Raw genomic sequence first — 129,677 nt, forward strand, 5'->3', positions numbered from 1 at the left:
AAAAAATCACCTCAGCTAGCATCATCATCAATCACATTTTCATTTTCATCCACATCTCTACATATAACGTCAATGAGACATCCCTTTTTAAAATAATCCTAATTGTTTTCATATCTGACTTAGGACTTATCCGAAATGTGTAGTAAATACTACATACTACTCTAGATAGTATTTACTAGATAGAAAATACTTAAAAGTAGCATCCGAATTACCTACTAGTTAGAGCGCCATCTATCGTAATTAAATTTAACTAAGGTTTAATATTCCAATGTTTTATCAATACAAAAAAATCAATTAAAGGATTATTTAATTTTTTTATTTATTTTAATTAAATTAATAGATCTAGTACTGTCGAAAATTAATCAAATCTTATCTTTAAAAATTATTAACTAAAATTTTTGTTTATGGCGGGCTTATTCTTCATTAAAAACAATATGTAAAATCTTTGTTTACCTTAGCAACCCAAAAGTAGTGTGAGGGGATGAAAAGTAGATGAGCTAAATCACCGACTAGATTTCCACCCCTATACTATCCCTAATGCCATGGTAACCACTAAATAGTTTAGTGTAAATTTTCAGATTCGGACAGTACTACTTGGGCGGAGCCACTAGTTAGTGTTAGCAACTAGTAAAAACTACTCATTTCGGATAAGTCCTTACTCTTTCTACAGAATATATTTCAACAATTACACTAGATGGCATAAGAGAGCACTAAAAGGGACCATTCAAAAAAAAAACAAAACGAAAATAAATTAAGTAAAATGAATCCTTATCTTTTTTGAAAAATTTTTATCAATTTTCTGAAATTTTATCACAAATTAGATTAAATTAACACTGTTTTATTCTAGGCAAGCGATAAAAAACACTGATAAGGCGAAACTAAACCATATATACGCATGCCCCTTACAGGGTCAGTTCCAAAGATAGAATAACAACTGATAGAATGATTAACTTCATCACAATTAGAGCAATGATTAAACGTTTCATTAGAAAAAAAAGATGATTAGAAATTCAATAGATGAACAATGTTCTCTTTCTTGGGAAGAGACATTTTTCTGTTTACATCGAAAAAGAAAATAACAAAATAATTCAAATTATGGTTTCACATCTTCATAACTTATTATCACTTGAGATTATAATCGACTTGATGATCATCTGAACAGAGAAATTTACTAATTAACAATTAACAATAGAAAATTGGAACAACAATTAAAAGAGATGAGCAAAAGTAGAAATTGATAAACAGATTGAAAGGTAAACAAAAAGCAGAGAAAAACAAAAGACAAGAAGAAGCGGGAAAATTTTGATGCGAATTTGTTTCAATGGAAGAAGAAAATTAAATCAAATTAATTTAAATTCTTATGAAAAATGAATTGACAGTTCAATCAAGTTTGATTAAGGTAAATAAAATGAAACAATTACGTTGGAATAAAGGAAATCATATTTTTCTTATCAATGGTGATTTATGATTGCAGATAAAAACAAAAGAAAAACATCTGATTCTATGATAACAATTAAATAACCAACAATTAAAGTATCGGATGATTTTATTGTTTTCCTCATTTTCTGATAATTAGGCTGATTGTTGAATTTTCTTGATTAGTTGATTGTTATCTAATTAATCCATCGAGTACATTAAACCTTATTGATTGGTAACAGTTTTGTAATTTGGAAAAAAATAATTAATTTTATTGTTTTAATCATTATATTAGTTAATTTGATGATTTGAATTGATAATAATTTTTGTATAATTATAATAATTAAATGTTTCTCACTTTCACTTGTTTAGGGTAATTAGTTTACTCGACTCAGATGTCGCCTCGATCAAATTCTTTACTTTTTCAACCAATCAGAAAAGAGAGAAAATTGTTTTGCTTTTGTCGCCATCTTGTCGGTCATTTGTCCTTCGATTGTCTTTGTCAAAGGTATAAAATGACTCTTCCGATGAACTTTGAGTTTTCTTTTTCGCCAGTAAAAGAAACCAACACCTTTAATATCAGTAATTTTCTAGATATTGTGTACAATCAAATAAAATTCGACCAAATGAATTATACTAGACAACATGTTCAATATATTGGGCTAGTGCTTAACCGCCCATCAGGGCAGATTAATTGGGAAGCTCTTGTGGACAACATGAACATGTTGTCAGGTGCCAACAACTGGACTCTGCCGACCGTGAAATGTTTTTATACCATAGTGTCTCTCACTTACGTAGTATGTATCAGGGAACATGGATTCAACCAAAACGTGGACCGTCTAGAAAGACAACGGCTGGAGGATATACAACCACCTAGGACCTAGCGAACCACCTGAAGAGGAAACGGATTTATCCATCGAGTACATTAAACCTTATTGATTGGTGATAGTTTTGTAATTTGGCAAAAAAATAATTAATTTATGGTTTTAATCATTGTATTAGTTAATTTGATGATTTGAACTGATAATGATTTTTGTGTGCTTATAATAATTAAACATTTCTCTTTAATTGTTTAGGGCAAATAAATAAAAAAAACTGATAATCTCAATTGTCCGCAATTAATTCACAACGGGAGTAAAATTAAAGAGTTTTGGACGTTAAGAACGTCTTGGTTTGAAGGGAAGGTCACTAACCAACTTAAATCCATTGCTTCTCAATTGAAAACAAATCTAATTATTTATTCTTAATTGTAATCTACTGGTTTTCAATTGAGAAGCAATGGATTTGAGTTGGTTATAATTTGAATCCATTGCTTCTCAATTGAAAACAATACTAATTATGTATTGTTTATTGTGATCTACTGGTTTTCAATTGAGAAGCAATGGATTTAAGTTGGTTTTAGTTTGAATCTATTGCTTCTCAATTGAAAACAATACTAATTATGTATTGTTTATTGTGATCTACTGGTTTTCAATTGAGAAGCAATGGATTTAAGTTGGTTTTAGTTTGAATCTATTGCTTCTCAATTGAAAACAATACTAATTATGTATTGTTTATTGTGATCTACTGGTTTTCAATTGAGAAGCAATGGATTTAAGTTGGTTATAATTCAAATCCATTGCTTCTCAATTGATTCAAATTCTAATTCAAATTAATAATTTTTTCTCAATCGAGAAGTAAAACAAATCTACACCAACTAAAAATTGCTCCTCAATTGAGAAGCAACAATGAATCTAAATCAAATTAATAATTGCTTCTCGATCTTGAAAAGCAACGATAATTAAAATAGAATACAATAAATAAATAAATCTATACTTAAACTGTACTTCCAAATCAAATTGTTTTACTTCATAACTATTTTTTTTTGTGAAAATAAACTTAACATACAATCAATCAAAACGATAACTCAAGTGTGATAAATGAAATAATCCAAAATTCTGGTGAGTTAAAATATTTTTTATTGATTCAAAAGGCGTCTAGTAAAAAAAATCACCTCAGCTAGCATCATCATCAATCACATTTTCATTTTCATCCACATCTCTACATATAACGTCAATGAGACATCCCTTTTTAAAATAATCCTAATTGTTTTCATATCTGACTTACTCTTTCTACAGAATATATTTCAACAATTACACTAGATGGCATAAGAGAGCACTAAAAGGGACCATTCAAAAAAAACAAAACGAAAATAAATTAAGTGAAATGAATCCTTATCTTTTTTGAAAAATTTTTATCAATTTTCTGAAATTTTATCACAAATTAGATTAAATTAACACTGTTTTATTCTAGGCAAGCGATAAAAAAACACTGATAAGGCATCCAAAAATATTGGCTTCTAATTGCAAATGATTTAAAGATAATGATAATTAATTTAGTTGATTGTTGTTGTTGATGCTGTTTAATTTGTTTACAGAAAATGCTTTGTATTGATAGTCCAAGGAGTCGCTGATGGATTGTAATGATTAACTAATCAGTTAGATTTTAATTGATTAACTGTCTTAACATTTCACATGATTTCAATTATCTAATTATTATCCACCAAGAATAAATCACACTTTTGATTAACTACCAACACTTGAAGATAAAAAAGATTGCGAGATGATTACAACATCAATTCTCATGTATTTCCATTGAATTCAGTTGGAAATCCCAATCAATTGATTGTTCAACTTGTATTAGTACAATTACCAAATCAGCTAATTCTTTCAATGATCAGATTCCCAGAAAAATTTCCGAGATGATGATCATCGCCTGGGATGAAAACTCGTATTCTCTTTTATTGTAAATCCATTTATTCATGAATCCGAATGAAATTGGAATCAAGATCATGATGATAATAAAATCGTTCCTCAGAATAACATTTCACTCAGACTATTCTATGATTAGTTAATCATATCTGATTACAAAGGTCAAAAGATATGATGTTTGTTGATGAAACGCAAATACTGTCGGCATATATTTCTGTGAATTGTTGACATGAAATTCAGTAAAAACGGAAGATTATTCTTGAGATCATGATCATTTTCATGGGAAAAGAATGAAAAATTATCGAGGAAAATAGTTCGAAATTAATGTTCAAACTCGTCGGGATTAATCACCTTTACTAGTTGACAGTTAATCAACTGATCGGTTATCTGATTCGTGACGATTCTGAATATAATTCAATAATTAGTAAAACGATTAATAGTTTCGAGTGATTTACTAATCATTATAGTAAATTGTTACACTTGAAATAATTTATATTCAGCTACTGATTGTCTTTGAAAAAGTTACTTCTGAATATTACATCAAATGATTATAACTGTGATCTATTTAAATATTATGACAATTAGTGCCAATGGAAACAATTTAATGAATGTAATTACTTAATTGTTTGAGTTAATTAGTTGGTTTAATATCCTACTTATTGGGAATAATTTACTGTGAGTAAATTACTTAACCAGGTAAATTGATTATCCAGCAATCAACTAATAATATTAATTATGTTTCCGTTTATAAGAGTACTAGAGATGAAAGTTGATTATGTAAAATTGATCAGTTAATTGTGATTAACTATTAGTAAAAGTAGTAAATTGTTACTCCAACATAATGAAATTGATTTTTCAAGGTTTTCTTTAATTCTTCAAGTTGATTCTCTTGATTATTTAATGATTGTAATGTAATAATTGATAATATTAATTGTTAGTGTCAAGTTTTTCATGATCAATGTCAAGTTTGAATAATGTTTGAAATTAACTGATTGTTGTTACTAAAATAAATACTTATTGTTTTATTTGATTGGGTGAATGATTGACCAGACTGATGATTAATCAACTAATTATCACTTTAATTGTAATGAATGAATTTTAATTGCAATCAAAAGACTGACATCCAGGATCTACATCTGATGACTTTCAGGTTCTTCAACCTTATCAACAATTAATCATTAATTAATCTTAAATAAAAATAACATAAACACAACTCCAACAATTAACACCAACAATCAAGTTTTCTCTCAGTGATTAACTAATTACATTACCAATTGAAAAATATTTCATGTAACTTACAAAATGCTGAGTAAATAGTTTTGAGTTAATTGTTGGCCATTTAATTATAATGACAACACACCTTCAACCCAATGAAAAGAGGGCTGAAACTGTAACAATTTGATTAACAATTACAATTATCACTTAGGATATTCCCAGATAATTAATGATCATGTTTAGTTAACCAACATAAAGTTGATTGAGTTGATTAAGTGATGTAAACGTAATAAATGATCAACTGATTAATCCCCCACTAAGAAATCAAAGGTTTCTCGTTGACGTTGATGAAATTAATTTTAATTAACGTTAAATTGTTGTTAAATTGTTCTAGAGACAATAAACTTATGTCAATCAAGTGAATTATTGGTTAATTGATTGTTCATCAATTTGGTAAATCAGGTTTTCCTCTTTGGTCTTGGCAGAATTGATTGAAATTTTCAACAACAATTAACTCTTTGATTTAGTATGTACAGTACACTTAAATTGTTAATCATTGGTGTTAATCACAATTAACAGATTATTTCTCAACAACTTAATGATTAGTTAAAACTACTTGATATGATTAATTAAATTGTGCTGGCTAATGAATTAAATTGAACTTAAATTGAACGAATTAAACTAAATCAGTTCATAAGATGACAAATAATCAACATTAATCAGTGATGAAATTAATAAACTAAATTTAATCATTGGAAAATCTAATAACCTTAATTGTATTGAGCAAAGTAATAACTAAATCAAATGAAGAGTGAAAGTTAATTACTCTTCGAGATTTATTATTATTAAGGTAATAACAATTAACCATCAAAAAGATGATTAGATTAGACAATAATTAGGTTAATTGTCTTGGACTGTAAATATTTTTCCACCGAATAATTTAATTGTTAAAATTTTGACCAATTTAAATTGCTAATTGGCAGGAATTGATCAGTAAATTGTTCTGATGAAGATGATGATTTAACATTCTCGAGTGCGATTCACACTAGAATTGTCATCTTAATCATCTTGAAAAGCAATTAACGTTATCTCAATAATATTACTATAAAATTGTTCTCAACTAATAACAATTAGTCAGTTAAAGATTTACCTGGATCGTTAATTGTTTAATTGTGCAAAAAAAAATCAACAAAATTGAATTTGATTGTAAACATTTAACAAAAACAACTGAATAATATGTTGACTGATCAACCAAATTTAATTGTTACTCTTTTCGTATCTATTATATTTATTATCAGAATCAAATTAAGTTATTGTTATAAATTAACTTCAATTGATTTACCTTCATCTCCATCATCAACAACAACCGGATTATTGGGAGTGTTAACATCACAATCAACTGATTTATGGATTAACGGAATTGTACCTTATCGATTTAGTCCCAAATTTGACGATTGGGGACAATTAGAAGTTCGTTCAGCTATGGACATGATTGAAAGTGTTTCGTGTGTTAAATTTATCGAAGCTCAACAATCAGCCATTGATTATGTTCTCATCTCTCCGGGTCGAGGTTGTTCATCGGAGATCGGTAAGGTTGGTGGTCGACAAGATCTCTACCTGGACATACCTTATTGTGTAGATCGAGGTTAGTGTTGGTTGGAAAACAAAATTAACTAATCATCGAGTCAATGAAGAAAACGATTTGTACGATTTTCAATTTTCTCATTGATTAATTTAGTTAATGTGACGATTTTCTTTCACTAATCATCACTCTAATTGTTTTCTTTCTTGTTTTTTTTTCATTGTTCACATTTTAGGAACAATTTTACATGAACTTCTCCATACTCTCGGATTAATGCATGAACATGCTCGCCCTGATCGTGACAATTACATTAATATTAATTGGTCCAACATCGATGAGAAACATCGTCGAAACTTTAAATTGTTACCTAAATTGTTGGGTGACCTTTATTCCGATGAACCATATGATTACAAATCAATCATGCATTATTCAAGTTCCATGTGGTCAGTTGATCCTAAACTACCAACGATCACACCGAAAGGTTCAGAAGTCGCGATCAATGAGTTGGGTTATCACCTCGAAAATAAATCATTGTCACCTGATGATATTAATAAGATTTGCAAGCTTTACCAATGCAATCGGGTCAATAATCAATCTAATTACTTGAGAGCTTAATCCATAACAATTAAGCTATTAATTAGACAACGAGGTCCAAACAAACTTGGTAAATCTCACACAGAATTACAATCTGAACCATCAACGGCACTTAATTAACTTAAACCCTAATTTATTGAAACGATTTATTATTCAATTCATTTCCATTTGATTGGCATTTTTATAACTGAACCTTTTTATATTTGATAACCTCCAACATTATTTTTGTAAATCAGTATTAAACGTAACCGTATTTATATCATAATCTAAATTGTAATCAAATGATTTCACTTCGAACTTGATTAACAATTAAACGTATACAATACTTCATATATCGCACATATTAAAGGAACTAGATTGTTGATTAACGACGGTTTCGCAGAGTCGGAAAAGTGGACCATTTTGATAGATGAACTTTTTCGAGTTCGAAGTTCGAAGTCAAATTCATTCGAAACTTTTCAAGAGCTTCGAACTTTGAATTCGATCTGAAAACTTTTACGGCTTTGGAATCGGTAAAAATATTTATCGTCCATCATAAGCCTTTCATAGATCAAGAAATGGCCTTAATTGCATTGGAAAGATGCTCAACAATTAGATCTAATCATCGTAATGTTATTAGTTTGAGAAGCATTAATAACTTGGGAATGAGAATTTACAAGTGAAAATGTTTTGTTTTAATTAGTGAAATTTTTTTGTTTTCATTAACAAATTGTCTTGATTGCCAATCAAAAATTAAAATATAACAAAGTGATTAAGACAATGAATCAGTTGTTTTCAATCATCCATAAGTTTCCTACTCTTTAAATATCCTTGATTTGGTTTATTTTGATTTAAAATCCTCCTTCTTGTTAACCTTTCAATCTGTTGCTGCGAAAGTTGATTTATAAGATTATGGCTAATCACTAATAATTAACATGAGAACAATTAAATTTTTGTGAACCAGTAATAAGTAATTTGATTAGAACCAGGATCAGTCGGGATAAAATAGTTGCTCGGTGTAATATCAAGTACTTGTTGCGAATAAGTTTATTGTAATCTCGAGAGTAATGAATATGCCTGAAGGGGATGAAATGATTAAGTAGATTTGGAGCTTCGAAAGTAAATCATGTTAACTGTCATACAATTAAAATCCACCATAAGTTGATGATCATCGAAATGAGAACAGTCTGAAAGCTTGAATACAGAAGATGTGACGATTGAATCTGATTTATCGTTCGAATGTATCGATATTTCAGATTGTCGACTTTCTAATTATGATTTAGTTTTCCATCTTTCCTATTATGAGCTATCGCATTCGATTTGAGATTTCGTGGACACTTTGGTGCGGAGAAAAAGTTCTCAACTGTTCCCTGAGGCTTGGGTTGGGAAAACGTTCACAAATAAATCGTCTATGGAAATATCTTCGTCAATGTCTTGTGCCTGTGGAAGGTGATTGAAGTTCTGTAACGAAGTGTATTGCTGGTTCTGTGTAAAATAAGGAGTCGGGATGATTGTTGGTGGATATGTTTGTCGAAGTAGCGATGATTGAACATATGAACAGTGTTTCGTATGTTTATCTGGATCTAAAAATGGATTAAGACGGAGAGAGAGAGAGAGAGAGACAATGAGATTAGTATAAAAGCTTTGGGAAATTATCACAGGGAATGAGAATATAAATACTGATAAAATAACTGAGACATCGGATTCCGAATGAAAAATGTTTTCATCATCTCTTGTATTAAGGATCTAATTGTCAATTGATTGTTCATTTACATGGTTTTGATAACAGAGAAACAATAATAAAGTTAAATTATAATAATAATGCAAAAACAATTAACGATCAATTGAAAATGACAATCATAAGATTTACAAGGCAATAGAACTGGTGAGAGAGAGAGAGAAACAAGAGAATCGTTTTGAAATCAAATTAACAACAGAAAATAAGATAATTTGATAATAAGAATATAATTTGATGGGGAAAAATCAGAACAAAAAGAAAATTAATAAACGAAATAATAGAAATGAATAATAATCAATAGAATTTATAACAGAAGGATTTTCGTTCGTAAAGGAGAAGGTACAAAAAAAAGAAAAGGATAGAAAACGAAAAAGAAAAGGTAATGATGATGAAGGAAGATGAAGATGCAAATTAAGTGACTAAAGGTGATGACGATTGCCTCGAATTACCCTCTTTCCACCTATGGAGTTTAGGAAGAGTCGTTTGTATCTTTGGATTGAAAGGTGACCCGGAAGATGAGAGATGATGAGATGGTTGATAAGAGTGATGGTCGATATCATCTGGAGATGATTGGTCGAGATTGGGTTGGGATAGATGACAGATTTCCGGTTCCATTGGACATGGGCCCGAATGAGCAAATCCCTGTGGCGGCGGAATGATGGGAAAATGAGCTGAGAATCCAAGTTCATCAGTGACCGAAATACTCGGTGCATTTAGATTGAATTGTTTAATTGCTGCGGCTGCAGCATTGGCCAAAGTGGTGGCAGTTGAGGTGATCCCATGTTGAGGATAAGGTTGACCGGAAGAGGAAGATGACGATTCTTTGTCGGAGGAAACGGGTGAACAACGAAATGATTGTGGTGGTGTAAAGGTTAATCCAAGGAAGGGTAAAGGTGAAGCAGGTAAAGATGAAGGATAATCAGAGGGTTGACCATGAGGTGGGAGTGGTGGTGGTGGACACGATTGGAAACCATAATCAACATTAATATTACAATTATTATCATTGACATGATTGGAGTTATCATTATTAATATTATTATGATAATCGCTATTGAAATTGTTATTTGTATAAATATTATTACTATTATGATTATTACTGTTAATTAGGTTTTGATTATGGTTAATTGTATTACTATTATCGTAGTTATTATTGTTATTATCATCGTTATGTTGATTGTTGGCTGTGCTCATGTTGATTGACATTAATTGACCTGAACTGGAGTTTATGTTTTCCTCGCTGATCATTTGAAGTACATTTTGTTGTAATGAAAGCGGCGGTGGGGAAGCGGTCAAGCTATTGGGTGAAGGTGAGGATGAGCCGATCGGCTGGTGGATCGGTGAGGTTTGTATGGAGGGCGGAGAGGAGACACAAAGTGACCTAAGTTCTGATTGTAAACATTGAATTGAAAGCGGTTGAGTTGATCCGGAAGCCGATCCTGAACAGTTTGTCATTAGGTTTACAGCATTTGTCTGGTTCGATGAGTTTGCTGATGATGATGAGAACGATAATGAATTAATTAACAATGGCGGCGATGATGAATGCTGCTTACAGCAAACTCCACTTCCGTCTGAGGCCCGACGACGAGTCCTGATTGTTGAATAGAAAGAGAGACAATTAAATAGAAACAATTAGAAATAAATTATTCGCTTCTCATTATCGATTATCATATATTTCGTAATGTTATGTTCATCACTAATCATCTCAATGTTTATCTAATTGTCTTATTTTACTTTTTATTGTTTGTTGATTGTTTCTGATAATTTGATGATTTAATTTGTTTCTATTGTAATTAACTGTTGATTGTTTGGTGTTTCAAGGATTTTCAAAAGGTTGATATTCAATGTTAATCATTAAGGATATTCATGGTCATGGATTGAAATGAAACACACACAATTAAACAATCAACAATCATTGCTACGGTTAATTGTTGGTCTAATCAAATTATTATTGTTATATTTTTTGTCTTTCATTCATAAATAATAATCAAAAAGTTGATCACAAAATTTTAACAGTTACAAGCAAAACTAATAACTAATATTTTATACTGTTGAGCAAAAGGGAAAATAATAATAACAATTAAGTTAATCATTTAGGCTTAATGGTTCAATTATATTAGATTGTTGAGCAAAATGATGTGATATTAACAATTAAATCAGTTGAATGTTTAACAAGAAATTAAATTAATAACAGAAAAGAGGAAATGAAAAACAAAACAAAATTGAAAAAATGAAAACAAATCAAGATGCAATTAAATTTAACACAAATGTAGCAAACAATTAGATTGAAAATAAATGACCAGCAATTAAATAAATGATTGTAACAATTTAGATAATAATGTAGTTGCAAAAAAAAAATGGTAAATGATAAAATTATAGTTAATTGTTAGTTGCAAGAATCAGAGAGATATAACAAGAAGAAAATGAGAGAGAAAAAAATTTTAACAAATTGATCGAAATGGGAATTAGTTAATTGCTGTGTTAATTAATGAACTAATCATCACCTTTCAGATGAACCTGCTGATACCATACATCCGGTGACAATTCCCGCTCTCCTTTGACGGGAACCAGAGGAATCGGTTAATGAATTACGTTTACGTTGTGAATATGGATACGAACGATTTGATTTATCGTTACAACGATTTGATTCACAATTAATTGACGATGAGGGTGATGACATAATTGTACAGCCTCCGGTACTTATGGTGGGTTGACCAGCATAACCTGTGGCCATGGAAACTGGTGATGGTGAAAATGAATATGGTGGTGAGATGGAGGTGGAATCACCATAAAACAACGGAGGTGTATTACCAAACCCTGTGGGTGGACTTGGAGTTGATGTTGCAGAGTTACCACCGGGTACAGAATCTCCTGATAAATATTGTTGGGTTTGTTGTTGTTGTTGTTGGATTGTAGTGAAAACCATTCCCGGTGGGAAAAAAGTGGTTGGTTGTTGTTGTAAATTTGTCATATTAGTTGAGGCACATGAAATTGGCTGTTGTTGATTGTTATCAACTGGTGAATCTGAGGTTAGCGGTAAATTACCCGGCTGATTGGAAATATTGGAGTAATTAGCTTGACCATCAGAGGCACGACGACCTAAATTATTGGAAACCATTAAAAGGACCGGCGGTGGTTTAAGTAGATCCATGTTATTGAGTGGGTAGTTGGGAGGTGCCATTGTTAGGTTATGGGTTGGGAAAGCTCCGGTTCCCGTGTTGGTTGTTGGCGGTGTTAGGAAAAGCAAGGGCGGTGTTAACATGGTTTGTGAGGTGTCAGTGGCTGAAGTGGTTCCATCAGGGCCAAATGTGTGTCGACGTTGAGTGTTTGCCGAAGTGGCCACTGAATTGGCAGTTAAATAGGTGCTTTTAGGTGAAGTAACTGGCGTTGAGGTGGGAGTTGAATCTCTTTCAACAATTCCCGTGGTGATTGATGATTTCCTCTGTTGTCCCGCAGCCACAATTGGTAATAATGGCGGAGACGGAGGTGCACTGGAACAAGGTGATGTATACCCATGGATTATATTATGGTCCCGAAGGATATGGTACATGGCATAATAATTATCGTAACTTGAATTACGAACCGATTCATAAATTACTTCCTGATTATCAAGGCCTAATTCATTGGCGATCCATTCAATCACCTTGTAATCAATTCCATCTCCTAATCCAATATCACCTCCGGTGTAAGAAATCATTTCCCCATAAGCGATCCCACCACCGCCTCCTCCACCTCCTAAAAGGCTCAAAACATTACTCACACCTCCACCTCCTCCACCCACTCCAGTCCCACCAATTCCGGTCATTAATCCGCGACCTGTTAAATATTGACTTATATTTGGTGAACTTTGACTGTTACTAATCATTTTACCAGTTTGATTGTTAATAATTAAATTCTGATTGTTTGTATTATTCTCATCATTTGTAGATCGACAATCAATTTCAATCTGATTGTTTATCGTCATTGCTTCTGACTCGTAATTATCTCCTTCACCCTCTTCTGGCCTTAATCCACTTCCTCCTCTCCATGGATTATCCTCTGGATTAGGAACATGAGCTTTAATCCATTTGTGACTTTTAATCTGTTGAATTGAATATCGTTTCTCTGGTTCAACCACCAACATATGACGGATTAACGATTCACATTCTCGGGACATGAAGTAAGGAATACGAAACTTTCCAACCAATACTCTGGATCTAAATTATTTCAGATTTAATTTTAATTGTGAAGAAAGAAAAACAAAACATAATTAATCTTGAATTGGATAAACCAAAATTGATTAATATTGAAATTCACTTGAAATTAACCAGAGTTAATCAGATTGAATCTAAACATTGGAACCATGATGATTGGTAAAAACATTGATTGATATCAACAATTAACTATGTCAAAGTTTCAGTAATCATTTCAAAACTGATTGGATTAAACAAATTGTTCAATTGTTACAAAACAACAATCAAACAAATTAAATCAATTGATTGTTACCAATAGTCTATTCCAATTTAGGAAATAAATTATCTGATAACATGAAACATAAATGACAATAAATGATGATGATTATCAAATTGTATGTTAATCCAATTGTAACAATTGATGAAAATTATGATACCTAAGGCTTTGTAAGGTGTGTCCATCAAAGGGCAAGGCTCCACAGACTAGGACATACAGAACCACCCCCAATGACCAGATATCAGCTTTGGGACCATTATAAAAGCGACCTAAATAAATGACAATTAAAGAGTTGATTAGTTGAGGATCGATAATCAAATCGCAAACAATTTGCTAGGAAAATAAAGCAAATCATTTCTTAATTTAATCTGTTGAAGAGGAAGAAGAGTAAAAAATTGCAAAAGTTTTGACCAAATAAAGAGATAGAGAGTAAAGTTAATCAACTAATCAAATGGAATAACAAAAGATGATAAATCAATCATGTTGATCGTCATGATATTCACGAGATCTCAATGATTAATTTACGTCAATGAAAATTGGCCATAAAAGTAAATGAATCATTTAAAACATGAATGAATTTCTAGTTGAATGTTTAACATCCTGAACGGAAATTTGAACTTTTTTTTTTAATCATTTTCATGAAAATTTTCATCCCAATTGAAAATAAAACTATTATCACGATAATATTAGTTGATAACAATTGGATTTACTCTTGATTGGATATTAAATATATATCACTATCATGGTTATATTGATTATGATAGATTATGATTGGTGAAAACTAATACATTCAATTGAGATAGTATATTGAACATGATTAACTGATTGTTTGAGGTCACTAATATCCAAGGTAAGACATTAAATATAAGTTGCAGATTCTAGTTCCTGATTAAGGTTCACATGAAAATAGAGGCCACCAATCAATATTTTCACATAGAGTCAAGGTAACTGTAAATGTCAAATGTCACCATCATCGTCATCATCATTGAGATGATAACTTTAAATTGTATTTGGTTTGAATGGTTTTCTAAATATCAAAACTTTTCCTTATTGTAAATGTCAATTGTTGCAAAGAAAAGTATATTGATAATCATTAGTTGTTTTCATTGATTCTATTAGTTGATTGTTGGCTATTAATTGTTACAGGTAAAGTTAATTCCTCTGGCAGTTATACTGGTACAGTTTATTGATTGTAAAGGATCATCAAGTTTACTTTTTCTCTTTATTTCTCTTAATTAATTTGCAATTTACTGTTAATTGCTGCCTGGTTAATTGTTGTTACTATTTTGAAAGTTTGGTGGATTTAGATATTGCAATTTGATTTCATTTAAAGGTTACTGGTGATTGTTGATTGTTGACACTTGATAAACTTAGTTTTCCAATTGAATGATTGATTGATTTCTGTTTCTGTTGATCAATTAATCAATTGCTATGGCAAAAAAAAGCTAAAGGGTAAAGAAAATTAATATCAACAGGAAAAACTTATAGACAAGGTTAACTGATTGTAATCATTTGGTTAGTTGAGTTAATTGTTTTCCATTTCCTTGGAAATGATCAATTTTTTTAGATCATTTTAACGGTTAATCAACATTAGACAATATTAAAAGTGTTTAAATTTTCTCTAATCATTAATTAGTTTATTAAGTAATTAGTGTTACTATTGATCAATCATCTTAATTAACAATCATGTTGATATAATTCAAAGTTAATCACAATGAAAATAGTTTTTTTATGATGAAAGTTGATCAACCAAAATTAAATAACAATCAAAGTTACAAATGTTACTAAATCAATAAGTTGATTGTAATAATTGATGTAACAATTAACTGTACCGTCTCTTGTAATATACTAGCAAATAGCAATTAGTAGATTGTAAGAAAAACAAAATTAACTAATTTAAGTTGATTGTCAACCAAATCAAAGACCTTTTTTTATGAATTAAATTGTTAATATGAAATGATAACAATTAATTGAATACAATCAATTGGAAAGGAAATCAACAGAAATTTTCAACAAAAATCTAATCGTTTTGTCAATATAATCAACGTCATGAAAATGAATCGTGTAACAATCAAGTTAATCATCGTCAATAATAAAATCAACAATCAGCGTAAATTATTAACAAATTTAAAAGCAAGAGGAAACCGTTGAGAACGTCATCAAATTTAATTATGTTCAACTGGTACCATGATTAAAACCTCTCAGGTTAACAATTAACAACTAATCAAGATTTTACTTAATCAGTTAATCCTCGTGATTAAATCATAACAATAATAATATTGTTTATCTTAGTTAATTAGTCTTTGATTGTTGTTTTTTGTTTGCTAAAAACCAATGGTCAATATTGAACAATTAATTTATTAATTGGGTACAAAGGGCTAATCATACGTCAGAGCAATTAAGACTAACTGTAAATGATTAACTTTAATTACAAAGGTCAGTTAATTCAGTTCTGTTTATATAATTTTGGTGGAGCAAAAATTGAATGTTAATCATGTACTACAAGAAACGATTGCTAATTGTCCTCAATTAACTAATTCATATTTTAATCATCAATAATTATCGTATTGATTAGTATTGGTGATTAACTAAATGAATGAAAAAAAAAGTCCAAGGTTAATCAAAATAAACTATTAACTGATAATCACTTAATCACTTTAATCATCAATATTAATTTGATGAATCATTAAAAACTCAATTGATTTACTAAATTATTTTAAATTAACACGTTATAAAATTTAATATCCGTGATTATTTTAAATCAGTCATCTTAATTATTAGCCATTAATTGTTTATAAGGGAAAGGATTAATTGTCAAGGAGATTAATTTACTTTGAACAATAATTAATTAACTTAAATGATGATTAATTGATTGTATTATCAAAAGCAAGTATGAGATGAGTTTAGTTCAATTGTGATTAATCAAATTGTTACTATTTGATTACGTTTAGACTTTGTTTGTTTGCGTGATTAAATTGATCATTTTCCAGGTAAACACAATTAAAGGTTAGTTAAAGGGTCATGATAACAATTAATACTAATTGTGGATTGTAAGGTGAAATGTCAATAATTAATGTTCATGATGAAAACGTTAATTGTTAATGATTGTGGACATTAGAAAAGATTAATCAACAAATTGTAATATTAACAATCGCAACAATTAATCCTTGTAATTGTAAATAAAAACTGTTAATGATAACAAATCATTTCCATCTCACCTTTATCATTAAACGGGACAATTAACTTTGATTGGGTAAACATTGACAAATTGATTGAGTAAATTGTTGAAAAAAAAAATAGTTAATTAGTTAATGATAAAGTGTATTGATAAATTCATTGACCTTTAACAGATTCAATGATTAAACTAAATATTTTACAATTAAAGGTTTAGTGAGTGTTTGGTGAGTTAATTATCATTGTAATCATTAGACTAGATAATTGTAACAATCAAATCTCAGATAAATGTTAATCATCAAATTGGGTGTGCAATTAATCAAGATAATATTAGATTGTAACGTGAACAATTTAGCTAATTAATAACTAAAGGGAAGGGAGAAAGTTACAATTGATTAACAATTAAAATTGCTTAATTGTTGATGAGAAAAGTAAACATTTAAGTAAATGGTTAGTCGATTATTGATTGTTAACAATGAAAAAGAGTGAAAGTTTATCAATTAAAACTGAAAACCTTGATTGTTGACAATCAGTTGATTATCATGACCCTTTCTCATGATTAATAGTATCACTTAATCAAAGATGATTGAAGAGGGCGGAAAGGTGATGATGATTAAAAGGGAGGAAGATAATCAAAGCAATTGAATGTAAAGTAAATTGTTCAATGATCATCACAATTATGATCGACAAATTTTTCTTGATTCATGGTTATTGATAATCATCATAATTTCCTGGCAAAATGATTAACATCTAACAATTACAATCACAATTGTTCAGAGAGAAACAACAACAACAACAATTAACCAGAAAATTAACTCCAACAATTGATCATCACCAGAACCAGAATCATGTCACTCACAATCAGAATGAATATTAATCGACATGATGAAAAATCGTCTCACTTTTTGCTCTATTACTTAGAACATAATTTCTGGGTTCGAACTTTTTCCTCTTACTTTTTTACACTTTTTCTGTCTACCATTCATGAATTTCATGATGAGAGAGAGAGACTATCATCTATCTCTCTTACATTTCTTTTTCATCTTGTCCTTGAATAGATCCCAAAAATCATTGCCGGAGATGCGCATCAGAAAGGAAACAAGTCAATTCTTGCAAACCTGTACTATGAATGCACGTTTACGTGTTTCAAATGAATGATAATGATGACGAAGATGACGAGAGAGAGAGAGTGTGAGAGAGAGAGAGAGAGACGATAGAGAAGAAATCGGCTCATTAATGGACAATCTAGGGAATTTATATCAACAAAATTTCCTCATCATTTCGTCTTAAGGCTATTTCTTTTTCCCAATAATATATAAAGTAAATCGAGAGAGCAAGAGGAATAGATGATGATTAGTATATCATCCAATTTAAAGGTCAAATCAATTCTTCTAGTTGAATAAATATCCAACCAATGAATAATATTAAATGAGTTGATGATGAACATGAACCATTGTGATGATGAGAAAGAGGCAGAATGATGAGTGTCAATATATACTAGGAAAGATAAGTAGACAGAAATTGAGAAAGAGGATAAAAATCACTCAAAAACAGGGATGAAGATAAGAGAGAGAGAGAGAGAGAGAAGATAAATTTTTCCATATCTGATTATTTGGGTTCTGGTGATGTTTTAATCATCAGAGACTTTGTAACGTCAGTTTTGAGAGTTTGCAGATCATCAACATCATGAATATGCTTACATGATGATTGTAATTGTAATTGATGAAAATTATGAACAAATCATTTCAATTGGAGCTTAAAGGCCAATGATAAATTTGATTACACAAATGATGACGATCATCATCATCTTTATCATTTGAGCATTACTGAATAGGATTAAAAGACAAAGAGTGAGAGAGATGATGATGATGATAAACGATAAGTGAGTTACTGTTCATCCCTCAAACGTACAAATGAATAAGTATCAATATCAAACTGACGTAACGATGCAAAAAGTTATCACATTAATTATCATGATGGTTGATCTAATTTACGTCACCTAAATCATCATCAATGGTGGAAAGAGAGAGATAATCATCCTCATCTTCATGAAAAGGGTTAAAAAAACCCTCATCTAAATCAGAGTAATTAATTTACATAATCATACACCTTACAGGTTAATTCCAATTTCACTAATCATAATCATCTGAGAAAAGTTTTTCATACTCTAATCCTAATTAACCTCCCACTCAGATTAGTTATCACCTTTGGGAATCTTAGATTTCAATTTCCTCTCTAAATTGATTATAACAATTTAGATGATTAACGATAATTATCAATTTAAACTTGTTAATTGTTATCAACGAATGGAGGGAAAAAGTTTAATTGTTAAAGAATTGATTTACTATTTCCGTTCTTATTGGAAAGGTAAAGTTAACTAACTGTTGACAGTTAATTATAACAATTGAGTTGAGGAAATAATAATCGATTGATTGTTGTTAATTTCTGAGCAAAAAGTAAATTAACATTATTAAACAATTATGATTAACATGCTTCCTTTTTAAATGAAGGACAATTAAAATACTAATATTCACAAGGAATAGAAATCATTTCTTTTCTAAAAGTTAATCATCATTAACTTTTTGCGAAATCAAATCAACAATTAACATCATCAAACTGGAACTGGAACTGACAATGAAAAAGTTGTTAAATAATCATTATAATCAATATATTGGAAACATAACAACAATTAACAACAACTTTTCTATCAACAATTAAGAGTCCAGGGAATTGCTAGTAGGATAATCAATTAATTTTTATAATTAAATTCATCGGATTGATTATTGTTACCCTGATAATTACACTTATTGATCACAATTAGTAGTAAAAAAACTCACAATTATAATCTTAATTGTAATCAACTGACCAAAGAGATTGGAATGATTAACCTTGAAATTATTCAATTAATTAGTTCATGTTGACAAGACGAGAAAAATTAAAATAATTGTGAAAAATAATTAAGAAAGTTAATCATGATTGTAATTAGAAAAAGGTTAAAGTTTATCGAGATGATTTAAGATTTAACAATTAGATTATGATCAAAGTAATATTTTTAAAATTCAACTGATTAGATCTCATTTGGGATAACAATTAAATGACCTAGAAACTAATATACATTTAATTATCATCACTATCAAATTGATTCAATTTAATCAAAATAGGGTATGAAAATTTATCTAATTACCCTGAGGGGTGGACAGTTAATTCAGTTAAAATTGATATAAGTTCAATGGTAAATGTATTATTATTATCATCACAATCATCGACATGATTAAAAACCGTTATAATAATTGATGATGAACTTGAAACCTGATTTCATCCAATTTAATTCAATTCACAATTTAAATTGTTACTTCTTGTCACATTTAGCAGTACACACACACATTAACAATTTATTTTTACCATCCAATTAATTAGCATACTGATTAAGTTAATTTAGTGACCAATAATAAAATTGATCAACTAATTAACTTGCAATCAGAATCAATAATTGAAATTATTATGATGTTAACTCAAGTCTCAAGTAATAATATAAATCAAATCAATAGTTGATTGAAAAAAAAAGTAAATGTGATGTTAATTTGTATACAAATTATTTCAGTTAGCAAGTTGGTTAGTAACAATTAGTTAATTGTGAGTGATTGGGAAGATGTTGATGAGAAGAGTAAAGTAAATTAAATATTATCTGCAATGTAAATTGTTGATTATGAACAAGAAACAAAAATCTAACTGAAATGAGGCTCATGTTAAAAAGATTCAAGGATTTTCAAAGGAATCAAAACAAACCTTGAAACAACATCACAGCAATTTAAGTACAATCATTTACAGTGAACTGTATTAATTTATGATTAAAATTAAGCTGTTGTGCCTTTGATTACTGATTGATTGTGTATTGCTTGGAATCGAGTTAATCATCAACCAGAAAGAGGAGAAAAAAACAATGATGATGATGATGATAATAGTAACAATTATGATCTTTTTTTACGTTATCACGATTAATTATCATCATCATCTTTAATTAATGTTGTTTTCCTCATCATCATGATGAAAATTGTTTCGATTGACCTTCATTATCATATTAATTGCATGTCGATTTGATTCTTAACACAGACCTATTTAATATAATAGTTATCATCATTTTCTTGGAGTCCTCATCATGATTCAAATTCATGAATCTCAATCAAATCAAGGGTTCACCATTTAAAACTCAATTTGTACACAATCACAATTAACCAAAGTAATCAGTGATTCGGATCGTTCGTTTCAAAATAATAATAACTCAGTGAAATCAGTTATCATCTTCATGATGATGAATAATAACAAAGATGAATAAAGAGAAGTAAAAAAGTTACGAATGTGAAAAAGTTAATTCAATTTCTGTACTTGGGTTGGAAATGAATTAATCCTTTCAATTAGAATAGTATTTTTCAATTCAATTCCAACCGGTTGTAGTAAAATTGTATTTCATTGTCAAAATGATGATCATGAAGTAGATGACCTTTGATTTTGCTTATTTAGTCACTTGTCTGTCATTAATTGTAACAATTTATCCTCATTGTAAACAGAGAGTGAGTGTGTGAGTGAGAGAGAGAGAGAGATCATTGTATCTAATCCGTTGAATCATTATTATCTCTCTCTCTCACTCTCTATGGAAGTTGATTGTTGTAAACAAACACATCATCATCATGATTGTAGTGATTGAAATTAACTATAAACATTTTCCAAAACAATTTGATTACCTTCAAATAATTCAGGAGCTGCGTATGGAGGTGAACCACACCATGTTGTTAAAAGACTATCAGGTTTGAAGTAATTACTGAAACCAAAATCTGCAATAAAGATTAGAAAGATAAAGTGAACAATTAGTAAACAATTAACGCCGGCGAGGTGCAAAAAACAAGATGAATAAATTGAGTAAATTGTAACAAAAAAAACAATCTCAACAATTAAAACCACTACCAGAAAGGATAAGTGATAAAATAATTTCTATGAGATTTTTTGTTGTTGTTGATTGTCAACTGAATACTAAATTGTCCAGATTATGTTAACGGTCTAGTTAACAAAATAGACCAACAACAATTGAGTAAATCTAAAAGTTAATGAGTATCCATCATATGGGAAGAGGGTTAATTGTTCCGGATAATTTACCTGCTATTTTAACAGTCTTTAAATCATAAGTTAACAATAAATTCTCGGCTTTTAAATCTCTATGAACGATTCCATTATTATGTAGATATTCAATTGCTTTGACAATTTGAAGGAAATATTCTCGAGCTTGAGGTTCGGACATCCTACCGTTGGCCACTAAATGGTCAAATATTTCGCCTCCGGCACAATATTCAGTGACCAGCATTAGATATTTATCCGTTTGCATAACTTGATATAATCTAAGGATATTCTCATGTTTTCCAATTCGTTTCATTATTTCAATTTCTCTCCAAATCTTTTTTAAATTAGAAGCATCTAAACATGTTTTATCGATTATTTTAATGGCAACCTAAATAAGAAAAGCAGATTAAGATTAAGATTAAGATTAGTATATTGTCTTATGAATAACGAAAAAGTGATGATGAGGATGACAGGAAAAAGGAATAGGAAGAGATTGAAATTGTTCAAGAGAAAGACTTTGATTGTGATGATTGTTGAGCTTTTGTATTCACAATCATCAGGTTTTCATATATTATCTGATTAAGTGTTAGATTTAATTAGTGAGAGATAGAAGAAAATATTGAGAGAGCCAAAATGATCGGAAAAGCGAAAAAGGAGAGTAATATCATCTTCTCACTCACTTGTTTCTCTCTCGCTCTTCCTTGTCTTCATCTTTTTCAACCTTTCTTATTGATCATTTAGTCTAGAGAAAAGAAGATGAAGGAAAAAACATTCCGAAGGTTTTTGCTTAACTCAGACTGAAATTATTATTAGTTGATTGCTGGTCGATTCTTTTACTCAATCTCTATGATGATGATGATGATGATGGCAAAGAAATAGAGATAAAGATGAAGAGAATGATAATAATGTGGATGATAGAAAGGATCAGGATACATCATTAAGACTTTTCATGATTCTTCAAGATTAGTTTCAATGACTGATTTGTGATAAAATGAAAAAAAAATCTATTCACAATCAAGACAATATTTCAAGTATTACAATGAGAAAATCAACTTAGCTGAAACCTGAGAGAGTATTGTTGTTATTAGATTGTGATCATCATGATACTGAATGAGATTTTCAATTTGAACGTAACAACAGCAACATTCAAACAATGAAATGTTAACAGTAAATGTTAGGATGGGTGATGAAAAGGGTTGAGAAATTTACAGGTAATTCATCAGGCAAAGATGAGAAAAGAACTGAAATACTTTGCAATTCTAGCAAGAGCAGAGAGAGAGAGAGAGAGAGAGAGAGAGAGAGAGAGAGAGAGAGAGAATTGTAATAATCAATCAAAGAGGAAGAAATATTGTTGATAGAAGTTGAGATCGAGATTGTTAATGAAGATACAGAATCCTGGGTAATTCTGCTAATGATTAACATTAAAGGATAATGAAGGTGATTTAGAAATAATAAAAAAGTATATGCAAAGACAAATGAAGAAAATTAATCAACCTAATTAGAGAAACAATTTATCTGAGCCCTGATTGTGAAGATACTATGTGTTCATGTGGAAGACAATCAAAGTATCGTCATGATTGTGATTAGTTAAAGATAAAAGAAAATGATCATGGTGAGAAAGAGGGAGAACATTGAACTTCAGGCTTCCCGTGATTCCGGCCACCATATGAGAAAGAGAGAGAGAGAGAATGGGTATTAACATGGAAAATAAGTTAATTGTAAATGATAGAGAAAGAGAGAGAGAATCATAAAATGAACACAAAGCTATCGAAAGATAAATTGTTGTTGTACATTTTGTCTTTTCTTTTCTTGCTGATGCTTGATAATCTCATTAAATACATGAGATTTTTAGTTGATTGTTGTATCGTAATTATCATCATTAATAGTTTGCTAAGGTATCACAATAAGTTATGTTATAGTTAACACACTCAAAGAAAATCATCAATCCAAGAAAATTGAACGTGAAGATAACAGAAAGATAGACAACATAGATACACATGATACGTATTAATATGTATCAGTAAAAGGAAGAGAGAGAGAAAAAACTATCCAGGTTGAGAGAGAAGATGATAGATAACAATGATGATGATGATGGTGGTGGTGATGATGAGAAAATGATATTATTACCTTGCTATTGGTGACACTATGTTTTGCCAATTTGACTACAGCAAAGTTACCCTTTCCAATGGTTTGTACAACATCATAGTAGCCACATCTGACCGGTGTCCCAGTTTCGTGTCCCGTTAAGTTAATGTCTCTCATTTTATCGGTGAGATCGTGATCTCCCATCCAATGGTCAACAAGAGATCAAAGTTCCAGTTTTTGTTTTGTTTTTGTTTTCGAATCGATTGTTGTTCTCTCTCGGTGATGGTTTCAACTTGGTGATGATGATGATGATGGTGGTGGTGGTTGATTAAAGTAAAAAGGGTTCAATGATGTTTTTATCAAATTAGATTGTTGCTGATTGTTGTTTCTCCTTCACTTTAGTAATTTGAACATATGATGAACTTAGATAATTGAAGCCAATGGATAATTGTAATTGTTTAGGTGGTTGTAGCTCACAGAATGAAAGTAATTTCAAGGGAAAATCAAGAAATGGTGAATATAAAAACAGGCAAAGGAGTGAGAGAGAAAGAGAGAGAGAGAGATGGAGAGGTAAATGTGAGTGAGAAAAGAATGATAAGTGTGGAAAGAGAGGGAGATAAAAGGAGGTACACAAAGTGATAGAAAAAAAAGGCAAATGGAATAAGGGAGAAAACCCAAATTGTGAACAATCGTTGACCAGAATTTGATGTTGATTAGAGAAGAAGAAAAAAGTCAACAAGAAGGTAGAACACAATTTACAGAGAAATCAACAGAGAAAGAGAATAGAAAATTATTTAACAAATTCTATGGTAGAAAAAGAAAAATGATCAACTAATTGTGACAATAAAAGGAGTACAACAAAACAGAATAGAAAACAAAACTAAGGTGATCAAGGTACAAGGTTGAAAATACCTTGAATTAATTGTATTGAACTAATAATGATTATTAACTAGGAGGTTAATACGAAGGATATAATTCAGTGAGAGAGAGAGGGAGAAGGGGGAGAATGAGAGATCGAAGAGAGAGAAAGAAGACAGTGAGAGAGAAAGAGGAAAAAGACAAGGGAGAGAAAAGGAATGAGAAAGAACCAGAGGAGAAGCGTAAACAATCACAGAGAGAAAACACAGTTAATTACTGTTGTTGTTGTTGATGATGAAGAAGAAGATGAAGATGATGAGGATGATGATGATGGTGAAGATGATTTAATCTAGAAAAGAGTAAATAATGAGAGAGAAAAACAATGAAGAGAAAGAAGAAGATAAAGTGACTCAGTTTCTCTTTTTCTGTTCATGTAATGATTAGAATTTGATTATTTTCTCTTCTCTTTGATTGAGAATTGATCCATTTCCATTGAGCCATTTTGGTTAATTTAAAGAACAATTTACTAATTGTTGTTGTTGATTGTGATGTTTAGTTGGCAAGATAATTAAATGATGAAGATAAAGATGAGTATCAAAAGAAATTATCATAAATAAAAGAGAAAAAAAAATTTACTTGGTTTTGGAAAAGAATCAAATGAAAAGGTTGATTCTTTTACTCCGACTCAATATGTTGATCGCTTGTGGATGAAGCGCTTTTTTCAATTAAATTAATTCGCAATTGGGTTGACATTGGATTGTGATTCGAATTGATGATGATGATGATGATGATTAAATTCGAAGATGATGAGGAAAACCTGAATTGGATTGATGGAAGATGAAATCACAACGAACTGGAAAACAAGGACTAATCTCACCTTCGTCTCGATAACTAATCAATTCGAGAATTTAATTGGGTTTAAATTGTTCCCTTTCTGCTTCTAATCATCATCTCGATTTTTTCGCAATTTCTTAACTATCGTTAACAATCAAGGAGATTCGTATGACCATCGGGGAACACCTTTTAATTAGAATTACTTTTAATCATCAAGGATTTTTAATTCCTTTACTCTTTTCACCTTCGTAATTGTAATTTTTTTTCTCGTTTAATTTATGTGACTTTTCATTTGGTTAATTGTTACTCGTTAATTATGGTTAATCAGCTTTTCAATTTATTTGTTGTTTAATTTCAGAATTAGATTAACATAGAGTAATGGTTAATTGACAATTGATTGTTAGTTGATAAGGTTTAGAAGGTAAATTGTAACAATTAGATTTTCAGTTTACTTGGGATACTTAAAATTGTAATTTGCTTTTTTTTTTGGTTTCCTGCAATTAAGTGTAATTATTGTTGTTGTTTTTGCTAATTAAAGGTTCTAAGATAATGGTTAGTAAATTGTTGTTCAATTATGATTCATTTTCGGTTGATTGTTTCTCTGATTCTTTGTCTGAATCTTTTTCTGATTCTTTACCAGATTCACTATCAGATTCTTGAGTTGATTCAGTCTTTGGTTTCGAGATTTGGTCTTCCGTTTCATTTTTTTCGACAATTTCTTCGGTGTTTTCAGTACCACTTTTCGAAGTGTTTTCTTCCACCTCTTCATGTTCACCGATATCTCCGATCTCTACGGTCTCTAGAACCTCTCCAATCTCTTCAATCTCTTCTTCTTCTTCATTTTCGATTACCTTGTTTTCCTCGATTTCGTCGATTTGTTCCCCAATAACGACTTCCTCTTGCTCTTCCTCTTCTTCTTGTTCCTCTTCGTCCTGATCTTCCTCTTCGATTAGGCTTCCATTTTGATCAATCTTCTCACCAATTAGCTCATTCTCTTCAATTCTTAAATCAACTAATTTAGATTCTTCCAATGACTTACGAATTACCATTCGTTCCTCCAATTCTTTAGTGAGTAATCTCTCCTTGGCCTTGTAATCTTCGAGCAAGGTTTTATCGCCAAGACGGACATTTTTAAATGTCTCTTCCAAATAGGCCACATCTCTTTGGTATTGATCGGCCTCTTTCACCAATTTTCTGTTCAATTTGTCGATTTCCTTGACATGACCAAATAGATTATCCTTGAGGAGACTACGACGTTTACGTGTTTCCTTTAATTGTCGCTTCAAACAATCTCGTAATCGAGTTGTTATCGCTAAATGTTCATCGATCTTCTCCTTGGTCGAGGTCAATTGTCCAATTTTTTCCATTACATTTTGTTGAAAATTATTAAATTCTTCAGTTTTACTTTCCAATTCTCTTTTCTCCTTTTCTTTCAATTCTTCGTCGACCTTTGCCATTTGAGTGACCAGTGCGTCGATATCGGCTAAACATCCAGTTAGATAAACTTCCTCGTTTTTGAGAACTTCGATCTCCTTGTCGATCAATTGTTCACGACGAACGGGATCAATTGTAAATCGAGCAAGAGTTCGATTAAGACTCTCAGAGGGTAAACCCAAATCAAGAGAATCCATATCAGGAGTGGTCAATAACTCTTCGACCTCAGCGAGTGATGATGAGCCTCTATTGCGATTCAATGGTGATCCTCGTAATTTAGCCAAACCATAATTCAATTGTTCAAGAAGTTGATTCTTAATTACCGCTAAACTGTTGATTCGTCGTCGACGAGGAAAGGTAAGTGTCTCGAGGCCAGATTCTGACATGATCGATCCAATAAACGAATGTAACAAAGAAATAAAAAAATGACCCAACTAAATAATCACAAAAAAATTGATCAAGTGCAAACAAAAAAGGTTAATCAACAAATGAAATTAACTAATACAATTACACTTGTCAAGTTATTGATAAGATTATATAAGATGCGAAAAATTGAAAGAGAAAACAATTAGTCAACTCGAATCCAGTAATTGTTAGGTAATCGTGGACATTAAAGTAAAAAAATAATCTTAAAGAAAACATAATTACTATTCTAATTGTTGGAGTTAATTAGTTAAAGGATCTTAATTGTGAAGATGAAAATTTTTCTTCTTTTAATTTTTAGTGAAGAAAAGAAAATTAGTTCTATTTTCCAACAAGAGATGGTGCCACTTACGCTTCTCTTCTTGGATCCAAATAGTAATCGGATCCGAGAATTTAATTGTTTACAATTAAAGTTTTATTGTTTTGGAACAATTTTCTCAGTGATTTAATTTGGAGCTGTTGTTTGTTTGTATTCCGATGAAAGGTTAGGAATCACTGTCATGGGTAACGGAGGAATTCATGGTAAGTTTAAGATGAAATTCGATGATGGATTGAGATACTTTTACTTGGATTCGGTTTTTTGTTTTTCTTTTCAAATTTTGATTTGTAATTTTTTTTATTTCTGTGATTGTTTTTGTCGCAATTGATTAAGTTTTCTTGATTGGTTTTACTTTTTAAACCATTTGATTGGAACAATTTAGATTCTATTCAAGATGATGGAAAGAGAGGAGAAAGTATTGGACATTGTCTTGGAATCTTTGATCAGTAGGTGTCAAGAGATTAAAAAATCTCTCATCTCTTTCTTGTATCGGTTGGAAAATGATTATCAAAAGCTTGATTGGCCTGCATTTTTGGACAATTTTGCTCTCATCTCAGGTCAGATAAACAACATGATGAAGATATTGAAAAACGAGAAAACGCCACCTCTTCGAAATCGTATTCTTTTACCACTGTTACTTGCTCCTGATCGAGATGAAGACTTGGCCACATTAACGGAAGGACGAGTGGTCGCTTTTAATCATGAAATGGTTCCCGATTATCTGAGAACAAAATTAGAACCAGAGATCGAAGCGATAGAAGCTAAATTGTCTGCAAAAGCCATGCAAATCAACCCAGAAACTGGATCAAAACATATAACCAGTGTCAACAAGATTGCTAATCACATTCTCGAGCTAATTAAAAACATCAAAGAAGATTGGGAAAGTGAATCAAGTCAAAGAACCTCCATTCCAGTTACATCATCAATACAGGATACAAACACAATTTTGGCCGCGATTTACTTAGGTAAAGGATTGAAACCCGTTCCAACTATGGTTCCAAAACCAGGACCAGCACCAGGAGTTGCGATGGGTCCACAAGGTCCAAATCAAACTGGTCCACGTCCCCCTGGCATGGGTAAAGCTCCAAGTGCAATTAAGACCAACATAAAATCAGCATCACAAAACAATCCATACAACAGATAATCAATCATCAAAATCAGTTGTAATCCTTAATTCCAACCTCTTTAAAAACATAACCAACAAATTGATAATCACAATGAATCACAACAACCTGTAAACAATAACAAACAATTGATAAATCCAATTACTCTCATAATAAACTTACTCTGTTTTCCCAATCAACACAAACCCAGAATCATTTTCCTAACCACCAACAAACAGATAATCCCAATAACCAAACATAAATTAGTAAATCAAATCAGAGAAGAGAAAAAAAAAATGGATTCGAAAAATTGATCGACCATATTACCCAAAACTCTCAAACTAACAAACATTCAATTGCACCAAAAACTCGACTAAACCAGAGAATTAGAAGATTAATCACAAATCAATCGAAAGCGAAATCATCGAAAAGACCAAAATCAACTCGATAAAAAAAAAGAAAACACGAAATGAGTTCAATTCTAAAGGGATTCTAGTCCGGAATAAGAGCAAAAAAAGCCAATCATTGAATGGACACAATCGGTAAGAGATAAACAAGAAATGATAGAGACAATTGTCTTCTATTGATGGAAAAAATTGATCAGATTAAATCAACAAAATCTAGTGGTCATTTTGTCGCGAAATTATCATGTCTTGTTTATCTCTTACCAATTGTGTCCATTCAATGATTAGCTTTTTGTGCTCTCATTCCGGATACTCTTTAGAATTCAAATTCTCGCTCCTGAAGAAGAGGAAAAAAAAGAGGAGCATCTAAAATCTGTTACAGATGAAAACATACAAAATGTGTAATATTTTTGTTCCATCACAATTAATTGATTGTTGTTCTTGTTTCTAGTCCTATTTTTGTATTTTAATTGTTATTTTTGTTCTTTTAATTTTCTATTCGAAAGGAATTCCATTCTGTTGAGAAGACGATGACTTTGGTTCGGTTTATCAAGAATTCCCGAAACAATGACACTCTGATTGCTGGTGATTTCATCTTCAGACGGAACAAGTGTAGAGATGAAAAGGTTTACTGGAAGTGTAGGAAAACCGCTTGTCCAGCAAAGATCACGACTCACAATGGTAAAGTGATGGGTCACTTTTTGAAACACAACCATGATGATACTAATCAGGAAGAGATAACTCGCCTGGAGGGTTTATCACCGCCAACAAATTACCAGGTAAACAAAATGGAGAGAAGCAAAACAAAAAAGAGAGCAACTTCTCTCATTGTCAAGATCCATTATTATTACTATGGATGTTTTTGTTTTCTTTTTTCTTTTTTATTCTATTCTCTTAAAATTTGATTGTTCTTCTTAACTGATTGATAATCATTTTCTTCTCTTCTTTGTTGATTAGCAAATAGCCCAAGATGAGGAACAAGTCACTCAAGTAATAGTCAGCACAGGAGAACCTTTTGGAGAATATTCTTTCAACAGTTCGGGAAGTAGTTACATCGAAACCTCTGGTGAAGAAGCTCAATTACAACAACAATCAATCAATCCACAATTAGAAGCGAGTACAAGTATAGCAAAAGCTTCAACATCTTCATCCCTTCAATCAGCTGTTAAAGAGATTAGTGAATCACAGAAGAAGATTGAAGAATTGGTTAACAATTTAATCTCATCAACGGAAAGTGATTCCCTTCAGACGGAAAATCTTAGATTAAAAGCTGAACTGGAGGAAGTGGTTCGCACTTGGTCAGCTGAAATGACCGATAAAGAGATGAGGTTACAAGAGGAGACCAGAAAATCTGAGGCAATCCAACGTGACCTAGAATTACAGTTAAATGCTGAAAGAGAAGAGAAAACTAAATTAGAGATGGAAAATGAACAATTGAAACAATTAATTCAATCCTATGAGATGCAGGATAAAGAGGAGGAAGATCAACAAACTTTCACATTGGAAGAAGTGACTGAACAATTGTGCCATCAAGATGATGTGTAATTAGCACCATAGAGAAGCGAAAAAAAAACTCCTGTAAATTAAGATTCTTAGAATATAATCAACCAACTACAATCAATAGTAATCGTAATTCGGACCAGATTTTCCTCTTTCCAATTAGAATCACTAATCATCTTCACCATCATCATCATTTGTTTTCTCTCTCTCACCTTTGTTACATCTCAAGTATTCTCAGTGTGAAAAAAAAGACCAAAGATAATTAACTTGATCACCATACTCATCAACTTTATCAAAGAATCTCATAGATTATTATCTCTCTATTTTTAATCGTAATCAACTGACGACAATTAACTTGGTGAAGATGATCCATTCTCGATTGTGAAACCAATTCCATTCAATCATTTTGGAAAATGGATTCTATATCCTTCATCATATTACATAGATACCATATTAACACTGATGACAATTAACTTAATCACTTGGTCTCTATTTTTACTAAATTTTTAATTTATTTTATTGTGATTTCAGGAAAAACGAAAATAATTCAATTAAATGTAAACCAATATTGAAACAAAACCTGTTAACATGATTATCTCATTTTAATCATCATGTATCAATGGTGATTACAATTAAATCTTACAATTGTTTCATTGAAATTAAAAGTAAAAGTAAAACAAAACTCAACAATTTATACAAAATTTTTTCCAATTTTCTCTCGTTTCCTTTGAAAACAGAGCTTAAGGTCGGGTTTTCTGCTCCATTAGATGGACAGTGCCCGTTGGACACTAGTCAGCTGATGAAAATACTAATTCCAAAATAGTCACTTCCGTTTTGTAAACAGTATCCATGTTGAAAAGTCTAATTGTTCCTGAAATCATGTATCAAATTACTAGTTGCTATGACCGTGGACCATATTGATTCGGAACAGTTTATGTCTCTATGGATTTCAATGAACTGCGTGAAAAAATGGGCCTTGAATACAACGACACCCAAGTTCGTGAAACTGTTCTCATGTTCAGACGGCCTGATTCCTACCCCATGGACTGGCCTAAAGTTACCAAAGATCTTCAATATTGGGAAACGTCTGGACAGACTTGGGATAAGGAGAAAGCTGAACGTTTCTATTGTATTTTCGGCCATATCAAAGCCGCTAAATTTTTGGGCTGTCCAAAGATCTTGTCATGGGAGAAGCGTTTCAATGTCGACTTGAATTCCCGTGAAGGTTTTGTCCCTCGTTCATGGATTAAGGCTCGTTACTAACCGATGTACCGTTTTTCACTCTCACGATAAACTGACCTTCCTTTTCAAACAAATATGATATTTCAAAATATTGGTGAGAGCTGATCATTGGATTGAACTTTCATGGGAATTTTGTTTTTTTAATTATCTTTTCATTTGATTGTTCTTCCTACTGATTCTCATTGAATTCACAATTAATTTCTTCTCTTTTTTTTTGATTAGCCAAAGATGAGGAACAAGTCACTCAAGTTATAAATTCATTATATTATATAGATAACATTTTAACACTGATGACAATTAACTTAATCACTTGGCCTCTATTTTTGTTGAATTTTTAATTCATTTTATTGGGACTTTAGAAAAACGAAAACAATTCAATTAAATGTAAACCAATATTGAAACAAAATGTGTTAACCTAATTATTTCGTTTAATCATCTGTATCAATGGTGATTACAATTGAATCTTACTATTGTTTCATTGAAATTAAAAGTAAAAAACGTAACAATTTATGCATCTTGTTTGTCTAATTTTCGAATAACCTTAAAGAAGAATAAAAAAGTTCGAAAAAAAACATTACTTCGAAATGTTAAAAGTTGGGTGAATCACAATTTACTAATCGTGGCAGTGCCATTCCAGTGTCAGCGCAAACGAGTTGATTGTGAACAAAGCTGATTGCTAATCACATTTTCCTTTGAAAAACAGAGCTAAAAGCGATTGAATTTGTCCTGACCACTAGATGGACACTCGTCAGAAAATGAAAAGAGACATCTCCATTTTCATTTGTAAACAGTATTTATAGTTGAGAAGACTAATTGTTCCTTAAATCATGTCCGAATTTGCTCGCAATGAAATCGATATCTATTATAAAACAGTTCTCCGCTCTATGAATTTGCAAGAATTACGTGAAAAATTGGGTTTTTCATGGAGCAACGACCAAATTGCTCGATTTGCTCTCTGGTTCACCCGATGCGATGTATACACTTATATGGACTGGCCTAAATTGGCATCAGATTTTCAATACTGGGACAAGTCTGGACTGACCTGGGATAAGGAGAAAGCTGAACGTTTCTATCGTATTTTCGGCCAAGAATATATCAGAGCCGCTAAATCTTTGGGCTGTCCAAAGATCTCATCATGGGAGAAGCGTTTCAATGTCGACTTGGGTCTCCGTGCCGATGCCCAAGACTGCGACCGATTGGGACTGGAGTCACTCCGCTTGTGATGAGACCTCGACCTTCGTAAAATGTATAATTTACTTAACCACCTGTTGGTTGATTTAATTGGCTCGATCAATCAACTAATTAACTTCATCAATTTCATTGAACTCACTTGTTCACAAGCAAAATTTGCTTTAAGTTAATTATAAATTTATATCAAATCTGTATTTGTAACAAATGATACAATTAATAAAATATAATATTTACATAAATTAAATGTTGGTTATTTACAATTTATAGTTAATTTTGTTTCTTTGTGTTTGTGCGACATGTTGATTGACTAAATAGTTTTATGTGCGTGTTGATTGTGAGGGTCTTATTTGTTTAAATATGTAGATTATTGTTTGTATAGATTGACTTAATTGAATTGAAAAAAAATATATTCATCCAATAATAAATTAAGAGATGTATCAAGTTTAGGATTTCACATAAATTGTGAGTCAGGTCAAAGAGGTTGATCGTTTGGATGACGAAGTCGAACTCGTATATCACCACAATCAGTCCATGTACCGAAAATTTGACCCGTATATTGATTGTCGTTGTTGTTGTTGTGGTGTCGATGATGGTATTTAGCGTTAGATGGATCAGCTCGATCAGGTCGAACTATTTTATCAACTTCGGGACAATGAGGTCGAGGTCCTGGTTCTGGTGTATAAGTGAAGGTCAAACCTGTTGAATAGATGAGACCATCAGGACGAACCAATGAAATGGAAACGGTTGTCGGCTGCCGAACCCATTCCCAACCTTCTCGAACTTCGGAAATTTGTGGGATCACACAGAGTAAACTTTCTTGGCATCTAATAAAATAAGAGAAAGAAACAAATGTAAATAGAATAATTCTCAATGGTAAATTATATGTAAATGAATTGAGAATGAGAAAAAAAAATCAACAATTTATGCAAATTTTTTCGATGATTGTTTAACAATTTAAACTTTACCTGTAAAATGTTTCTGTTTCAACTTCACCAAAGTGTACTTTTAATGACTCACTGAAATTTTCACCAATCAATTCCAACATGGCAACATCACCTCCACCATTTAAACTTAGACTATGAACAATTGGAACTGGAGTTACTCCGCTTTTGATGAGACCTCGACCTTCGTAAAATGTATATTCCGCTTTGTCGGTGCTAATGATTGTCCATGAAGCCCCGTCGGTCAAAACTTCCTTATTTGGGGCGTTTGGACACGAAGTGGCCTGAAATTGGATAATCTTATCGGTACTAAGACATAAGTACATTCTTTCAGTATCTTTCAAGTAGAAAGCACATTTATGTAATTGAGAAACGGGATCATCAGCATCCAGCAGAGCATCTTGTTTGTCTACTTTGCGAATAATCTGAAAGAAGAAAAAAAAAGTTCGAAAAAAAAAATTAGTTCGAAATGTTAAACAGTTGGGTGAATCACTATTTACCAATCGTGGCAGTGCCATTCCAGTATCAGCGCAAACGAGCTTAACAGTCGCTCCATAGTGAATGTAACCTTCTTGAACTGTGAACTCTTCCGATTCCTCTTCCATATCGTCGACTGTGGGAAAAACGTTGATTGTAAACAAAGACGATTACTCAATTAAAATGAATGGATTTAAATAGTTGTGAGGTGTTTAAATGTGTTCACCGAGAAAATTGAAATAACTTCGGCAAAAGTAGCTGATTTGGCCTGAATACTTACGAAGGTGAATGGTGAACGCTGACCACTGGAGTGAACTTGCATGGAAATTTTGATTCTCAACATGTAGATACTTCGTACTAACTGTCTGGGATCTGAGACGATTGAAAAGAGCAACTTTCGTTCCTGAGGCAATACATACTGTAGAAAAGAGGAGAAGATAATTAGTAATGATAGAAAATAGAAACAATAATTACGGAGAGAAAAATGATAATATGTTACAACTTACAATCTGCATTTTTGAGAGATTGTTTCTTTTTGGATGGTTTTGATATCACTTTGATTCTTCGCGAGTTAAATGTTCCAATTTCATCACTATTGGCATAGAACATTTTCACTGACAACATGAAATGTTTCCTTTTGTCAGAATCACTAATGTACAATGTTTTAGCCATACAGAAATTCTTTAAAAATATTTACAAAGAGAAGAGAAAATGTAATAAAAGAGAGAAAGAGAGGGAGAGAGAAAATTAGAATCATGTTTGCAGAATAATAAGACAAAAGTGACAAACAGTAGAAAAGAAATAAGAACAGCCAAGAGTTAAAGTAATCGACTGAATAAACTGTTAGATATTGTGAGCCAAAAAGAACATAATCTAAGTGATTAATCAGTAAGCTAATTAGATGAAGGAAGAAAAGAAAAGAATTTACTTCTCCGTTGAAATGTAACTGTTGCATGTCTTGGTCGGAACTTCCGATGCCGATGAAAGCGTAGACCTGAGTTCCATCTTCTGAACAACCTTCTTTTCTCATTCTTTCTTTTCTTTCTTGCCATCCTTCACCATACAGGTAGATACAAGGTGGTGGACAGAAGAATCTTTTTTCAGTTCCATAGGATTTCTGAGCGACTTTGGCATGAAGAATAATAACTTTGCAATCCTTCTGTTGGGAGAAAAGAAAAAACTGAAAAACATTAGAATGAAATTGAGAAAAAGAGAAAAAGAAAAGAAAACAATCAACACCCAAACAAGATTAACTCTTGATTCTTTTACCATAGTAACAAGACTGTAGAGCATGTAAACCTTTCGAATCAATTAAATGTCTACCATGACACTTTGGAAAATGATTAAAAATAACAAAGGAAAAAAACTCCATTAAAATAATAGAAAAGTAAACATACCCGATCATCAGAGTCAATGGATAATTTTTGCGTAGCCATTATGATTCCAATAAAGAATATGTTAGAGTGAAGATGGTAAAAGTGTCGAACAGGTGGTTGATTAAAGAAATTAAAAATCAAACCAAAAGATGATAAGTTAATTAAAAGATGAAAGAACAATTTAATCAATGAGACCAAATGACCAACGGAAATTCAAACCGAAAACAAAACAAAACATTCAAAGTTTAATTCCAAAAGCAACTGCCACCTGTTGATAGAAAAACAAACCAAACCGAAAGACAGAAAAATTTTCGCTTCACAACCAAACTGCGGATTCGAAAAATAATCATAATAACCGAGAGAAAAGAAAAAATATTTTCGTTACCTATTAATGAGACAATTTCCTCGCAATTAATTGTTCTCCTTCTAATTAGAACTCAATCCAATTAATGAGCCAGTTTAATGGTTTGGAAGAAAAACAATCCATTCGAAATGAGGAGAAAATTCTCTTACCGGGTAGGATCTTTTCGAAAGGACTCGAATCCCAGGTGGCTGATATTCGATATTCGCTTAACTTTTCCATTTGTCTCGTTGACTCTTTTCTCTTTTCTCTTTTCTCTTTCATCTCTTCTAATGGTAGGACCTCACCAAGAACGTTCGTTTTTCTCGTTTATCGTTAGAAGTTAATTTTTTTTCTTTCTCTGTGAATTTAGAATTTTTTTGTTATTTAATTAGTTTATTTTATTTAGAATAATTAATTTTCTATGTATATTTATAATTGAAAGTGTTTTGTTTCCATGAGCAGCAATCTAACAAGTGTTTCTGTATGTTTTTCTCTGGTGTTAATTGGTTGGTGGTAACGCTTCCAGAAGAAGAAGAAGAAGAAGAAGAAGAAGAGCAAGAAGGAGAAAGAAAAACCTTAAAGCCAAGGTAACATCAACACTAATCAAATCTCAATGATTAAGAAGAATTTTACAATTGACTTTATACTCGCACCCAAACTTGATCATATTTCAGCTAGTGCAACAACCATCTCAACAAACATCAACAACAACAACAACAACATCAACAGCAACAGGAGCAACATAAAAAATAGTATAAATAACAACACAAATGATGGTATAACAAATATAACAAACACTGAATGTAATAGTGATGAAACTGTAGTGCAACTAAATGTAGAAGTAGATAATTACAGTATTGACGGTGATGGTGATGGTGAAGGAGACAGTGATTTCAATGGAATCGGTGGCTTATCCCAATACTCAACTTCACCATCTTCGGCGACAGACAGAACTCAATTCAGAGATCCCGACAAAAAGACAATCCCTTTTTGTGCAAAATGCAAAATCCACGGTCAATATTTTCCAGTTAAAAACCACAAGGATCAATGTAAACGGCGTTTCTGTAATTGTGTTAACTGTAAGCTCATCGACAAAGGGAAAACATTACGAGGAAAAAAAGTCAAACGTGGTTAGTTGAACTGAACAATTTACATTTTCCACTTTTCCATTTTATTTTATTCTTTTCTTTTTTCAACTTATTTTCTCTCCATCTTCTATCAGTCTCTCTCTCTCTCTCTCTCTCTCTCTCTCTCTCTCTCTCTCTCTCTCTCTCTCTCTCTCTCTCTCTTATCCAATTTAATCGTCTTTCAGTTCGTCTTCTTCTCTTTTTTCTTTGACCAAAGTTAACCTGAGGTTAAAAACCCTACAGTTAAATCTCTTATATGTATTAACTTCTTGCTAACTTTTTAACTTAATTAAGGTAAACTGAAAATCTTTTCCATGCTTTTCAGTTCTCAGGCCGCAGGCCGACTGTTGAAACTTGTCTTATCCCCCAGTCGATGCCGTTACTTGACTGACTTACATTCAGACATACGAGTTAACAAATTGAATCTTCACTCTGTGCTGTGTGTTGCTGATTGTTGTAAATTATCTCATAGCTATCGATTGCTACCAATAGTTATTAAAAATCATGAAACCACTTCAGCAGAAAAGGCAAAAAAGAAGAAGAAAAAAGTAAAGAGTCAGAGACCTCATGTAAAGTTAATGATCTATTAGCTTGGAATGAGAAAAGTAACTCTTTTTCCTATTAACGGATGGCATTACTAGTAAATTGATCAACAATTGATCATCACTCAATGAAGATGATTAACAGCAATTATATTTTGTTTCTAAATTGTTTCCAGGATTAACTTTGATTCTTCTATCCCTTTAATGTCTACTAGTAATTAACGTTAATCGCATAACTTTTTCTTGCTCTCTTTCTCTCTTGTCGATAATATAAGAGAAGCAACAAGCATCTCGATAATAGAATCAATTGAATGAAATAAAATCTATTACATGATTGACTGATTTACTTTACGATTTTTTTTCTTCTTCTTTTTTCTTTGCTTATCATTTTGTACTTTGCAATTTAAATCAGACTCGATGATGATGCTCATCATCATCATCATCACCATCGTTATCTAGTTTACTATTGCAAATTAAAGTTAACCAATAGTTTTATCATTTTTCCACTTTTTGATTTTATAACTACAACAATCAACCAACTAACTAACTAGCAAAAAAAAAGTATTAGAAACTATTATTAAATAAGTATATACATTTATGTAAGTATTATTTAAACAATTCATCAAGTTGCTTTTTTTACGAGATTTAATCCGAAGGCGTTGCCGAAGGAGGATTTATGTATATCTCATATATAATATTTTCTTACGAGATAGTAAAGAAATGGCTTAAGATTCACCTTGGTAGAGAGAGAGAGAGAGAGAGAGAGAGAAAAGGGTTAAACCAACAATTAACGTATTTAAACACACAGAGAGATAGTGAAACGTTCAACTGAATATACGTTATTAACTGTGTATAAATCATGATGAAAGTAACTATGATTTTCTTTATTATCATCTCTCATCTTACCTTATCAAGTGTTGGGTCATGTGTTTTAACTGTTGCGTTAAATACTGGTTACCCTTGCACAGAATGGGGTAAATTTGATTTAATAGTAAAGGAAAAAAGGTAAAAAGTGTATTCTCTCTGCTCTCTCTCTCTCTCAGTCCAAGCTAATCGAGTTAAGAAATTGTAAAATCAAATTGATTAAATCAGCAAGGTCATCATCATCATCAGCGACTACTATTTGTTTTATCTATTAATATCATTATATTAGGGTTACCCCAGGGGATAAGCAAGTTTTTTTATGTAAATAAAACACCAAGAAAAAAAATCTAATATAAAATTGTTAAGATGAAGATGAAGATGAAGATGAGTTAGTTATAAAAAACTAAGGATGGAAAAGTTTCTCCATGATGATCATGATGATATCGATGTTGATATTTCTCTCTCTCTCTCTCTCTCTCTCTCTCTCTCTTCTCTCTCACTCTCTGTCTCATCATCTAAATCACTTATACTTTTCATTGGCTTTTAAGTTAATCAGTTTCTTTTTCTGTGTCTTGATAGTTTAGTATTTTTTTTTTCTTCTACTTTGATCCAATCTGATTGATTAATGTTGTTATTACTTGTTAATATTTTCCCCTGGACAATATAAAGATATTAAAGTCTAGTAGAAAAATTTATTGATTGTAAGGGTCAATATTCATTGTTAACAATTTAAACTGAATCAACCTTCAAACTTTAAATTAATATTGATCAAATATTGAGAAAAACAAATAACAACATTTCACTTTTTCTCTGTTTATCATCATGATAATTTCCTATGGAAATTGTTATAACATGTGATAGTTTTTAATTTCTTTTTTCTTCTTCCTTGATTATCTAATTAATATTGTAGTTAACAAATTAAACTTGACCACCGACAATCTCAAGACTCACAATCATCAAATTTGATTGTAATCAATTACTCTCGCTTGATAAAACATCAACACAACAACCGTTTATCCTAATTAACTAACTAATATTACAATTGTTTATGTTTAATTAACCAACAATAATCTAACGATATTATCAAATATAAACTTGATAATAATAATTTTTCATCACCTTGTCTCGATATTATTATTGTTTATCATCATCATCATCATCTTTTCCTCTTAACTCTTTCTTGTTGTTTATATTTCTCACTCTCTCTCTCTTCCACCCTGTCTGTCTGTCTTGTATTTCCTGTCTGTGTTTCCGTTTCCCTATAAATAGAACCCACCCCTCGAGTTGACTCGACTCGATAGCAATTTGATAAAATATAGGCTTGGGATAGAGATTCCCTGTTGTAGAGTTGTAATATCTTCTCTTTCTTTTCTCTCTCTCTCTCTTTTTCTCATTCAAACATTTTCCAACTTCTTTTCCTTTATTACATTATATTGAATTATTACTATTTATTATAATATCTAATATGATAAGCATTCAACTTGGAAATAATTGAGCTCTCTCTCTCTCTCTCTCTCTCTCTCTCTCTCTCTCTCTCTCTCTCTCTCTCTCTCTCTCTCTCAACCACCATCATCACCCATCCCAATCATCTCATTTTCAATGATAGAAAATTATTATTCAACTTTGATATCGAGGGTTTAAAACAAAAGGAAAACACATAAACATATAAAACATATCACATATATCATACATATAAATATATATTTCATGTAATTCATGTTTTTATTGCAAAGTTATTCATGAAATGTGAAATATTTTATGGTGAAAAATGTTGAATTAGTAGGAATCGAGGCGAAGTAGGAAGATGAAAGATGAACAAAGTTGTACAATATATTTACTATTATTATAATCATCCTGATGAAAATGATGATGATCATTATTGTTACCAATGCTTATTAGATAATATATATAATGATGATAAAATTACTGTTGTTTTTTTATTCATCTAAAACAATAGGAATGCTGATGGTGATTATAACCACAACATGTTGATTCCTCAACTTTGTTCAGAACTTTTCATCATGATCATTTTTCTTCTTCTTCTTTCTCCTCTTCATCTGAAACAACCGTTCTTTCATCAAATACTCATCTTCATTGAAGAGATAAAAGAGAGAGAGAGAGAGAGAGAGAGAGAGAGAGAGAGAGAGAGAGAGAGAGAGAGAGAGATGAAGATGCTGCTGATGAGAATAAAAGAAAAAACTGTTTTGCAATTCTCTCGTTAATTCCTAACATGAAATTGCATAAAATACCAATAGATTCTCAGTATTATGTCTACAATAAATTCTGTCAAAATGTTTTTACTATTAACTCCCTCCTCTTATTATTATATTAGTATTTTATATTCAACTCTTTCTCTCTCTCTCTCTCTCACTCACACATATACACATTTACTCACTATTTTAATAGCTCACATTAGAATCTCCCTTATCATCATGATCATGATCATGATGATCATTGTTATTATTATGATTATGATTATTATCCTCTCCTTATTTAGGCTCTGTTCAGCATCGTAAACACTTGTAGCCCCTCATCTTCATCATCATCATCATCTTCATCTTCTTCTTCATCAACTTGATCATCTTCATCATTTCCAACTCTCTCCCTCACCATCATCTTCCTCCCTCTTTCCCACTCTTTTCTGACTGTACTTTATTGTTGTCCCATTATTATCATCATGATTATTATTATCAGGGATGAGTGAGGAAAAGTAATAATCTTAATTTACAACCAATTAATGTCACTGAACATCCTGTGGTTAAAACTTAAGTCTAAGAAATGTTGATAATCATCATCGTCTCAGAATCTTTTGAATAAACTTAAACCTACGTTCTAGAAGTTTAGTGTTAACTTTTCATCATCAACATCATCATCGAGATGATGATAATTCTGATCTGAACCTTATTTTTTTTCACCTTTTCTCTTGAAAATTTGATTCTCTTTTTTTCTTGTATCCTTCACACTTACGATTATCGCTCTAAAATCGTTGTTGTTCATCTTTCAAATCTCAATCAAATTTTAATCATCAATGCGCGAAGAATTAACTTTCTGTTGTATGTAGCAAAAAAAGCACCATTTCTGATGAAGTCTAATTGGAGTGTTGGTTACTTTTCATCATTAACAACTTTCTCAACCACATCTAATTGATTTCTAAGTCTCTCCTTTTCTCAACTATGTTTTCCTTTCATTTTTTTCTTGGAATACAAAAAAACTATCATATATATTTAAGATTTTGTTAAACATTAAGACATTAACCATCCAAATGAAGTGGCAACTTATTTGTAATAGTAATAGAAAGTTGGGAAATCTATTAGCAAAATGATTGACTTATTTTTCCTGTTTCTCATCTCCTTCCATATAATATATGTTACTCTTAAATTAGTTTCTAATCATCTCATGTAGATTCTGATTATTATATTGCAGGGTAAAGATATAGGGTGTATATATAATGTCATGTTAGACCTTAATCGTTGACCTTTTTTTTGTTGTATTCTTGACGATAATGATGCTGATTAACACTAAATTACAACAGTGGGAACACTTAGTTTATTGACCAAAGTTTGATTATGTTGCTGAACAAAAAAAAAGGATTGAATTGAATTGAATTGATACCAATCAACTCATTATCATGTAATAGAGTAATTAAATACATAAGAAAAAAAGAGCTACCTGTTGTATGTATTGGGCTAATTGTCGATTGATTCAACATGGAAATTGTAATATCCAACATTGATGGAACAATTAAGAAAAACATGAGAGAGAGACTAATAGACACAAAACTCAGAGGGAAAAAAAGAAAGATATAAAAATAACAATTAAAGACAATTTCATTGTCAACAATTAACTTTATCATCTCTCTCTTTCCATGTGTCTCTTTGTCTCATATCTTTTGTTTCTGAGACTGTAGATACACAAGAACAACATCAACATCTCATTGGCATAAATTTTAATTACTTTTTCTCGTTTACGGTTGGCTTATTAATTGTTATTGGTAAAAGATTATCATTATTGTTATTAACCACTCAAGTCACATCACAGTCCATAGGTAAAACTAATGGACAGCCAATTGAGAGGTTATAATGATGATTATCGGATTTATTTTCTGAATTTATGAATGGAAATCGATTTGACTGAATGAGAGAGACCAATTGATACGAATTGTCTCCAATCAACAATTGGAGACAATCAAGAAACAATTAACACTCTGTTACACAACAGAAAACATAGCGAAGAAAATTTTTCCTCTACTATTAATTTAACTTGCAACTTTGGTAACTACTCTTAATTTATCACCCAATCACCCAAGAAGATAAACTAACTTTAATTAACTAATTGTAATGATTCATTGTTAACATTTAGCTTGGAAGACAGTTTAATAACCATAATTTAAATTGTTCATCATCATTTGATAACAGTTATTATCATTGCAATGATAATTATTGATTAACAAGGTTAAATGATTTCCAATTGCGTGATTCAATTGAATTGGATAAATAAAAAGTTCCAATAAAAAAAAGTTATCATTATTTATGAATAACTTAATTATTATTGTTTGTTAATTACTATTAACAAACACAATGATTAACAGCATGTTCGTGGTTCTTGTTGCTTTTAATTGTTAGGTAACAATTAACTTGATTGGTCAATCATTATGTTTATTTTTTTTTTCGCTCTCATGTCCAATCAACTAGAATCCATTTTGTTTCCGTGGTTTTCACTTGATTGGACAAATTAAGTTAATTGTTAGCGAAGAAAAAAAAAAGTTTTAATCAATTGCAATTTCTTTTTTTTTATCCTTCTACAACTTAATTTTTTCTTGATTGTTACAATTAACTTAACTCTTTTATCTTTACTGGGATTCCCTTTTGTATTAACAGTGTGTTAATCATTTTAATTGTAATTGCAGTTGTGGTGAAATAATTATGATCAACTGGTAATTATTGCAACTTGATTATCTTGATTGTTGTCACTGGTTTAATGAACTTTTCAGTTTCAAACTCTACCTAAGGTCTTGTTGATTGAATTAAATTGTCCCAGATCATTTTTACCACTTCCACAATTGTATAATGATAATTTACTGATTGTTAATTGTTGTTATTTATTTCAATTATCTAATTCATACCTGTAATTAGTTGAATCCTTTCATTTTTTTTAGGTTTTTTAAATTGTCTCACTAATTGTTGAAAATGTGAAACAATTGACAACACAGTAAATATCACTTTTAAATCATTAGTATAAACAACAATCAGATTAAATTGTGATTAATTGACTACAAGGAAGAGACGAGCTCACAACTATCAGGTTACAATTAAAAGATTTTTTTTCAATTAATCTTTGATGATGATAGCAATCAGCCTGATCAAATCATCTTATCTCAGTTACAATCAAAACTAATCAATCTAATTTCAAAGTGAATCTAAACTTTTTTAATCACCTTGATTACTTCAACATGATCACAATTAACTAATCAGCTAATTGAAAGTACGAAAAAAAAATAATAAATATAATAAATAATTCCCAATAAAAGTTATAATCAATTGATTGTTGAATCTGGTGGCCGCTTCATCACAATTAAATGATCACAAATTTGATTGATTGATTAAATTAAACCAAGTTAATCAAATTGAGAAGCAGCCAAATGACTTAAATAGTAACAACAATTAGCAATACCTTTAATCATGTTAATAAATTACTTTTAACTAGTTGATTAAGTAAAAAAAAACCATTGAAATCATTCATTGTTAGTTAGTTTCCTTGTTAAATTTTATGATCCTTAAAATTATGATTGTAATTATGATTAAAGTGATTACAGTAGTAGCACAATTATCGTTATGTTAATCACAATTAGTTTTTCATGATTACCATTCATACCTAATCATGATGATGATCACAATTAGCTATCACAATCTAACAATTTTAATCTAAATGATTTAAAAATTCCTAACGTTAAACTAACGAAAGCGAAACTAAATACATTTAGAAAAAAGTTTGTTACGTTAATTGTTGTCAGTAAATTATTCAAATTAAGATCGTTGGTAATGATAATTAGAAACTTGTTTTTCTCCAACGTTAATAAACGTTTTTTTTCGTCAGCAATGGTTAAAATTCAACAAACAATTAGTTAATTAGACAACTTTTTTTTCTCACTTCTTCACTAAACCATTAACTCTGTCCCATGAAAAGTTTGATTAATTTCAGCAATTTATTTCAATTATTGTACTACAATTAGATAACAACGACATTTAAACAACATCAACATTGTATCAAACTGTTGGTTAATTAATCAGTTCCAATGATAAGTAGTAAATTTTGTTTTTCTTTGCTTAATTGCTATTAACTAATTTACTAATTTTTTGTTAGTAAATCGAAAACTTTGTTTCCAATGTGAACAATTTAGATAAACAATAAAATTTAATATCAATCAACAATTAATTGATGATGATGAAGATGAGGATGATTACGATTATGATGATGATGGTTACGCTTATAATTAATGGTTAATTATAATTATAATAATATGCAATTTGAAATCATTGATTATAATTGTTTTCAATTTATTATTAAATTGTATTTAATCACGTGTTGTTGATTGATTGATTGTGTCACTTGTTTTTAAATTGTCTCATGTTAATTAGGTTTCAAAGAGTTAGATTATTATGATTGGTTTCAATTGTTGATAATGTTTAATTATCATGCAAATCACAATTTAATTTGGTAATTGTAATTAATGATAATCTTAATTTCTCACCCAACATCATCATCATGTTAAAGGTAGAAGAGGAAAAGATTAACTTGAATTAAAAACTGTTAATTAAGTTAATTGTTGGTCCTAATGGTTTACCCTTTTTGTTAATTATGTTTTCCTATTTCAAGAAAAAAAAGGAACAACAATTTTTATTGATTAATCAACATAATTATCATTGATTATTAACGATAATGATTATCAATACAAGAAGACAGATAGAGAAAAGGTTAATCCAATTCAATTTTCCAACAATTAACTAAATATACTCGTTAATCTATGTAACTTAATTATCGAGTAAATTACAATTGATCAACATTCTCAATGGACTTTTTTTCCACTATTAATTTCTTGGTTTCTACACTCAATCAATCTCGTTTCTTGTGTTGATGATTAAGATGATTTGGATATCCTTGATTAGACGATTAAATTGATGACCTTGATTATTAAAATGATTGGATGTTAATCCTTCAATTAATAAACCTTCAATTATCTCAACTCTTTTTTTTTATTGTTGCTAATTAACTTACAATCTTCAATCAATTGTATTCATGGTCAAGGTAACAATCAGTGTGTACTGATTATCAGCATGAATTTCATATAAGTTTCAATTTTCTCTTATAAACACAATTAAATTGATTGTTCATTAATTGTGTTACCCTTTTTAAAAATTTTCTGCAACAATTTAAATCAACAAAACAGAAAATACGAATAATTAACAAACGATTATCGATTAATTGATTAATCAATTAATCGAAATGAGCATCAGGTGGGATTATTATTATTTTCCTCTCGTTGGTAACAAAAAGTCAACTCTTTACATTTGATTCTTAATTTTTAATTGTGAATCTAATTTTCCTTCAATCAATCAACTGTCTCTCTCTCTCTCTCTCTCTCTTTACCTCAATATTGTTCTTTTATTTTGATTAATAATATCAGTTAATTGTATCGAAATTCAGTGATCAATGTAACTAGAAAAAAGAATCAGAAAAAAAGGGTTAGGCCTTTAAACTAATAAGTAAATGTTTCTCTTTTTTTCTCTTTGCTTTTTTCTCTTCTCTCTCTCTCTCATCTTGTTCTTCAACAACTTGTCACTGCCTCCATTTATCATCCACCTTCCCTCTTGTAATTAAATTTGTCTGCTGTTGTATTTGTTCCTACCTCATGATTAATTTAATTCCTCTAATTAATCACCACAGGTAGAGGCAGAATTACAATTAATAACTAATAACTGGTTAGTGTGTGTAGACAAAAAGCTCAACGAACAACAAAAAAACACCAAAATCTCATCTATCCTCTCATATGTGTCTCTCTCTTTTCCGTATGTTGATTTTTGTTGCTGTTTTTTTTTTGTTACCTACTTGTTGATGCTTATCCTTTTTTTGCCAACATTAACATTATATTATTACTTTAAGAGTCTCTCCTTTTCTAATTCAATTGAATTGAATTGATTAACAAAACGAGAGACTCTGCTTGATGTCTACAATAGAGAGATAGATGTGTTCATACATTTATTAAATCAAGATAATAGTAATAAAAATGACTAGGTAATAGTCATGGAAAAGGTACTTGAAACCTTTTCCATGTTAATCCTTTTTCTGATTCTCTCTCTCTCTCTTTTCCAGTTCAGATTATCTATTCAATGGATTTGAAGTAATCAACATGGAGAATCAACTGAAAATACTTTTTTTCTCTCTTGCAATTCTCATATATATATAATATTAACCAAAAGGGTTAATCAACTAATCAACTAAACTAACTAATTGCTTGAAAGAAGCAAAAAAAAAAGACATTAATATGGATAAATTAAAATACTACTCACTTGTTAGTATTTACTAATTGAATTCTGTGTGTGTCCTGTCCCTTAATCATCTCAATTTAATCAATTATTTCATTTATACAAATGTAATAATCCATATAAACTTGATGATTAGTTAGCATTTTAATGGTGATCACAATGATTATCAAATTAATATTGATTTAAATTGCTTTCTATTGATTATTGTCTTATATTAATATGATTCTTGATAATGATAATTATCATGATTGTAATAAGATGATTATTTGTGATTTTCTCTCTCTCTCTCTTAATATGATTAACTTAATCGTGATTATCTAATTTTGTTGTTGGCGTTATGTTGAAGATTAATAGATTGAATTAAATGTTAATTTCTCTCAATACTTGACCTGATTATGATTATGATTTACTACTTAATAATTTATTATCATGATGATTATTTACTGTTTTAAGGTGTGAATAAGATTCTTATCTGTTAATGAGAAAATTGTGGTTAAATTGTTAATTTAATCATAAATAATTTATTTCGTATATATGAATTAGCATCTATACCAATCAATTTGATATTAACCTGATAATTAACGTTAATTATAATGATGATGTTGTTACTATTTTCCAATTGAAATATCACAATTAACTATAACTGGCCTACAATTAGCTAATTGAAAAACTTGATTAGATTCAAGTCTTGATTATTAGTTGATTTAATTTATTGATGTTTGGATAATTTTCCCTCTCTGATTATAATAATTGCTGATTGTTAACTAAATTAAAGAGGAGGATGAAAAAGTTAATTGGTTAATTTGTTGATATGTGTGTTCATCTTAATTGGTGATCGTTTATTGACCCTTAACAATTAAGATTGCGAGAATCTATTAATTATTGTAAATTGATCACAAATAATTGGAGAGAAAACTTAAATTTTGACTTGAACAATTAAAATATTGAAAATTTGATTGGTTCCATCAAACAAACCAGAAAAACAATCAACACTATGATGATAATAGATTTGGTTAGTGTGATTTAACACTAAATTACAAATTATCATGAGAATATTTAATTGTGTTTACTTTTGTACAATTTAGTAAATTGTTTTTCCTCTTTGTGTATGTTGTGGGTTATGTATGTTTGGAATAATGTCAAAAACGAGATCATGGAACAGTAATCATGTAACTAACTATTCATCTGTAAAATAATAAAGTAAAAAAGTTGCGATCAACCAGATGAAAAGAACTTGAGAAACAAATGGAGGAAACAGAAGTGGAAGATGAGGAAGATGAGGAAAGAGAGGAAAGAAAGAGAAGAAAGAGATGATAAAGATGATAGAAAGAGAGACTAAGACAAAGGAAGAGAGAGAGAGATGAATCCTTTCTCTCTCTCTCTCACTGTTTCTCTTCAATATTATTACCATAGTAACAAATGATATATGATATTTGGATAAGATGATGAGAGAGAAAGAGTTAACTAAGATAAAGATGAGGATGATGATGAGGATGATGATGGCGAAATAGTAAATGATGTTGAGGCCATTTTAAGTTTATGACCCAAAACATATCACACAAAATAACATAACCTTTTTTTTACTCCTTTTGTAGTTACTCTGAACAATTGCACAATAATAACTAATTTCATCTTCTCGTTTTTGGATGAGAATCGTAATTTAAGTATAAATAATCACAATTCTAATAATTACCAAGATTGTAAAAGAGAAGAAAAAAAAACTAATTAATTTTAATTTATCTTCTTTTCTCGCGATGAAAGTGTTTCCTCTGAGAAGAGAAAAAAAAACTTCTCAACAAGAAAAGAAAAGTTTATCTTTTGGAATATTGAGTTTTAGAACATCGAACACAATTTTCTTCTCTTATTTGTCTCTCTCTCTCTCTCTCTCTTGTTCGATTATTCTGAAAAAGAATATCAATATCATCAACTATTCGCATGGTCAGTTAAGTGTTCGACCAACTGACCAACAATCTAAATCGATTCGAAACAATTAACAAAGTTTAGACCAAAGAAAAGGGAAAAGGATTAACCAAAACTCTTGACCACAAACAACAGACACAAATGATAATCATGGAATAAGATTAAACCGATCAGCTGATCCGTGGTGACAATTTCACCTTAGAATTTGAATAAGTTTGTTTTCTCTTTCGTTTTTTTTTTATATTCTCTATAGCTTTTCCTCTCTCTCTCTATCTTTTTGGTTAACTATTAATTAACCTCAAGTCAGTGATGTTAATTAATTTGTCATTCGTTATTATGGGTGATGAATATATAATTAAAAGTGTGATGTCAAACGTGTGACAATTGAATTATATTCTAAATTGTGTCTCTATCTGATTCTCTCTCAAATTGGCACATTATTTTTCTTTTTCTGCTCTTCGAATTGCCTATTATTTTGATTCTATTCTAACAACATGGTGACAACCCATTGTTAGTAACTCTTGACTTGTTTTCCACAATGGTAACTACAATCTCTTTCTTCTGTATCAATATATCTTGTTTAATGTGTGACAATTAAACCACAATTTAATCAACAAGTTATATAAGAGACAATTTTGAATATTTGGGCGTAAACCCTCAGGGTATATTATTATTATCGCTTATCAGTCTCATTCACTATTCGTTGCTATCGTTTATTGGCTTGGATTGAGATGATCTGTGGTGTGATGGAAAATCACTCATCCACCTCCTTCACTCTTTTAATGTGTAATCAAGTTTTCTACTATCATCATCATCATCATCATCATCACTTGTGTGTTGGTTGATGTTCAATGGCTTTTAATCAAACTGACAATTTATCTCTAAGTAACATAGTAGTTGTCGTAGTAAAGTTAATTGGTTTAATTGTCACCATTTACAACATTCATCTCAGCTGATGATAGTTTTTCTTGCGCTTTTTATTTGCATTCTGATAACAAATTGTTGATCAATTGATAGAAAAGGGTGTGGTACATGAACATGATGATGATGATGAACATTTTCTCATGATCAACCTGTTGAATTGCAGAATTTCAATTGAACTTCTTTTCTCTCTCTCTCTTGACTAAATTAACTAATTACTTACATTTTAACGAAAAGTACAAGATATAAATTCTATTTGTTTTATATTTTGTTTTCTCTTCCACTGATTCAATGATAATGTTAATTTCTCTCTTTCTCTCTCTCTCTTTTTTACTCACTCATTCAATCAAAACTCTTTGGGAAAAGTTTCGTATGAGATTAATGTGAATTGTGTCTCTCTGTTGGGAGACAATTTAACAAAATCAATATTTAAATTGTATAATGTCCACCAATAGACTCGTAAGCCCATTAATTTACTATTCAGCTCTCTCGTTCTCTCTCACAATTTAAATTATTTTAATCACTTTATTCAAGTAGATTGTTGCACTTACTCGCAATTTATCCTAATGACCTCTTCTCTTTTTTATCTTCATCTTCTCTACTTGAACTCATTTTTCTTTTACTAGTTATCCTTTTTCTCCATCCTCATCAATTCCACATCTCTCTCTCTCTCTCTCTCTCTCTCTCTCTCTCTCTCACTCGCTCACTTTTCTTGTGTAATTTAACCCTTTTCTCCCTTTTTGTTATTCACTGGGAAACAATTAATACATAAAATGATAAAATGAGTTTTAAGTATTATTATTGTTATTGGTTGATTGTTGGAAAGACACTTTAAATTGTGAGTCCTTTTAATTTACAAAATTAACTCACTAAATCAAGTTTAACTTTAACACAATTTAGGTATTAAGTTAATAATAATTTAATCAATTAACCGTTGACAATATCAAATTAAATTGATTATCATAATAACGGTAACTCCTTTTTTTTCATTCACTCTCTATTTTCACCATTAATTAATTATTTATTTACTAATCAATTTAAATGATCCATTCACTTTAATTGTTATTATTGTAAAAATTTTGTTTTTTTTGCTTTACCTTTGTACTGATAATCAATAATTTAAATCATTTAATCATTTTCAATGTTGACGGGAAGTTAAATTATCATTAATACAAATTGTTTGTTAACATTGATTGTTAAGAGTAACAATCAACATTGATTTGATTTTTTTTTTTCACTTCAATGGGAGAGACTCTCAACTTTTTTTACTGATTATCAGCTAATCAATATTGAACAATCAGTTTAACATCTAATCAATAATCAGTTTTATTAGTAAATTGTAAAAATCCTAATTGAAACTGTTGATTGATTCAATTTAACTAATATCTAACTTTGTTGTCTGAATTTAAGTAACTTAATTAACCTCAACTTATCTTGTAATTAGTTAAAAAAAATCAATATCTTTTCATTGACACTTCCTTGTCTGTCTGCAATCAAATTGAATAGTTGAACCTTTGATTATCTTTGATTAACTAATTGTAACTTATAATATGAATGATGATGTGGTTAATATATTTAAGAATCAACAATTAAGTACATGATGTCCTTGAATTAATCAACTATTGGTTAGTTTGAAAGTTTATTGAAACCAGACAAATGAATTGAATACTCATTTAATTTGATTATTGAGATTGATTTTGTTGCCTTGTTGTTAATCAACTGATTAACTTAATTGTTATAACAAAAATGAACAAGTTAAATTAATCTTTTATATTTATCATTTGGTATAAAAGATAAATTGAAATGATATTAATTATGATTAAGAATCGGAATTCATTCCCAGTAACAGATCAGGGAGTTATTTCTTATTCTGTTGATTATTTATATCAATGAATCTCATCCTCATCCTCATCCTCATCCTCATCTTATTGTTATTAAGGTGAAGATGATGAGGATAAAGATGAAGATGATGAGGATAAAGATGAAGATGATGAGGATGAGGATGATAAACAATCAGCCTAAATGATGAAAAATAAAAGTTAATAATATAGAGTCTTTGAGGTTTACAAATTCGTTGAAATGAGATCTATATATTCAGAATCAACTCAGCATCCTCATCACCTTTATCATCTTCATCAACTACATCATCATCTTCAAATTTATCATCATTAGCATCTTTATCGTGTCTTTATTGTAATAATACATTTTCTCATTCTCTCTCACTCTCCTCTTACTATTATCAACAGGATTAAATTATAAGTCTTTATGTTTTTTTTTATCAATTTTAATTATGACATTAACGAGACTAATTAGTGAGTAAGATTTTCACTATTTCATTTCAATATGATTAACAATTTAATCTCAATTTTAAATAAAGTTAATTGTTGTTGTTGTTTTTTGTCAGCAATATGGTTACACGGTAATAAACAGAGTTAACAATTTAACTAAATCAGTGATTAACCTTGTCTTTTATCTGGTCAGTTCTAGTCCATGTTGTTGTTTAAATCATTCACAATTAAAAGGTTATTGACTTAATCATATTTTTGGAGTTTTTTTTTTACTATATGACAATTATAATGATTAAATTGTCACTATGATTATGATTTTAATTATGACCAATAAATTATAATCAATTTAAAAAGTTAACCTTGTCATCTTGAGGTTACCTTGTATTTAGATGTTAAATTGTTTGTATTTAAAAATTGACTCAATTAAAATGTTAACAATTTGATTAGTAATTGCATTTGTCAACCTTATGAATTTACAATTAACTTAATCATGTTTCCTTTGTTTTATCATTATTTTTGCTTCCAGTTGATTTCATTAACTTGATAGTTAATTTGTTGCCTTAATTATTTTAAGTTAATTTAGATTTTGTTTTTCTCCTTCTTCTAATTTATCTTTTACCTGTTTAATTATTCATTGTTAATTGTCATAATTTATTACATTGATTATGATGGAAGATGAGTATGATGATGAGATTGTGATTAAATCATTACGATCAATCAAATTAGTTGACAATTAACTTTTCTCCAAAAGTTTGTTTCCCAACTAATTTCATCGCAAACTTATTATTAAAGTTAAATTGTCCGCAGTTTTTTTTTCTGATTTAATTTAATTGTGATCGTTAGATATCATTAATTTTAACTTTTCACCTTCACCTATGTGAGTGCCAATCAATAAGTTAATTGCTGATTATTTGCTGATTAAAACCTGTAAGTTGATAAACAGGTTCCCAATTGGATCTAAATCATCATCTCATTGGAATGGAATCAAGAGGAAAAATTATTGGAAATTAAATTGCACAATTAAAGCTTCTCAACGATTATAATTTAACTGATTATCTTCTTAATTTTCTTACTCTTATTACCTTAATTGTTAACAATTTAATTGGTTTCGTGTGTATATTAAGTCAACTTATTCATTTTAATTCTTAATTTCCTTTTTCTTTCTCATCTTAATCATTACTACAATTGAGTTTGTCTGTTTGTTTTTGTCACTTTGTTGTTAATTAACTTGATTGTTGTTATTTGATTTTCTTTGCACAATTAAAATTAATTTTGTTACCATAATAATGTTAGTAAATGTCTTAATCATCTTGATTCAAATGTTAATTGCTTTCCATTGTGTGTCTCAATTGATTAATTGTTTGTCAACCATGAAAAATGTTTTCCTATCCCTTTAATTGTTGTGTTACTATTGTTGAATTAATTAACCATTTAAAGTTTTAATTTATTGTTCATTTTTTAGTTATATTTATTAATTGTTACTCATTGATTAGATTGCCAATTGATTTAGTTGTTAATTGCCTTTGAATATATAAATTGTTTGCCAAGTGTCTTAGTTACTGTTAGTTAATTAATGGGTGTCAACTTTTTTCTTGCACAATTTAAATTGATTTTTCATGTAAATAATAACAATTAATTATCCAAGATGATTTTTATTGTTTAAATTAACTGAATTAATTTAAATTAACTTGAGGACAATTTATGTTAATATAATTGAAAAATTTTCTCGTCTTTTTTATTCAACACTTTAAATTAATCGTATCATCAATTTTGATTGTTGATCAATAGATTTGAATTGTTTTGTCAATTTTTTTTTTACTTTTTTTCTCAGATCGATATTGTTTTCCAACAATTAACCAATTAAGTGACATCTCATGAAATTGTAATTAACTCTCAGCATGCAAACCATGTTGAAATAATCACAATTTTCAAAGGTTAATGAAAATTCATTTTTGTCTTGAGGTGGATAATCAAGATGACAGAAGATTGATTAACCAATTATTTCTGTGTTAATTTAAATAATTTCATGTTGAAATAGTGAGAGAGAGAGGGAGAGGGAGGCAGGGAAAGGACAAGAACAATTATTAAATTGTTAACAATCAACGCCATGTATGTAAATTAGAATACAAAATATCAAAGAAAGAGAGAGAGAGAGACTGATGGAACTTGTTGAACAATCAACTCAATGTTCACAATTAACTTTTCCACTATTCGACTTGTTGATTTTCCATGATGAATTTACCTTGATTAAGTGATTGATTAACGCAACGAGATCGGGGTGGGGTGAACAGTCGGGATATTGCAATATAGTTGTTGAAGTTTTTTCGTTAATTGATTGTTGATTTTGTTTTCTTGTTTTCTCTTTCACAATCAATCAGATACATCTTTAGATTGCCGATCAAATCGCTCTAATCGACGGGCATCTCCCCGAGATGTGATGGCTTTGGCCGGTCAATACAAAAGTGATCTTAAATGTTTAATCTCCAAAGAACCAGGACCTGAAGGAAGCCGAATGGAGAGACTGTTGAGTTCAATTCTAAATTTTTTACTAAAGAAAAACGGTTTCGATGCAGATTCATTGAAGAAAAAATTTCGAGCAGGTAAGTTGCAACACTTAACAATTAACCCCAACAATTAAACCTCCAATCCATAAACAAACTCCAGTATCTATACAATAAGTGTGAATACAACTACTAATAAAGATATTAGAATAATTTTCATTGAGAGAAAATTGTTTTTCTCTCCTCTAAGTATTTTCGCCAGTGATTATCATCGCAATAATTATGGAGATGATTATGATGATGTTGTGACTGTTGATGATGATTAACTTGAAACCCATGATAACTAAGGAGAGAGAGAGAGGGTTAATGATGTTATCATTATTATTTAGAGAAATTTAGTTAATTGTGTTGAAGGAAAAGCCTTAACAATCGTAATTTTCTCATAATTTACCAACAAGGTGATGGTTACCTGAATGTTTCCTTCGTCTCTCCATTAACTTGTGGTCTTATTTTTGAAACTTTAAATTGTTTCCTTTCTCTGTCTCCTTGTTTCCATTATCATCTACTTTTCAAGAATACAAGACAATCAGTTAATTATATAGAAGAAAATTAAAGAATCGATATTGATTTGGACAAATGTAACTTGATTAATGGCCCAAGAGAAGATGTTGATGTTTATCCATTACCTTTTCTTTGTTATCTTACCGTTTATCATTTAATTTCATTTCAATTTCCTCTTCAGTTTGTCTTAATTAACATTCACGTTCCACTTGTAGATTTATCTGTTTAACAGCGATAATTATCTGATTATAACTCGTTTTCTTCTTATATATTTATATATATTTCTTTGCTCTTCATTTCGCCATCTTCTTGGAGGCTCTCATTTAGATGAATGCATAATTTAATGAATGATGATTCTTTTTCTTGTCAGAGAAGTGTAATAGTTGCTCACTCGTTCTCTCTCTCTCTCTCTCTCAAGTTAATTCAAGATCTCCAGTGATATATATTTGAGAACCATAGAATCACCACCAACTCACTGTTTCCATTGAAATTATACCGAATAATATGAAGATTATAACGATGAGATAAACTCTTTGGTTACCCAACGTCAGATTAGTTAAATAAATCACGATTGAAGAGAAGAGGATGAAATGAAAAACAAATAAGAAAAATTGTTAGAATAAAATGGCGATGCAATGATACACAATTTGAAAGGAGATGAAGAAGATGAAACAGAATTTAGATTGAATTATCGTGATACAAGTTGATTGATTAACTGTAAAATTAATTTACAATTCGCTGATGATTCTTTGCAATTCTGCTGTTGTTTGGATACGAAGAAGAAGAAAAAAACGGATCATCAGAATTCCTTGAATTTTCTGGTTTATCTTCATGTAGATTTGAAAATTTTATCTCCAAAATGATCATATTTCCATTCCTTTTGGTGGATTGCTGATTCTTTTTCCTCTTTTTCTTCCTTTAATCTCTCAAATGTTCCAAATGAGAGATAAAAAGGAGAGAGAAAACTTGAGATTGAACTTATTGAATGAATGTTTCAGGAAAATCGACTCTTGATTAAAATGGAATGACAAATGTAAATATCAACAGAAATAGCAAGAAAAGAGACTCTAAAGAGACAAAGAAACAAGAAAAAGTATAAATTAGTTGATTGGGATAACGAATGTTTCATTTAAATGGTAACCTTTTTGCTTTTTTTAAAAAATCAAATCCAAATTCTTGAGTCTGATTAACCTTGTAAATGATTTGGGTTTTTGTTTCATCCGATGTGTTTAAGTTGCTTGTTCATGTTGCCAATTCTTGAATATCCTTGAATCAATGTATCATCCTCACCATCATCATCTTCATCATCTTCATCTTTATCATAATCATATCCAGACTAACAGGTCATGAACCGTTCAGAATGATAAGTACAGAAAGGGATAGATTGATTGACGAGAATGAATCAAACCAAAATCTCTCAAATATCAGCCACAGCAACAAGAATTCACAAATAACCTTGGGAGATTTAGAGTGTTCAATCCAATGGAGAAACATAAACACAAGTAGCTACAAACAGAAGACACTTAATGTGTAAATGAGAGAGAGAGAGTAGTTAATGAAAAAGAACCAGAGAGAAATATGAAACGAAATGATTGCGATTATAATTACAATTCCATAACCATTATTGTCTCTGTGTAATAAATGCGAACAGAGATATATGAGATTGATGGAGAAAAGTTGATTAACTCATTAGATTGAGAAAATTGAGAGAGAGAGAGAGAGAAAGAAATACAATGACAACATTAAGAAAAGATCATCATCTTACCTTTTAAAGTTTCGTTGGTTAGTTAATCCTTTTCTTGGAACAATTAACTTTTAATACGAAGGTTAATTCTGCGTGTGTTTGTGAACAATTAGAGAAAATTTAGATTAGATACAAATATCGGTTTAAGAAATAATTCCAATGTGTTAATTGGACTTGAAAAGTGTTCGATTCCAATGACAATGTTTCAACTCTTTTCGATCCAATCTCATGTAATCTTATCCAATCTCTTTCCATGTTGATTAATTGTCTCTGTTTTTTTTATCTTCTCTCTCTCTCTCTGTAATCTATCTTGTTCACTAATTAGTTGCCAGATTCATTGAGGAAAAGAAACGAGGACGTAATTGTAATATTCTTGGGGGAATCAATAGTTTACATGGAGAATCAAGTGAAGTCGTTGGACCGTCAAGTCCACCATCATTTACGGAACGTTTGAATCTTGATCGACCTCGACATTTATCATCTTCTTCGGCAACGAATTTCTCTCCACAGAGTTTAACTTGTTTATCCACAAGTCCAAATACTATTATAATACCAACCAATTTACCGCCTCCCTTGATATCCTCTTGTTCACCTTTAACTGGACCTGGAACTTTAACCTCTCCACCAACAGGAATTCCCGGAGGAGGAACAGGAACCGTTTTAACCTTCACCCCGACTCCTTTGCTATCGAAAAGCACCAAGGGAGCGAACAATACTTCCTCTTTATCATCATCTTCAGCCTCTTCTTCCATTTCATCTACCTCCTCATCGGCATCTTCTTCTCTCACCTCAGCTGCTGCCGCGGCCGCTGCGTGTTCGTCAATTTTATCTCTCACAGGAACAGAATATTCAGTCTCCTCCGTTACAGCGATTCCTCAGCCAACCATATTTTCCTCTTCTCTTTTTTGTCCAACGTATCCCTATTCTCCTTTGGTGACCACTGGTGGTCCACTCCAATCACCATATCAAACGATCAACTGTCCAACTGGAATCATCCGATCCCCATCTTCCTCTGTCTCTCCTGGCAAAAGCTCATTTTCACCTCACCATCAACCCGTTAGCGCCCGAAATAGTCCCAATTCTTGTGCTAACTTCAATAGGACAAATCACAATGTCAGCATTCATTTAGCCGACACTCTTCACAAATCAACTAATCATCACAATCACCAGCACGCGACATCTTTATACTCCTTCTTAGGATCTAATTCGGGTGCAATTAATCTCAGTAAAAGATTAAATTGATCTGTGGTAATCTCTTCAAAAGAGAAATCAACAAATCAAACAAAATCAAAGACTAGTGATCCAAAATTCGTTAGGATTAAACACAAAAAGAAAATCAAATTACCGCTTAAAATTCAGAATTTTTTGCTTATTCTTTTCTCTCTTCTTCTTCCACCTTTTCGAAACAACAAACAAATTGTTCAACTTCCTTTTCCTCTTCTCATCTTGATTTTATATTCTCTCTCTTTCCTTAATCATATTGTTAATCTTAATCCATCATCACTATCCACCAATTCAACATCAACAATCAACAGATTTCCTTCTGAAGATCAATGGAAACAAATCCAAGTGAACAACCAACGAAATCGATGGACAAAAGATGAATATAAGATTATAAGATTAACGATATGACGAATGGTTGACCCAAGACCGAAATCCCGAATCAAAAGAAACGGAAAAGGAAACAAAATTCAAAATCAAAATAATTTAACTAATTATCGATAATATTAAATATTAACCAGACCAAGTCACTGACTATAAACAAAGAAAAGCAATCAACGACCTTACACCTTTAACACGAAGCTCAAACGTTTCGAAACCTTTTTTTTCATCATCTTCATCGTCATCAAATCTAAAAATTTGAATTGATCTTTGTTAGTTCATCGTTAACAATCAACATGTTATTTAATCATATTCATTTTGTCAACACAATCAACACAAAGGAAAAGAACAAAAAAAACATTCAACAAATTGTTAGCATTAAAATGCATCATAATCATCATCTTCTTTTCAAATCAACACAATTTTCAGCGTGAAAACACAAAAACTCATCAAATCCCTTAACATACAAGAAGAGAAACAACAAAAGCAAAGAAAATGAAACAACAAAAAAATCAAAATATTCTAATTCTAATTATGATTCTTAATTCGTATTCTAATTTCGGATGAAAGAGCCAAAGGCTCTCAATTGTACAAAGTTCTATGTTTTTTTCGCCTTCACCTTTTTCTCTCTAATCGCTCTTGTACTTTGATGAATATCGAACATCATTCTCGTGAACTTTTTCTCTCTCTTTTTCTCTCTCTCTCTCTCTCCGTGGAATATGGTCTTCTCTTTAATCTTAACGGTTCTAAACCAAAACCTCTTTTTTTCTATTAATCTTGAGAACGATACATATTCCCTCTAAATCTAATTGCCATTTCTTATCAAATTAATTATACCTGTCAATTAATTCTTCATCTGTCTTTCCTGTTCTTTTCCATTGTAATTTGGCTATCAATATTTTCCAAACTCTTCTTCTTGTCTGTTCTCATTCAGTTCTGGTTAATTCTCTGCGAAATCTTAATCATCAATTGGATTATCTTCTTCTTCTTGATTATGATTGTTTTCTCTTGTTTCCTTTAAAGGGAGTTATCCCTTTTACTCTCCTTCTGTCTGTCTCCTTTTTTTCTCTCTCAAATTGATGCACAAAATCTTTAATTACCAATTTAATATTAATTCTCTTTGATCAAAAACCAACAACAATCCGACAAATAAACTGCAATAAATGAAAAAGAAAAAAAAATAAAATTAATTGATGTTACAAGAAACGATCCAAAAGGTGTTTGTATTCATTTGTTTCACTTAATTTTCCTCTCGCTATTTGGTGATTAAATAAAACGCGAAGTAATTAACTTGCTTTTCAGAATACTAATCAACAATTTCCAATTTTCTTTTCCTTTTCCAGTGATTCGACTTTTCCATGATTCCAATTGTAATGAACACCATGAGATTAGAAATTGACTTGATTATTTTCCGTTTTCTTTGTTTGTTGAGAAATTTAATTTCAAATTCACTTCAACAATCAACATGAAGATAATTTCTCGACAAATTAATGTTATACCAATTAGTTAATAGTAGTTGACTTGATTCGTTTAAATTCACTTTTCCAATATTCTTTTCCTTTCCTTTACTCATCGAATTGATTTACAATCATAATAACTTTTTCCTTTTAAATGTAAATTTGTATCTACGATGAATGGAACGGCTTCTTATCTACAGGTAGAAATATATTATTCATTTACTGCCGACTCTGGTTCGCTTGTTCCATGAGAAATTATCGGCATATGATTTTTTCTTTGGTTTCCTTGGTTCCGGTGGTTCATCAACAGTATAAAACCAAGTGTTTTTCTCGCAAAAAGCAATAGCTTCTTCTAGCGAATTGAACTTGAGAGATAAGTTTGAAATTGGATCACCTGTTGATGTCCATCCCATGAGTGGATTTTCCCATCTTTCTCTATTTTCAAAGTCTAAATTAGAGACAGAATAGAGATAATTAGCTGAGAGTAAACAAGATCAATTGAAATAATCTTTGAACAAACCTAATTTCCATGTATAAGTGTTCTTATTTCCTGATTGCATCGCGTTTTTTGCCTCTTTAAACACTCGAACTCTTCTTGTGGTTGTATGTTCTTCGGGCATTCCTGAAACCAGAGCAATATCCTGAGGTGAAACATCGGAATTTATGATTGAATCACGAGCGACTTGTTTTTCAAGACTTTCTTTGTGTAATATGAAATCGTTATCAATGGGAAAAACGTCGTTAACGGCTTTAAATTCCTTCCCAGCGACAGAAATCACTTGCTTTTTAGTTGTCAAAAATCGTCTATAGAAATAAAGAGAAACATCAAGTCAATTAAGTAAAAGGCCAATCCAATTAGAGCTGAAAATCATTTGAATAAAAACCTAAGAGTTGGAAGAGATGATGCTCTGAATAAAGTGGCAGCCATGTTGTGAATCAGGGTCAACCAAAGTAGAGAAACTGTAAAGAAAATGAAACAGAATTAAATAAATTTGAACATTAGAAATCAAGGTAATAGTGATGATGAATAATAACATTGTACATGATGAAAGGCCCAGAGATAATTCAGTCTCAAATTTACTCTATTTCTCGAATGAAAGTATAACGATAATCAAAGCTAAAACACTACCAAGGCCTGTAGAAACTAAACCAGATTATCAACAGAAAAAGTAATCGTAGACAATTAAACAAAACAATCAACAACAATGACAATCTGAAAGGAAAATTAAAACAGAAAAATAAAACTATCACATCTACAAGCTCTTTGTATTTCTTAACCTTCACATCTTTAATAAGACAATTTTCACTTACATGAAGCTCACAAGTAAAACGTTTTAATAGTTGAAACAATAATTCACATAAGGAAATTTCAATTAATAACAATTAAGTTGATTCAGTTGAGAAAAATAAACAAAAAAAACTGGCGAAGGACAAAACGTAACCAAGAGCAACCGAATTTCGATATATCGAAAATCTTTTCGATAGTAAATTTAATCGATTGAGAAAATTTTCTCGAAAAAAAGTTAATTTAATTCCAATTACTTTTCCAATCAAGATTAAATTAATTTCTCTCAATCGATAAACAATTAATTAAATTTAATGAATAAAATATGATTGATTTAGTTGATACTTTGCTTTTTCCTCAAGCGATCGATAAATTATCTTTGCTGTAATTACATCGGAGAAAATTGAATTTAATTGATTGTTTTCAATTTAATTATCGTCCATTTGATTGTAACACTTGTGATTTAGAAGAAAAATTAGAAATTCGATAAATTTAATTGTTTAGTATTCAATTATTTTCATTTGTTTATTCAAATAACTTTAGGGAATGAATTACAATTAAATCTTTCATGATAAGATGTTAATGTGAATTTAATTGTATCGCAATTTAGGTAATCATCATCTTAATTGCGATGATTAGAAGATAGAGAAAATATTTTCTCTTTTCTCGTGTTTCGGTTATTTCAAGAAAACAGGAAGCAATTAACGACTCTCGAGAATATTAACAATTCATTTAGATTGATTTCCTTTTCCGGTGGTTCGACTTTTCCATGAACAATTGGTTAATAATCGTTGAATTGTTTGAACATGGGAGAAGAAAGTTTCCTTCTCTCATGTTATCCTCTTGTTCAGCTTTGCTATCGAAAACCACCAAGGGAGCGAAATAACCGTAACCAATTTACCGCCTCCCTTGATATCCTCTTGTTCACCTTTAACTGGACCTGGAACTTTAACCTCTCCACCAACAGGAATTCCCGGAGGAGGAACAGGAACCGTTTTAACCTTCACCCCGACTCCTTTGCTATCGAAAAGCACCAAGGGAGCGAACAATACTTCCTCTTTATCATCATCTTCAGCCTCTTCTTCCATTTCATCTACCTCCTCATCGGCATCTTCTTCTCTCACCTCAGCTGCTGCCGCGGCCGCTGCGTGTTCGTCAATTTTATCTCTCACAGGAACAGAATATTCAGTCTCCTCCGTTACAGCGATTCCTCAGCCAACCATATTTTCCTCTTCTCTTTTTTGTCCAACTTATCCCTATTCTCCTGGACGGGGTGACCACTGGCCCGTCAACCCATTAGCGCCCGAAATTCACAATTTTTTACTTATTATTTTCTCTCTTCTTCTTCCACCTTTTTCGAAACAACAAACAAATTGTTCAACTTCCTTTTCCTTTTCCTCTTCTCATCTGATTTTATATTCTCTCTCTCCTTAATCATATTGTTAATCTTAATTCATCATAACCATCCACCAATTCAACATCAACAATCAACAGATTTCCTTCTGAAGATCAATGGAAACAAATCCAAGTGAACAACCAACGAAATCGATGGACAAAAGATGAATATAAGATTATAAGATTAACGATATGACGAATGGTTGACCCAAGACCGAAATCCCGAATCAAAAGAAACGGAAAAGGAAACAAAATTCAAAATCAAAATAATTTAACTAATTATCGATAATATTAAATATTAACCAGACCACCTGCCGACTCTGATTCGCTTGTTCCATGAGAAATTATCGGCATATGATTTTTTCTTTGGTTTCCTTGGTTCCGGTGGTTCATCAACGGAATATGACCAAACATTTTTCTCGCAAAAAGCAATAGCTTCTTCTAGGCAATTGAACTTGAGAGATAAGTTTGAAATTGGATCACCTGTTGATGTCCATCCCATGAGTGGATTTTCCCATCTTTCTCTGTTTTCAAAGTCTAAGTTAGAGACAGAATGAGATAATTAGCTGAGAGTAAACAAGATCATTTGAAATAATCTTTGAACAAACCTAATTTCCATGTATTCGTATTCTTGTTTCCTGATTGCATCGCGTTTTTTGCCTCTTTAAACACTCGAACTCTTCTTGTGGTTGTATGTTCTTCGGGCATTCCTGAAACCAGAGCAAAATCTTGAGGTGAAACATCAGAACTTGAATCAAGGTGAGATTGATCAACAGGTATGATTGGTAATTGGCGTGAATTGCAGGTGAATTGTTGATGACTCGATCCAGACTTTGCGATCTTAGCCAAAGTTGACCCAGAGGTGAAGGCTAATCGATGGAACATTTTCTCGAAATTAAATTAATCAAAACTACAGTTAATTACACAATTTAATCACTTAATTGTTAGCAAAGCTAAATCAAAGGTTCTTAACAAATTTAGAAACCATAGCAAACATATTTCGATACATTGATAATCTTTCCGATGGTAAATCTAATTGATTGAGAAAAATTTTTTCGAAAAAAAGAAAATTTAATTTAATTGATTGTTACAATTGGGATTTAGGAGAAAAATTAGAAATTTGATAAACTTAATTGTTCAATGTTCAATTATTTTTTCATTTGTTTATTCAAATAACTTTTAGGAATGAATTACAATTAAATCTTTCATGATAAGATGTTAATGTGAATTTAATTGTATCGCAATTCAATTAATTCAATAATAATCAAAATATTATAATAGTTAAGGATTAAAGTTAAATTATCAAGGGTAATAAAAAGGTTTAACAATAATCATTTGTTGTAATCAAGTTAATTTCATGTTATCTTGGTGATAATTAAGTTAATCAAGGTTGATCCTTATGCTCTTGATATACAACAACAATAATATAACTTTTGTTTGTCTCTCAAACAACAATTAACTAATTATTTTCTACTTTAATTGTCAACTATTACCTTGCCCACACCCAAAGTGATTTGAATTGTTACCCCATCACCAAACCATTTAAAGGGTCAATCTTATTTTTCTTTGATTTCTCCCCACTGACCATCGGGAATCCGTCGTAACCAAACAATTGATTTTGTTTAGATGGATAATATTGCCAAATAGGATCGCCTTTAATTGTAATCAAATCAATTGTTAATTAGTGAGTGAGAGAGAGAGAGAAGAAAGGTTGAATAGTTAAAGGGTTGACAATCAATGGATAATTAAATCAAATCATCTTACCTTTACTTTGAATTTGATTGGAAGGCCAATCAATTGGTAACTGGATTATCCTTGCATCGTTTTCATAAGGTCTTGAATTAACCTGAACATTGATTAACAGTTAATCACTAATCAATTAATTGTTATTCCAATGGGGGAGAAAATTAGTCTAATTAAACACAATTAACTTACCAAAGTAATTGCTCCAAGTAACCAAACAACAAACAGAATTAATGAAACGTTTCTTTGCATATTGATTGTTAACTGTTGATAATTAAATCTAAACACTTTAATCAACACTGAGGAAAAAAAGTTAATTTGATTGGACAATCAAATGAGAATCTCAATTGATCAACTTTCCTATTAATCTGATTTGAAGACTCTTCTGATCATCAATTTATATACACGAAAAATTGGTGGATCTTAATGAAGACTGATAAATGAATTAAATTATTCATTTTGAGTTAAACAATTACAATCAACGACAGTTAGTTAATCAACATCATCTTCATTACAATAATTAGAGGATAGAAAAAAAAATTTCATGATGTAAATTGGTTTAGTTAAGGTTTCATTTGATAGCAATTAATAAGTCATCTCACATTTTTATCAACAATTAATTCATAGGAAATTTGTCAATTGGCTCAAATTTTTTAATTAATTGGTTTCAATCAATTGAATTAAAAAAAAATGATTAATCAATTTTGTTGCCATTTATTTTGGTCAATCCATTTAATCAATGGATTTCACATGTAAGGGTTAAATCAGGTTATAACAAAATGAGTTAAATCATTTCAATTAATCAGATTGATTTTGTTTCCATTTTCATTTTATAGGTTAATTAACTAATCAACAGGTTGCTGGTTAAATCGGTGGGAGGAAGACTTAAGTGATACTATAATTATTGTCAATTATTAGTTGATGTGAGTTTCAAAAATAGACAATTCAAGTTGATTAAAAATTAAGGAAATTAATCTAATCTTGTTCAAGTGAAATAACATCAAGTAGTAAGGCTTTATCATGGGTTGATCTTGGTTCTAAATCAGTTTCCAATTCAACTGAATCAATGGATTTTGTTTCAATTGTTGTTATTGTCGCTTCGATTGAAGTTTCGTTAATTGATTCATCAGCTGTTGGAACTTTTTCCTCGGTTATTGAAAAAAGAGCTGAAGTTGATTTTTGAAGAGATGATCGAGTTGATGAAGATGCTTTTGTTTGTATTGTCATTTCCTCGGATGATGTTCGAGGCTGATTAGCTAATCCTAATTCCAAGCCAACTCTTTCTGATTCATCTAATCCCTGGAATCGAATGAAGGTAAATTGTGAATTAGCGAAAGCTGATCGTTCCCAGAGAGATGTAAATGTATCACCAAAATGACGTCGATATAAAGTTAATCCAATTACAATCAAGATAATTATTACAATGATTATAATCACACTAGTTACAGATGATGATGATGATTTGTTACCGACGAAATCAGAAATACGAATTGAAATAGATTTAAAAGGGAATCCAGGATCAAATTCGTGGTTAATTAGTTCATTGAATAAAGATTGCGCTCGATCGGCCAACTGACCAGTCAATTCTAATTCTGTGATAATCGTTTCGAGTGAATTGGTTGCTGGATTTCTTGACGAATATCCCAAAGTTCCTGGATATCGTTTTAGCCAAACTTTGTTGAGATAATTGTGAATCTTGGTTAGATCAGAATCATTAGGAATCTCACCCAATGTAATCAAAGCTCCACACAATGGACAACAGTGACCATCAGGTTGTATTGGATTTTTACAAGTTACTGGTTTACATTTAACTCTTTTGCACATCCAATTAACGAATTTTGTACTTCGATGTGAACAAGAACAACCATTACCAGTGTTACAATCAATCTGATTAGTGCCAATGGTTAAACTTTGATCAAACGGTATATCAAATAGGTAGCGACCTGTTTTCGATTTAACAAATGATTGAAATTCTTGATTATCTAATGGGATTCCGTTAATCTCTATTGATCCAACAAATAAATTAGGTAAGATTGAACTAACGGTGACTTGGAATGTCGATCCTTTTGGAAATACAACTCGATCTTGATCACATGGAACTCGGTCAACATGAGGAATTGGATTATTAATCCAGGCTCCATTAATTAAAGTTCCTGCCACTGATTGATTCCATCGATTGGGATCCATCCAGTCTCCGTAAACTAAATTAAACCTCCGGTCTATGTGATGAGAAAACAATTTGCTTAATTAGACGCATATGATATGTGATACAGAAAATTGAACAAAAATAGTCACCAGAATTAGATGAGAAGTGATTAAAATGATAATAGAAAAAGTCAGATGATAATTTAAAACGGAAATAAGAGATTTTCTATCACCTCTTAGATTCTCACGAGTTATTTAAGATATTATTGCTCATGGAAGTTGCTAATTAACAGGAATAAATAATAATCATTTCATGTGTTATCATCTAAACGTTTGATCAATCTGATTTTCTGTCATCACTTGTACCAATCAATCAATTTTCCTTTATCCATTTGTCTCTATTGAATCTTTGTTACCTAGTTTTCCTCTTAGACTATTGTAAAAGTGTCAAGAGTGTTAGAGGATCACAATGAATAGACAAGAAGAAACATAATTACAGAAATAATTAGCAATATACTTACCAACAGGTTGACAATTAGATATAATTGTATCATCAACTTGAGACAGATCAAAGTTATCATCTAGAATGATCTCTCCGTTATTAGGTAAAACCTTTGGAAAATAAAAACAAAAGAAAACAATCAATCATGAAGCAAGAGAAAAACAAATCACCAATAGACTTACAATTTGTTGATTTGGAAGCAATTTGTCAACATAAATGATTGACTGGTCAGGATAGATGATCCTATCCTTTGGACACAATTTACCATTCCAAAGCCATTGATTACTTTCATCACGATTAGAATCAAGATTCCAAATCTTAATCAACCCAATAGACCAACAAATAGGAAAACCTTTTCAGGAAGAAATGAAATTGAAATCAAGAAAACAATTAGAAAATGATTACTTGTAATTCACAGGTAACAATGAGAACAACAAGAAACAAGGTAATTAAGAGAGATACTGGTGAGTGATGAAGAGAAGATGATGATAAATATTATCAACAATTAACACAGAAGCCGAACAATTAATCATTGACAAGACAATTTGATAAGCAAGAAACAAAAAGAAACAAAGAAAAAAAAGAAAATGAAAAAAGAAAGAGAAAAAGAAAGAAACTTTTCTGCTGCCATCTGATTGAATGATCTTACATGATAGAGAGTAAACAATTAGAGTAACAATTGTGATTCGGTTTCTCATTGTTGATCTTAATTGTGATTAGGTTGAAAGGTCAATTACTGTTTGAAGAAAAGATGAACAATATCACAATTGATTTTCTCTTCTTTTACAATTACAATCTTTTAATTGTTGTTCACCATTTTCTTCACTTTCTCTCTCTTTCATTTGATTCCTTTTACATGTGTTACTTGTTATTGGAAACAAATTGTAAACCTCTGTAACTTGTCAATGTTTTAATTGTGGACAAACATTGACAATTCTAATTAATTGTGTGTCACCTAATCACTAATCGTGCATCTAGAGATGTCAAATTAATTGGTTAATCGGTTTAGATTACAACAGCAATTAAAGATGAAGTAGTTTTGGTTTTTTTGGATCAAAGTTACACTCGGATTACAACAAGAGGGATAATCACCAACAAGGAAAATCTCTCAATGGTAATTTTTTTTTCTTCTTTTTCTCTCAAATTTCTTCTTGTTTTAATTGTAACAATCAACTGATTCGCTACAATTAATATTTACCCATAAGTGACACTTTTCCTGTGAGAAAAGAATATTTAAATTCTATTCTAATTGATTTACTTAAATTGCCGCTTCTTCTCATCCGACATTTTGATTTTCTTTTTCTTTTTTGTTCTTTTCTCTTTTTGTCATCAGTTGACCTAATGAGTAATCTCATTGAAGAGGTTAATTCAAATTCTCTTAAATATTTACCGTTTCCACTAATTAATTAATCATTGATTAGTTTTCTCTAATCAACCTCGAGAATTGATAAAAAACTTTTGTTGTTATTGTTACGTTGTTATTAGGATTGTCATGTGAGAAGAATTAATTAATTGTTGTTGTTGTTCATCATTGATTAACTTGATTCTTTTTTTTGTTCTCCTTTCAGTTTTGATTTAATAATTTTACCTAATTGTTAATTAACAAATCAAGATGGTTACTTGGTTAGTTTGAAATCGATTTGATTACAATTTTCCTCCTTTTATTGTCCAATGGGTAAAAATTATTAATTTTCATTGTTTGATTGTCTTACTTTAGGATCAATTCTGCTAATTAACTCAACAAACTTATGATAATTACTAATTTTTCATGATAATCAACAACCTCCAACAACGAAACTATAATTAATTTACTAATAATTATTTTTATCTATTCTCTTTCTTTTTTAATTCTATTTCACTCTCTGGTTAATTCCCGTTAGTTATTGATAACAAAACCTCGTTGGAACAACAATCAGTCAAGTTAACATGAACGCACCGAAGACACAATTAAAACTCTGTTAATATGATCAACTGATTTGGATCCTGATTTTACCCATTGGACATCCAACAATTAGCTTCGATGATCAATCAACTCATCCAATTCACAAGAACGTGTTGATTGTTAGCTTTGACATTTCTACTTGTTCTTAATCAACTTTCAAACAATTTGGACGAAAACTTTTAATTCATTAATCATTTGTTTTTTAATTGTTCCAAATTTCTGATTCTCAAATCATCAAATTGATTGTTTCTTTCAGTGATCAATTTCTAGTCCAATGTTCATTGCCTTACAATTTACTAATTATAGATTTGATTAGGTTGTTGATTTGTTTCAAGAAACATCTCATGATTGATTTAAATTGTTTCAACAGAAAGAGGGAAATTAACAAGCAATTGATTAATTATTTAAAGGTAAAAGGTTGATTAAATCAGTTTAACTAATTAATCTAACCTTGATTTGATTAGGAAACTTTTCCCAAATGATTGTTATAAATAATCAATGTACGAGTTTATTAATTTATTTTCATTGTTTATTATTGATTAACTAACTAATCAAACTAATCAACTTACTTACCCGATAAAAAAACTAATACATTCCCAATTAGATCCTATGATCTTACCTGATTAACAAATTAACTTTCATATTTACCACTAACAATTAACTTTTATTTAATAATAATCGAACTAAATTAACCTTTCAATTCCGATTTAAAATTAATTATCTCATTATTGATAATTTAATTAATATAAGTAAATTAATCAATCCATGGCCAGATTAATTGTTATGAAATGAAACAATAAAAGTAAAACAATCAGTTATCAACTGATTGTTTGTTGATTGTCAACTCAATACATATTGTTTGTTGAACTGAATTTAGTTGATCATTTAATTAATAATAATAATAATAACAATTTAACATTGATTTAGTTGATTGCACACTAGGTAACTAAATCAATCTAATCAAGAAAGAGACGAAAAAAATGAAAACAGTTAATCACTTTTAATTAACACTCATTTGAAACTAAATTAACACGTTGATCAAATTTACTTCACTTGAATCAACTTAATTTCTTACAATTAACTTAATATACTTTCCCATGAGTTAATCATGATGATAAGATTTATTTTAATCATCATTGATCGGGATGATTGCCAATTAAAGTCAAATTAAAAATCTGATGACAATTAATCATTGTCGAGATTAAAATTGATTTAGTTTTATTAACTGACAATCTAAAATGAAAGGAAATTAGACCAAATTAGTTAAATCAACTAATCAGCATAATTAATTAATCTTCAAATCTACAGTTCTAATTGTTGATTGTTATTATTTACATTTATTAATTTAATTTCTCTCACCCTTGTTAGTTTGATTATTGATTTAGATGCCGGTTTTTGTTGATGATTAAATCTAATTATCCAAAACAATTATCAATCAAATGATACAAAAACAAAAGGGACCTCAAAGTGAGATTAATCAAATAATGAGACAATTTATTAGACAATCAATACAACAATTAACTGTATTACTAATATAAATATAAACATTCATAAATTATAACAAAGATAATTGTAATTATCAGAATAAACAAGATTCAATCAGCTGATTAGTATGAATCCTCTAAATCACAATTAATTTGCAGGTAAATTAATCAATAATTTTCCCATTTGACTAAATTTTTGATTAAACAAAATCAAATCAATTGATTAACTAAATTGGATAAACCTGAAAATTTGGAATGCAAACAATTCCCTTGATTTAATTGTAACAATTAATTTATATATATAAAAAAAGTGAAGGGTTAATAGTTGATTATCCTTGAGTTTGTTTATCACAATTAAAAATGATGATCAATCATCACTTTGTAATTAGCTAATTGTTGATTTGTTTCATGTTACAATTATCTTAATTATCTGACGGAAAAATTTCATTAAAACTTTTCAAATCAGTTAACATTATTGACTGAATGAGACAATCAAAAGTTAATTGTTGTCGATGAATTAATCTAATTACCAATCCTTAGATATAAACTTAAGTCTCAAAGAAATATTTAAATGAAAATAGAGTAACAATTAACTAATCATTTGACTTTAGATTGGTAATAATTAAAAAAACATTACTATTTATGGTGATTTAAGTTAATCAAGATTCTGATTAATACAAGAAACTATTTTTATCTTTATTGGGGAAATTAACAATTAACTAATTGTAAACAGTTAGCTCACCTTTGATTATTTCTAATCAATAGCTTAATTAGGTTAATATCAAATTAAAAGAAAGAAAAATTGATCAACAATTAAATCAACTTGTATGTTACTATTGGGAGAGATTCTAATTGTTGGTAATTGAATGAAATTTGAATTTGATTAATCAACTGATTTCTAATATTTAATAGTTCAAAAGTTAATTATTATTCAACATTTAATTGTAATTACAGATTAAAGGAAGAGAAAGAATCAATTAATTAGATTTAATTGTTGATTGGATTAGAAAACAAAAAGATCAACCAAATAAGATACAATTTGAATTAACTTAATTACCTAAACAGTTAATTGTAACAAGAGTATAAACCATAACAATTAATCTGATTGATTGATCAGTTGATTAAAAACAATTTGGACAAAAAGTGAGTTAAAACAATACAACAATTAATTAACTAAATTAACCAAGTTTATTTGATTGAGATTAAAAATGTATTGATCAAATTTAAGTTCAACAATTAACTTAATCATTTGAGTAACTAAATCTAAACTTTGATGATTAAAATTTTCCAAAGTTAATTGTTACAATTAATATCTTCATCTCTCTCTCTCTCTAAATTAGCAAATCAATTTCAATTAATTACATTGTAATTAAGATTAAACTGATTGCCGGTTGATTAAATTATTGTTTATGCGTAATCAAGTAATTTGGTTACCGATTAGGTCTAATTAGTTAATCACAATCAAAAAATATCGACGCATTAAAAGTGATTAATTAGCTAAATTGTGATAGAAAAGAAAATCATTTTTTATAGGATTTCTCTTTCTTCTCTTTCTTTTTCATCCTCATCATCTTCATCATCTTGATGAGATGAAAAGAAACAAAATCGAGTGTGTTTTTTGTCACAATTAGTTGATCATCAACAATTAACTTCTCGTATCTCGACAACATTGATTATCAATCATTGAAAAACCTTTGACAGTTTACAAGTTAATTGTTACCTCACTTTGTTTTTATCGACAATCAAATCAAGTTAATCAATTTGATCCCTGCTACTGTTAACAATTAATAAAATCCCTTCCTAAGCAATCAGTTAATTGTCTCAAAAATTCCTGATCAAAGTTTCACCACAATTAAACTTTACAACTTTACTTTTCTGTTTAATAATTAACCACCAATTAACAAAAGCTAATTATTAATCAGCCTAATCAATTTATAATTAAATAATTTATATAAGCGATTGAGATAAAATTAGTTTAATCATAACAATTTGATCCCAATGTAAATTAATTGAATGATCAATACTTATTAATTGATTGTAATCATCGATATGATGATCGCTATTAAATCAATTTCCGTTCATTTGATTTAATTGAAATAATGAATAAAAAAAACATTACAATTTATTGTTATCAACAGTTATTAAATTATTACAATTAACAACAATCAGTGGATTAAAGTTTTGATTTTCTCAGTGATTTTTTTATTCCTTAATTAATAACAATTGTTATATTATTAGTTTAATTGTCTTGGGAGTTGAAATTGATTGTACCACCAACACGGTTATGATTAAATTTAATCAAATTGAAGTTGATTTATGATTACAGTTAACTAATTGTTAACAATTTGAAGTAAGGTTGAAACACGAGAAACCTTTAATTGTTACGGTCATTTGGTTAATTGTGATGATTTTCATCCGGTTAATCAGGAAATTGTTAATTGGCTTCAAGTTTTTTTCCTATGAATTAAGTTAATTATTTCTTACTATTAACAATCAAATTTGATTGTTGTTGTAATATTATTTTACTAATCTGATTAAAAGTAAAAAAAAAACTAAATTAATCACAATTTGAATAGTTATTAATAAATTGTTGGTTCATTTTCAAGTACAACAATTGATCAGAATCAGTAAAAAAAAGTTGATTAGTTGATCAATCGACAATATTAAATTGGCTCCTCTGATATGCAAAATTAAGTTAATTGTTACAGTTAACTTTTGGATATACATGTAGTTTTTAATCATAGCAATTTCATACCTTTATTTTTTTAATTACAATTAAGTTATCAAACTGTCCTTCAAAGTAACTCCCATATTAATTGTTTACAATGAGCGCAATTATTTGGACACAATTATATTGTTAATTGTTTATAATTAAACAAAAGTGAGAACAAGATGATTAATATTAATAATTAATCAACGACAACAACGATTAATCGTAATCACTATTGATTGAATACAATTAAACTGAATCAGTTAAATATTAGATAAAAAATCAAAGGTTGGGGTGAAATTGATTGTAAGTCTAAAACAAATTATAACAATTAACTGATTGTTTTAAAGTGAAAATCAAAGAAAAACCAATATGGATAATCAAATTGGTCAAAATTGTTGACAATTAAAAGATGAAAACTTATTCGGATTTGATTTCAATTGTGAAAATTGATTAATAGCCTCAATGGTAATTAACTAATCAATGTAAATCTAAACAAAAAGGGGATGAAAATGATGATGATGATAACCATAATTTCATCATTGTTTTCATGTAAATTGTCAATTAAATAGAGAGAGAGAGAGAGAGAGAGAGAGAGAGAGAGAGAGAGAGAGAATGAGAGGGGCAGAGAAAGGAAAGTGAGAGATTGAGAGAAGATGACAAAACAGGAAGACAGATAAAAGACAGAGAAAAAAAATGGAAAAAGATATTAGACTAACACGTACCACGTGATTCTGTCAAAGAGCCAATACAATGACTTCGGGGAGAGAGAGAGAGAGAGAGATGATGAAAGAGAATCAAGTTAATCAACTGGGAATTCAATTGTCTTAGATTAACATTTACCGTGAACCAGTACAACAATAATCATCTTACTATTTAGTTAATTTGATTGTTTGTTTTCATCATAATCTCACTTTGTTCACATTGTGCCTTTGTCATCATCTCCCTCCCTCCCTCGGTCTCTCTCTCTCTCTCTCTCTCTCTCTATCCTTTTCTCTGTCTTTTAATGTTTCTCACACTACAAGTATATTTAATTTTTGAATTATTTCTCAACAATTTAGTTAACTAACAATTTCTGAAGTACAGTTACTTTTGTTTTCAGTTACATCTTTAAATTGCTCTTACTTTTTCTCTCTCTCACTCTCTTTCTCTCTCTCTCTGGCCATCCTCCAATAAGTTAATTAACTTAATATTATTATCGACAATTAAACTAATCATCATAATAATATTAAACATCCAAGTGTATTCATCCAATTGGTGTTGATGTTATTGCTAATAGACACCAATCCAATCAATTAGTTGCAATTTAATTTGTATTATTATTTCTTGAATCCTTTTTGTTTGATCAAATTGCTTAATTGTTTCTCCAATAACAACAATCAATCATTTAAACAAATATTTAAATTTCAATCAATCAACAAACGATTACCGGTGACCATTGACCATCGAGTGAAAAGATCAAAACAATTTAAATTGTTAACAACGGCGTCAACAACGATTACAAAATTAATTACGTCAACGACGTTCACGGAAAGGGAAAAAGTAACCAGGATAAAGTACGGATAGACCAATTAACTAATTGTTACTCGTGAGTCTGATCAATTGAATAGACTTACAATCCAATATGATTATGGATATGATTCAGAAACAATTAACCAACTCTACTGGCGATGGTATTGATTATGGTCTCAATAGTTTCGGTATGATTAACGTGATTAACTCTGCTGGTGACAATCCAATTGCGAGCAATCAAACGAGTGTAATTCATTCAGTTAATCATCAAGGTGGATCGACCAGTAACTTGGACATTACCTGGGATGAGATTTTCCTTCAAACGCTGGACAATGAACCTTTTTTTGATGATTACCTGGATAAGGAACCGAGTTTATCTCGTCTCGATTTGACTGGTTATCCATATGATGACCCATTGGCCGCTTCATCTTCATCCTCATTGACCTCTTCCTCTTCACCTTCATCTTCATCTTACTCTGATTGTCATTCACCTTTAGCCTCTGGACTCATGGCTTCTCATTGTGGTGATGATGAATTCAACATGGGTTCAGGTGATTATTTGGCCTTGGATGATGATCGGGATCTTGTTGTGCTTGGGGTTGACCTGGAAAACCTTTCGAGAGCCTTTGGTCGAGGTGATAATTTGTATTGTGACCATAATCATCATCACCCTGATGCTAATTGTAACTTTACTTCAACCACACCAATTAATAGTAATCATATTAATTTTGGTAATAGTAATCTTTACAATCATCATGTATACACAATTAACAATGAAAATCATGGTCAAGGATCAATGGACTGTTCAAATTACACTTTGGTTAATGGTTATTGTAATAGTGATCAAAGCAACACTAATCATGTATCACAATCAATTTACAATCCACCGATGATCAATGATAATCATCATTATCCAATTAATGGTAATACAATTAATTCCGATAGTTCCAATGATACTCATTTGTTGACTTCCGCATCAACAACAACTTACCAAGAATTATCAACCCCCCTGCCAATTGGTAAGAGAAGAGTCGACGAGCAATTAGTTAATTGTCGCACTAGAAATGGACCAAGAGTGATCACTGGGACTTTACCACCAGTTTCCAGTATAATGTACGCACATGCGGTGGCCACTAATCAATTGATTAATTCAAGTGAGTTAATCAAACACCAAGAACCTCAATCAGCACAAACTGTAACTGTCCTTGGTAAAGGTTCAGTTGTCCGATCAGGATCTCAGCCCATCTCATCAGTGCCCAGTAAGAGAGGTCAAGGACGTCGGGGTCGAGCCTCCAACTCATACTCATCTTCATCTTCATCACTTTCCTCTTCACCATCTTCTTCACTCTCATCATCCTCACCTTTATCATCTTCAACTGCATCTTTAACCCCACACATCTCAATTGCCACCACTGGTGTAATTACCCCTCCACGGACAAGCACCACCGCTGCCGCTTCCAACGGGAATGACAACTCGTCGGACGAAAAAATTTATGTCTGTACTTATGAAGGTTGCGACAAAAAGTACTCAAAATCATCTCACCTTAAAACCCACCATCGTCGGCACACCGGCGAGAAACCGTTCGTATGTAAATGGCCAAAGTGTAACTGGAAATTCAGCCGATCGGATGAGCTCTCTCGACATGGAAGGTCTCACACAGGTCACAAACCTTACGCTTGTGGTATATGTCAACGTCGATTCTCAAGGTCAGACCATTTAACGAAACATCTGAAGACCCATTGGAAAGATTTTCCCGAAGAGGTGAGTCGATATCAAATGGTACCTCAACGGAAGGGTCGATGTGGACGCCGACCGGCCAATGCTGCGGTCACTGCGGCAGCATCGGCAACAGCAGCAGCTAATTCACCACCTTCGGGAACAATTATTCAAGAAAATGGTAACAATTCAAACGATGGACAATCAATTAACTCAACGAATAATTTTACCGCTACTTCGCAGGCCACTTCAGTTGTTGTCGGGCCGATGGGCCATGGGTCAGTCAGTTCCAATATCGGTGATAATTATCAAAGAGTTATCATTAAAAATGAACCAAAATGTCACCAAGACGAGAAATCTTGTTGACTTTAATTACAATTAACTTTATTTCTTCAATTGCTGGAATCAATTGAAATTTTTGCCAAACATTTACCTTCACAATCAATCAGCCAAAATCACAATTAACTTAAATCAATTTCTGTGTATCAATTTGTCTCACACTCTCTTTATGTAAATCAAACTGTTCCGTTGATTAATTTTAATTATTTCCTTAATTATCATCACAATACATTTTTTTATACATTCATTTTCTCAATCTCACTAATTGTTATCACTTCGTGATAGATTATTAAGTGACTACATCTTAATTGTAATAGTTAATTGTTGATTGTTTACTCTCTCTCTCTCTCTCTCCATTTTTTTTCCATTAATTAATCAAGAAACAAATTAATTACGATGTCAAAGTTAATCAACAACCACCTGCAATCACGTTGACTTAATAATTGAAATTGTCGATTCATAATCAACTTGATTAGCCCAACAATTAACTCACCAACAAATTAATCAAAAATTTCAAATTATCGCCAATATTTAATTCCTAATTTTAATGAGAGATAGAGAGTTAAATTAATCACTACAATTAACGTTTCTTTTTTATTTGTATCAATGTTTTTTTTTTGTTTTACCAAATCATGATTAATGTTGATTAGTTGATATTTTTTTTTGTTCCCACTAATCACTAATTAACACAGTTTAATTAGTTGATTGATTAATCATGATTATTCATTGATTATCCTTTGCCTTTTTCCTATTTGTTGTCATCATTTGTTTTAATTGCTAACCAGGATTAGATGAATCGAGAAATTGATTTGGTGAAAAAAAGACAAACAATTGACTAAATTGTAATCACAATCAACCCCAAGGTTCATTGATTACAATTAATCTACTATTATTTTCTGTTCAAGTTTTATCAATCATTTCAAATCAATTGATTAACTCTCTCAACAATTAACCAACTGCTCTCTGTTTTTTTTATTCAATGAAATAATTTAATTCAATTATAACAATTATCTTTATACTGGAAATTAAATTTTTGTACTCAAGTGAAACCTTTTGCCTTTAATTGCCAATCAACATGAGACATTTAAATTATCATTATCAATAACAAAATTGAGAAATCACTGATCAACAATTAACAGCGATGATCAGAAAACTTTTCAACCTAAGTAATTAAAAACTAGACCAGATTACAATTCGCAGAGAATCAAATTGTGATTAGTTAAACGATTCATGATCAGGTTAACTGACAATTTCAACATTCTAATCAAAATTTAACTCGCAACGAACAACAATCCAAGTTTAATTACGATTTAATTGTCATTGTTGATTCTCCAATTTTTGTGATCGATTTTGATAATCAGTCATACACTTTTTGAACGAAGCAACTTGTTGCTTACAAGCCCTCCAGTCTTTTGTCTCAAAGATACATTCCTAATTAGAAGAAGAAGATTAAAATCACAATTAGAATTGTCAGCTAATCATAAACAATTAACTTCTCACCTGAACATCAAAATGTAATTGTAAACATCCAGTTCTTTTGATGGCTAATGTAACTGGATCATCTTCTTCCTCCTCGGCCTCCTTTCTTTCAATGGCTGGATCTTTCTTGAAGTGATTTGACATTGGAACAATTAGTAATAATAGAGAATCAAAAAAGAAAAGAATAATTAATTAATTGGTTGTTACAATTAAAGAAAAACAAATGAAAGAAAATTCTAGTTACTCGATGATCCGTTTGTTTACATTTTCTACCATATGAGTTGACACCACGTGAGAGTTTTTTTTTTGTTTCTTGTTTTGGTTTTAAACTGAATTTCTGTTAATTGTGATTCCATTGATTTTCTAATTAATCATGTCACCTCCACCCACTCGGGAAGATCGATTAAAATGTTACAGTGCTAGAGACAATTACTGGAAGTGTAAGGATTCCAATGATTTTATTGATGATCCAAATAAGAAAATTAATTGTGATGATTTGAGAAAAATTTTCACTGATTCTTGTCCAAAGGTTTGGGTGAGTTTCTTTTTACTTTGTTTACCATTTTCACTGATTAACTGTTAATTATTTTCTTTTTCTTTCAATTTACAATTCAACTCATCTGATTGTCCTTTTTTTCCTCTCTCTTTCTCTCTTTCATCATTTAGGTTTTTCACTTTGATCGTAAATATAATTACGAGAAATTCAAAATTGAAGAAGCCAAGGAAAATCAAAGGAATTTGAATAAATGATCAAACCATAACAATCTAGAGGAAATTAACATTATTTAGATTGATTTAAATACACATTGGACCTTAGATGATGATATTAAAATGTACACAAAGATTAATTTACAAAAGGACTTACCTTAAATCACTTAAATCAACTTAAATTTAAATTGTTCAATCATCTTGTCAATTTGGTTTCAGTTAGTTAATAACAAATTGCTTCTTATAAAATGGTCAAAATGTGTATCACCCTAATGGATTACAATTGTATTGATTAATTACAGACCAATTTATCCAAGAACCTTTATTGTTAACCTTAAATTGTTTTGTCAACAATCAACAATTGAGTAAATACAATTATAGAAAAAGAAATTCAAAAGAAGCGGTTAAATTGTAAGAGTATCGATATTGATTGTAAGTGAATCTTGGATCGGATATTTTTTGCTCAATTCCAAATGTTGACAATTAAATTGAAGAGATTTTTTTTTCTTGATGATAATTACAGGTGATTGGGTTGTTAATTGTTTGTAAATTATGAATCGTTTAGAAAATGAGCCTTTCCTTAGTGAATTATCGAACATGTTCAACATCGCTCGTAACAATGGTAATTCTGTTTACATCACAATGAAAAGATATTCGGGAGTGGATAAGCCTAAAAGCCACGCCAACAAAACCGCCGCCAGTAATAAGGATGAGGGATCTTCTTCAACTGGTGATCATCTGTGTCTTGTTCGTGCAAAAATTGGTAAAAAAAAGATAAGTACAGTTATCCATTCAAAGGATATTAATAAATTCCAATTGGCTTATTCTAATCTATTGAAAGGAAACCTTTATGGAATGCAAAAGAAAAAGTAATCCACTCTACCTTGATAACTACCATTGTTCTGTTATTAATTCTCCTATTTTGATAATAAATGTATTTCATTGAGTATTTAAGTGAAAACAGTTTAATTATCGTATTGTTTCAATTTCGATTACAACTATAATTAACATGAGAGATTTTTTTTTGCTTTTAAAAAAGTTGGTAAATAACAATAACATTAAAACCAATGTCTACAATTATCAAGTCATAAACAAAATTGGTTGCAAATTACATTGAAAAAAAAACATTAATCAACAAATTGGTTATGGTAGAAAGTTTTCTTCTTTACCATTATGATTAACAATTAACACTTTTCTAAATTATTTGTTTTAACTTTTCGTTAACCAATTGAACTATTGGTTGCAGCATTAACTTGATTATTACTGTTGGTTGTTGATGAATTGTTATCATCACTTTTTTTGTTCTTATTGTTATTGTTATTATTATTTTGATGATGATGATTATGATGATTGTGATTATTGGAGGAGTTTGATGAAAATCCAGAGCTCCAGTCATGATTACCAATTGCAGCTCGATAATGTTTGGTTGAGGTTTTATTAAATATCGGTAATAATTCATTGGCCTCACTGGACAAAACCTTGAGGTAAGTTATTGCGTCGGTACCATAGCCTTCAAATGAATTGACCAGCAGATCACCATGAAGATAACGGGCATAGAGTCGAGAAAGCGGAAGTCCATAACCGAATCCCGCTAAAGGAGCAGAGCCAAACCCAGAGACCGATGGACGAGGGGCAGTTGAGTACATGTAATTAAATAGACAATCGCTCAACGATCTTGGTATACCACCGCCACGATCACTCATCTAATTACAAAGAAAAGGTGACAAATTTTAACGATTAAACGGCGATGACGATGTAAGACGCAAAGAAAATAATTCGATAAATGGAAAAGTTAATTTACTTTTATGGATAAATCTTCTTTTCCTTTACAAAGCATCACATGAATCGGTGGAAGCGAATCAGCGTCCGGAGTATTTTCCACCACCGCTCTCATGGCGTTTTTAAATAGTTCGAATAATATTGTGTAAAGATGTGAAGGTACATATACAATGGATATCGGCGAATCGGGTCCAGCGGCTGAAGGAAGAGAAAAAGTTTAATTAATGTTGTTTTGGATGATTAGTTAGACTGATCAATGATTCTTACTGTTCACTTGTTCAACAATGAGACCCGGTGAATTTAGATAATATTGATCACAAAGAAACTTGGCATTTTCGTAGGCATCAAGAACCACCGAGTGGACATCACAGTTTGGGTCGACACAACCGATGTGTCGAGGGTGACCTGGTTTATCGGCACCGAACAGAGTTGTGTGTTGATTGATTAACATTCGAATTGAAATTCGACACATATAGAATCGATGGAGAAAATATTGGATACAACTTTCGGTACTTTGGTCAACCGAATGTGTTTCTTTCATCTCCAAAACCCCTTGGGCCATTGTTTGGACAACCGTATTGTGACGATTTCGAATTCGAATTAAAGTCTCACAGAAATTTTCTAATACTTTAATATCGCTCTCAGAGGTTGATTCAAAGTCTAGAATTTCACTGAAACTCCGCTCGTACCAACTTCGAACCAAAGTGACCGAAGGCATTCGAAGTAAATTATCAGGTAACAAGTTAATTTCTTGCATAATATTAGCCAATCGAACGGGCAATTCCTTCCGGAGGAAGACGAATGAACGTTTCTCACATTTTCGTCGACCTAAAGATGAGAGAAAAAAAAAGTTAATTAGAAAAATTGATTAGATTAAGTTTCTAATGGAATCAAGAAATAACAATAATAATATCTTGATGATTTAATTTACCTACAATTAGCCACAAGTCACAAGTGATTACATAATTAAAATTGAAAACAAAGTTATTCAAGTTAAACAATCAGTAAATTGCTGATCAACCTAAACAGGATCGATAATTGAACAATTAACTTTATTGAAAACACTCAAAGTGGAAAAGATTTACACCAATTATCATGAGAGTTAATTATCTTGAAGAATAAATTAAAATATGAATCAAATTAACGGTACATTTGTTATTGATTATCAAAAAGATGACGATAATTACCAATCAATTAATAACCAATGGTGATGAGGTTAACTCGATGTACTCAAAATTTGATCACGTTTAAGTTGAATCTCAATAAGCTAATTTTAATTATATTCTTGAAATAGACAAGAGTGAATATGAGAAAATGGATTAATTAACTCTATCAGATGATGATGAGGATGATGAGAAAAACAAAGTGACGTAGATGAAGGAAAGTACCAGAGAGAGTAAATTAGACAGAGAGGTTAACGTATGAAGAGAGATGATGACGATGATTAGTAACATGAATCTCTCATGATATGAATTATTTGAGTTGCAACAATTTACTTGACACTTTGATAATTGTGTTCTAACAATGTTGTTGATAATATTAAGAAAATGATCAATCAATTGGTTGATTGTTACTTTACCTAATCACAATTAAAACAAATCGACTTCCTTTCTCGTGAAGAAACAAAATTTATAGATTACAAATTGAGCTTCCCTAACAAGAAGTAATTTATTGATTGTCCTTGATGTTGATCAATGTTGATGATGTTTGTATCAATAGGAGATAAAATTACAATTAGGGTGAATCCCAATGATTACCCGATCATCATTCATGGTAAATTTTAGATATTAAACTTCAATTATTATAATTCTGTTAATCATACAAAAGGTTATTCGAGGTTTTTTCAAGGAAATTGATTGTTTTTATCAATACACTTCTCGAGCCAAGTCTGGTTGTTTACTGTTGGCAAATAATTAATTGTGGGATTGGTGGGTTATTAATTATTGTGAACTTCAGACCCTAGATATTAATTGTAACAGCAATTAGATTGTCATCTGGAAAGATTCATATCATGATTGTTGTTGCTTGAACTTTGATTAAAGTTCAGGGAAACAAAATGATCCAAATGTTGTTTTCTGAACAAAATAACAAAAACAACAACATTACGATTGATTATCTTTCCATTTAAATGGTCCATTTCAGGTAAACAATCAATTGATTATAGAAGCAAATAGATCTATTTACTAATTAATTGAAATCATAATAACGATAATTAGGTTTCACAATCAAATTAATAACAACTATGGTTATTGTTGATATTTCTTTATCCAACCTTGACAATGTTTATATTGTAACTGTTATTGGTTAAAGAATAGGAAGCAAAACAAATTAACTGTTTACAGTTAATTGTAATTTCTGGTAATAGCAGACGGAAGGATTTAGCAACAATCAGTGAGCACTAACAGTTAATTCAAGGCGATCAATTAATAACAAGGAATAATTAACAACGACATTGAGAGTCTCCATTGGAGTTACATGTAAAGTGTGTTTCCAATTTCCTAACTGATTGTGGATCAATTTTGTCACCAATTTAACGAAAACAAACACTTGACAAGTTGGTAAAAAGTAGAGGCCTGAAAGAAGATGATAATGGTGTTGATGATGATGAGGAACAAGATAGATGATAAATAAGGAGGGAAACATTGACCTGGCAAAAGTACAACATCTATTAATTGAACTGGTTTTTTTCCATCTTCAATCTGATGTTTGGTTAATCTTTTCATTATTATTGTGGTTATTTCTTATTAATTATTGGAGATAAATTTACTTACCAAAATCAAGAAGCTGTTTAATCGATAGAGGTGATGGATTGAATTTAGAATAATAATCAAGACCTTTGACAATATCTTTAAATAGAGCCAAAGAGATCCTCATATTTGGCTATTGATGATTAACGGTTAATGGAAAGAGTAAGAGAGAGAGAGAGAGAGACAAAGAAAGAGAAAGAGAAAGAGAAAGAGGTACAAGTGGGAATATAGAAAGAAACGGTTAACCAGAAAATGGAAAAAGAAAACAAAGTCAACCAATATTGGGAATAGAATTAAAATGATTTAAAATGATTTAACAGTAATTAAGGGTAGTTAACTAATCATTGTGTTGGTGAAAAAGAGAATAGAAGAAATTGAAAAGAGAAGAAAAAAGAAACAATATAAAGAGAAGAGAAAATGTAAACACAAATTGTCTGGTATCTTTTTCCTGGTTAAAGATGAAAATTTGTTGTCACTGATGGAAGAATATTGATTCAAATTAATTATTCTTTTGTTAATTACTCGTTTGCTGATTAGATTAAAGTTGATTAGTTGATTATCTTTCACGGATATTAAATTGACAAAGATTATTTTGTTAACCGGTTGAAGAAAAGAGGAAAATAAAAGCCAAACCAAGAGAAACACCAACACTCAGACTCCAATTGGAAATCAAGTGAATCAACTGAGAGAAAACATCGATTCCGGTATACAGGGTGTTCTAAGCCCAGCCCATTTCGAATGCAAGTTAATTGTTGTTGATTAGAATCGAATTTTAAATTTCAATTCAATTCAATTTCTTTTCTTTAAATTATATTCTATTTCAAATTGATCATTGGATTCATTGAGACTTTCGTTGTGATGGTTAATTAGTTGTAATTGTAACTGTTGTTGGTTTTTTTTTCTTCCAACGAATTTGATTCAATGTTTTCATTTTTGGTTTTCCATTGTGGTTTTCAACATCAATGACATTGAACTTTACGATTAAATTGCTAACTTGTAATTAAATTGTCTGTTAACGTGAATCTGCAATTTATCAATTATTTAACTTCTATGAGATGTAATCAACTTTTTTTTTGGATATTGTTTGGTAATCGCATCATTTGGCTAATCATAATTGTGGATGATTAGGTTACTGATTATTAATTTTATATAAGATTGTTGTTCATCTTTGTTAAGATTTTCAATAAGATTAACAATTTAATCTTATGTTTGATTAACTTTTTTTTCGTGACGATTAAGTAATCGAGAAGCTTAGTACACAATTTCGTCGTGGATTCGCAATTAGATCAGTCAACATTGTCAGATTATCTTCCATCAGATTTTCATGATATACTTGATATTTTTAAATTGTGCGTAAGTTTAAATGATTTAACTGTAATTGCTAATTGTTTACAATCATAATCATGTTTAAATTTAATTTCATTTACGTCAACGAATGTGAAAACCGCGACATCTATCAGAGGAAAAACTAACTAATTTTAAATTGTTTTCGAGTCAATCTAATTGTTGATAATTAAAAATAATCTTCATTTTTATTGTTAATTATTTCAATTCTTAATAACTGATTAGTTAACCAATCATTTGATTAGTTTTCTAATAATTTTTCATTTGGAAATGGAAACTCACTCGTTTTCTAAGCTTTAATTAGATCGCATTTTGATTGTTAATTATGTTGATTTTTCCCTAGTAACAGGCAACAATTAACAGCAATTTGATTAATTAATGTTTCTTTCAGGATAATTCTATCACTTTTGATCATTTGGTTAACTACAATCTAATCAAATTGTTTGGTTTTTGTTGTTTCCAATTGATTATAATAGTTAACAAAACTAAATGAGATCCGTTTCTGGCTATTAGTTAATTGTTATCATGATTATGATCACGATTACAATTAACGTCACCAAAACTGGTCACTATCAATTGATTGTTGATCTACAATTTTGTTTGCGATTGTAAACAATTTAAATTATCACTTTTTCCAAACAATCGAAATGTTGACAGTTGAATTAACAATTTGATTTGATAATTGTAACTCCAAGGCTTTGATTAGATTTAAATTAATCTCTTAGTTATTTTTTTCTGATTGAGGTTAATTAGTTCAATTCATTGATCTAATTTTAATTGTGTCGATAATTAGAAAAAAAAACAAAATTGTTTCCCGTTGATTTGTACGTTTTTACAGATTAATTTGAGATAATGACAATTTGATTTTTGATTGTGATGATTATAATACAAAGATACACTTGTTTAATCAGCGTGTTTTTTGTTTCGATTACAATTTAATTGTTTTGAGCTGTTTTGATTGATTTAGTTGTATTTTATATTCGTATTGATTGGTATTAATCATGATCTGTGACTTTGTTATGATCGATTAAATAATTACAATGATTTTTGATGGATAATGAGAGACAGAGAGCAAGAGGCAAACAATTAGATTTAAATTGTCGCAAGTATGAGATGTGGATAAATATTGATGACCCAACGATGATGATGGTGATGAGGATGATAATTAGTAATTTCTAATTGTTTTTGGTGGATGATGAATACCACAAACTGGACAATACTCATGGTTACTGGGGGCTAATCTTTTGTATCTCCAAATACAATCGATGTGAAAATTATGTCCACAAATGTAATGTTGTTTGACCGATTTAAGTGATAATCCACAAAGATCACATTCTGATCCACCTTTATATCAATTTCACTTGAGGAAATAGATGAAGACTCAGAGGAACAGGAACTAAGGGACAGTTTCCGTTCCTGACTTCGTTTCCTTGATCGACTGATAGCAGCGTAAACTGGCATCTGATTGACAGTAAAAAGAAATCACTGATTTAAACACAAAGAAGAAAGAGTTTTAAAGGCGATGACGATGATGATTGAAAAGAGAATAGAAAAAAAGTGAAAATCAAAATGGAGTCGAATGACTAATGGGCCAAGACAATTTTTTCTTCTTTCAAAAATTTGATGTTATTTTGGTTTCCTTTTGATGTAAATTGTTGATGATAATTAGATTGTAACAATTAAATAACAATGATGACAATTAAATGTTACCTTTTAGTCAATTTAAACGTTCTTATTAACAATAAATCACTTGAACAATTAAGACACTTATAGTCACAAAATGTGTTGACCACTTTACAGATTAGCAACAAAAGATGATCCATTTGGGATTAGGCATTTGATGTTGATCTTTAATGGTTGTCATTGATTATCACAATTAAAACGAATCCAAATTAACTCAACACCTTCAAAGAACAACAATCAAAGAGTAATTAATTCTTAAAGATGAAGACAATTAATCAAAAAATCAAATCAATTAGCAAACTCAAAGTCTCCAAGGAAAATGTGACATTCACTTGATTCGTTGAAGAGAAAATGATTTTTATATTTTTCTCTCACTCACTTGATCGTCTCTCTTTTTCTTGTTCTCTGTCTATTTCTCTGTCTATTTTCGTTGATTTCTCTTCTACTAATCAATTGATTATTACGATTAAATTAATTGTTGATAAACTACTAATCAATTTCTCTCTATGTTAAAGCTAAATGGTAAACAAAGTAATTCTAATTACTATTGATACCGTTTCTGGTAAACACAATTAAAATAATTTCCTTCTTGTTAATCTAATCAAAAGTTAATCATTTTCTCATTAATTATTAATCATAATCATCATAAATGTGTAATTAATTGATTGATTTGTCAAATTTAATTGCAAATGTATCGACATTATAATTAACTTTCTTTATAATGAGTAAATATAGTTACATTATAATTAGAATCTGTTGAAGGTTTTTCCGTAACAATTAAGTTTAATTGTGATCCTTGTTATCATATTTGACTAATTGTTGATCAGACAAATTTAATTTCTAATGATAAGTAATTTTCCCAGACTAATTGTTAACAATTAGATTTGCATCTCATCACGTAGGTATGTTTACAATTAATTTGATTTCTTTTTCTAATTGTAAACAATTTACTTTGATTAGATTTGTTTTTCACTTTTCGCATTAAGGTTAATTGTTACAACGATTGATAAATTGTTGCTGATTGATGTCATCGATTTTAATTGAATCTATTCTAAGAACTAACAATTAACAAAGTTACAATTCCATTGACTATTAGATGACAAATCAAAGATGATCCAGTAATTAACTGACTAAAAATTAATCATCAAATTGTTGCTAATTATTACTTCAAATTGTGTTAATTGTTGATAATTTAGAAACCCAACCTTCAATTTTTTTCTGCTAATCAAATTAATCTCATAGGTGACAAATTGTTAATCACTCATAATCGTTGATTTAATTGTAATCATTACCAAGTGTGAAAAAAAAGTTAATCATGATTAGTAATTGACGCATCAAGCTGAATAACCTTAACGATATTAATTGATTAATTAACTAATTGATTGTTTATTGTTTATAATGATTAACTGTTTAAATGAGACAAACAAGATTTAATATTAAATCAAATCAATTAAAGTTACTAATTGTTGATAGTAAACAACAAGGAGACTTTTAATTGTCAACAACTTGGACAATTATTGATTGTTAATTAGGTTGATTCAAGTTCGTCAATTAATTGTCACTTAATCGATACTAATTTTGTATTCTTTATATTAGTTACAATTAACTTTTTCCTTTCCAAATTCGTTCTCAATTAAACTAATCACTTTTTCTGGTTAAACTTGATCTTTGCTTTCAGGTAAATTGAGTATCTTTTTTTGGACTCATCGTTTTAGTGGTCAGTTGATTTCTCATCATGTCCTAAAAAAATTAACCATCACGTCAGCAAATTTTATCAAATTTAATTGTGAATCTTTTTCAATGATTAACTAATCTAGCGAAAGAAAATTAAGTAATAACAATCAGTAAATTGTCTGTTTTATCTGTGAATCAATTTTTCGTATCAAACATGATCAATATCAAAGTGAGTCGATTGTTTAACATTAAATTGTGACAATAATTAATTTGGTTTTTTATCTTAAATTTTATTATCAATAGATTTATGGATTAATTGTGTTAATCGTCACAATCCAATGTTTGTTCATCAATTCAATCGATTCTGCTGCTTTGTTACCTTTCCATGGACATTTGCCTGTCGAAAGACCGATTCAGGGAGAACCGATTAGTCTATGTGATGGCGATGTTGTCGGTGGAAAAATTTGTGTCTACAAGTGTAAATTGTGCGATATGCCGAGAATGTTTGTCATGAAATACGCGAGTTACATCGGTTAATTAAAGTTATGAGTTTAATTTCATCTTAATTATTTTCTTGGTTTGCGAGAAATTTGAAACGCGAAACCAATGAAAGAGTTTAAAATCCATTGAATTTCATCAACCAACACACGAAGTGGTGGTGATAGACTAGAGAATCGGTTGGTAGCGAAGGTTAAATGTCACAATTTGCTTTTTCACGTCTTCTTGATTTAGATTAGTTTTCTAGAGAGAATTAAAGTGAATTAATTGATCTCAAAGGAGAAATTTTGAGTCAAGTGTAGAATTGATTTGAAATTTCTCAGATTAAAGAAACACTTCAGCACGTGAATATTATACTCTCGTCCTTTCGGTCTGAGAAAAATCAAACTTATTCAAATTCCAAGTTGAAATTGTCACTATTGATCAGCTGATAGGTTTAATCTAATTCTGTGCTAAATACTTGTCTCTATTGTTTGGGATCGCGAGTTTTGGGTAATCTTTTTTGCAAGTACAAGTTCCGATCATCATCCAAGGCCAAATAATCACTTGAACCCATGTTGAATTCATCATCACCACAATGAGAAGCCATGAGTCCAGAGGCTAAAGGTGAATGACAATCAGAGTAAGATGAAGATGAAGGTGAAGAGGAAGAGGTCAATGAGGATGAAGATGAAGCGGCCAATGGGTCATCATATGGATAACCAGTCAAATCGAGACGAGATAAACTCGGTTCCTTATCCAGGTAATCATCAAAAAAAGGTTCATTGTCCAGCGTTTGAAGGAAAATCTCATCCCAGGTAATGTCCAAGTTACTGGTCGATCCACCTTGATGATTAACTGAATGAATTACACTCGTTTGATTGCTCGCAATTGGATTGTCACCAGCAGAGTTAATCACGTTAATCATACCGAAACTATTGAGACCATAATCAATACCATCGCCAGTAGAGTTGGTTAATTGTTTCTGAATCATATCCATAATCATATTGGATTGTAAGTCTATTCAATTGATCAGGCTCACGATTAATTAATTAGACCAATTAGTTAGTTGGTTTATCTGTACTTTATCTTGATTACTTTTTCCGTGAACGTCGTTGACGTAATTAATTTTGTAATCGTTGTTCATTAATTGAAAATTTAAATATTGATTTAAATGATTGATTGTTGTTATTGGAGAAACAATTAAGCAGTTTGATCAAACAAAAAGGGTTCAATAATAATACAAATTAAATTGCAACTATTTGATTGGATTGGTGTCTATTAGCAATACCATCAACAGTAGTATTAGTTAACTATATTTTTGAGAGATAGTTCAAAAATTAAATATACTTTTACTGAGAGAAACATTAAAAGACAGAGGAAAGGATTGGAAGAGAGAGAGAGAATTACTGTTGTTTCTCAGCGAGCTTTCGTTTCAAGCTTTCGGGCATAGCTGGAGGTGGAGGTCGAGGAATAGCGAGAACCACCTTAACAGCGTCATAGATGAACCATTGAAGAGCGGTCAAGGTACCGATCATGATAATCCTGGGGGTCAAACCTTTCCATAGTCCTAGAGAAATATAATCAAGACAAAATAATTAGTCTAAATGTGTTCACAATGTGAAAAGAAGAGGATACAAATAAATGTCTCAGCTTAGGGTTCAACGTGAACCTTTAATCTATCACGATTGACTCACCCAACAACCCATGAAATTAGGGGGTCGAAGGCTTAAAAACGTGAGAAAAAGTTATGTCATAAACTTACCAGACATTCCTAATTTTTTAGCAGCTTGAATAGCAGTGCTACCCTTTTCTTGATTCAATTTAGATACAACAGTATCAGCAGGATGAGATACAATTGCACAGAAAACACCAGCTGAAAAAAAAGAAGGTCAAATCAAGGTCAATATCAACTCAGTGTTTCTCTAATCATAATACTTACCAATATAACCAGCAGCAAATGTCACAATCAATTGCTCTCCCTTAGTACATTGGTCTCGGGGTTTGGGTACAAGATTAGCGTAAATGGCTTCAACAGTTCGCTCGAAACAAGCAAATTTCATCATAGTGTAAGGAATCTGTCTCATCCAAAGTGGAGATAGACCCTTGTAAAAACCTCCAATACCTTCTTGTTTTAAAATCATTGGAGCAACAACTCTAAGTTGACTTGGACAGCCAGGTAAAGTTTGAATACGAACTTTAGCAGCTTCCATGGGACAAAGAGCAATATCGGCAAAGAACTCAGCTGAAGCACTAGCAGCTAAATAAAGAGACGTTCTCCAAGTGTATGAAAGCTCTTCTCCTAAAGCATTGCTATAAACATTCTTGAAAAGTTCGTAGAAACCAAATTTACCAAGACCTTGCATAGAATAACCAATAGCAGTTGGTGCCCAACCTCTGGTCAAACCACGAAGTCCTTCCTCTTTAACTGAAATTTTGAACCCATTTACAATAGACTTGTATTTATCTGGGTTAGTTTGAATTCTACATTTGACCAGATCAAGAGGTACAACAGCAGTGTGAGTTAAACCACAACTGATAACACCCCCAATACCACAGAGGGCATAGAATTTGGCAGAACCATATTCACAGCTATAAGTTTGACTATCCTTACCTGAAAAGAATAAAAAGAAACAGAAAGAAAAACAAATGAAACAAGAAAAAAAATCATAATTAAGCTCATCATCATCATCATCAACATCATAATCAAGAGAAAGGACAACATAAGGACAAAAAGGAAAAAAAGAATTAAACTCAATCACAGTTGAAAGATAAAAAAGAGAAAAGAAAAACCTAAAAGGAAATCAATCAATATAATCAATTTAAAACACTAAAACAATCAAAGTTCCTTCAAATACTTACTCATGATGATTGGAGCACAATTTAACACTAAATCTGTGAAGAAATTAAATTAAGAACTAACAATTAAGAGCAAATTGTCACAATTAAAAGAGCTCAAGTTAACCTCTTCAACCTTAATTTCTAAACCGGAACCAAGGACGCATGTGTCTTCCGTTTGATGGATCGATTATCGTTCGATGGGACAATCGATATATCGAAAGAGAAAAAAAATCTCAAAACTTTAATTCAGTTTCTAAATTGAAGACAATCAAGAAAATCTGCAGAACAAAAAATCAAGGTAACAAAGTAAAATTTTCTATTAAATTGTGATGATCAGTTTTCGATGATTTAGAAATGTCAATTTTTCTCTTTTCTTTGTTTTTTTTACTTTCATCGAGAGTTAAAAGTTTTTACGAACTTTGTTTCTTTGTTGCTGTTCGTTGATCGAAATGGTCAAATTTATTGGAACAATTTAATCGCCTAATTGTTGGATCATTTTAATTGGAATTCTTTTTGATAGCCGACTGTAGAGGGAGCGTGAGAATTAAAAGTAAGCCGACTTATCGAATTCCAGTTAAACTGGACTATCAGTCATGATACTGGTCTGACCAGTTACCTTTCCAGGAACCGACCAACTGAAATTTCATTATTGATCCTGTTTTTTTTTCTGTGTATTTTGTGTACGTGTTTTGGGATAGGCTAAATTGTAATGTAAATGTAATCAATTCATTATTTATGTGTCTTTAATGTTTCATCCATTGGATTAAAAGGTTAACAACAATTGAGAACCTATGATGGTTCAACCATCTTCATCTTCACCCACCAGTGAATTTAATACAATGAGAATCTTATCCATTCCTTGTTTACTATTGTTCTCAATTTTAATCAACTTTTTACCTTTAATTCAAGGTAAGTGTCATGTTAATTGTTCCCTGTGTTGAGAAATTTTGATTAGTAAAACAGGAACATTCAATTCTATCCTTAATTGTTCCGAGAAGTTTATGATTCCAACGAGAGATAATCTTACATTTGTAATAACGATTATTTTCAGTTCTAAATTGAGTTTGATTGTATTAGAAAATCTGATCAATTAATAGAATCAAATTGAGAAGGAAAAAAAATCAAGATGATCATCTGGGTTTGTAGGGTTGATGAGAAAAAAAAATCAATTCCAATATAAAAAATTAACTCTAATTGTGAAGCTTGATTACAATTCAGTGAAACATAATTGTTGGACTATCAATTCATCATGAAACCTTAATTTTTTTTACTCTTCTCAATCAGATGAATCTTTTTTTTTCCTTCTTGATACTGAATTAAGTTAATTGATGCTGAAAAATACTTGATAACAAAAGTTGACTATCACTGATCAACCATAATCGTGATCATGATTATAACAATTGAAGCTGATAAAGGTTACCTAAATACTTCAATCAACAATCAAAGGTGATAAATTGTCAATGAACAGAAAGATGAATCAAGATTTAGAAGGACAAGAAAAAAAAAGTAAACAACTGATCAATTGTTACAATTTAAAGTTAATATTTTGGGTCATGAACAGTTAAATTAAACCAAAATTAACCAATAAACTAAATAAAGATTAACCATCAAATCACCTAATAGGATTTGATAAGAAAATTATAACAACTTAATTAACCTGTTTGAACATTGAAAAAGGATTAGCAATTAACATGAATAGTTAATTATTCAGAGTAGTAATTTGTATTCCAACCTTAATTATGATCTATTTATGGTCAACTTTAAATTGAACAGCGTGTTAATTGTGATTGTCTTGGAAGAAAAAAACAAAAGGCAATTAAATGTGTGTGAGAATTAATTAGTTGAAGTGAATTTAAAGTTTGAAGTTGATTAATTAGTTGGAAGTTTTTTTTTGTGTTTTGGTTAAAGTAATCAACGAATTGATTAATTGTTTTGATTGGTCTCTTTTTTCATTAGCCGTCGATGGACAGAGAGCCGTTTTTTTACCCGGTGGGGACATGTTGGGCTTCACTTTACCCGAAAGTACAAAAGTTGGTTCGGTTGTTTACCAGTTAAAGGCCAATAATCCAGGTCGAGGTCGTTTATCGTATTACATTTCAGGAGACTCGTTTAGTGTGGCCAAAGATTCAGGTGTGGTCACTCTCATTCGTCCACTTGACCGTGAAACCGAATCAACTCTTGACGTAATCATAACAATCGTCGACGATTCATCGACTGGAAGTACTTTGTCCATTAAACGGGAGATTAAGGTGATCGATGATAATGATAATCCGCCCGTTTGGGTTGGGGCTCCGTATAAATTTTCCGTCAGTGAATCAACCAGATTGTTCACAACGGTAATTGAAGGAATTCGTGTCTCCGATTCTGATTCAGGGCGGAATTCACAGATTGAAGTTTCCTGTGACTCTCAATCTACTCCGGAAGCTTGTTCCATGTTTACTGTTCATAGTTCACCAATTAATCAAGATGGTGGACTTTATGGTGTCTCAATTAGTTTGAAAGGAAATTCACTTAATTATGAACTTACACCCGTTCATAATTTGGGTCTTCTTGCAATTGATACTGGAGGTTTACGAGCATCGACAAATGTGACCATCAATGTGATCGATGTTCAAGATGAACCACCAAAGTTTCTTAATGGACCTTATTCGATTACGGTCAATGAATCGACACCGACTGGAAGTTCAGTTTTAACGATAATTGTTCGTGATGGAGATAATTCACCTTCGATTCGTCGTGATATTCAATTAGAAATTGTGGATGACAAGAAAAAGTACTTTACTCTTTCTCGAATCGATTCCGATTCCTGGTCATTGGAAACTGGAAATACTCTCATGGATCGAGAAGATCCTGAGATTTTGCTCGCCGGTGGAATTTATAGTTGTACACTTCGAGCGACCGAATTAGTTCCTATTCCAGGTTCGACAGGAACAAATTTCGGTGCTTCATCATCGACAAGTGTTACCGTCGTTATTCAGGATATCAACGATCAAGAACCTCGATTCAATCTCGACCATGTAAATCTTGAAGTTCCTGAAGATATAACCAATGGATCAGCTGTTCCGTCTTTGAATTTGATTGTTTCCGATCCCGATGCAGGTCACAATGCTAAGTTTGCTCTTTCCATTGAAGATCTAGACCAAAATAATCCAGCATCTCGAGTCTTTTCCGTCTCACCCAGTCTAGCAATGGGACGAACACCAATCATTCTGAAAGTGATTAATTCTGATTGGTTGGACTACGAAGATGCAACTCGAAGAAACTTCGTCTTTAACATTATCGCTACTCAAGATCACATTCGATCGGTCGTTTTCATCAATTTAACTCTAATAGATTCTAATGATAATCAACCGATTTTCGATCAACCAGAATATTTTGCTCGAGTTTTGGAGAACGAAAAACCTGGTAAAACCTTCTACTCAGTGCTCGCTCTAGATTCTGATTCGGGTTCTTTCGGTCGCTTGACTTATACTCTCAAAGGTTTCGGTTCAGATAAATTCACCATCAATTCTGTGACCGGTGAAATTTCAGTCGCTGACTGTTCGTTGGATGCAATTCAAACATCACCTTCGATTGGCTCCGAAAAAGAAGTTGAATGTTTAGATTATGAAGTTCAACCTTCGTACTCACTTCGAGTCGAAGCGACTGACGGAGGAGGTAAAAGGTCAACTGCTAATCTTCACATCGAAATCGTTGATATCAATGATAATGTACCGAAGTTTCAACGTGCTCTTTATGTTCGCGAATTGAACGAAAAGGACACGACGATTTATCCTCCTTTGATTCTTCGAGCCACCGATATCGATGGTCAAACCCAAGGTGGAACTAACGGAATTCGTTACCATGTTAAATGGACCAATTTAACGGGATTGGCTATTGATCCAATTTCCGGTGATGTTAAATTGACCCAATCAATTCATGCCAATTTTACCCGCAACCGGGAAACTGGATTGCGTAAGAAGCTCAACTATGAGGCCATAATTGAGGCCGTTGATGGAGGTCAACCTCCTCTCTCAGCTGAGGCTGTTATTCAAATTTATGTCCGGTCAGCTCGAGACGGTGAGCCAATGTTTATAAATGAACCTTATAATGCAACGGTCAAGGAAAATGCTGCCCCTGGAACTGTTATTATCACTGTTAAGGCCACAGATCCCGATGGACCTGATGCCAAACTACGTTACTCACTAATCGCTGGGGCTAAAGATAATTTCATTATCGATCCAACAACGGGTGAAGTTAAAGTTAGCTCATCAGCTAATCTTGATCGCGATCTATACGGGGGAGAGTATACTTTGACTGTTGCCGTTACCGATTCAGGTCACCCAATACCCTTAACATCAACAGCCCCATTAACGGTTATTGTTGAAGATGTTAACAATAAGCCTCCTAAATTTGGCAAAGATGGTTACGTAATCTATTTGTCCGATTCACAATTTGTCCCCGGTTATGAGATCATGACCATAAGAGCTGCCGACACCGATTCCAATGCCAAAATCCGTTATGATCTTGATCTTGAGTCAATTAAAGTTCGAGATAAAACTGGAGCATTGGTTGGACGATCAGAATATTTCAATAATCTTCTCAAAATTGATCCCGCGTCAGGAGTCATTAGTGTTAATGGTACAGTTGATTCTGAACGCGCTTCCATCATTGTAGTGCCAATAGTTGCTCGTGATATTAACGGACAAGCCGATGATGGATCTTCATTTGATCAAAAAGCTTCCGCCGATCTAACTATTTATATTCAATCTCATGGTGAACGTAATCCGGTCTTCATCGCACCCTGGACACCATCAGAGCCGACCTATGAAATAAACCTTCCAGAAGAAACTCTAATTGGATCAACCGTTTTCGTCTTATCGGCCAAAAATCCGTTAACTGGTAAACCGATCACGAACTTCAAGAAGATCGATTCAACAGACCCAGAGGGTTATTTTTCCGTTAATAAATTAACTGGAGTGATAACAATCAATCGTCGTATTGACTATGAATCACTAATTGTTAAACAGATCAAATTTTCCGTCGAAGCCGTTGGTCAGCCAGCAAAAGGTTCAGAGGAATATCTTGGCGGAGAAAAGTTCACCTCAGTGGCAAACATTTTAGTCTCTGTTGTTGATGTGAACGATAACTCACCCGTTTTTCTGCAGGACAATTATCGAGCATCCGTTCTGGAAACAGCGAAATGGCCTCAAATTGTTCTAACAGTTTCTGCTACTGATCGTGACTCTGGACCTTTTGGTTCAATTGGCTATCACCTATCAGGAGATGGTTCTGATATGTTCGAGATTAATAATCGAAGTGGAATTCTCAGAATTCGACAAGGAGCCAACCTTGACCGGGAAAGAAAATCGATTTACAATTTACAAGCAACAGCAATTGACAATTTCCGTGAGGAAATTGACAAAAATAGCGACGATTCAATTGTCTCAATGAAATCGCAAGGTAATGGATTTCGAGGTGGCAACAGGAAAACTACAGTTTCTGTCGTGATTGAATTGATCGACGTTAACGATAACTCACCAAAATTTTCGCGTGATTTGTATGAAATTATTGTCCCTGAAAGCGCTCCCGTTGGTTCTCGTGCTGGATCAGTATCAGCAATCGATCCTGATGAAGGTAGAAACGGACAAGTTTACTATGAGATCGCTTTCCTTGAAAACTTTCCCGATCCACGGGAAGAGCTGTTTACCATTGACCGATCAACCGGTGAACTATTTGTGAATAAATCGCTTTCAGGAAAAGGTCGAATCGATCCTTATATCATTCATATTGTTGCTCGAGACTCAGGTCGTGAATCTTTCTCATCACATACCAAATTCTCAATAATAATCGGTGATATCGCTGCAAACGACGGTGTCCCAAGGTTCGTACGACCCGCTGAAAATGAAATCATCTATCTGACTGAAAACACTAAACCAGGAGCTTTGGTCTACACTGTAACTGCCATTGATGCCGATAATCCTAATAGTCCAAATGGTCGAGTTATGTACAAATTTGCCGAACCCTCGCCTTATTTTGATATTGATTCGACTCGAGGAACGATAACAACATCACGAAATGTTGGTAAAACGGTGACACTTGATCGAGAAAAACAAGAAAATTACACTTTAATTCTGTAAGTACTAATATGACCTTCGTTTTCTTGGTCGTTCACTAGTTGTTTCAATCTAAACCCAAATTATAATTTAGATTTGACATCTTTTCCTAAATTGTCAGTTGTCCAAATGATATTCTTATTCCTCATGCTCAATCATTTAAGTCTTGAAATCGATCGTTGTGATTAATTATTTTATTGTCATTTTCCCTGAAATTAGAGTCGCTTTTGATCTTGGTAATCCACCTCAAGAATCCCAACGAATTATGGTAATCCGATTGAACGATACTGATGATAACTCACCTCATTTTAATCGAGGTGTCGGCGATTCTCCAATGACTTGGGAGATCGACGAAGAGCAACCGATTGGTTCATTAATTGGAACTCTAAAAGCAATCGATGATGATATTGGCTCCAATTCGATTGTCCAATATTACATTAATTACGAGTCAGTTGAAGGAGCGATCGTAATTGAGACTGTTAATAATTCAGGACAAATTAAAATTGGTAAACGTCTTGATCGAGAAGCGATTGAAATGATAACACTTGTAGTTCAAGCTCGACCTTCATTGAAATATCGTAAATTAGGTGGTAATGAAGGACGAAAATTAAAAGCTACAAGTTCCTCTTATAATCCAAATGACTTGAGCCAAGTGGAGATTAAAATAATTCTGAAAGATATTGATGATAATCCACCCAAATTCAGTCAAGACTATTTTCTAACAGGAATTCGTTGGGACACTCCAGTCCATTCTGACTTACTAACATTTAACGCTCTTGATCCCGATCCAACCGATTCAATTAGTAACGGAAATACAATTGAATATTCAATCGGCTCTGCAATTTTCATCAATGGAAACAAAGTGACACCGAACATGTCACACGTATTTGACCTTGGACGGACAAATGGAATCCTTCGTAATGACATGACACTTAAATCGTTCGTCGGAGGTTACTTTTTATTAACAGTAGACGCGATCACAATCCATCCTGACCAAACAAAATCGGCCTCATCTTCAGTTCCAGTTCGCATTTTAATTATTCGAGAAAAAGATTTCGTCAAATTTGTTTTCAACAAAAGTCCAAATACCGTTGAGTCAAATTTGGGCGAACTTAAAAATGACCTGGAAAAAGCATTAGAACCAATGAGTCTCAAATGGTCGTTTAACTTTCAAGAGGCACATTTCCATGAACGGAAAGATGGTTCACTCGATTTTGAGGCTACTTCCGCTTGTTTCCAAATTCTAGATGCTCCAGTTGACCTTCACTCGACACCGGAAGACATTCAAGCCGGAACAATTGTTTCCTACAAAGAAGCTCTTAAATCATTGAAAAATAATTCACTGTCACAATTAAAGAAAATCTATTCCAATTATGGAATCATCTCAATCGAGGAATGTATTAAGCCTCGAAGCCAACCCTTACTTTCCCGACAACAGCTCGGAATCGTTTTAGTTGCCATATTCATCGCCTGTTGTACTTTACTTTTAACCATGATGGCGATTAACATGAAATCTGACCTTAAACGTAAATTGAATACGGTCACTAATTGTGTCGGAATCGCCAGCCAGTCACAATTAGGTTCAATGTTAAATCCCCACCATCATCCCCACCATCCCCACCCTCAAGCGGTTCCAGGTCAACCAATTTATAAGCCAAATCAGTTCACCAATATCCCAAAGTGAGTATTTCGATTGATTTAAATTACTATCAGCTGATTGTTGACAATTAATTTGTTTTTCTCTTCCAATTTAGTCAAGACAGAATTTACGAATGGCAGGAAGCCATGAATCCACAATTAGATGCACTTTCGGCGAGAAGTTTTCCAACATTAAGGTGATAATTGGTCAATCAATTAATTGGGATTCGCTGCAATTAACTTAACTGTTTCATCTTCACCATCGATCATCATTATTAAATTATTATTTATTATTTTCTTTTTCTCAACAAATTAAACTTATTTTTTACCAAAACAAATTGTTCAAATTTACTTTTCTTTCCATTTAATTGATTTGATTATTTGATTAAAAAAAGGAGTTTCGGTTATTTCACAACTATTATAATCGATTAATTATAAGCAGTTAACGCAATTAAGATAATAATAATTTTCAAGTACAAAAAAGTGAGAGTAATGGTTTGAGTTGTTATAAATTGGAAATTGTGATCAGAATGGTCAATAGATTTTGGTCAATGGGCCAATTGTTGATCTTGTGTTGAATTGCTTAATTGTCTAAAGTAAAGATTGGACATTTGATTAGAATCAAATGATAAAACCTCTCTTGAAATGGTGTGGCCTTTGATCATCAAGATTATTTGACATTTCTTTGTTTAATTCGGTCCATAATTAAATAGGTTATAATTGGATAGGTCAATAGAAATGCGAATGTTGTAGTTGAGCTTTCAAAAGGCCACAGTCCAGTTTTTTGCTGAATGGAAAAGGAAAAAGAGAAGATATTATTAAATGGTAAACAAGATAAATAGTAAAACTAATTAAAGGGCGAAAAATGATTACCGATGATCCTCTGGATTCTAAATTCTTTAGCCTACTTGTTATTGATTCAATACTTTTCTGGAGATTCACAATTGTAACAGATAAATGATGATTAATATCTTCCTCTTTGATTTCTCCTTGCGCTGTGATGATCACTTTTGAATCTTTTAATCTCTCAAATGCAGTTAACGAATCCTGTACCATTTAAAGGAAAATAAATAGGAAAATAATTAAGAAAATATTAGAGACAATCAGTTGAAAGGAGGAAAAAGAAGCAACAAAATCCATTCTTACCTCAGATACGTGATCATACGTGTCAGAAAATTCATCACAATCATTTTCCATTTGAAATGAAGTTATTTCGCTCATAACTGGTTGAACCTTAGAAACTAAATAAACAATTAAAAAGAAAACAATTAGAAATAAAACCTCTGATAATTAACACAATTAACAAAACAAAAACTGACAACAGGTAAATGAGTTGAGTGAAAGATTAGTATGGAGAGAGATCAATAAGATACTGATTATAAGATGTTCGGATCCGATTTATAAATCGATCGAAATGATCGATTTTTGACATTCGGAAAAATTGATCGCAATCGAACCTTGGGAGATCGATGTCTGAAACTTGATGACTTATGGTCAGAAATTGAGTCATTTGTGACACTAAAGGGCTTTTCCATAAACTGATAAGCCGAATTAAGCTCTGGATGCTGGTTAAAAATCAGCTGGTTGCCAACCAGGTTGGTTAACTGTCAGTTGAAAGCGAATTGCCGAGCTTCACCTTTTCCAACTTATTGCTGTAGTTTCCATTTTCAAATAACCAACAAGTAATCTAATCTCATCGAAAGACTCACAGTAACTCAGATTAGTCTTATTGATTTAATTGAAAAGGCCTGAAAAATTAAAATGCACGTGCATTCGTGGGGTTAGGTAACACTAACATAGTATTACACTGCCAGTCAATATTTTTCGTTACAACAATTATATTTAATTGTGGTACTAATACTTGACCAAATTGGATCAAATTTTTATAATTTATTCTTAACTACGATAGCAATCATCTGGGAAAAATTTGTAAAATTTAGAATAGCTTAAGTTGGTTAAATTAGTGCCGATTGATTAAAAAACCCAAATAAACGGTTCAAAATTTTTCGTTGGTCCTCCGTTTTCATTGATAGAGATATTTTTTAGATTTTATTGTTGACAAATTATATTGTCTAGATCACAACGATCAATTTGAGAGATTTTTTATTGAAATCGGATGAGAAATAAAAAAGTTATATCAGATCGAATTTAACATGGGGGTCTATGGAAAATGACGAGTTTTGGCCTGTTAATCTTAGACTATTAGGGTCAGTGCCATGAAAACTTGACAACTCGTAGTTCAACTAATTGTTTATAAGAAATTGAGACTAGAATGATGATTGTGCGTCTATTACTTTTCGTTTTATTCATTTTCAATAGGAAGTTCAACTAATATTTAATTTCCAATGTAAATTCCCTATTATATGAACAATTTTTTGATTATTGTCTGTTTTAGACCTGAAAAAACAAAAATAGACGCACAATCATCATTCTAGTCTCAATTTCTTATAAACAATTAGTTGAACTACGAGTTGTCAAGTTTTCATGGCACTGACCCTAATAGTCTAAGATTAACAGGCCAAAACTCGTCATTTTCCATAGACCCCCATGTTAAATTCGATCTGATATAACTTTTTTATTTCTCATCCGATTTCAATAAAAAATCTCTCAAATTGATCGTTGTGATCTAGACAATATAATTTGTCAACAATAAAATCTAAAAAATATCTCTATCAATGAAAACGGAGGACCAACGAAAAATTTTGAACCGTTTATTTGGGTTTTTTAATCAATCGGCACTAATTTAACCAACTTAAGCTATTCTAAATTTTACAAATTTTTCCCAGATGATTGCTATCGTAGTTAAGAATAAATTATAAAAATTTGATCCAATTTGGTCAAGTATTAGTACCACAATTAAATATAATTGTTGTAACGAAAAATATTGACTGGCAGTGTATAAGTAATATAAGTTATAAAACAAGCAATTGGTTAGAAAGATGCAATACCTTAATTATGCTAATTTAACAACATTTACTCATCAAATCACAACAAAAATCGACCATAAATCGCACGAATAATAAAATTTAAGTTGGAAAAGTAAATCATTGATTAAGATCAAATTGTGGGTTAAATTAAAATTCATGCTCAAACTAAACTTTCACTTTTCCAACCAATAACCTAACCTGAGTTAACCTAAACCTGTTGTTGAGAGAGAGAGAGAGTAAATGAGTAATAAACAAACATAATCAACAATTAACTAATCATGTAACTGTAACATTAAGATCGTTAAAGATCATTTCGATTAAAGAAATTGAATCAATAGTAAAAATTTTATTCTCCTCCTCTTCCTCCCACCTCCTAATCACCTCCTTCGAGTTCCTCGTTCATTCATTAACTTTTTTCATCAACTTTCTCATTTCTATCAAGTTAATTGTCTTGATTAATGCAATTAATCAATTCTATTTTCAGTTGAGAGTTGAGAAGGAGAGAAACTCAGTTATCTCTCAATTCTCTTCTCTATATTCCTCTCAGAAAAAAAAATTCCAATCAACCAATTAAACATCAACAAGCGAGTGTTTAACTATCACTTGTTGAAAATCAGTTAATTGACAGCCGAACAGCAACAGAAAAAGACCTGAGAGTGGACCTAAAGCGATCAAGAGTAAAACGAAAAACAACAATCATCATCAACAATTCAAATGACGATATTGATTATCATTATTTCAAACTAAATTAAATGGTGAAGATGCGATTTGATTCAAGTTCAACTTATTAATTGATTGAATCAGTCGATCGTAACCTTAAATTGATAATTTAAAATTCTCGTATCTAATTTTTCAAAACTCAATCTAATTTAACCATTCGTCTAATTACAAATATCTTTAGTTAATTAATTTGATAAACAGAGATTTTATTGAGTTAATTGTGTCTGAAAACATTTGAAAAACTTTTGAAAGAATTAAGCAAATGAATTAATCGAAAATCATTAACAGAAAAATTGAAGTTTCAAATGCCTGTTGATTGTTGTCTTGTTCTTGGAATTAATTTAACACGGAAACAATCATCGGCTCTCAAAGCCAGAATTCCAATCTTAATATGATCCGTGATTGTTTCAACTGAATCTTCTGGCTCGATCTTATATCGGAGCAAAAGGTTACTCATAAAGCTAAACGAAATGTATCTGGTCATCTTGAATCCAAGGCACGTTCGATGGCCAATTGAAAAGGTATTAGAACTTCGGGCTTTTTTATCTGCATGTTCTTGTTATTATTATCGTCCGAAGGGCATACGAATCGAGAAGGAAGGAATTGTTCTGGTTTAGTGTAGAATTTGGTAGAAAAGTTTAACGGCCAATTATTGAAATAGATCATTGTTCCTTTTGGTACAAAGTAACCTGAAGAATACAAATGAAGATTAGTTGATGAACGATCTTTCAATTTGAATGAAATATTATATCTTTTATTTACCTCCGATTGTTGTGTCTTCAGTTGATACATGAGGGACGATTGGTGAAGATGCGATTCTCAGAGCTTCCAGGACACAAGAGTCAACCAGTGGGATATGAGGTCGGTGCTTCAAGGTTAAAGTATCAGTTTTGTGTTGAAGAGCTGTGGCCTCGATTTGTTGGTATATTTCCTCTTGTACTTCTTCATTCATAGCTAAATGGCCGATGATAATCATGAGAAGATTAGAGATCGCACCGGAAGTTGCAATAAGGTCACTCAAAGAATAAACAAGATGCGTATAACAAAACTCCTTTGGATTCTCTAAATGGTATCTGTACATTTGGTCCAAAGCGAGTGTCAAACCATTATGGTCCAAGTCATTGTGTTTTCCATCTTGAGACCACAATTTCTCGAGTTGGGCTACTCTTGGTTTTACCGAGATCTCTTCGATAAATTTCCTATTTATAAAAAGAATTTTGTGTAATTTAATTGACTTTTTGCTAAAAATTCTAATTCTTATTTTTCTTACACAGCCGAGCTTGTTACTTCCTCCAACTTATTGAGAGCATTTCGATAAAATCCCAAAGATTTCAGCCAAGGTAAAAAATCGATTGGACTATTGCTCGAACTTATATCGTAAAAGATATAATCAAAACGGTAGCTCTGAACAATAAGTTCAGGGTCGTCATATTCCAATCTGAATGTTAATTGATAATGAAGTATCGGGTGACCGAAAATGAGTGAGCATCTCGCGAGCCTTAAGTTTTGGACCCACGTTTCTATACATTTTAAGAAAGTAAATTTGACGCTGAGTCCAAAAATGTTCGGCTTTTTTTTCTAGGACGCACGGTTCTCAAGATATCGAGTGGCCTGAAAAGCGAACGGTTGACTTTGGACTCAAAATTTTTGGTCAAAAGTTATTCTTTTTGACCTATTATCTCATATACCTGAGCTCATCATTATCTGAAGTAAGGTTATTGAGATCTAACATGGCCAAAATCAACGAAAATTGCTATCTAACTTTCCCATTATAAATTTCTCATAGAGAAAATCGCGATTTTGGCCTTTAAATAAGAACCACAGTTGCACTTGAACTCCGAAAAATTCACGATTTATATTTGATCGATGGCGCTTTCAATTGCGTTTGAAATTTTATTCTAGGACCTACCATTCTTGAGATGCTCACTCATTTTCGGTCACCCGATATAATTAGCTGATTTTTCTAAATTTTACTATTTACCTTGATCCACAAAGATATTGCGTAAAAATGTTCGTTGCGATTTGTCTTGTCCAGCATTTGGTTAGAATTTTATCAGATGAATTAATGAATTCGAGTAGACTTTCCATCTCTGAAGTGATCACTTTGTCGAGCCTCTCGAATGATGATGATAATGGATTGGGAGCCGTCGCCATTAAGCAAAAGTTTCGAGTAATTTTGTGCCTTTCGGACCAATCACATAGAGGTAAAGCTAATAGAGATCGAATATCAATCATTAAAAACTCTAATAAATTGCATGGAACTTTTATTACAGAACTCACCATTTTCTCGATCACCACCAAACATTAACTCGAATCGATAGAAATCAGGTCTATTCAAGAAGAATTTTCCTTTGGTAATCAGAACTTCCTTAATTGTTTCGAAAGACGAAACCATAATTGTATCGAAAATCCCTAATTTAAGAGCAACCACATCACCAAACTTTTCGCGAATTTCCTCAAACCCTTTCCATGGCTCATCAGGATATTTCGCTAATAGATGAAGATGACCAACAATCGGTAATCGAGGAGGTGACGGAGCTGAAGAAACAACAATGGCACATTTCTAAACAATCAAATTGCGTTGATCATTAATCACTTTTACTTACCATTTTTACCAAATTTAGGTTTGGGTCGAAAGAGAAATTTAGACAAAATGTACAAAATGATCACAGAGCAAAAGATCGTGTAAATAAATGAAAAGCTAAGAAGTTCCATTCTGATGTTTCAGTTCTAGTTCGGTGATCAAACATGAAATGGAGACTATCATCAAGTGATTAGTCGTAACTTTCGATTTGATTGTGGATGATCAAGTCAAAGTAAAGGATTTATTAAAAGGATATAAATCAACCAGCAACCAAACCCTTGGGCTCGAATCATGTGTTAGATGATATCAGACAATAAAGTCCATCATTCCTTGTTTTCGATTGCGCTTTCATTTCAATTGCTTCGATTAATTTGAGTGATAAACAGCGTCAAGTAAAATATGACCTCCGATCATATCTTTTTCATCCTCCCCTCCCTTCTGATAAATTTAGTGCCTCATCGATATTGCTTAATAACCCGATGAACTCATAACCTCCTGAGGGCCAATTCTCAAATTCAAATTGCAATTCATATGAGTATCTTAAAGACTTTTTCGCGAATTCAATCGATGTCAATGATTACGAACTCAAGCACTTAGACTTTCATCTCATTCAAACTTTGGCCCAAACTGTATCCCTCTGTTTTTGTCGATCTCTGAACGAAATTTATTAGATTTTCGATAAACAATCGAAATTTTTGATCGATAATTGTCTCGAATTGGTTAGTATTACACAATAATTATCGATATGAACAAACAAAATTTCACCAACCTGTTCTTTCAACAATCATCATCATTAACTCACTAATTAAATCATTTTAATTGCTCATTAATAAGACTGTTCATCATCTTTTCTGTTAAGCAAATCAAAAACGTGAAATAACTTGATAATTAAGATACACGATCATGACTTAATATGATTAACCCTGTTGAAGCAAATGCTTATCGATGTTGATTAATTAAATTATTATTAATCAATCATTATCAACAAACAATCAACAATCAACAAACAATTATTACGATTCACGATTTTTTATATGAAGATTTAAGAAAAACTAGGAGTCGTACAGACATGGAAAAAATATCAACAGAAACAAGACAAAAATCTTCAACAACAAAAAATAGAGCCAATGTCATAAGGGGTCAGGGTCAAAAGTTATTAATTAATGAAAAAAATGGGGCGTTAAATTGACCAAATTAAAATGTTAATTAGATTAATAAGAGGATTAGATGGAAAAGAAAGAGAAAAGGGGAAGAGAGAGAGAAGGGATGAATTATGACGTTCGGGGCAATGAAAGGGGAAGAGAAAAGAAAGAGCATCAGATTCATGTAAGTTTTTCAATTGTATCAACCGCACGCCCTGGGATATTAAAACTTTGAGAGGTTAATCAAAGATACGATTAACTACTCTGTTTAAATTAAGGTTGACAAAATTTTCAAGAAAAAAGACAGAAAAGATGACATTCATGAATTCCATCTTCTAAAATTATTCAGAAAAGCGATCATGTTGATCGCTTGGTTTTCCTTGTTATCATTATTTGAATACAAATTTAGTCAATCAAAAGTAAACAAATTTAAGTTACAGAGAAAGAGAATTGATTAAGATTAATATCTTCTTTCTTTTCTCATCAATCCATTCAACAATCTTTATTTACAACAAACCCAATCAGCGTTATTTAATCGTTAATCAAAATGATAGAGGTCAGGTTTATTCAAGAAGAATTTTCCTTTGGTAATCAGAACTTCCTTAATTGTTTCGAAAGACGAAACCATAATTGTACCGAAAATTCCTAATTTAAGCGCAACCACAACACCAAACTTTTCGCGAATTTCCTCAAACCCTTTCCATGGCTCATCAGGATATTTCGCTAATAAATGAAGATGACCAACAATCGGTAATCGAGGAGGTGACGGAGCTGAAGAAGTAACAATATCCAAACAATAGCACATTAACAAACAATCAAATTGCGCTCATCATCAATTACTCACCATTTTTACCAAATTTAGGTTTGGGTCGAAAGAGAAATTTAGACAAAATGTACAAAATGATCACAGAGCAAAAGATCGTGTAAATAATTGAAAAGCTAAGTAAGTCCATTATTTTAAACGAATTGGATTTTCAAGTTTTTTCAACAAACTTTTTGATTGAAATGGTGTTTATGATTGTAATTTCGATTAAGTTATAAAAAAAGATTCAATGGTAAAAAGTCGCAAATAAGCCCTTAAGTGCAAATCACGTGTTAGATTGTTTGCGAGATCAAAAATTTCACAAAAATCATTCCTTGTTTCAGATTTTTACTTGATTACATCTTTCGAACCTCGATGATTTAAAGAGATAAAAGCTGAAGGAAAAAGTTGCGACGTATTCATGTCTTTTCATCCTACTTTCCTTTTCGAAACGATTCTTTCGATAACTTTAGCGCCTTATTGTAATTGCACTCCAAACTCACCCTCAACCTAAACTCATAACCTCCCGAGGATCGAATTTACCATTAAAAATTTCCAATCAGAATTCTTCTCAAAATACCCACGAATACTTATTTAAATATCACAATTTAAATTAAGTATCTTTTCCTCAATTAATACCGATCGAAAATCTAAATGATGTTTTGTGTCTAATCATTAATCTTGTAATCGATTATTGTGATTCATTTTTTTTTGTCTTTTCTCTGCTATTCAATATATTGAAACACTTTCGATCTTGTTAATCCACCTCAAGAATCTCAACGAATTATGGTAATCCGATTGAACGATACTGATGATAACTCTCCTCATTTTAATCGCGGTGTCAGCGATTCTCCAATGACTTGGGAGATCGACGAAGAGCAACCGATATTACATTAATTACGAGTCAGTTGAAGGAGCGATCGTAATTGAAACTGTCAATAATTCAGGACAAATTAAAATTGGTAAACATCTTGATCGAGAAAAGATTGAAACAATTACAGTCGTAGTTCAAGCTCGACCTTCATTGAAATATCTAAAATTAAGCGGACACTCCAGTTCATTCTGACTTACGAACATATTAACTGTATCTTTTATTATTTTTGAACGTTACAATAAAGAAAATTTAAAAATTTACTCTTGTCTTGTTCTTGGAATCAATTTAACACGGAAACAATCATCCGTTCTCAAACCTAGAACCCCAATTTTAATTTGCTCTTTTACTGTATCGACTGAATCCTCTGGTGCGATCTTATATCGGAGCAAAAGGTTACTCATAAAACTAAACGAAACGTATCTGACCATCTTGAATCCAAGGCACGTTCGATGACCAATCGAAAAAGGTATTAGAACTTCGGGCTTTTTTAACTTTATTGTCTTGTTATTATTATCGTCCGAAGGGCATACGAATCGAGAAGGAAGGAATTGTTCTGGTTTAGTGTAGAATTTGGTAGAAAAGTTCAACGGCCAACTGTTGAAGTAAATCATTGTTCCTTTTGGTACAAAGTAACCTGAATAATACAAATAAAGATTAAGTGATGAACAATGTTTCAATTTTATAGAAATATTGTTTCTTGTAATTACCTCCGATTGTTGTGTCTTCAGTTGATACATGAGGGACGATTGGTGAAGATGCGAATCTCAGAGCTTCATGAACGCAAGCGTCGACCACACCATGACGACGTCGTGGGATGTGAGGTTGGTGCTTCAAGCCTTGAAGTTCAAGGTTATAGTATCAGTTTTATGTTGACGAGCAGTGGCCTCGATTTGTTGGTATATTTCTTCTTGTACTTCTTCATCCATAGCTAAATGACCAATGATATTCATGATAAGATTAGATATCGCACTGGAAGCTCCAATTAAATCACTTAAAGAGTACACTACATGGGAATAACAGAACTCCTTTGGATTCTCGTAATAGTATTCGAGCATTTGGTCTAAAAACATCTTCGAATCATTACCGTCCAAGTCTTCCATTCCTTCTTTACGAGTTTTTTCGAGCTGAGCTATACGTGGTTTTACCAAGAAATCGTCCACCCATTTCCTACAAATTCAGTGGAAAAATTATTAAAATGAATATTCGAATACACAGAAAGTTTTTACTCCATTTAAATGGTTATTTCTTACATTGCTGTGCCTGTGGTACTCTTCAACTTATCTAGACTTTCTCGATAAAATCCCAAAGATTTTAGCCAAGGTAGAAAGTCAATGGGGGTGTTACTTACACCTAGTTCGTAAAAGGTGTAATCAGAACGATAGCCTTGCATAATAAGTTCAGGGTCACCATATTTCAATCTAAATGTTTATCGATAATGAAGTTTAATTAGATGATTTTTCTAAATTACAAAATGACCAAAGAACAAAAGCTCATGTAAATAAAAGAAAAGCTAAGAAGTTCCATTCTGATGTTTCAGTTCTAGTTCGGTGATCAAACATGAAATGGAAACTATCATCAAGTGATTAGTCGTAACTTTCGATTTGATTGTGGATGATCAAGTCAAAGTAAAGGATTTATAAAAGGAGATTAATCAACCAGTAACCAAACCCTTGGGCTCGAATCATGTGTTAGATGATATCAGACAATACATGTCCATCATTCCTTATTTTCGATTTCCTGTGCTCTGATTGAATGGCTTCGATTAATTTGGATGATAAACAGCGTAATGGAAATATAAACTCAGATCATATCTCTTCCATCTTCCCCTCCCTTCTGATAAATTTAGTGCCTCATCGGCATTGAATATTAACCTGACAAACTCATAACTCCTGAGGGCCAATACTGTTCGTACAATTCATAAGAGCATCTTAACGACTTTTCGCAAATTCAATCGACATCAACGATTACGAACTCAAACATTTGGACCTTTGTTCCATCCAAACTCTATCACTTCGTTTTTGTCGATATCTGAACGAAATTTATTAGAATCATCAATCTGTTCTTTCATTTCGTTCACTTCGTTCTTTCGTTTCGTTCTTATTTACTTATCTTTTCAATGAAGAAAATCAAAAACGTGAATTAATTGGATAATTGAGAAATACGATCATGATTTAATATGATTAACCTAATCAGCGTTATTTAATCGTTAATCAAAATGATATTTGGTTAATTTTTGGTTACACTTGGTTAATCACAATCATCGATATTAATTGTGACTGTTATCACATTATTATCATTACAATTGCAAACACTTTCACTGTTCAATGATCAACTTGTGATCTACTGATTGTTGTTAAATTGACATGAAAAAGTTAATTGTTTGTCTTTCAAATGATCAAACATTAATACTTTTTATTAAGTTACCTTGTGGTTCCCATTGAAATAAAAATTGAACAATTAACCAAGAATTAATTCAAATAACATTGATTAAATATTGGCGGGGGAAAATTATCATCAGTTTATTATAATTGACAATCTGTAGTTGGCCAAGAATGTTCAATTCGTTCATTTGGAATCGTTCTACACGTGCATCATGAGATGGGTTCCAAGAACTGTCGAAAAGTACAATTCTATTTGCTGTGATAAGATTCGTTCCTAAAGAACCTGCTTTTGTTGAGACTAGGAAAAGATGGATATTTGGTGAGTCGTTGAATTCATTCTGGTAACCATTTCTCAAATTCGTCTTGCCAATTTTTATCACAGTAACAGGAACTATGATCAAGACATGTTTAGCTTCTGTATATTGTAAATATAACTGAACAAATGTGATCACTTGGAAAGTTTTCCCTAGGCCCATAGCATGGGCTAAAATACAGCCACCTCCACCTCTCCTATGACTGTCAAGTGATCACATCATATAAAAAGCGAACTCCTCCAATTTGATGAGGTTTAATTATTTTGCTAATTTTCTTACTCAAATATATTGGCGGCTCCATTTTTAGACTGTTCACATTGATCAACACTTTACCATTAGGCTCCCTTTTGTTGAAATTGTCATCAGTGTGAATCTTTAAACTCTGCGGTTCTAATTGAACTGTCGATTGAATTAATTTTGGATTTTGTGAAAGTCGAAATAATCTTTCCCTTTCTTTTCGTCTTAATTCTACTGTTTGTAGATTGAGTTGTGATTCAGTAATAATTTTTCTTACTGTTCTCCGTTTTTTAATAATAAGATGATTAGTTGATGCTGATGAATGAGCTTTTCTTTTTTTGATGTGGATGAATTACTATCACTTTCATCACTAGATAAAATTATCTTCTCCATTGTATGAGTTGTTGTGGATTGCAACACCGTACTGATAAAAAAACAATAAAAGAGTTAACAAGTAGTTGAAACAGAATAAAATAACTTTTAAAAATAAAATTGTGTTGACACTTTGTAGAATTTTGATTTGTTCGAAAATAAAGATGACGATTAGTTTGACTAACGATTAACTAATCGATTAGTATACGATCTTATTGACTCCTAGAATCGACGATTAATTTGACATTAGGATTTTCCAATAAGAAAATTTTTTTGGAAAGAAAAAATTTGCATAAGAAAAGAGCCTATTTGTATTGAGCTAAGAAAATTTTTGGGAAAGAAAAACTTTTCTTAGCGTTCGTTCGTTCACCGCCAACGATATAAACAGTAAATAAAAGATTTCAATTCGGTCGGAGAATATGAGCCCATCCCCTACTTTTATCTTTGTTTATTCCTTGTGACAGAATTTAGCTTAACGCGAATCAGTGGTTGAAACCTACATGTTCATGTGTTTGATTGGTTATCCTGCCGAAAGTATTACAACATACAGGGCATTTCACCAAGTTTTTCTCGAATAACTTTTTTGTTTTTGAGTGTTGAGACCCCATACTCGAGTTATGTTAGTTTGGGCCATACTCAATTGTCATACTAATATATCAAGGTCATTCCGGTCATTCTGTTAGGATACGGTTTGAAGGTCATTTGGTGGTAACAATCGATTCAAATTTATATCAAACCAATATGCAACTAAATCAAAAATGTTTTTTGACTCTTACGCTTTTTGTTACGAGCAAATTGATGAAAGTTGAATTAAAAGGATTCCGCATCAAAACCGATATATCTCTGCAACTAAAAATGTCAAAAAGTTGTAAACGCGTATGGAGCCTAATGATTGCAACTGAATTCGATTGTGACCACCAAATGAGCTTGAAACCGTATCCTAACAGAATGACCGGAATGACCTTGATATTTTAATATGAATTAATCGAATTCAGAAACTAGCTACAAATAAGTGGACATCGAATCATATAATTCATCTTAAATTCAGATAGGAAATTATGGAGCAATCGAATTGGGAGTTAAAAACGAACTATCAATTTTTAGATATAAACAATTTTGAATTATTGATAGAATGCAAAATACAACAATCAGAGAATTATGACAAATTTCTGATTTCTGAAAAATCTAAATTTTTAGTTTCAGTTCTTTTATTGCTGAACTATTACTTTAATAGTAGAAAGGTGTGGTAACAATTAATCGTCGTATTGACTACGAATCACTAATTGTTAAGCAGATCAAATTTTCCGTCGAAGCCGTTGGTCAGCCAGCAAAAGGTTCAGAGGAATATCTTGGCGGAGAAAAGTTCACCTCAGTGGCAAACATTTTAGTCTCTGTTGTTGATGTGAACGATAACTCGCCCGTTTTTCTGCAGGACAATTATCGAGCATCCGTTCTGGAGACAGCGAAATGGCCTCAAATTGTTCTAACAGTTTCTGCTACTGATCGTGACTCTGGACCTTTTGGTTCAATAGGCTATCACCTATCAGGAGATGGTTCTGATATGTTCGAGATTAATAATCGAAGTGGAATTCTCAGAATTCGACAAGGGGCCAACCTTGACCGGGAAAGAAAATCGATTTACAATTTACAAGCAACAGCAATTGACAATTTCCGTGAGGAAAGTGACAAAAATAGCGACGATTCAATTGTCTCAATGAAATCGCAAGGTAATGGATTTCGAGGTGGCAACAGGAAAACTACAGTTTCTGTCGTGATTGAATTGATCGATGTTAATGATAACTCACCAAAATTTTCGCGTGATTTGTATGAAATTATTGTCCCTGAAAGCGCTCCCATTGGGTCTCGTGCTGGATCAGTATCAGCAATCGATCCTGATGAAGGTAGAAATGGACAAGTTTACTATGAGATCGCTTTCCTTGAAAACTTTCCCGATCCAAGGGAAGAGCTGTTTACCATTGACCGATCAACCGGTGAACTATTTGTGAATAAATCGCTTTCGGGAAAAGGTCGAATCGATCCTTATATTATTCATATTGTTGCTCGAGACTCAGGTCGTGAATCTTTCTCATCACATACCAAATTCTCAATAATAATCGGTGATATCGCTGCAAACGACGGTGTCCCAAGGTTCGTACGACCCGCTGAAAATGAAATCATCTATCTGACTGAAAACAAAATTACTCTTTAATTCTGTAAGTACCTAATATGACCTTCGTTTTTTGGTCGTTCACTAGTTATAATTTAAATATGGCATCTTTGCCTAAAATGGTATCAATCAGTTGTCTAAATGATATTTTTATTCCTCATGCTCAATCATTTACGTCTTGAAATTGATTTTTGTGATTAATTGTTTTATTGTTATTTTCCCTGAAATTAGAGTCGCTTTTGATCTTGGTAATCCACCTCAAGAATCCCAACGAATTATGGTAATCCGATTGAACGATACTGATGATAACTCACCTCATTTTAATCGAGGTGTCGGCGATTCTCCAATGACTTGGGAGATCGACGAAGAGCAACCGATTGGTTCATTAATTGGAACTCTAAAAGCAATCGATGATGATATTGGCTCCAATTCGATTATCCAATATTACATTAATTACAAGTCAGTTGAAGGAGCGATCGTAAATGAGACTTTCAATAATTCAGGACAAATTAAAATTGGTAAACGTTTTGATCGAGAAGCGATTGAAACAATTACACTCGTAGTTCAAGCTACAAGTTCCTCTTATAATCCAAATGACTTGAGCCAAGTGGAGATTAAAATAATTCTAAAAGACATTGATGATAATCCACCTAAATCAGTCAAGACTATTTTCTAACAGGAATTCGTTGGGACACTCCAGTCCATTCTGACTTACTAACATTTAACGCTCTTGATCCCGATCCAACCGATTCAATAAGTAACGGAAATACAATTGAATATTCAATTGGCTCTGCAATTTTCATCAATGGAAACAAAGTGACACCGAACATGTCACACGTATTTGACCTTGGACGGACAAATGGAATCCTTCGTAATGATATGACACTTAAATCGTTCGTCGGAGGTTACTTTTTATTAACAGTTGACGCGATCACAATCCATCCTGACCAAACAAAATCAGCCTCATCTTCAGTTCCAGTTCGCATTTTAATTATTCGAGAAAAAGATTTCGTCAAATTTGTTTTCAACAAAAGTCCAAATACCGTTGAGTCAAATTTGGGCGAACTTAAAAATGACCTGGTTTTTTCTCTTTTCAAGGTCATTCTGCAAAGGACGTCTATATTAATTGTAATTTTTATTATTTTAGAACGTTACAATCAAGAAAATTCAATAATTTACTGTTGTTTTGCTCTTGGAATTAATTTAACACGGAAACAATCATCGGTTCTCAAAGCCAGAACTCCAATTTTAATATGATCCGTGATTGTTTCAACTGAATCTTCTGGTGCGATCTTATATCGGAGCAAAAGGTTACTCATAAAGCTAAACGAAATGTATCTGGTCATCTTGAATCCAAGGCATGTTCGCTGACCGATTGAAAAGGGTATGAGAACTTCGGGCTTTTTTAACTGCATTGTCTTGTTATTATTATCGTCCGAAGGGCATACGAATCGAGAAGGGATAAATTGTTCTGGTTTAGTGTAGCGTTTTGTAGAAAAGTTCAACGGCCAATTGTTGAAATAAATCATTGTTCCTTTTGGTACAAAGTAACCTGGAAAATACAAATAAAGATTGATCAATGAATATCTTTCAATTTCAATGAAATATTATACAGCCAAAGACTTTGAGTTTGCAACCTTTTTTAAATCATTCACGCAGTTAATGATAATCAGATAAAGATAACAATTGATAGCTAATCAGATGACCATTTTAATAGATAACATAGTTAATATGAAAGGACATTTCTTATAATCATATCTCTCGATTAAAATTATCTCTCATTGATTATCTTTACCTGCGTGAATGATTTAAAAAAGGTTGCAAACTCAAAGTCTTTGGCTGTATATTTTATTTACCTCCGATTGTTGTGTCTTCAGTTGATACATGAGGAACAATTGGTGAAGATGAAAATCTCAGAGCTTCCAGAACACAGGAATCGACCAGTGGGATATGAGGTCGGTGCTTCAAGGTTATAGTATCAATTTTATGTTGACGAGCAGTGGCCTCGATTTGTTGGTATATTTCCTCTTGTACTTCTTCATCCATAGCTAGATGACCAATGATATTCATGATAAGATTAGATATCGCACTGGAAGCTCCAATTAAATCACTTAAAGAGTACACTACATGGGAATAACAGAACTCCTTTGGATTCTCGTAATAGTATTCGAGCATTTGGTCTAAAAACATCTTCGAATCATTACCGTCCAAGTCTTCCATTCCTTCTTCACGAGTTTTTTCGAGCTGAGCTATACGTGGTTTTACCAAGAAATCGTCCACCCATTTCCTACAAATTCAGTGGAAAAATTATTAAAATGAATATTCGAATACACAGAAAGTTTTTACTCCATTTAAATGGTTATTTCTTACATTGCTGTGCTGTGGTACTCTTCAACTTATCTAGACTTTCTCGATAAAATCCCAAAGATTTTAGCCAAGGTAGAAAGTCAATGGGAGTGTTACTTGCACTTATGTCGTAAAGGGTGTAATCGGAACGATAGCTTTGAATAATAAGTTCAGGGTCACCATATTCCAATCTGAATGTTTATTGATAATTAAGTTTAATTAGATGATTTTTCTAAATTAATACATTTACCTTGATCCACAAAGATATTGCGTAAAAATGTTCGTTGTGATTTGTCCTGTCCAGCATTTGGTCAGAATTTTATCAGATGACCCAATGAATTTGAGTAAACTTTCCATCTCTGAAGTTATCACTTTATCGAGTCTTTCGAATGATGATGATAATGGATTGGGAGCCGTCGCCATTAAGCAAAAGCTTCGAGTATTTTTGTGCTTTTCGGACCAATCACATAGAGGTAAAGCTAATAGAGATCGAATATCAATCATTCAAAACAATAATCGTCACTCATTTAACTTTGATTACAAGACTCACCTTTTTCTCGATCACCACCAAACATTAACTCGAATCGATAGAAATCAGGTCTATTCAAGAAGAATTTTCCTTTGGTAATCAGAACTTCCTTAATTGTTTCGAAAGACGAAACCATAATTGTATCGAAAATTCCTAATTTAAGCGCAACCACATCACCAAACTTTTCGCGAATTTCCTCAAACCCTTTCCATGGCTCATCGGGATATTTCGCTAATAGATGAAGATGACCAACGATCGGTAATCGAAAAGGTGACGGAGCTGAAGAAGTAACAATATTCAAACAATAGCACATTACCAAACAATCAAATCAAGACGATCTCTAATCACTTTTTACTTACCATTTTTACCAAATTTAGGTTTGGGTCGAAAGAGAAATTTAGACAAAATGTACAGAATGGTCACAGAAAAAATGATCATGTAAATAAATGAAAAGCTAAGTTCCATTCTGATGTTTCAGTTCTAGTTCGGTGATCAAACATGAAATGGAGACTATTATCAAGTGATTAGTCGTAAATTTCGATTTGATTGTGAATAATTAAATCAAGGTAAAGGATTTATAAAAAGGATATAAATCAACCAGCAACCAAACCCTTGGGCTCGAATCATGTGTTAGATGATATCAGACAATAAATGTCCATTTTTCTTTTTTTCGGTTGTGCTTTGCTTTTATTTTAATTGCTTCGATTAATTTGAAATTTGAATTTAATTTGAATAATAACAGCGTCAAGGAAAATACGAACTCCGATCATATCTCTTTCATCTTCCCCTCCCTTCGGATAAATTTATCATCATTGCATAGTAAATCGATAACCTCCTGAGGGCCAATTCTGTAATTGAAATTCATATGAGCATCTTAACGACTTTTTCGCGAATTCAATCAACGTCAACAATTACGAACTCAAGCATTTGGACTTTTGGTCCATCTAAACTTTATCCTCTGTTTTGTCGATCTCTGAACGAAATTTATCAGATTTTCGATAAAAATCGAAATTTTTGATCGATAATTGTCTTGAATTGGTAAGTAAACAATAATTATCGATATGAATAAACGAAATTTAATCAACCTGTTCTTTCAATAATCATCAGTAATTCACTAATTAAATCATTTTAATTGTTCATTAATCAGACTGTTCTTATTTACATATCAGCTTTTCAATTAAGAAAATCAAAAACGTGAATTAATTGGATGATTGAGAAATACGATCAGGATTTAATATGATTAACCCAATCAGCGTTATTTAATCGTTAATCAAAATGATATTTGGTTAATTTTTGGTTACACTTGGTTAATCACAATCATCGATATTAATTGTGACTGTTATCACATTATTATCATTACAATTGCAAACACTTTCACTGTTCAATGATCAACTTGTGATCTACTGATTGTTGTTAAATTGACATGAAAAAGTTAATTGTTTGTCTTTCAAATGATCAAACATTAATACTTTTTATTAAGTTACCTTGTGGTTCCCATTGAAATAAAAATTGAACAATTAACCAAGAATTAATTCAAATAACATTGATTAAATATTGGCGGGGGGAAAATTATCATCAGCTTATTATGATTCAGTGGCTGTCATCAAATCAATTCCTGATTTATATTAAACTTAAATTGTTCAATTTAAATTCAATGATTCAAGGTAATAGGAAAGGGGAAAAGATTTAAATTATTAGCACAATTAAAAGTAAATTGTTACTTTGACCATCAGTTATTGAAAGATTACATTTTGATTGTTGAAATAAAAAATTTCCAATGATTTAAATTGATTCGGTTTACAATTAACAAAAGCAATCACAGTTTCCTCAATCTATTCAATAACTAATACAACTCAACCAATTTAAAAAATTAACTAATTGTTATTCAATCAGTTGCTCAAATCTTTCGTCTATTAAATAGTTCCCTTTTTTTATTGTTAATTTGATTTCCGAGGTAATTGTTTGATTCTAATTGATCTTGATATCCAACAATCCAAATTGGAATTGTCTCAAATTGTTGATTGATCCGAGAAGAGAAATCAAAAAATTATAATTCCTGGCTGAAAACAACTCAGAGCAATTAAGAAATTAAGAAATTAATCAACTTCAATAAGAAGTTAAAATGATAAAACAAACAATTAAAGTCGTGATTAAAAATGTACACAAATTAATCAATGATCAAGTTAATTATTTAGTCTATTATCCAATGGAGATGAAAATAATCAGGATTCTAATTGTTGATCAATATAATTAATTGATAGGAAAATAAACTTTAGCTAATTACAATTTCTCAGCAATGAAAATAACAAAATGACCTAAGGTACTTCAAGAATGACCTTTATCCCAACTAACTGACCTGAGGTCAAGCTGGAAAATATTTTCTAATAATAATCTTTCCTGTTAAAGTTCAACTGGAAAAAATTAACTAAATCAACAGTAATGATTAATTGTTTCTTGAAGATCAAACAATTTAAGTAGATGAAATTTAAATTGTTCCCAATTAGACTAACCAATTTCAATCGATAATAAATAATTACTGAGATTGTGATTTGTAATAAGTGGTAGAAATGTTTATGATTAGTTAACAATTAACTCCGTCTAAGTGTCAATTGATAATCTGATGAAAGGTTGACATTTAAGTTGGAAAAGTAAATCATTGATTAAGATCAAATTGTGGGTCAAATTAAAATTCATGCTCAAACTAATACACATAATAGTGATTATAACAATTACCATTATGTTTATCAAATTAACTTTCACTTTTCCAACCAATAACCTAACCTGAGTTAACCTAAACCTGTTGTTGAGAGAGAGAGAGAGAGAGAGAGAGAGAGAGAGTAAATGAGTAATAAACAAACATAATCAACAATTAACTAATCATGTAACTGTAACATTAAGATCGTTTAAAGAAATTGAATCAATAGTAAAAATTTTATTCTCCTCCTCTTCCTCCCACCTCCTAATCACCTCCTTCGAGCTCTTCGTTCATTCATTAACTTTTTTCATCAACTTTCTCATTTCTATCAAGTTAATTGTCTTGATTAATGCAATTAATCAATTCTATTTTCAGTTGAGAGTTAAGAAGGAGAGAAACTCAGTTATCTCTCAATTCTCTTCTCTATCTTCCTCTCCTTTCTCATCCTTCTATTCCTATTGAATCTCTTCCACCCACTCTCTCCTACTCTCTCCCACTTTCTCCTTCTCTCTCTCGAAATGTTTTCAAGGAGAAAGAATCAAAAAAAAACATAATCAAGTGAACAATCAAATCTCACTCATCACTCAAACTTGACTGAGTTTCACTTTCTCATCACCAACGATTTACCTTCCGAATGGTAAATTGTAATCACTCACAACTAAATTCAAACAATTAAACATCAACAAGCGAGTGTTTAACTATCACTTGTTGAAAATCAGTTAATTGACAGCCAAACAACAACAGAAAAAGACCTGAGAGTGGACCTAAAGTGGTCAAGAGTAAGACGAAAATTTAAAAAGGACCAAAAACTTTCTTCCTCTTCCTACTAATAACAACAATCATCATCATCATCATCATAATCACCAACAATTCAAACAATCAACATTTTTCCTTCCTTCTTCATCATATCAACAATCATCTAAAAGTAATTTAGTTTCTTTAGCTGATTAACAAACTTTCACTTTCCACAATTAAAAAAATTTCTCCACTAATTCACTTACCCTTTCAAATTGTTATGTCCATTGGATCATTTTCCCAATTGTTATCAGCGTTTCTCTTTCACAATCAATTTTAACAACAATTAAAAAACGAATTCAAACCAAATTAACAAAATGGTAACATCATCAATAGCACCGTTATTGATTGCAGAGCAATCACAATTAAACTCTAGTAATTTATTATCATCAAAAATCAAATACTCTCAACAACAATCAACATCCAAACCAAAATCTACAACTGGATTAGTGAAACAATTAGTGACAATTTCCAATAGAAGATTAAAAGTGTCACCATTGCCGTCTCTCTATGTGATTACAATTATTTTCACTGTTTTTATAATCGGATCTCTTGGTGCTCCCTCATCATCATCGACAGCATCTTCCTCACCAAAACCATCACCTAAATTATCATCATCTCCATCTCCATCCTCATCATCATCATCATCTAAATCTAAAAATCAACGGAATAATAAACAAAAGGTGATCTTAATTCTAGCTGATGGTGTGCGATATGATTACATCAAAGACCCAAACCTTAAGGGCATCCAAAGGATGGCGAAGACTGGAGTTAAAGCTGAATATGTTCAGCCCATTTTCCCGTCCAATTCTTACCCTAATTGGTACACGATTGTTACAGGTAATCAATTGATTCATTTTTAATTTCTCTCGGTGTTAATTGTAGTTGTTTTTTTTATTACAACTCATTAATCAAAGTGAAACGCTTGACACTTTTGATTGTTGTTGTGACTTTTGACATTGATCATCAAATCATCGTTATTTTTTTTGTTGATTTTGGACTCAAGTTGAAATGAAAAACATCATAATTACCTTGTAATTGTGTGACCCTGATCATTGATTGTGATTAATTTGCCGGATTAACCTTTGTTAATTACTATTGGCACTATCATGGTTTTAGATCATTGAAAAAAAAACTAAATCTATTGAACCGTATTAATCAAGTACACTAACTAATAATTATCGAGCTAATTTTTACACTTTCACTTGATTAACTTTGATTTGAAAAAAATTGCTCAAATCTGTCACAATCAACATGATAATCAACAAGTTGTTGATTGAAAATGGTCATTGAGTTTACTTGATTGATTATAATCAAATTGTTGTTGTTGTTTGGTATCAACAACGACAATCAAATCAAAGTTTAATCTTGATAATCAAATGATAATATTGATTATCCTTTTTTGTAACTTTTTTTTCAAACTAAATTAAGTGATGAAGGTGAGATTCAATTTAAGGTGAACTTGAATTGAATCAGTTGATTGTAACCTTATAATTTACAATTTCTTATGGTTAATTTTTTAAATCTCAATCTAATTCAATCATCCATCTTATTACAAACAAATCTACAATTTAGTTGATTGTGGTTGTATAATTATGATAAACAGCAATTTTATTAAGTTAATTGTAACTGACAATCAAACTTTTTTTTCATGAAAATAAAGTAAACTACCAAAATTAAATTGCTAACTACTAACCCTTTTTGATAATGAAATTTTAATCATGATTTAAATTATCAAAAAAAACATGATTCTTACTATTTAATTAAAGTGCAATTAGTAAGGTTGGTTGTTAATCATAATTACAATTGATCATCATCATCAATCAATCTGTAAATACACCAAGTCATTACCAAGAATAGGAAACAATTAATTTCACTAATCATCTAAATAGGTAAAGAATGTTAATCACCACTGACAGTGGCAATTAATCAATAAATCTAATTGCAAATCCAACAATTAGGTTAAATGATTGTATATATAAAATTGGCTAATAATCATTAACAATTTAAAATCCGGAATCTTATATTGTGTCAACAACAACAACAACAATCAAATTAGCTAAACAGGAAGATCAGAATCAACGTTGGAAACAATTAAATGACAATGACATTCATCACGAAATAACAATTAACTGTATCAATAGTGATTAAGAATAAAAAAAATTGAAAATATTAATAATTAAAATTAACCAAAATAATCAATCGTAATGTTAATCATTAACTTTCATTATTTAGATTTACCTGATGTACATTTCAATCAACAATCTATTATTAAGATTTTACAACAATTAAGAGATGAGAAAAAGGAAAATTAAAAATTGAGTTTCACCAGGAAGTTAATATTGTCCCAAATGATAATTAGTTTTAATTGTTGGGTAATATTAACAATCCTAAAGCTCAAGAGCAAATGATAATGAACGATATTAAGTTACTAATGCAATCGACTGGACATTTACAATGCTACGGTCATCGTAGCTTAATCACTCTAATTATCATCATCAACTTCCCTTAATCATCCCAAGGTGTGTCCAGAGTAGAGATGATGATGATTATCATCTTAATCATCTTCATTTTGGCTTAATCAATAAAAGGTCGTACGAAGATGATAAACATCCGGATTGATTAGTATTCCAATCAGGTCAATTACCAATACATTTCGTTGATCATGATCATATTGATGATCATCAGTAAATTGTTATGCTCAGAATAATATTGATTGAAAGTTGACCAACAATTAGCTGATTGACCTTTGGAAAAATTTGTCCACTACTAAATCAATGGAAAAGTCAATTTTAATTTTTTACTTTGTATTTCATTTGATTAAATTTGATTCTATTCATGAATATTAATTACAATCGATTCTTTTTCTCATTCAACTTAATTAATTACTTTAATTCATTGATTAACTTTGTTGCTCCTCTTTTACAGTTTCACTATAATTAATTGCTTTCTAATTGATCTTTAAAATTAACATAATACTTTTAAACTTATTTGATATTCAATTGATTATAATTAATCTACACTTTGGTGTTGATTTAATTGTGATTAACTTTTCATAGCCGAATCCCATTCAGAGGTAATGTTTTGATTGTTGTTACTAATCATTATTACCTAATTTAATTTGATTGTATTTTATTAGTAATTTAATAGATACAAGTAGTTGGTCTAATGGTTAATTGTGATTAACAATTGTCATTTGATCTTAAAAGGTTATTGAAGAATCAAGTTAATAGGCCAATTGTTTTCTTGATAATTAAGTTACAATTAAGTTGAAACCAATATCTAAATCATTTGAATTGTCCCTAAATAATAATAGATTATTAATTGTGACAATCAATACATTTACCTAATAACCTTGATTGAAGGTTAATCAATAGTAGTAGTTCACAATTAGCTAATTAAAAGTTCAAATTATTAAAAAAATTAAATTATCAGAAAAAAACGAGAAATCAGTCACCAATCAAATCAGTTAATTATCTTGAATTATAATTTCTAATCAAGATGAGGTTGATTGATTAGCTGATAATCAGAAATTTCTCCAAAATGTTAACACTAATTAGTTAAAATGATCAACGTTTTCAAAAGAATGAAGATAAAAAAAGACTGTCACTTGATTCGAGTAATTAACTGATTACAATTTCCACATGAGATGATTCGTGTTAGATAATTTTTTGATTTCATGATTAGTTTTTTGTTTGTTTGTTCCAAAATTAGCTAATCATATATTTTTTACCCTCAGGGCTTTACGGTGAAAGCCATGGGATGATCCAGAACTTCATGTACGATCCTGTTGAAAATGACACTTTCCTAATGTCCCCACACCCGAATGCATCTCACCCTCACTGGTGGAGTATGGCTGAGCCCTTGTGGACAACCGCTGAGAAACAGGGAGTTAAAACTGCAGTTTTCTGGTAAGAATTGATCGTAATTGTCACAATTAACTAGATCATTTTCTAATTATAATCGCAATCTTTCAGGTGGGATGGTTGTCAAGTTGAAATACGAAACACAACACCAACAATGTGCCTCGAATATCAATCCTATTGGACTTGGCCCACAGTTCAAAACGATACTCTCGACGCTTGTGATGAAATTTTGGACAATTTTGAAAAAGACGATTGGGGATTGGCCTTAGTTTATTTCGAAGCTGTTGATGCAAATGGTAAGTTCTCATTGACGATTAACTAATTGCTGTATAATCAGTAGAAGGAGTGAAATTGAAACAAATAAAACAATAGAAACTAACAGATTTGCAATCAAATGAAAAACATGATTAACTAAATTTCTCCTTCAGGCTAACCTTGAGTTAATTGTTGAATAAATTAGCATCTTGAGATTAGCAATTTAAGTAAATCGCCAAGAATTCAATTCGATTTTTTTTTCTAATAATATTATAAATTCTTAACGCCCTTGACTTTTTTCTCTCTCTCTCTCTCTCTCTCTCTCTCTCTCTCTCTCTCTCTCTCTCTCTCTCTCTCTCTCTCTTTATCATCTTGTGATGATGATGATCATCTTTCTGGCCTCATCTTTTTCGATGATTATTAAAAATTAGGTCACGCCTGGGGCTCTGAATCAAGCGCCCGAGTTGAAGCCATGAAAGATTTAGACCAGGTCATAACTCGGCTTCAAGATGGAATTGAATCTCGGAAAATGACCGACCAAGTAAGTTGATTTAATAATCACCACAATTAGTTTGATTGAATTTTTTTTAACTGTCATTGGTTTTCTGATTGTGGACATTTTAATTTAATCTTACGGTTTCATTTGATTCTTTAATTGTTATAATCAAAGTTTTCAAGTTCACAGGTCACTTCCAATATCGGCTCTGTAAAAGTTAATAGAAAGTTTGAAAAAAGTTAATCACTTTTCAAGTTCACTTTGTTATCATCTTCGTATGTTAATCATGTTGATTGTTGTTGATTTAGTTCCTTAATTATGACCTTTTATCCGTTTAGCAAATTAATTGAGGTCAAATTAAGTATAATCATTTTCACCCATTCCATTGATTAATTCAATCTTCCAATTCACAACAATCTAAACTTAATTTTCAATTTCTTATAAAAATTAATTAAACTTGATGATTTGGTGATTTAATTGTCGTCTAATTCATTAAATTAACAACAACAACAACAACAGTAAAGCTTACAAACCACAATCACTGACAATTTAAATGATCAACAGATCAATGATTGAATAATCAGCTGAACAATTTAACAAATTGCTCTCAGGTTAATTGACACAATCAGTTAATAAGGTGAAAATAATGTTAACAATTTATATCAATAGATTCACGGTCATCACATTTAACCTGACCTTTGATCACCTTAAGGTTAATTGTATGATTAACTTTAATGAAATTATTATTATTACAATTAATTTACCTGAAAAAAATATCAAAATTAAATTGTTTAACCTCAGGTAAGTTACTGGTAATGATTAACTTATCTATCATTTTTGATTAACAGAAAGAGTTACAACAATTAAGTGATTCCATAATAATAACAATTTAAATTAGGTTTTCTTGATGGATTTTTTTAGAAACAATTAACTTAACAATAAGAAAAACAAATGATTGAAAAAATTAATTCACTCAACAATCAAAATCAATTGATATACATAAATGTGACATAAATGATGATGAATTAATAGATTAATCAAGATAATCAACATCACCATTAAATTGAAAGTTCATGTTTTGATCAATTGACTTTTAGGTTAAACGAGTTGTGATTAACATTTTTACCTGGATTACAATCAGTTAATCAGAATTGTTTCTCGCAATCAACAATTTAAATTGTAATTCTAATGCGTTAATTTTGTTATTTTTTCGCTATTCTTTCAACAGGTAAACATCGTATTGGTTTCCGACCATGGGATGGTCACTGTTATCGAAGAAGATGGTGAACAAAAGGCAAAGGTCATCGAAATCGAGACAATCGTTGACCCGAACGATATTGTGGTCATGTTTGACCGAGGAACAACTTCCATGTTATTACCTGTGAAAGGAAAGGAGCAAAAGGTGAGAAGAAAAAAAGAAAAATTTCCTAATTCGATTTTTACTAATTCGATTGCGTCTTTTTCTCATTAGGTTCTAGATGACCTGAAGAAAGCAAGTCCGAAAGGATTGAAATTCTATGCGAAAAACGATATTCCAATTAAATATCATTTCAAGAACAATCGTCGAGTTTCACCAATTCTATTAGTCGCTGAAAAGGGTTATTTCGTTCGAGGTGTAAGTTAATCACTAATTAGCTCTTCTTTCACCTAATCATCGAATTGGTGTCGAAATCTTCTCTCTATCTTGATTTAGTTTCTTTGTGAATCAATTTCGTTGTCACAATTTAATCGTTTCATTTTCTATTCTCACAGTTTACCGATTATGGTAAAACCAAACCACTGGCCGATATCGTTTACTCTGGTCATCATGGTTACGATCCTTATGAGGTGAAAGAAATGAGGACCATCATGTTAGCCACTGGACCTGGACTTCGAAAGGGTTACACTGCCCCTCCCTTAATGATGACTGACCATTACAATTTAGTTTGTCATTTACTTGATATAAACGCTCAACCAAATAACGGTTCATGGCTTCGGGTTGAAGGCATGTTAACAGATGAATCAACTGTAATAAGCAGTAAATTATGGCCAACTAATCAATCTACTAATTACCTATCACAATCTAATTATCTACAATTAACAATGGTCATCATTTTTTCAATCATCTTCCACCATGTTTGAGAATCTTTTTTTTTATTATAAACTTTTCTTCCTATCAATCAACAGTCTCACTTTGTTGATAAAACCCTTTTATTTATCTTACATCATCTTCATCTTCATCCTCATCATTAACATCAACCCTTGGAACACCAATAGCATCATTAACCATCTCATTTGATTGTTTCTTTTTCTTAATTTTGTTTATAACAGTAAAAAAAACAAACGAAAAACAAACGTAGTAATTACTTTAATTACCTGGAATCAATACTCGGCTTTAATTGTCTTGAGGCGATTGTCATCAATTGATAGTTGCCCAGACAATGAATGTTATTATATCGCTTTTTTCAGTTATTCCAGATCTTGTTTTCTAATGGTCACTAATCATTATCGACACTTCCAATTGTAATCAAGGCCAAATCATGAACGGAACAAACCAAAAGGATATTAATTAGTAGTCGACAATTAGGGCGATGATCAGATAACATAGGAATTGGAGATGAATGTAATCAGATGGAAACAATAACAGTACGGATTCAAATTACTGAATTAAATTAAGAAACAAAAGAATCAGTTGATGAAAATCAAAGGATTTAATCATCAACCTGAACAATTGCGAAAAGGGGATAATCTTAATTGTCCAAACTCGATGTTATTACTTGATTAAGTTTCCTCATCAACTTTTTCATCATTTGAAATATTTAGGACTCGATTTTTGAGCTCACCTTTAATTATGATTATCTTTTCAACAAGATGATTTACCAATTGTTATTTAATCAAAATTTAAACTAACGTAACATCATGAAAACGGATTACAATTAGTTGATTATGTTTCCAACTTAAATGATTGTTTCGTGAGCTGTACAATGTCAGATTAACCTGAGACTGATTAAGTTACTTTTTCTCCGAAATCTAAATGACAACAATCAAGAATCATGGATTTAAAAAGATGATCAAAATGAAACAAGAAGCTGATTTGGAAAACAATATTTTAATCATTACGCTAATTATGTTTCTCCATTTCCACAATTAAATTGTTCTAATCCATGATTGGTGTAAGGCTTTTGTCTCGAGAGCTTAAAGAAACCAATTAAAACCAAGGGTTTAATGATCATCTTAAATGATCAATTCTCATCATCATCTACCCTGGATCGTAATTAAAACTAAACCATCATCATCGTAACCCCTTGGAAATGAAATTAATTTAATAATTTATCTTACAATTAACGGTAACTGTTGATCACTTGTCTCCTTGAGGCCCGAATACGAAATACGTTAAACCAAAGCAAATTGTGATCAATGTGTTTAAGGTCATAATCTAATTTGAAGGGAAGAAGTAATTAAAAGATGGACCAAGAAAATGGTCATAATGATTTAATCTCAATGATTTAACCAACAATTAATGATTAAGATGATAATTGAGTTGATGATGAGACGATGGATTGAAAAATAGTTCCAACAGTGAGAAAGACTCAGATTCTAACTGTTTGTTTGATTGTTCAGTTAACTGTGACAATTTAAGACCGAGAAACCATCAGAACCATCATCATCTTCACCAAGGTTATCCAATAAAACGCAAATCAAATCAGCCCTCAGGCAAATTGATCCAATTGTATTGCTTATATTTTGCCCTTTAAACTAAATTAGTGTTTATTGTTATGGTGAAAATCAAGAATGAAACTTGTTGATTCTTGATTGTTGTTCATTTAAAATGATCAATTTTATGAATTTTAAAAAGTTTCACCGAGTAAAAATATCGCTCAAAGGTTAATATATTAATTCAAATTACCGTTAATCACAATTATCATTTTATTCATTTTTCTTATTCACTAATTTATTACAATTATAATCGTTACTTTGACTGATTAACTGACCATAGAGTGAGAGTCGTGTCCTAGTTATTTATAGTTAATCTATTATTTAATCAAGTGAATTTTAATCAGGCCCGAATTTTTTTATTAAGATACTAAAATTAATCCAGTTTAATGTAATCAAATTTCATGATGGTTGAGATGATCCTGATTGTAGTGATTAACTGAAAGGGAAACAAGCGGAATCCACAATTATTTGGGTTGGAGTTTAATTGTGATTAAACTGAAAGTGATTCTAATCATTTTTCATATCAAGTATAAACTCAAGTTGATTGTTATCAATTAACATTATCTTATTGTTATGAAATTAACTAATTTAGTTCAATTTGTGAATTTTAATCGAGTTAAAACTTTTAAATTGTTTCATT

The 129,677-nt window shown here is 31.1% G+C and overlaps 22 protein-coding genes and 2 long non-coding RNA genes across 31 annotated transcripts; 10 read left to right on the plus strand and 14 right to left on the minus strand.

The window, feature by feature from the left end:
- The first annotated feature begins 6,502 nt into the window (after positions 1 to 6,502).
- On the plus strand, positions 6,503 to 7,822 carry LOC128397823 (zinc metalloproteinase nas-14-like). Its single transcript, XM_053358583.1, has 2 exons — positions 6,503 to 7,026; positions 7,199 to 7,822. The coding sequence occupies exons 1-2, from the start codon at positions 6,618 to 6,620 to the stop codon at positions 7,576 to 7,578; spliced, it is 789 nt and encodes a 262-aa protein (XP_053214558.1). The 5' UTR covers positions 6,503 to 6,617; the 3' UTR covers positions 7,579 to 7,822.
- A 386-nt stretch (positions 7,823 to 8,208) lies between these two features.
- LOC128397817 (dual specificity protein kinase splA-like) lies at positions 8,209 to 25,597 on the minus strand. The gene is made up of 7 exons (XM_053358572.1): positions 24,131 to 25,597; positions 22,043 to 22,391; positions 21,634 to 21,723; positions 13,881 to 13,989; positions 11,776 to 13,467; positions 9,724 to 10,862; positions 8,209 to 9,119 (listed from the first exon to the last, which is right to left on the minus strand). Exons 1-7 carry the CDS (start codon positions 24,290 to 24,292, stop codon positions 8,896 to 8,898), a joined length of 3,765 nt encoding a protein of 1,254 aa, XP_053214547.1. The 5' UTR covers positions 24,293 to 25,597; the 3' UTR covers positions 8,209 to 8,895.
- Positions 25,598 to 26,352: 755 nt separating this feature from the next.
- On the minus strand, positions 26,353 to 27,600 carry LOC128397897 (glutamic acid-rich protein-like). The gene has a single exon (XM_053358671.1). It carries the CDS (start codon positions 27,598 to 27,600, stop codon positions 26,353 to 26,355), a length of 1,248 nt encoding a protein of 415 aa, XP_053214646.1.
- A 479-nt stretch (positions 27,601 to 28,079) lies between these two features.
- LOC128397824 (mediator of RNA polymerase II transcription subunit 8-like) lies at positions 28,080 to 29,255 on the plus strand. The gene has a single exon (XM_053358584.1). The coding sequence runs from the start codon at positions 28,351 to 28,353 to the stop codon at positions 29,098 to 29,100; it is 750 nt and encodes a 249-aa protein (XP_053214559.1). The 5' UTR covers positions 28,080 to 28,350; the 3' UTR covers positions 29,101 to 29,255.
- A 483-nt stretch (positions 29,256 to 29,738) lies between these two features.
- On the plus strand, positions 29,739 to 31,542 carry LOC128397822 (uncharacterized). Of its 2 annotated transcripts, XM_053358582.1 has the most exons (3): positions 29,739 to 29,864; positions 29,970 to 30,242; positions 30,421 to 31,542. In XM_053358582.1, exons 2-3 carry the CDS (start codon positions 29,994 to 29,996, stop codon positions 31,006 to 31,008), a joined length of 837 nt encoding a protein of 278 aa, XP_053214557.1. In that variant the 5' UTR covers positions 29,739 to 29,864; positions 29,970 to 29,993; the 3' UTR covers positions 31,009 to 31,542. The 2 variants fall into 2 exon arrangements, with proteins under 2 accessions (XP_053214557.1, XP_053214556.1); XM_053358581.1 differs by lacking the exon at positions 29,739 to 29,864 and having other exon boundaries at positions 29,871 to 30,242.
- Positions 31,543 to 33,590: 2,048 nt separating this feature from the next.
- Positions 33,591 to 36,426, minus strand: LOC128397820 (recombining binding protein suppressor of hairless-like). Its single transcript, XM_053358579.1, has 7 exons — positions 36,212 to 36,426; positions 35,743 to 35,973; positions 35,321 to 35,495; positions 35,095 to 35,232; positions 34,838 to 34,950; positions 34,362 to 34,762; positions 33,591 to 34,220 (listed from the first exon to the last, which is right to left on the minus strand). Exons 1-7 carry the CDS (start codon positions 36,248 to 36,250, stop codon positions 33,869 to 33,871), a joined length of 1,449 nt encoding a protein of 482 aa, XP_053214554.1. The 5' UTR covers positions 36,251 to 36,426; the 3' UTR covers positions 33,591 to 33,868.
- A 688-nt stretch (positions 36,427 to 37,114) lies between these two features.
- On the plus strand, positions 37,115 to 59,565 carry LOC128397821 (uncharacterized). Its single transcript, XM_053358580.1, has 4 exons — positions 37,115 to 37,120; positions 37,208 to 37,663; positions 55,114 to 55,335; positions 57,867 to 59,565. Exons 3-4 carry the CDS (start codon positions 55,173 to 55,175, stop codon positions 58,781 to 58,783), a joined length of 1,080 nt encoding a protein of 359 aa, XP_053214555.1. The 5' UTR covers positions 37,115 to 37,120; positions 37,208 to 37,663; positions 55,114 to 55,172; the 3' UTR covers positions 58,784 to 59,565.
- Positions 59,566 to 60,678: 1,113 nt separating this feature from the next.
- LOC128397825 (NADH dehydrogenase [ubiquinone] iron-sulfur protein 4, mitochondrial-like) lies at positions 60,679 to 62,063 on the minus strand. 2 transcript variants are annotated; one of them, XM_053358585.1, is made up of 4 exons: positions 61,912 to 62,063; positions 61,485 to 61,560; positions 61,121 to 61,404; positions 60,679 to 61,048 (listed from the first exon to the last, which is right to left on the minus strand). In XM_053358585.1, exons 2-4 carry the CDS (start codon positions 61,526 to 61,528, stop codon positions 60,816 to 60,818), a joined length of 561 nt encoding a protein of 186 aa, XP_053214560.1. In that variant the 5' UTR covers positions 61,529 to 61,560; positions 61,912 to 62,063; the 3' UTR covers positions 60,679 to 60,815. The 2 variants fall into 2 exon arrangements, with proteins under 2 accessions (XP_053214560.1, XP_053214561.1); XM_053358586.1 differs by lacking the exon at positions 61,912 to 62,063 and adding an exon at positions 61,636 to 61,816.
- A 1,471-nt stretch (positions 62,064 to 63,534) lies between these two features.
- On the minus strand, positions 63,535 to 64,283 carry LOC128397827 (NADH dehydrogenase [ubiquinone] iron-sulfur protein 4, mitochondrial-like). The gene is made up of 2 exons (XM_053358587.1): positions 63,889 to 64,283; positions 63,535 to 63,817 (listed from the first exon to the last, which is right to left on the minus strand). Exons 1-2 carry the CDS (start codon positions 64,163 to 64,165, stop codon positions 63,579 to 63,581), a joined length of 516 nt encoding a protein of 171 aa, XP_053214562.1. The 5' UTR covers positions 64,166 to 64,283; the 3' UTR covers positions 63,535 to 63,578.
- A 200-nt stretch (positions 64,284 to 64,483) lies between these two features.
- LOC128397818 (protein amnionless-like) lies at positions 64,484 to 68,887 on the minus strand. 5 transcript variants are annotated; one of them, XM_053358574.1, is made up of 6 exons: positions 68,869 to 68,887; positions 67,853 to 68,022; positions 67,690 to 67,780; positions 65,216 to 67,242; positions 65,045 to 65,126; positions 64,484 to 64,933 (listed from the first exon to the last, which is right to left on the minus strand). In XM_053358574.1, exons 1-4 carry the CDS (start codon positions 68,870 to 68,872, stop codon positions 65,999 to 66,001), a joined length of 1,509 nt encoding a protein of 502 aa, XP_053214549.1. In that variant the 5' UTR covers positions 68,873 to 68,887; the 3' UTR covers positions 64,484 to 64,933; positions 65,045 to 65,126; positions 65,216 to 65,998. The 5 variants fall into 5 exon arrangements, with proteins under 5 accessions (XP_053214549.1, XP_053214548.1, XP_053214552.1 ...); XM_053358573.1 differs by lacking the exon at positions 68,869 to 68,887 and adding an exon at positions 68,320 to 68,458; XM_053358577.1 differs by lacking the exons at positions 67,853 to 68,022; positions 68,869 to 68,887 and adding an exon at positions 67,417 to 67,601.
- Positions 68,386 to 70,461, plus strand: LOC128397828 (uncharacterized). The gene is made up of 2 exons (XR_008327013.1): positions 68,386 to 68,784; positions 69,551 to 70,461. It is a non-coding gene; the product is annotated as an uncharacterized LOC128397828 (long non-coding RNA).
- A 4,019-nt stretch (positions 70,462 to 74,480) lies between these two features.
- Positions 74,481 to 77,621, plus strand: LOC128397839 (Krueppel-like factor luna). Its single transcript, XM_053358602.1, has one exon. The coding sequence runs from the start codon at positions 75,431 to 75,433 to the stop codon at positions 77,399 to 77,401; it is 1,971 nt and encodes a 656-aa protein (XP_053214577.1). The 5' UTR covers positions 74,481 to 75,430; the 3' UTR covers positions 77,402 to 77,621.
- A 778-nt stretch (positions 77,622 to 78,399) lies between these two features.
- Positions 78,400 to 79,182, minus strand: LOC128397847 (cytochrome c oxidase assembly factor 4 homolog, mitochondrial-like). The gene is made up of 2 exons (XM_053358610.1): positions 78,875 to 79,182; positions 78,400 to 78,805 (listed from the first exon to the last, which is right to left on the minus strand). Exons 1-2 carry the CDS (start codon positions 78,995 to 78,997, stop codon positions 78,692 to 78,694), a joined length of 237 nt encoding a protein of 78 aa, XP_053214585.1. The 5' UTR covers positions 78,998 to 79,182; the 3' UTR covers positions 78,400 to 78,691.
- A 931-nt stretch (positions 79,183 to 80,113) lies between these two features.
- Positions 80,114 to 80,434, plus strand: LOC128397899 (signal recognition particle 14 kDa protein-like). The gene has a single exon (XM_053358672.1). The coding sequence runs from the start codon at positions 80,114 to 80,116 to the stop codon at positions 80,432 to 80,434; it is 321 nt and encodes a 106-aa protein (XP_053214647.1).
- A 76-nt stretch (positions 80,435 to 80,510) lies between these two features.
- LOC128397842 (pyruvate dehydrogenase (acetyl-transferring) kinase, mitochondrial-like) lies at positions 80,511 to 84,863 on the minus strand. Of its 2 annotated transcripts, XM_053358606.1 has the most exons (5): positions 84,112 to 84,847; positions 82,272 to 83,913; positions 81,608 to 82,168; positions 81,363 to 81,538; positions 80,511 to 81,264 (listed from the first exon to the last, which is right to left on the minus strand). In XM_053358606.1, the coding sequence occupies exons 3-5, from the start codon at positions 82,095 to 82,097 to the stop codon at positions 80,782 to 80,784; spliced, it is 1,149 nt and encodes a 382-aa protein (XP_053214581.1). In that variant the 5' UTR covers positions 82,098 to 82,168; positions 82,272 to 83,913; positions 84,112 to 84,847; the 3' UTR covers positions 80,511 to 80,781. The 2 variants fall into 2 exon arrangements, with proteins under 2 accessions (XP_053214581.1, XP_053214580.1); XM_053358605.1 differs by lacking the exon at positions 82,272 to 83,913 and having other exon boundaries at positions 84,112 to 84,863.
- Positions 84,864 to 86,290: 1,427 nt separating this feature from the next.
- Positions 86,291 to 88,238, minus strand: LOC128397849 (uncharacterized). The gene is made up of 2 exons (XR_008327014.1): positions 87,142 to 88,238; positions 86,291 to 86,892 (listed from the first exon to the last, which is right to left on the minus strand). It is a non-coding gene; the product is annotated as an uncharacterized LOC128397849 (long non-coding RNA).
- Positions 88,239 to 90,430: 2,192 nt separating this feature from the next.
- On the minus strand, positions 90,431 to 92,283 carry LOC128397843 (phosphate carrier protein, mitochondrial-like). The gene is made up of 4 exons (XM_053358607.1): positions 92,128 to 92,283; positions 91,208 to 91,879; positions 91,031 to 91,141; positions 90,431 to 90,835 (listed from the first exon to the last, which is right to left on the minus strand). Exons 1-4 carry the CDS (start codon positions 92,129 to 92,131, stop codon positions 90,672 to 90,674), a joined length of 951 nt encoding a protein of 316 aa, XP_053214582.1. The 5' UTR covers positions 92,132 to 92,283; the 3' UTR covers positions 90,431 to 90,671.
- Positions 92,284 to 92,412: 129 nt separating this feature from the next.
- LOC128397838 (cadherin-23-like) lies at positions 92,413 to 100,177 on the plus strand. The gene is made up of 4 exons (XM_053358600.1): positions 92,413 to 93,015; positions 94,063 to 98,221; positions 98,421 to 99,881; positions 99,956 to 100,177. Exons 1-4 carry the CDS (start codon positions 92,898 to 92,900, stop codon positions 100,038 to 100,040), a joined length of 5,823 nt encoding a protein of 1,940 aa, XP_053214575.1. The 5' UTR covers positions 92,413 to 92,897; the 3' UTR covers positions 100,041 to 100,177.
- A 9-nt stretch (positions 100,178 to 100,186) lies between these two features.
- Positions 100,187 to 101,196, minus strand: LOC128397846 (uncharacterized). Its single transcript, XM_053358609.1, has 3 exons — positions 100,986 to 101,196; positions 100,713 to 100,886; positions 100,187 to 100,626 (listed from the first exon to the last, which is right to left on the minus strand). The coding sequence occupies exons 1-3, from the start codon at positions 101,058 to 101,060 to the stop codon at positions 100,510 to 100,512; spliced, it is 366 nt and encodes a 121-aa protein (XP_053214584.1). The 5' UTR covers positions 101,061 to 101,196; the 3' UTR covers positions 100,187 to 100,509.
- A 2,349-nt stretch (positions 101,197 to 103,545) lies between these two features.
- On the minus strand, positions 103,546 to 106,277 carry LOC128397841 (cytochrome P450 307a1-like). The gene is given in 7 exon segments (XM_053358604.1): positions 103,546 to 103,999; positions 104,002 to 104,175; positions 104,249 to 104,685; positions 104,757 to 104,924; positions 105,468 to 105,696; positions 105,767 to 106,024; positions 106,093 to 106,277. Coding segments are annotated over 7 exon segments (1,587 nt in total). The 5' UTR covers positions 106,202 to 106,277; the 3' UTR covers positions 103,546 to 103,787.
- Positions 106,278 to 109,156: 2,879 nt separating this feature from the next.
- On the minus strand, positions 109,157 to 110,512 carry LOC128397844 (uncharacterized). The gene is made up of 3 exons (XM_053358608.1): positions 110,139 to 110,512; positions 109,596 to 110,055; positions 109,157 to 109,522 (listed from the first exon to the last, which is right to left on the minus strand). The coding sequence occupies exons 1-2, from the start codon at positions 110,276 to 110,278 to the stop codon at positions 109,719 to 109,721; spliced, it is 477 nt and encodes a 158-aa protein (XP_053214583.1). The 5' UTR covers positions 110,279 to 110,512; the 3' UTR covers positions 109,157 to 109,522; positions 109,596 to 109,718.
- Positions 110,513 to 113,047: 2,535 nt separating this feature from the next.
- LOC128397900 (cadherin-23-like) lies at positions 113,048 to 114,828 on the plus strand. The gene is made up of 3 exons (XM_053358673.1): positions 113,048 to 113,068; positions 113,430 to 114,405; positions 114,591 to 114,828. The coding sequence occupies exons 1-2, from the start codon at positions 113,048 to 113,050 to the stop codon at positions 114,399 to 114,401; spliced, it is 993 nt and encodes a 330-aa protein (XP_053214648.1). The 3' UTR covers positions 114,402 to 114,405; positions 114,591 to 114,828.
- Positions 114,829 to 115,477: 649 nt separating this feature from the next.
- LOC128397848 (cytochrome P450 307a1-like) lies at positions 115,478 to 117,831 on the minus strand. Its single transcript, XM_053358612.1, has 6 exons — positions 117,594 to 117,831; positions 117,256 to 117,513; positions 116,956 to 117,184; positions 116,735 to 116,896; positions 116,216 to 116,646; positions 115,478 to 115,911 (listed from the first exon to the last, which is right to left on the minus strand). Exons 1-6 carry the CDS (start codon positions 117,697 to 117,699, stop codon positions 115,535 to 115,537), a joined length of 1,563 nt encoding a protein of 520 aa, XP_053214587.1. The 5' UTR covers positions 117,700 to 117,831; the 3' UTR covers positions 115,478 to 115,534.
- Positions 117,832 to 120,175: 2,344 nt separating this feature from the next.
- LOC128397840 (glycerophosphocholine cholinephosphodiesterase ENPP6-like) lies at positions 120,176 to 127,689 on the plus strand. The gene is made up of 7 exons (XM_053358603.1): positions 120,176 to 121,564; positions 124,464 to 124,635; positions 124,702 to 124,886; positions 125,277 to 125,386; positions 126,570 to 126,743; positions 126,813 to 126,956; positions 127,094 to 127,689. The coding sequence occupies exons 1-7, from the start codon at positions 121,042 to 121,044 to the stop codon at positions 127,460 to 127,462; spliced, it is 1,677 nt and encodes a 558-aa protein (XP_053214578.1). The 5' UTR covers positions 120,176 to 121,041; the 3' UTR covers positions 127,463 to 127,689.
- Positions 127,690 to 129,677: the final 1,988 nt, after the last annotated feature.

The sequence above is a fragment of the Panonychus citri genome, unplaced genomic scaffold (assembly GCF_014898815.1).
Source record: "Panonychus citri isolate SS breed McGregor unplaced genomic scaffold, ASM1489881v1 Contig00040, whole genome shotgun sequence".
NCBI lineage: Eukaryota > Metazoa > Arthropoda > Arachnida > Trombidiformes > Tetranychidae > Panonychus > Panonychus citri.

What these genes read in the sequence shown, in the direction of transcription:
- LOC128397822 (XM_053358582.1), top strand. Translation starts at nt 29,994, where the DNA reads ATGACTTTGGTTCGGTTTATCAAGAATTCCCGAAACAATGACACTCTG. An exon ending in CACCGCCAACAAATTACCAG is followed by an intron (nt 30,243 to 30,420) that starts GTAAACAAAATG and finishes TTTGTTGATTAG; the next exon opens with CAAATAGCCCAAGATGAGGA.
- LOC128397825 (XM_053358585.1), bottom strand. Translation starts at nt 61,528, where the DNA reads ATGGCTGCCACTTTATTCAGAGCATCATCTCTTCCAACTCTTAG. An exon ending in TCATCTCTTCCAACTCTTAG is followed by an intron (nt 61,405 to 61,484) that starts GTTTTTATTCAA and finishes TTATTTCTATAG; the next exon opens with ACGATTTTTGACAACTAAAA. An exon ending in CACTTATACATGGAAATTAG is followed by an intron (nt 61,049 to 61,120) that starts GTTTGTTCAAAG and finishes TCTCTAATTTAG; the next exon opens with ACTTTGAAAATAGAGAAAGA.
- LOC128397820 (XM_053358579.1), bottom strand. Translation starts at nt 36,250, where the DNA reads ATGGCTACGCAAAAATTATCCATTGACTCTGATGATCGG. An exon ending in GAATGGCACTGCCACGATTG is followed by an intron (nt 34,763 to 34,837) that starts GTAAATAGTGAT and finishes TTCTTCTTTCAG; the next exon opens with ATTATTCGCAAAGTAGACAA. An exon ending in GAAACAGAAACATTTTACAG is followed by an intron (nt 34,221 to 34,361) that starts GTAAAGTTTAAA and finishes TTATTTTATTAG; the next exon opens with ATGCCAAGAAAGTTTACTCT.
- LOC128397848 (XM_053358612.1), bottom strand. Translation starts at nt 117,699, where the DNA reads ATGGAACTTAGCTTTTCATTTATTTACATGATCATTTTTTCTGTGACC. An exon ending in CAATATCTTTGTGGATCAAG is followed by an intron (nt 116,897 to 116,955) that starts GTAAATGTATTA and finishes ATAAACATTCAG; the next exon opens with ATTGGAATATGGTGACCCTG. An exon ending in TGAAGACACAACAATCGGAG is followed by an intron (nt 115,912 to 116,215) that starts GTAAATAAAATA and finishes TGTATTTTCCAG; the next exon opens with GTTACTTTGTACCAAAAGGA.
- LOC128397840 (XM_053358603.1), top strand. Translation starts at nt 121,042, where the DNA reads ATGGTAACATCATCAATAGCACCGTTATTGATTGCAGAGCAATCACAA. An exon ending in TTGGTACACGATTGTTACAG is followed by an intron (nt 121,565 to 124,463) that starts GTAATCAATTGA and finishes TTTTACCCTCAG; the next exon opens with GGCTTTACGGTGAAAGCCAT. An exon ending in CGAAGCTGTTGATGCAAATG is followed by an intron (nt 124,887 to 125,276) that starts GTAAGTTCTCAT and finishes ATTAAAAATTAG; the next exon opens with GTCACGCCTGGGGCTCTGAA.
- LOC128397844 (XM_053358608.1), bottom strand. Translation starts at nt 110,278, where the DNA reads ATGCAAGGCTATCGTTCTGATTACACCTTTTACGAACTAGGTGTAAGT. An exon ending in AGTACCACAGGCACAGCAAT is followed by an intron (nt 110,056 to 110,138) that starts GTAAGAAATAAC and finishes CTGAATTTGTAG; the next exon opens with GAAATGGGTGGACGATTTCT.
- LOC128397824 (XM_053358584.1), top strand. Translation starts at nt 28,351, where the DNA reads ATGATGGAAAGAGAGGAGAAAGTATTGGACATTGTCTTGGAATCTTTG.
- LOC128397827 (XM_053358587.1), bottom strand. Translation starts at nt 64,165, where the DNA reads ATGTTCCATCGATTAGCCTTCACCTCTGGGTCAACTTTGGCTAAGATC. An exon ending in TACGAATACATGGAAATTAG is followed by an intron (nt 63,818 to 63,888) that starts GTTTGTTCAAAG and finishes TCTCTAACTTAG; the next exon opens with ACTTTGAAAACAGAGAAAGA.
- LOC128397899 (XM_053358672.1), top strand. Translation starts at nt 80,114, where the DNA reads ATGAATCGTTTAGAAAATGAGCCTTTCCTTAGTGAATTATCGAACATG.
- LOC128397821 (XM_053358580.1), top strand. Translation starts at nt 55,173, where the DNA reads ATGGCTTTGGCCGGTCAATACAAAAGTGATCTTAAATGTTTAATCTCC. An exon ending in GAAGAAAAAATTTCGAGCAG is followed by an intron (nt 55,336 to 57,866) that starts GTAAGTTGCAAC and finishes TTCACTAATTAG; the next exon opens with TTGCCAGATTCATTGAGGAA.
- LOC128397839 (XM_053358602.1), top strand. Translation starts at nt 75,431, where the DNA reads ATGATTATGGATATGATTCAGAAACAATTAACCAACTCTACTGGCGAT.
- LOC128397897 (XM_053358671.1), bottom strand. Translation starts at nt 27,600, where the DNA reads ATGTCAGAATCTGGCCTCGAGACACTTACCTTTCCTCGTCGACGACGA.
- LOC128397846 (XM_053358609.1), bottom strand. Translation starts at nt 101,060, where the DNA reads ATGAGCGAAATAACTTCATTTCAAATGGAAAATGATTGTGATGAATTT. An exon ending in CGTATGATCACGTATCTGAG is followed by an intron (nt 100,887 to 100,985) that starts GTAAGAATGGAT and finishes TAAATGGTACAG; the next exon opens with GATTCGTTAACTGCATTTGA. An exon ending in TAGAATCCAGAGGATCATCG is followed by an intron (nt 100,627 to 100,712) that starts GTAATCATTTTT and finishes TTTTCCATTCAG; the next exon opens with CAAAAAACTGGACTGTGGCC.
- LOC128397817 (XM_053358572.1), bottom strand. Translation starts at nt 24,292, where the DNA reads ATGGGAGATCACGATCTCACCGATAAAATGAGAGACATTAACTTAACG. An exon ending in AAAGACTGTTAAAATAGCAG is followed by an intron (nt 21,724 to 22,042) that starts GTAAATTATCCG and finishes TCTTTATTGCAG; the next exon opens with ATTTTGGTTTCAGTAATTAC. An exon ending in AGCTCCTGAATTATTTGAAG is followed by an intron (nt 13,990 to 21,633) that starts GTAATCAAATTG and finishes TCATTTATTTAG; the next exon opens with GTCGCTTTTATAATGGTCCC.
- LOC128397838 (XM_053358600.1), top strand. Translation starts at nt 92,898, where the DNA reads ATGATGGTTCAACCATCTTCATCTTCACCCACCAGTGAATTTAATACA. An exon ending in CTTTTTACCTTTAATTCAAG is followed by an intron (nt 93,016 to 94,062) that starts GTAAGTGTCATG and finishes TTTTTTCATTAG; the next exon opens with CCGTCGATGGACAGAGAGCC. An exon ending in CAGTTCACCAATATCCCAAA is followed by an intron (nt 99,882 to 99,955) that starts GTGAGTATTTCG and finishes CTTCCAATTTAG; the next exon opens with TCAAGACAGAATTTACGAAT.
- LOC128397823 (XM_053358583.1), top strand. Translation starts at nt 6,618, where the DNA reads ATGTTGACTGATCAACCAAATTTAATTGTTACTCTTTTCGTATCTATT. An exon ending in ACCTTATTGTGTAGATCGAG is followed by an intron (nt 7,027 to 7,198) that starts GTTAGTGTTGGT and finishes TTCACATTTTAG; the next exon opens with GAACAATTTTACATGAACTT.
- LOC128397842 (XM_053358605.1), bottom strand. Translation starts at nt 84,214, where the DNA reads ATGAGGATCTCTTTGGCTCTATTTAAAGATATTGTCAAAGGTCTTGAT. An exon ending in TAAACAGCTTCTTGATTTTG is followed by an intron (nt 82,169 to 84,111) that starts GTAAGTAAATTT and finishes TCTCATCTTTAG; the next exon opens with GTCGACGAAAATGTGAGAAA. An exon ending in CATTGTTGAACAAGTGAACA is followed by an intron (nt 81,539 to 81,607) that starts GTAAGAATCATT and finishes CTCTTCCTTCAG; the next exon opens with CCGCTGGACCCGATTCGCCG.
- LOC128397818 (XM_053358573.1), bottom strand. Translation starts at nt 68,368, where the DNA reads ATGAGAAACCGAATCACAATTGTTACTCTAATTGTTTACTCTCTATCA. An exon ending in AATTGTTTACTCTCTATCAT is followed by an intron (nt 68,023 to 68,319) that starts GTAAGATCATTC and finishes CTTCCTGAAAAG; the next exon opens with GTTTTCCTATTTGTTGGTCT. An exon ending in ATCTAATTGTCAACCTGTTG is followed by an intron (nt 67,243 to 67,689) that starts GTAAGTATATTG and finishes CTCATCACATAG; the next exon opens with ACCGGAGGTTTAATTTAGTT.
- LOC128397900 (XM_053358673.1), top strand. Translation starts at nt 113,048, where the DNA reads ATGTCAAAAAGTTGTAAACGC. An exon ending in TGTCAAAAAGTTGTAAACGC is followed by an intron (nt 113,069 to 113,429) that starts GTATGGAGCCTA and finishes CTTTAATAGTAG; the next exon opens with AAAGGTGTGGTAACAATTAA.
- LOC128397843 (XM_053358607.1), bottom strand. An exon ending in ATTTGCTGCTGGTTATATTG is followed by an intron (nt 91,142 to 91,207) that starts GTAAGTATTATG and finishes CTTTTTTTTCAG; the next exon opens with CTGGTGTTTTCTGTGCAATT. An exon ending in TAAAAAATTAGGAATGTCTG is followed by an intron (nt 90,836 to 91,030) that starts GTAAGTTTATGA and finishes ATATTTCTCTAG; the next exon opens with GACTATGGAAAGGTTTGACC.
- LOC128397847 (XM_053358610.1), bottom strand. Translation starts at nt 78,997, where the DNA reads ATGTCAAATCACTTCAAGAAAGATCCAGCCATTGAAAGAAAGGAGGCC. An exon ending in AATTACATTTTGATGTTCAG is followed by an intron (nt 78,806 to 78,874) that starts GTGAGAAGTTAA and finishes TCTTCTAATTAG; the next exon opens with GAATGTATCTTTGAGACAAA.